This window comes from Anomaloglossus baeobatrachus, chromosome 7 (genome assembly GCF_048569485.1).
Source record: "Anomaloglossus baeobatrachus isolate aAnoBae1 chromosome 7, aAnoBae1.hap1, whole genome shotgun sequence".
In the NCBI taxonomy this organism is placed as follows: domain Eukaryota; kingdom Metazoa; phylum Chordata; class Amphibia; order Anura; family Aromobatidae; genus Anomaloglossus; species Anomaloglossus baeobatrachus.
The window spans coordinates 298,129,231-298,269,157 of record NC_134359.1 but is presented as its reverse complement, the minus strand read 5'-3'; the positions used below and the strand labels follow the sequence as shown (position 1 = coordinate 298,269,157).

The 139,927-nt window shown below is 46.3% G+C and overlaps 2 protein-coding genes across 3 annotated transcripts; both read right to left on the bottom strand.

The window, feature by feature from the left end:
- Positions 1–10,733: 10,733 nt before the first annotated feature.
- On the bottom strand, positions 10,734–43,230 carry LOC142246490 (E3 ubiquitin/ISG15 ligase TRIM25-like). Its single transcript, XM_075319554.1, has 2 exons — positions 43,097–43,230; positions 10,734–12,811 (listed from the first exon to the last, which is right to left on the bottom strand). Exon 2 carries the CDS (start codon positions 12,808–12,810, stop codon positions 11,059–11,061), a length of 1,752 nt encoding a protein of 583 aa, XP_075175669.1. The 5' UTR covers position 12,811; positions 43,097–43,230; the 3' UTR covers positions 10,734–11,058.
- Positions 43,231–86,397: 43,167 nt separating this feature from the next.
- Positions 86,398–135,447, bottom strand: LOC142246489 (E3 ubiquitin/ISG15 ligase TRIM25-like). Of its 2 annotated transcripts, none has more exons than XM_075319552.1 (2): positions 135,370–135,447; positions 86,398–88,490 (listed from the first exon to the last, which is right to left on the bottom strand). In XM_075319552.1, exon 2 carries the CDS (start codon positions 88,487–88,489, stop codon positions 86,729–86,731), a length of 1,761 nt encoding a protein of 586 aa, XP_075175667.1. In that variant the 5' UTR covers position 88,490; positions 135,370–135,447; the 3' UTR covers positions 86,398–86,728. The 2 variants fall into 2 exon arrangements, with proteins under 2 accessions (XP_075175667.1, XP_075175668.1); XM_075319553.1 differs by lacking the exon at positions 135,370–135,447 and adding an exon at positions 134,945–135,012.
- Positions 135,448–139,927: the final 4,480 nt, after the last annotated feature.

The following is a 139,927-nucleotide window of genomic DNA, read 5'->3' as shown; positions in this document are numbered from 1 at the left end:
TTTCACGTATTATTATCTAATACATAAAGCTGAATGTGTGTATGTATGTATGTATGTCCGGGATTGGCATCTGCACCGTCGCAGCTACAACCACAAAATTTTGCACACACACTTCTGGACCCCGAGTGCGTCATAGGCTATGTTTTGAGGGGAAATTTTAACCCCGCGCTTTACAGTTATTCACCAAAAAACCTGCCTCCATTAAAGCGAATGGAGCTGGGAGCCACAGTGCAGCCAGAACTTCAGAAGAATGCGCAGCCACGCCCTTATGTGGAATGTTGGCGTGTCACAATGCAGCCAGGGAAAGAGACAGACACAGACAGGGAAAGAGGCAGACATAGACAGGGTAAGATACAGACACAAAGAGACAGACAAAGAGACAGACTGACAGAGAAAGAAACAGACAGGGAAAGAGAGAGACAGGTTAAGAGACAGACACAGACAGGTAAAGAGACAGACACAGACAAAGAGACAGACACAGGTAAAGAGACAGAGGGAAAGAGACAGACAGGGAAAGAGACAGACAGGGAAAGTGACAGAGATAGATAGACAAGGAAAGAGATAGACAGACAGGGAAAGAGAGAGACAGGTTAAGAGACAGACACAGACAGGTAAAGAGACAGACACAGACAAAGAGACAGACACAGGGAAACAGACAGACAGGGAAAGATAGGGAAAGAGACAGACAGGGTAAGAGACAGACAAAGACAGGTAAAGAGACAGACACAGGGAAAGAGACAGAGGGAAAGAGACAGACAGGGAAAGAGAGGGAAAGAGACAGACAGGGAAAGTGACAGATAGATAGACAGACAGGGAAAGAGGTTGAGACAGACGGAGAAAGAGACAGTCAGAGACAGACAGGGAAAGAGACAGACAAAGAGATAGAGAGACATAGAGATATATACAGAGGGGGAGACAGACATTATAATTACATTTATATCTATTTGTTGTGTGGTTTTTGTGTGTAGAATACATTTTTGTTAATACTTTCTATTTTGTTAACAGCAGTTATTAATCCGGGCGAAGCCGGGTAGTACAGCTAGTATATTATATAGTCATTACACACAGAGGGATCTATTCCTATATATTATATAGAGTCATTACATACAGAGGGAGCTATTTCACGTGTTTATTTCCGTTAATGTTGATGATTATGGCTTACAGCCAATGAAAACCCAAAAGTCATTATCTCAGAAAATTAGAATATTATATAAGACCAATTGAAAAAATGATTTTAAACTCAGTAATGTTGGCGCCTACTGAAGAGTCTGTAGAGTTTATGTCTCAATACTTGGTCGGACTGCTTTTGCATGAATTCCTGCATCAATACGGCAATGTGGCCTGGAGGCGATCAGCCTGTGGCACTGCTGAGGTGTTATGGAAGCCCAGGTTGCTGTGATAGTCGCCTTCAGCTCGTCTGCATTGTTGGCTCTCGTGTCTCTCATAGATTCTCTATGGGGTTTATGTCAGGGGAGTTTGCTAGCCAATCAAGTACAGTGATATTATGATTACTAAACTACGTATTGGTACTTTTGGCAGTGTGGACAGGTGCCAAGTCCTGCTGGAAAATGAAATTTCCATTTCCAAAAAGCTTGTCGACAGAGGGAAGCATGAAGTGCTGTAAAATGTCCTGGTAGACGGCTGCGCTGACTTTGGTCTTGATAAAACACAGTGAAGCTACACCAGCAGATGACATGGCTCCCCAAATAATCACTGATTGTGGAAACCTCACACTAGACCTCAAGCAGATTGAATTGTGGCCTCTCCACTCTTCCTCCAGACTCGGGGACCGCGATTTCCAAAAGAAATGCAAAATTTACTTTCATCTGAAAACAACTCCTGGGACCACTGAGCAACAGGCCAGTTCCTTTTCTCCTTGGCCCAGGTAAGACGCTTCTGTGGCTTGACACAAGGAATGCGACACTTGTAACCTATGTCCTGGATATGTCTGTGTTCTTTGGCTCTTGAATTACTGACTCCAGCGCCAGTCCACTACTTGTGAATTTCCCCCAAATTTTTTAATGGCCTTTTCTTAACTATCCTTTCAAGGCTGCAGTTGTCCCGGTTGCTTGTGCACCTTTTTCTACCACACTTGTTCCTCCACTCAACTTTCAACTTAATATGCTTGGATACAACACTCTGTGAACAGCAGGCTTCTTTAGCAATGGCCTTTTGTGGCTTACCCTCCTTGTGGAGTGTGTCAATAACTGCTTTTTGGACATGTCAAGTCAGCAGTCTTGTGCATGATTATGTGGGCTACTGAATCAGACTAATGGACCATTTTAAACGCTTAGGAAGCCTTTGCAGGTGTTTTTTTTGGTAATTATTCTCATTTTCAAAAAAAATGACTTTTGGGTTTTTCTTAGGCTGTAAGCCAGGGGTTGCAAACTTGGCTGGGTTTATGGGCCGCACAGAGGAAAAAAATAATTTGGGGGGGGCATTCTTTGCAGGACAAAGTGACATTTTTATTGGTACCATATATATATATTTTTTTTACACACCTTTGGATCACTGGTTTTGAACATTTTTCACTTGTTTATTATAATAAATGTGCACATTCTTTGTTTAAATATAAAAAAAAGAATTTGAAAGTAAAAAAAAAAATCATGCCTTATTTTGTTGTTTTGTTTTCTTTTTACATTTTATCCCTTTCTTGTAACTGATAGTGTTACAATTATCACTATATAGAAATTTTGGCAAACATCTTTTAGTTATGCTTCCCATCTTGTTGTAATGTGACCATCATTGTCCCCGTCCTATAGTAATGTCCCCAGCCTTGTCCCCAACTTATAGTAATGTTCACCATCCTTGTCCCCTTGTAGCAATCTCCCTATCCTATAGTACTGTCCCCATCATATAGTTGTCCCATTCTATAGTAATGTGCCCATCCTACAGTAATCTCCCCATCCTATAGTAATGCCAATATGTCAGGAACAGCCGGGGGGGTCACTCAGGAGTCCCCCGTGCTGGCCACCAGTGTCGCGATCGGGGGGTAACAAGCGGGAGTCACACTCCTCCTTTATACCTCCCGACAGACAGACAGAGCACGTGACGCACTCTCTAGCGCCCCTCTTATAGTCAGGCCAATTATGGAATTGCCCGAAAATAATCAAGGAGGCCGCTATTCTCCTGTGCTGATGATTGAAGGGTTCCCGGTGAGAGCAGGGTATATATTCCTCCGACCTCCGCGGACGGAATATATAGGAAGCTCCTCGCCTCTCACTGGCTGCCCCACAATGATCCTTGGCACAAACTCGCTGTCACCAACCGATTCACGGTAACTATTAGCCGAACACACAGACGTGGGATTCAAGATCGAGATAACAGAACAGCCCAAGATTAATTATATGATTTAATCAGCCTAAAGCACACTAGAAACTACAATATATATAATAGGGAATCTACAGAATATACAGTTATGTCAGAGTACAGTTACAGATAAAGCATAGTTTACAAACAGGCATACAATTCTATCAGTTACCTTGTGCGTCTGGCCACAGGGGGGCGCTGTAGACCAGGTTTCTAGGATCTTTTCGACAGATGTTTCCTACACGTGACCCCCGGCGAAAGAACAAGCTAAAATGTTCGAACTGAGTTTATCAATCTTGTGGAATCCCCGTCCCCTCCTACCTTCGTGACCTCAGAGGGAAGCACTGGCACTCCCCCCGATTTGAGTCAGATACTATCCAGAAAGGGGATATTGGCCATAACTTTGCTTGGGAACGTCGTAGGCGGACGCCAACGCTCTCATTGTGACAGTTATGAATTTAGCTGCAGAACGAGAGGACTCATGGCTTATCTGCTAGTCCCCACCGGCCGATATCACGTTTGGGGTATTTCCCAAGGTCCTACTCCCATATAACATATGGGCCAGCACCGTCCGCATGCGGGTACGTCATTTTTATGCTTGCCATATTTATGGGAAATATGGTTCTTTATGGGAAATATGGTTCACGAGATATTAACCATATTTTACCGGAGCCGTTCTGTCTGGTGGCTTCCATAGCCTTATAATGAGATACAAACTCTTGTTACAGGGTCACGGCAGGGGGGCATCCTGTGTCCACTGTTCCCAGCTCTTCTAATCTCCATATCACAGGAGATGGCCATTGGATGTGTTGCTGGGATGTGACACCTTCCCAGATGTTGGACATCTGAGAACAGGAAGGGAGGGGGCGCTACCATGGAGTGATGAGAGCGATTATGACTGGAAATCATAATTCCTCTTCATATCCCAGGATTTTCCTCACAGCCAACCTTGTCCTTATCCTATAGTAATGTCCCCAGCCTTGTCCCCATCTTATCATAATGTGCCCATCCTGTAGTAATGTGTCCATCCTTGTCCTTATCCTATAGTAATGTTCCCAGCCTTATCCCTATCCTATAGCAATGTTTCCCATCCTGGGAACCCTTGTAGTAATGTCCCTATCCTATAGTACCATACTCATCCTACAGTAATGTGCCCACCTTGTCCCCATCCTATAGTAATGACTTCAGCCTTGTCCCCATTCTATAGTAATGTCCCCATCCATCCAATAGTATTGTGCCCATCCTTGTAATGTCCCAATCCTTTAGTCATGTCCCCAGTCTTGTCCCTATCCTATAGTAATGTGCCCACCTTGTCCCTATCCTAGTCATGTGCCCACCTTGTCCCTATCCTAGTCATGTGCCCACCTTGTCCCTATTCTATAGTAATGTGCCCACCTTGTCCCTATTCTATAGTAACGTGCCCACCTTGTCCCCGTCCTATAGTAATGTGCCCACCTTGTCCCTATTTTATTGTAATGTGCCCACCTTGTCCCTATTTTATAGTAATGTGCCCACCTTGTCCCTATTCTATAATAATGTGCCCACCTTGTCCCCATCCTATAGTGGCGGCGGCTGAAAGGGGGCAGTGGCGCTATAACTTACCGGTCGCTCCCCTCAGTTTCCACAGACACCGGAGTGAAGCTGAGGTGAATGGTCACCGGCCCCAGATCCACAGTGATTGGAGAGATCGGTCACAAGGCCGATCTCTCCAATCAGAGCTGGGGGCGGGTGAAACAGAGGTCACCCAGCTCCAGCCAATGATCAGTGCTATAGCTGCACTGATCATGGCTAGATTTCATTGTTTTAACCATTTTCAATGCCTGAAACATTACAGTGGCTGTGATTGGCTGAGCGGCGTTCGTCAGCCCATCACAGCCTCTGTAGGTCCGGGGAGGAGACACCACCACTCCTGAGGTCTACTCCTCCCCGAATCTAAGGTATTTGCAAAGCGATTGCAGCCACCGAGGCTCCGGGGCCGCGATCTTGCCATGACGTACTGGGTACATCATGGGTCCTTAAGTACCAGGGAGCCATGACGTGTCTAGTACGCCATAGGTCGCAAAGGGGCACGGGCCTGGAGGCCGCACGAACCAGCCTGAGGGGCCGCATGCGGTCTGTGTGTTTGAGACCTCTGCTGAAAGCCATAATCATCAACATTAACAGAAATAAACACTTGAAATAGATCCCTCTCTTTACAATGACTCTATATAGGTTTCGCTTTTTTGTTTCGAATTACTGAAATAAATTAAACTTTTTGATGATATTCTAATTTACTGAGTTTGAAGCTCCGCAGACTCATGGCCTAGAAACAAACTGCTCGATCAGTTTCTTCTTCTACCAAATCAGCGTTCAAATCTTCTTCCAGATCCAAGATGTTGATGGAACGGTAGCTCTGATCTTTGTGAGACTGGCCTAATTTGTTTAGCAATTAGGCCAGTCTCACAAAGATCAGAGCTACCGTTGAACAAATGTTTGGATATTTCACAACCACTGAGGACTCTCAGTTCTTTTAAACATTTTTTTGGGATATTTCACTGAATTTCTTGTTATTCTTCCAGCTAGCTTTGTCATACAGAAATAGCAATCTGCAGAACGGTCTCTTGGCTCCTCCATCCATTTGTGCAGCAATTGCCATGTGCCTTGGTTTACTATTGGGCCAACTAGTGAGATGTGTTACAGAAGATGAGCAACAAATATGGGGCCCAAAGTTTGTCTTGATATCAAGTTTTGCACTGAAAATGCATTAAATAACTTTTCTTCACCAACGGCGTGCCTGATAGGAAAATTCTGATTGCAGATTTGGAATCGGCACACAAAAATGGTTTAGAGCAAAATCTTTGTTGATTAGTGTATCTATCCCTCTGACCATGTAGATTTCTACAAGTCTTCACACCCTCAATCTTGGATGTATGAGGATTGGAGCACACATCTGAGTAGAGGAGAGCGGGGGAAAGTACATCAGAGGGCACTCTCACTACTCCTGACATAATCAGAGCCATCCATAGATTTCATCATCAGGGTTGTCGGTGTCGGACAGTCCATTATCACAGCTGCAGCCGTCTCCTCCATCAGCTCATGTACAGACACGAGATTCACCAGGGTTAGATCAAGAGGCCGAAAACCCATTACTGAACTCTGAACCTGACGGTTTTCTCATTTCTGTGCAGGAAGAAGAGTCTGCTCACTAACCGAAGTCTTTCCTCCCAAAAATATTAATAAATCATCAATTCCTTCCTTCTGTTGTAAAACGTGCTATTAAAGGGAATGCCCAATTTTGCATAATTACTGTTTATATGTGTAATTATTTATCCTGTATTATACTCCAGAGCTGCACTCACTATTCTGCTGGTGCAGTCACTGTGTACATACATTACTGATCCTGAGTTACCTCCTGTATTATACTTCAGAGCTGCACTCACTATTCTGCTGGTGCAGTCACTGTGTACATACATTACTGATCCTGAGTTACCTCCTGTATTATTATACTCCAGAGCTGCACTCACTATTCTGCTGGTGCAGTCACTGTGTACATACATTACATTACTGATCCTGAGTTACCTCCTGTATTATACTCCAGAGCTGCACTCACTATTCTGCTGGTGCAGTCACTGTGTACATACATTACATTACTGATCCTGAGTTACCTCCTGTATTATACTCCAGAGCTGCACTCACTCTTCTGCTGGTGCAGTCACTGTGTACATACATTACTGATCCTGAGTTACCTCCTGTATTATACTCCAGAGCTGCACTCACTATTCTGCTGGTGCAGTCACTGTGTACATACATTACATTACTGATCCTGAGTTACCTCCTGTATTACACTCCAGAGCTGCACTCACTATTCTGCTGGTGCAGTCACTTTGTATATACATTACATTACTGATCCTGAGTTACCTCCTGTATTATACTTCAGAGCTGCACTCACTATTCTGCTGGTGCAGTCACTGTGTACATACTTTACATTACTGATCTATGCCCCAATGAATCAGACTGAAATGAAAACATAAAATGTGCCGGAGTGATGACTAATTACCTCTCAGGTATCTCTGCCCCACCACGTGCTGGGCGCTGGGGTAACCCAACTGGGCGTAGAAGTGGGAGACATGGAAGTGGAAATTCTTATACCAGATCCAGATATACAACAGGCAGAGCAGCGCGCTGGATACGGTCAGGAGCTGCGGGAGAGTGCGGCAGGGTTACCCATGGTATTCAGTGGGACTGAGCGATTCTTCTATCCTTGCTGCCATATTCATGAGATGTAACATTGCCTCCTCCTCAGATCAGCCAAGATGTGCGGGGAAAGATGTGGGCGAGGCGATGTGAGCCCACATCAAAGTGTCACGGTCGTCTTCCTGCTGTTTTGAGACTAGTGACAGCCTTAGAACTGGCGCCTCCCATCTCCATCTTGACTACTCATTTAAACAAGGTTTCCTTTCCTTTGGTGTCTCAAGAGTTAATTTCAGTTTTTGCTGCCAGCAGCTCTGAGCCTTGCAGCTGTAGCAACCATTCAGGTTAAATACTTGAGCCTTCCCATCAGTCCTTGCTGCTGTTAGAATCATTTCTACTTTGGCCATCCTGGTGGAAGGAACTGCTGAGGTTTTTCCTGTGCCCATCACCTGCTACTTTAGAGTCCGTCTGCTATGGTGAAGTTTGGTGTTTTGTATCCTTCTCTTTATTCCCCCGTCTGTCTTTCCTTTCGTGTTTATTAGTGTAGTGTTGAGTCTAGTGTACTCGTTGTGCTACTCACTAGGCAGGGTGAGTTTAGAGCCAGCTTTGGGTCCAAGGTATCCTGCTCGCCGACAGGTTGAAAGTAACTGTATAGGGATGCTAGGAAGCTCAGGAGTCAGCGTGAGGTGGTGCAGGAGGTGCCCCCTCCCCTTAGCAGCAGGGACCTCCGTTGTATCGTGACCCCGGTGTCCCCCCCCCCTTTTTGTGGTGTTTTTGTAGTGCGTCAGACGCCTGTTTGGTCTGATTGCGTGTCACGCGTTGTATACGGATATCTCCTACTCCGTGTGTGACACAAAGGCAGGGACACGACCAGTACGTCAAAGGTTGTGAAGGGGTTAGAAATTTGCAACTTGTTTGTCCTAACTTCTCCAAATTAGGCTTTTACCTGCCAGTCTTTTCCCTCAAGCAGCGGGTAACCTAACCTAAGCGCACTCATTTCCAAATTCAATTGAAACTAATTTTACTACCTATATACAGTATATATTGCAGAATTTCTTGATGACCGTGTATTCATAGACCCCTTTGTGTTTTTGTTTTCCCCTTTGGCCGATTTTTCCCCTCCCCCATCATCCTTCAACTCTTCCAGCATTTATTTTTTTTTTAATAGATATTTTTTCCCTCAATTCTTTCCCTTCTTTTCACCTCCTCCCTTCCTCCTTAAGCAACCAACTGATGTTATCATTCACTTTCTTGTTATGAAAGTAATAAAAAATTACTTCTTTAACATAAAAAGTGTACAAATTTAGAACTTTAAATCATCTGTTTTCCCAAGATAAAAAATATCAACATATTTTGTCTCACTGTAACCATAAAATGATGGCCTTGAATACACGTATCGCATACGCTAAACTGGAGAATCGTCTGAGTGAGCAGTGTGCACAATGTGAGGATTCACACGTGTGCTGTGACATAGAGAGGGTGTAGACTAGACATTTTAGACTGGACAACCCCTTTAAAGTGCACCAATCACCATCATTTTCGTATATAAGCTAAAGTCAGTGCTATACTGGCACTATCAGGCTGATTCTATACATACAGTGCTATACTGGCACTATCAGGCTGATTCTATACATACAGTGCTATACTGGCACTATCAGGCTGATTCTATACATACAGTGCTATACTGGCACTATCAGGCTGATTCTATACATACAGTGCTATACTGGCACTATCAGGCTGATTCTATACATACCATTAGTGGTCAGCTCAGATATTTAGGTTTCAAAATCCAAGAAAGTAAAGGTTATAAAATTACCTGCTTGTTGAGTGACAGCAGCTGAGGATCAGATATCTTGGGGCGGTATTCATAGTTATCCCCTCCCCCTGTTAGAAATAGCATACGTATTATACAATCGATTAACGTCATCTCCTTGCAGGACCTGTGTGGTCATACCCATGTGACCAGAAGGGGCGGGGCCTCAGCCAACAAAGCTGGATACCAGGTCACATGGGTATGAAATCACAAAGGTCCTGCAAGAGACAAAGTGAATCGATTGTATAATACTTATGCTATTTCTAACAGGGGGAGGGGATATCTATGAATATATTATCTGATACTTTGCTCCTGTCACTCAACAAGCTTAAATATACGTCCTACCCCGAAAATAAACTCTAGTCGCGGTTCAATAATGAAGTGTCCATGCAGCAAAAAAGTTAAAGAATACTGCAGGACACTTCATCATAGAAAGCAGACACCCAACCCCCAAAAGAAAGAAAAGAGAAGACCCCGCAATCATACTCAGCAATAGCAGTAGAACGCATCAAGAACCTGCGGTGGAACGCACACCCTAACTCATCAGATCGCGCGCGCACACGCACACACACATCAAATCGCACACACAGATATCAATTGTTTCTGCCTGGCATAAGCACCAAGGACACTGTGCAGTGGAGCACCAGGACCTGTGGGTGGAACTCATCATAGAGACGAGAGCAGAGAGTCCCTTGCTGGCTGGAAACAAGTGGTATCACCGGATGTGGTAAGTGTGTGTGCGCGATTGTATGTGCAATCTCATGAGAGTGAGTGTGTGTATGAGTGAGTGCGATCTGATGTGTGAGTGCGATCTGATGTGTGAGTGTCAGCCAGAAGGATGGGAGGACCGTGGACAGCATACCTGCTGGGAGCACCTGCTGAGGATCGCAGGAGGACCTGGGAGCCACGATGTCCAGGGTCTGGTATGACAATCCTGGGAAGGAGGATCTGCATTTTTTTGGGTGGGGGGTAAACCCCAACCATGTATCCAAGAGAATAAACCCTACCCTGAAAATAAGCCCTAGTGCTTTTTTCGGGGCAAAAAAAAAATATATAAAACAGTGTCTTATTTTCGGGGAAACACGGTAAGTACGATTCTCCTGGGAGGCGTCTGCCTTTTTTGGCCTTTTTACTTACAACCCCTGTTTCCCCAAAAATAAGCCCTAGCATATTTTTCGAAGCAAAAAATAATGTAACAGTGTCTTATTGTCGGGAAAACACAGTAGTTTTAGTCCTGTAAGACTTGTGATACCTGTAAATTATTACTACACAGATGCAATAAGAATCACATTCACCTAGTGACGTCCTCTACTGAGATCTTCATTTGCAAACGCCTAACACCAAAACAAAAATAATCTTGGATGCTACAACAGAACAAAAAATAACACAAGAACTACAGTAAGATTTTTTTTTTAACTTTTATTATTTTAACATTTAACAGATTGGAATACTAAGAACAGAATCATAACAACTCCCATCATCCTCCACAATCTTAGTGTTTGCCGATATTGGAACTTTGTGGGCGACTGTTGGGTCACATAGGAAAATCAGTATGACACCTCCGCTACAACAACTGTGGTTCTGGAATGTTTCTTCAGAAGCTAACAATATAATACAAAATAAATTCAACTTGGCCTCAAGAAAAGCTGAACAGGCTCTGCCTAATGGGCCTCAACAATGTAACAATCAACATTAAATTACTCCTTATAAACGCTCCCTAATAAAGCTGCTGTAAATATCCGGACAGTATTGTGACTTCATCGACTTCAGTTTACTATTGTAACAGAGGCTCCTTTATCCACATAGAAGACGACATGTAGGGGTTCAGTGAAGGAGGCGGTGAAGGTGTGTAAGCGTCTGATGGGGTCACACAGCTCATAGAAGGACAGACGCCCGGCCTCATAGTCTAAGAAGACGCCAAGTCTTGGACATGTTGGCTGTAAACAAAGAGAATTTATGATAGAGTCATGCATCACTGAGTACTCTTCACCTTCCAGGATCAAAATCCAAGATTTATCATTTTCTCCAATCACAGACGTATCTCCTTCCCTTTCTATACTGGGATAGCACATGCCGATGTCACATCTTCCTGTCTGGTTCCACTCTACCTCCCAGTAATGTCGTCCTGAGGAGAGGCCACATCTGCTTAACACCTGGGAGTAATCCACAAATCTTTTTGATGATTTTGGTCTTTCTTGTAGAATTCTGGAATATCTTGCGGTCTTCAAATTTTCTGAAATCTTAACAGTATTATCAGCAGTGACCACATCCAGCAATATGTCTGGGACATGGAACCCAAGCTGTAATGTTGCATTGGTGACAATATCCTTCATAGATCGGTGTAAGGTCAGTGAGATCAGAACCTCATCCAGTTCATTAGTGATCATATCCATATCATCAGTCGTCTCATGTAGGTCACTGACTAGAGATGTGTCTTCAGATGCCATACTTGTATTATAATCCACTCCTTGGTCTGATTTTCGTAGCACAGTTATTGGGTCAGTACCGTTATCCTGCACTTTGGTGCTAGATACAAGAACATTAGCCACATCCATATTATCTCCAGAACTGACCTCTCCACCATCTCCCCGTGTGTTCTTCTCACCTCCATGATTACACTCTGTAATGTCACTTTCTTGTAAGAGTGTTATTGGGTCGGTGACACGACACATCTCCTCCACGTGATGCATCTTCTTGGACAGTTCGTCCTCCTGTATTTCCAGATTCTGGATCTGATGAGATATCTGGGACACAATCTTCTCCTCCTGCCTGGAGACCTCACTCAGCGCTTTCTTTTCTGCCATTTCCAGTTGCTTCTTCATATCCATAACTATGTTACTGATGTTCTTCCTTTTATCAGAGGCTTTTTCCTTGATTTTTGTCTTATGATTCTGAAGATCCTGGACTTGTTTCTGAATTTCTGCTTTTCCTTCTTTTAGTTCATCCAGATATTTCCTCAGGTTCTCCTTCTTCTTCTCAGAAGCCTCATCTAGAAGCTCCACCTTGTGTCCTTGGTGTTCGCCAACCAGACAGCAAGACACACACAGACAAGCTGCGTCCACCGGGCAGTAATACTCCAGAACTTTCTTGTGGAAGTAACATCTTTTGTTACCTAAGCTGCCAGTGGGTTCTGTTAACATATGATCCATTGTCTTGTTGTGGACAGTCAGGTGCTCGTCACACAGGGAGTTCTCACAGTGTAGACAGGATTTCACAGCCGGGACAGGGGACTTTGTACAGTAACAGCAGAAGATTCTGGTCTCCTCCATCTCAGGCTCAGTAGATAACAATTTTTCCACTATATTCTCCATCTTTGTTTTCTTCTCCAGGGCCGGACGCTCCGGATATTGTGCTCTGCAGTCAGGACAGGAATACACTCCAGCCGCCTCCTGTGCATCCAGCGCACTGATAATACAATAGCGGCAGAAGAAGTGTCCACATCTCAGGGATACGGGATCTGTGCAGAGGCTCAGGCAGATGGAGCAGTTCAGCTCGTCCTTAAAGTCACCAGACTCCATTCTGTAACCAATGAAAACGGAACATGTGTTAGATATTCTGGGACGCATCAGGCAATATGGCAGCTCATGTGAAACATTTTGTTGTTTTTGGAGCAACCACATTACCAAGCAGAGTCACAATAATCCAAAATATAAGAGGCCGATCCCAGAGCAGCCAATCTGCTTCTTTGTTCTAAACTAGATGGTACTTCAAAAATGAATCGAAACTAATTATTTACTTTCTCTTTGGTAGGTGTCAGGCATTAAGCTCATTAATATCCTTTGACTAAAACCCCTTTAGTTCATGGTCTCTCCACACCAGCGGCCCACTACATCACCGCAGCAAGCGTGTCACCTGCTGCAGCGAAGCCCCCGGTCTACAACCAGCTAGATTACTGCACCCAGCCTGGTACATCACTACACCCACTGTCCCAAGTCTGAAACCCGCAACATCACTCCGGCCAGCTGTCACCTGCTACATCGCTGTATCCAACTTGTCACCCGCTACATTACTGCAGCCCACCTGTCACCTGCTACATCGCTGTATCCAACTTGTCACCCGCTACATTACTGCAGCCCACCTGTCACCTGCTACATCGCTGTATCCAACTTGTCACCCGCTACATTACTGCAGCCCACCTGTCACCTGCTACATCACTGCAGCCCACCTGTCACCTGCTACATCGCTGTATCCAACTTGTCACCCGCTACATTACTGAAGCCCACCTGTCACCTGCTACATCGTGTATCCAACTTGTCACTCGCTACATTACTACATGCTGCACTATTTTGTCCAGTAAAAAAAGACACCATTATAATCAATGAGATTATTTATGAGATTGATAAGACTCCAGCTTGAATTCTGCTTCTCACCGCCGCTCCTCAGAGCTCCACGCAGCAACTGAAGAGAGTCGCGCTGTCAGCGGTGACGTCACTGAGGTAATGCCGGGGTGTGTGCGGTGATGATGATGCGTGCGGGAGTGCCGGGTGTGTGCGGTGATGATGTGTGCGGGAGTGCCGGGGTGTGTGCGGTGATGAGGCGTGCGAGAGTGCCGGGGTGTGCGGTAATGATGGGGTCTCTCCCTCTCTCTCAGCTTTAAAAAAAAAAGAGAATTTTCTTTACTTACCGTAAATTCTTTTTCTTATAGTTCCGACATGGGAGACCCAAACCATGGGTGTATAGCTTCTGCCTCCGGAGGACACACAAAGTACTACACTCAAACGTGTAGCTCCTCCCTCCGGGCTATATACACCCCCTGGATGACAATCTACCCAGTTCAGTGCAAAAGCTGAAGGAAGACATCCACCCATAAGTAGAGATAGAGTAAAACTCGGAATAACCGGAACTCTGACTACTAACAACAGCCGGTGAAACACACGGAACAAAAAAACTGCCAACAGGCAACAGGGAGGGTGCTGGGTCTCCCATGTCGGAACTATAAGAAAAAGAATTTACGGTAAGTAAACAAAATTCTCTTTTTCTTTATCGTTCCTTATGGGAGACCCAAACCATGGGACGTTCCAAAGCAGTCCATGGGTGGGAATAAACCAAACTGAGAAGTAGGCAAAACCTAACTTCACAAATGGGCGACAGCCGCCTGAAGAATGCGTCTGCCCAAGCTTGCATCTGCCGAAGCATGAGCATGCACTTGGTAGTGCTTCGAAAAAGTGTGCAGACTGGACCACGTGGCAGCCTGACAAACCTGCTGAGCCGTAGCCTGGTGCCTGAAAGCCCAGGAGGCACCGACAGCTCTGGTCGAGTGCGCCTTAATCCCTGGCGGGGGAGGCACCTGAGAACACTGGTAGGCATCGGTGATAGCCGACCTGATCCAACGAGCTAGGGTCGGTTTAGAAGCAGCGAGACCCTTGCGCTGACCAGTGGTTAGCACAAAAAGTGAGGTCCACCGCCTAAAAACGGCGGTGCGTGACACATAGATTCGGAGCGCCCGCACCAAATCCAAGGTATGCAACGCCTTTTCAAAGCGATGCACAGGGGCCGGACAAAGAGAAGGCAATGAAATGTCCTGGTTAAGGTGGAAAGGAGACACCACCTTAGGGAGAAAGTTCGGAGACGGACGAAGAACCACCTTGTCTTGGTGAAACACCAAAGAAGGGAATTTTGTTACTTACCGTAAATTCCTTTTCTTCTAGCTCCTATTGGGAGACCCAGACGATTGGGTGTATAGCACTGCCTCCGGAGGCCACACAAAGCATTACACTAAAAAGTGTAAGGCCCCTCCCCTTCTGGCTATACACCCCCCGTGGGATCACGGGCTGCTCAGTTTTAGTGCTAAAGCAAGAAGGAGGAAAGCCAATAACTGGTTTAAACAAATTCACTCCGAAGTAACATCGGAGAACTGAAAACCGTTCAACATGAACAACATGTGTACCCGAAAAAAAAAAACCAACAATCCCGAAGGACAACAGGGCGGGTGCTGGGTCTCCCAATAGGAGCTAGAAGAAAAGGAATTTACGGTAACAAAATTCCCTTCTTCTTCGGCGCTCCATTGGGAGACCCAGACGATTGGGACGTCCAAAAGCAGTCCCTGGGTGGGTAAAGAAATACCTCATGTTAGAGCTGCAAAGACAGCCTTCCCCTACGGGGAGGTAACTGCCGCCTGCAGGACTCTTCTACCTAGGCCGGCGTCCGCCGAAGCATAGGTATGCACCTGATAATGTTTGGTGAAAGTGTGCAGACTCGACCAGGTAGCTGCCTGGCACACCTGTTGAGCCGTAGCCTGGTGTCGTAATGCCCAGGACGCACCCACGGCTCTGGTAGAATGGGCCTTCAGCCCTGATGGAACCGGAAGCCCAGCAGAACGGTAGGCTTCAAGAATTGGTTCTTTGATCCATCGAGCCAGGGTGGCTTTTGAAGCCTGCGACCCTTTGCGCTTACCAGCGACAAGGACAAAGAGTGCATCCGAGCGGCGCAGGGGCGCCGTGCGGGAAATGTAGATTCTGAGTGCTCTCACCAGATCTAACAAATGTAAATCCTTTTCATACCGAAGAACTGGATGAGGACAAAAGGAAGGCAAGGAGATATCCTGATTAAGATGAAAAGAGGATACCACCTTAGGGAGAAACTCCTGAATGGGGCGCAGCACTACCTTGTCCTGGTGGAACACCAGGAAGGGAGCCTTGGATGACAGCGCTGCTAGCTCAGACACTCTCCGAAGAGACGTGACCGCCACTAGAAAGACCACTTTCTGTGAGAGACGAGAAAGTGAAACATCCCTCAGAGGCTCGAAGGGCGGCTTCTGGAGAGCAACTAGTACCCTGTTTAGATCCCATGGATCTAACGGCCGCCTGTACGGAGGGACGATATGACAAACCCCCTGCAGGAACGTGCGCACCTGAGAAAGTCGTGCTAGACGCTTCTGAAAAAACACGGATAGTGCCGAGACTTGCCCTTTAAGGGAGCCGAGCGACAAGCCCTTTTCCAACCCAGATTGCAGGAAGGAAAGAAAAGTAGGTAACGCGAATGGCCAGGGGGATACTCCTTGTGCAGAGCACCAGGATAAGAAAATCCTCCACGTTCTGTGGTAGATCTTAGCAGAAGTGGACTTCCTAGCCTGTCTCATGGTGGCAACGACTCCTTGGGATAATCCTGAAGACGCTAGGATCCAGGACTCAATGGCCACACAGTCAGGTTCAGGGCCGCAGAATTCCGATGGAAAAACGGCCCTTGGGACAGTAAGTCTGGTCGGTCTGGTAGTGCCCACGGTTGGCCGACCGTGAGATGCCACAGATCCGGGTACCACGACCTCCTCGGCCAGTCTGGGGCGACGAGTATGACGCGGCTGCAATCGGATCTGATCTTGCGTAGCACTCTGGGCAAGAGTGCCAGAGGTGGGAACACATAAGGGAGCCGGAACTGCGACCAATCTTGCACTAAGGCGTCTGCCGCCAGAGCTCTTTGATCGCGAGACCGCGCCATGAACGTCGGGACCTTGTTGTTGTGCCGCGACGCCATTAGGTCGACGTCCGGCACCCCCCAGCGGCGACAGATTTCCTGAAACACGTCCGGGTGAAGGGACCATTCCCCTGCGTCCATACCCTGGCGACTGAGGAAGTCTGCTTCCCAGTTTTCTACGCCCGGGATGTGAACCGCTGATATGGTGGATGCTCTGTCCTCCACCCACAACAGAATCCGCCGGACTTCCTGGAAGGCTTGCCGACTGCGTGTCCCTCCTTGGTGGTTGATGTATGCCACCGCTGTGGAGTTGTCCGACTGAATTCGGATCTGCTTTCCTTCCAGCCACTGCTGGAAGGCTAGTAGGGCTAGATACACTGCCCTGATTTCCAGAACATTGATCTGAAGGGTGGACTCCTGCTGAGTCCACGTCCCTTGAGCCCTGTGGTGGAGAAAAACTGCTCCCCACCCTGACAGACTCGCGTCTGTCGTGACCACTGCCCAGGATGGGGGCAGGAATGATCTTCCCTGTGATAATGAGGTGGGAAGAAGCCACCATTGCAGAGAGTCCTTGGCCGTCTGGGAAAGGGAGACTTTCCTGTCCAGGGAAGTTGACTTCCCGTCCCATTGGCGGAGAATGTCCCATTGAAGTGGGCGCAGATGAAACTGTGCAAACGGGACTGCCTCCATTGCTGCCACCATCTTCCCTAGGAAGTGCATGAGGCGCCTTAAGGAGTGCGACTGACCATGAAGGAGAGACCGTACCCCTGTCTGTAGTGACCGCTGCTTGTCCAGCGGAAGCTTCACTATCGCTGGCAGAGTATGAAACTCCATGCCAAGATACGTTAGTGATTGAGTCGGTGACAGATTTGACTTTGAAAAGTTGATGATCCACCCGAAAGTCTGGAGAGTCTCCAGCGCAACATTCAGGCTGTGTTGGCATGCCTCTTGAGAGGGTGCTTTGACAAGTAGATCGTCCAAGTAAGGGATCACCGAGTGTCCCTGGGAGTGCAAGACTGCTACCACTGCCGCCATGACCTTGGTGAAAACCCGTGGGGCTGTCGCCAGACCAAATGGCAGAGCTACGAACTGGAGATGTTCGTGTCCTATCACAAAACGTAGAAAACGTTGGTGCTCTGTAGCAATCGGCACGTGGAGATAAGCATCTTTGATGTCTATTGATGCAAGGAAATCTCCTTGAGACATTGAGGCAATGACGGAGCGGAGGGATTCCATCCGGAACCGCCTGGCGTTCACATGCTTGTTGAGCAGCTTTAGGTCCAGAACAGGACGGAACGAGCCGTCCTTTTTTGGAACCACGAAGAGATTGGAGTAAAAACCTTGCCCTTGTTCCTGAAGAGGAACAGGGATCACCACTCCTTCTGCTCTTAGTGAGCCCACCGCCTGCAGAAGAGCATCTGCTCGGTCGGGATGTGGGGAAGTTCTGAAGAACCGAGGCGGAGGACGAGAACTGAACTCTATCCTGTACCCGTGAGACAAAATGTCTGTTACCCACCGGTCCTTGACCTGTGGCAGCCAAATGTCGCAAAAGCGGGAGAGCCTGCCACCGACCGAGGATGCGGAGGGAGGAGGCCGAAAGTCATGAGGCAGCCGCCTTGGAAGCGGTTCCTCCGGTTGCTTTCTTGGGGCGTGAGTGAGCCCGCCAGGAATCTGAGCCCTTTTGCTCTTTCTGAGTCCCTTTGGACGAGGAGAATTGGGCCTTGCCGGAGCCTCGAAAGGACCGAAACCTCGACTGCCACCTCCTTTGTTGAGGTTTGCTTGATCTGGGCTGGGGTAAGGAGGAGTCTTTACCCTTGGACTGTTTAATGATTTCAGCCAATTGCTCACCAAACAGTCTGTCTACAGATAGTGGCAAGCTGGTTAAACATTTTTTGGAAGCAGAATCCGCTTTCCATTCTTTTAACCACAAGGCTCTGCGCAAAACCACCGAGTTGGCAGACGCCATTGAGGTACGGCTCGTAGAGTCCAGGACAGCGTTGATAGCATAGGTCGCAAACGCAGACATTTGCGAAGTTAAGGACTTCACTTGCGGCACTGCTGGACGTATGATAGAGTCCACCTGTGCCAGACCAGCTGAAATAGCTTGGAGTGCCCACACGGCCGCGAATGCTGGAGCAAACGACGCGCCGATAGCTTCATAGACAGATTTCAACCACAGGTCCATCTGTCTGTCATTGGCATCTTTAAGTGAAGCCCCATCCTCCACTGCAACTATGGATCTAGCCGCAAGCCTGGAGATTGGGGGATCCACCTTTGGACACTGGGTCCAGCGTTTGACCACGTCAGGGGGAAAGGGATAACGTGTATCCTTAAGACGTTTGGAGAAACGCTTGTCTGGATAAGCATGGTGTTTCTGGACTGATTCTCTGAAGTCAGCGTGGTCCAGAAAAGTACTCAGTTTACGCTTGGGATACCTGAAATGGAACTTCTCCTGCTGTGCAGCTGCCTCTTCTGCTGAAGGGGCTGGGGGAGAAATATCCAACAGTCTATTGATGGCCGCTATAAGGTCATTTACCATGGCGTCACCATCAGGAGTATCCAGATTGAGAGCGGTCTCAGGATTAGACTCCTGATCACCCTCCTCTGTCTCATCACGCAGAGACTCTTCTCGCTGAGACCCTGATCCGCGTGATGACGTGGAGGGTCTCTCCCAGCGAGCTCGCTTAGGCTGCCTGGGACTGTCATCTGAGTCAGAGCCTTCAGCCTGAGATGCCTGGGACCCCCTTGAAGCACGGATTAACTCCAACTGAGGGGGACCGGGGAACATTGACGCAGCAGTGTCCATGGTCTGAGTGACCGGCCTGGCCTGCAAGGTCTCTAGGATTTTTGTCATAGTGACAGACATCTTGTCAGCAAAAACTGCAAACTCTGTCCCCGTCACCGGGGCAGGGTTCACCGGTGACTCTGCCTGGGCCACTACCACCATAGACTCCGGCTGACGAAGTGGCACAGGGACCGAACATTGCACACAATGGGGGTCTTTGGAGCCTGCCGGTAGATCAGCCCCACAAGCGGCACAAGCAGCGTATACAGCCTGTGTCTTGGCACCCTTGCGTTTTGCGGATGACATGTTGTCGTCTCCTCAGAGCAATATAGGGTATACAGCCAAGAAGCGACCTTACAGTGCAATATATATATATATATATGGTATAGAGAAAAAAATACACCAATATAACACTGTGGCACTAGTGGGGCCAGCACTAATGTGCTGCTTACCGCCCGCTTAACGCGGGTGTGTGGTCGCCAGAAATCCCTTGTCTGGGTCTCCCAGAGCCTGTGTCCGTTCTCCAGCCAGACTGCATGTAGGAATGGCTGCCGGCGTCCTGTGGAGAGGGGCGGGCCCTGGGCGTGCTGCAGACAAAGAGCGGGAACTGGCGTCCCACTGTGCCCAGTGAGAGGGCTGGAGTATGTAAATAAGACTCCAGCCCTCTGCGCTGACTATCGTACAGCGTCTCTCCCTTGCCCTGATTGACAGGGTGGGGGCGGGAACGAAGCGGAGCTAGGCCGCAAAAGCCGGGGACTAGATTTATAAGCGCCGCCGTCGTAAAAGCACGGTCGGCGCTAAGTCCCCGGCGCACCACAAGTCTCAGCCGCGCCGCCGCTCCAGGGGCGGCCGGCGCGGCAGTCCCCAACACATAAAGTCCCTCAGAGAAACTGCAGTGACTGTAACCCCAGCGCGCAGCGCTACTGTCCCCGGCGCACTAGCACACCCAGCAAGTCTGGAGTGTGCGCGGCCTGTCCATACGGGGACACAGAGTACCTGAATGTTGCAGGGCCTTGTCCCTGAACGCTACCCAGCTCCGTATCCAGCAGGTTCTACGGGTCTGTGGATGGAGCCCGGCCTCAGGGCTTGGGGGCCGGTAAGATCCCACTTCCTCAGAGCCCTCAGGGGGATGGGGAAGGAAAGCAGCATGTGGGCTCCAGCCTCCGTACCCACAATGGGTACCTCAACCTTAACAAACACCGCCAATAGGAATGGGGTGAGAAGGGAGCATGCTGGGGGCCCTAGTATGGGCCCTCTTTTCTTCCATCCGATATAGTCAGCAGCTACTGCTGACTAAACAGTGGAGCTATGCGTGGATGTCTGACCTCCTTCGCACAAAGCTTGAAAACTGAGCAGCCCGTGATCCCACGGGGGGTGTATAGCCAGAAGGGGAGGGGCCTTACACTTTTTAGTGTAATGCTTTGTGTGGCCTCCGGAGGCAGTGCTATACACCCAATCGTCTGGGTCTCCCAATGGAGCGCCGAAGAAAAGGGGGATTCCGAAGATAGCGCAGCCAAATCAGAAACTCTCCTGAGAGAAGTTATGGCTACTAGAAAAACAACTTTCTGTGAAAGTCTAAACAAGGGAACCTCCCTGAGAGGCTCAAAGGGGGGTTTCTGTAAGGCCGTGAGGACCAGATTAAGGTCCCAGGGATCCAAGGGCCGCCGGTAAGGAGGAATGATGTGAGATGCGCCCTGCATGAAGGTGCGCACCTGAGCCAGTCGGGCGATACGCCGCTGGAACAATACCGACAGAGCCGACACCTGTCCCTTGAGGGAATTGAGGGACAGTCCCAGCTGTAGACCGGACTGTAGAAAAGACAGGATGGTCGGCAAGGAGAACGGCCAAGGAGCATGGTCGGAAGAGCGACACCAGGACAGGAAAATCCTCCAAGTCCTGTGGTAAATCTTGGCCGAGGAAGACTTCCGAGCCTGAGTCATGGTGGAGATGACCTCAGAGGGAATGCCTGAAGCCGTCAGGATCCAGGACTCGAGCCACGCCGTCAATCTGAGAGCCGCAGAATTCTGGCGGAAGAACGGACCTTGAGAGAGAAGGTCTGGGCGGTCCGGGAGATGCCACGGCACCTCTACGGACAGACGGAGCAGGTCTGGGTACCAAGCTCGCCTGGGCCAGTCCGGAGCAATGAGTATGACTCGACGGCCCTCCATTCTGATCTTGCGCAGAACCCTGGGCAAGAGCGCTAGAGGGGGAAACACATAGGCCAGATGGAACTGAGACCAATCTTGAACCAGTGCGTCTGCTGCGAAGGCTTGAGGATCGTGGGAGCGAGCCACGTAAACCGGAACCTTGTTGTTGTGCCGGGATGCCATTAGATCCACTTCCGGAGTGCCCCACTTGCGGCAGATTGATCTGAACACTGACGGATGCAGGGCCCACTCGCCGCTGTCTACGGTTTGACGGCTGAGGTAATCGGCCTCCCAGTTTTCCACGCCTAGGATGTGGACTGCAGATATGGTGGACTTGGAGTCCTCCGTCCACTGGAGGATTCGTTGAACCTCCAACATCGCCAGACGGCTGTGAGTCCCGCCCTGGTGATTGATGTAGGCAACCTGAAAGGCTAGGAGAGCTAAACACAGCTCTGATCTCCAGCACATTGATCGAGAGGGCTGATTCGGACGGAGTCCAAGTGCCCTGTGCTCGGTGATGGAGAAATACTGCTCCCCAACCGGAGAGGCTGGCATCCGTGGTGAGGATCACCCAGGACGGAGTCAGGAAGGAGCGTCCCTGAGACAGAGAGAGGGGCTGAAGCCACCACTGAAGGGAGCTCCTGGTCTGTGACGACAGAGCCACCTGCCTGTGCAAGGAAGAGATCCGCTTGTCCCAACAGCGGAGAATGTCCAGCTGCAGGGGACGCAGATGGAACTGAGCAAAGGGGACCGCTTCCATGGACGCCACCATCTGACCCAGCACCTGCATGAGGTGTCTGATGGAATGACGGCGGTGCCTCAGCAGAGAGCGCACCGCCAGACGAAGGGACTGCTGTTTGACTAAGGGCAACTTGACAAGTGCCGGCAGTCTCGAATTGCATCCCTAGGTACAAAAGCACCTGGGTCGGGGTCAGAGTGGACTTGGGCAGGTTGACAAGCCACCCGAACTGAACTAGCGTGGCGAGAGTGAGAGAGACACTCCGCTGGCAGTCTGCACTGGATGAGGCCTTGACTAGAAGGTCGTCCAGGTAAGGAATCACTGCCAACCCCTGGAGGTGCAGGACCGCAACCACTGCTGCCATGACCTTGGTGAATACTCGAGGGGCCGTGGCTAAGCCGAAGGGGAGAGCCACGAATTGGAAATGTTCCTCTCCGATCGCAAAGCGAAGCCAACGCTGGTGTGAAAACGCAATAGGCACATGCAGATAGGCATCTCTGATGTCGATGGATGCCAGAAAATCTCCTTGGGTCATTGAGGCAATGACCGATCTCAGAGATTCCATGCGAAAATGCCGCACCTGAACATGCTTGTTGAGAAGCTTGAGATCCAGGATGGGCCGGAAGGAACCGTCCTTCTTGGGAACTAGAAAGAGGTTTGAGTAGAAACCTCTGAACCGTTCCCGGGCGGGAACCGGAATAATTACCCCGTTGGCCTGCAGGGATGCCACGGCCTGAGAGAAGGCGGCGGCTTTGGAGCAGGGGGGGGTGGACAGAAAAAATCTGTTTGGCGGGCTGGAAGAAAATTCTATCCTGTAGCCGTGGGAGATGATATCCCGCACCCACTGATCGGAGACGTGTTGCAACCACACGTCGCCAAAGTGGGAGAGCCTGCCACCGACCAAGGACGTTGCTGGCGCGGCCAGATAGTCACGAGGAGGCTGCCTTAGTGGCAGCGGCTCCTCCGGTCTTTTGAGGACGCGGCTTTGCGCGCCAGTTGGATTTACGATCCTTGGCTGCGGTAGTGGACGAGGCCGAGGGCTTAGAGGATGACCAGCTAGAGGAACGAAAGGAACGAAACCTCGATTGGTTCCTGCCCTGGACAGGTTTCTTGGCTTTAGTTTGTGGCAAGGAAGTACTCTTCCCGCCAGTAGCTTCCTTAATTATGTCATCCAGCTGTTCCCCGAACAGCCGGGACCCAGCAAAGGGGAGACTCGCAAGGTACTTCTTAGAGGAAGCATCTGCTTTCCACTCTCGAAGCCACAAGATCCTGCGGATCGCGAGGGAGTTAGCGGAGGCCACCGCCGTGCGGTGAGAAGCCTCCAGGATGGCAGACATGGCGTAGGATGCAAAAGCCGAAGCTTGAGAAGTTAAGGCATCCGTCTCAGGAATAGAGTCCCTGGAGAGGGAATGAATCTCCGCCAGAGAGGCAGAGACTGCCTTAAGAGCCCACACTGCCGCAAAAGACGGGGAGAACGAGGCTCCTGCCGCCTCATATACAGACTTGGCCAGAAGGTCAACCTGGCGGTCAGTGGGATCCTTAAGAGAAGTGCCATCAGCCACAGCTACGACTGTGCGGGCTGAGATTCTGGACACCGGAGGGTCTACCTTTGGGGACTGGGCCCAGTCCTTAACAACCTCTGGTGGAAAAGGAAAACGGTCATCTGAACTACGCTTCGGAAAACGTTTGTCAGGACAGGCCCTGGGCTTGTTGACAGTGGTGTGAAAGCTGGAGTGGTTAAAAAACATACTCCTAGGTTTCTTAGGAGAGGTAAACTGGTGTACCTCTACCAGAGAGGCTTGTTCCTCTGACTCTGGTGGATTGAGGTTCAGTACGGAGTTAATGGACGCAATCAAGTCACTAACATCCGCATCACCCTCAGACAAGTCAATGGGGTACATAGAGGCAGCGTCTGAGCCCACAGTAAACGAATCCTCCTCGCCCTGCACCTCGGCTTGTGAATCAAAGCCGTGGGACGAGGAAGGAGAAGGTTCCCTGCGTCTCCGTTTAGGGGGACGGGGTCCTAGGACATGCTCTGAGTGCTCTGCAGAGCTCGGAGCCGCAGAGGCACCCTGAGAAGGGGGCTGATGCATGGACAGCAGTGTCCGGGACAGCTGCCCCATGGAGTCGGCAAAAGACTGGGAAATAGCTTGTGAAAAGGAAGCTACCCAAGCCGGGGGTTCAGCCACCGGGGCCAGAGCAGCCGGAGGGACCCCTGAGGAAGCTCCAGGCTGAGACACAAACATGTTAGCACAGGCATCACAATGTGGGTATGTGCTTGGCTCTGGCAGAATGAGCTTACATGCAGTGCATATAGCGTACATGTTAGCAGCCTTGCTTCAGGTGACAGACATGCTGCTGAGGTGGAAGCTCTGCAGCAAGAATACACTCCTGTAGAATGCCCTGAGAGTGTAATAATAGTCCACAACCGAAGGTTGTGGCTTACCAGCCCGCTCTCTGTGTACCCTCCGGATTCCACCGCTCAAAGACCCTGTGAAGCGTCAGACTTCCTGACAGTATGTAGCATCCAGCGCCTTCCAGTGTAAGAACGCTGAGAAAATGGCGCTGGGAGAAGGAGGGGGGGCGTGTATAAGCCCAAGAGCGGGAAAAACGGAGGGCAGAGAGATACAGGGAGAGATACAGGGGAGGGAACATCTCCCCAGAGAGGAGTGCCCTCCCCTCTGCTGGTCGGGCGGTGGGCGGCGCTGTATGCAAAACATGCAGAGAAGCCGAAACCGAAACTAGGCCCAAACTGAAGCCGGGGCCTAGATTTTAAAATGCGGCCGACGAGCAGGCACCTTCGGCGCGGTTCTCAGGGAAAACCCCCAGAACCGGCCGGAATTTACAGTAACGCTAAAGCACATACTGTCCCCCCAATAAAAGTACCCGGGACCCCTGAAAAAACGTCTCAATACTTAGCTTTTGAGACGCAGGGCCATGTCCCTGAGTGGGGGTTAACGCTCCTTCCAGCAGGGACCAGACAGGGCTGCGGATGGAGACCGGCCTTCTGCAAGCAGAGAGGACCGTGGAGGCTCCCACTTCAAACAGAGCCTCGACAGAGGATGAGAAGGAGCGCGGCATGTGAAGGCTCCAGCCTTATAAAGTCAACCTTAACAGCACCCGACAGAGTGGGATGTGAAGGGACATGCCGGGAGTCCAGACTGGACCCGCTTTTCTTCCAAATCTTTAAAATTAAAATAAAAAAATATCAGAGAATGCAAGTGTGTGATCCTCCTGAAACACAAAGCATTGAACTGGGTAGATTGTCATCCAGGGGGTGTATATAGCCCGGAGGGAGGAGCTACACGTTTGAGTGTAGTACTTTGTGTGTCCTCCGGAGGCAGAAGCTATACACCCATGGTTTGGGTCTCCCATAAGGAACGATAAAGAAAAAAACGGATCCGTTTTTTTTCGGATCCGTCCCATCTGTTTTTACACACTGAGACGGATCCGTTGCATCAGGCACAAACCGGATTGTGCCTAATTGCAAAAAACTGATGTGTGAAAGCAGCCTAAGGCTATGTGCGCACGTTGCATATTTACATGCAGTTACGCTGCGATCTGCACCGCAGCGTAACTGCATGCGTCCCCAGCATAATCTATGAAGACTATGCAGGAGCCGTGCGCACGTGGCGTCTTAGAGGGCAGCGTTTCGGCTGCTGCCCGAAGCGCGCGTTCTAAGCAGTGACATGTCACTTCTTTTGTGCGCTCTGCATGCAGCTCCTGCTCAGTCTATGGGAGGGGCTGCAGTCAGAGTGCATGGAATCGGCCTTTTTTTCATTACGGACTCTTTCTGCAGCGATTTGAAGCGCACGTGTGCTGTTCAAATCGCTATAGAAATTTCTGCAGTGACAGTACGCAACATGCACACATAGCCTCACTGACAGAAACATTTTTTTGCAGCTCCCAGAGCTGTTTCATTGCAACAATGTTGCAACACTGCCTGCCTGCAAGCTGGAGACTGAAGCTGAGAGGAACCTGCGGAAGTGTCATAATCACATACGGCTCTGCAGACAGCGGCCGTCAGACATCACACTGGTAACGCCCCTTTTATTTAAAGTAATATCTGGAGGCGGAGTTATCTGCCAGACAGCATCCGCCCCATAGCCTGGAACAGCTCATTTACATAAAGTGATAAAAGATATTTCAACAACAAAACAAAAACGCAGTAAAAGATGCCCTGTGTGAACTTAGCCTAGGCTATGTGCACACGTTGCAGATTTGGTGCAGACAATTTTCGGCACCAGTTCTGTACGCTGTGACATAAAAACCGTATCGAAACTGGATGCGTTTTTTTTTCCGGCCTTTAAGAAAATCAATGAATTAAAGTCAATGGGTGAAAACCCGCTGCTGCACCTCACCAATAACTCAATCAAGAGGGGTAATCCCGGCACACAGTGTATGAAAAAATGGTAAGTCCAGGTATGATATGCTTGAACAAAATTTCTTTATTTTTCACCAAATATAGTACTGCCCGCCAACGCTTCGGCTCACGCAGGAGCCTTCATCAGGGGTCAAGAGCACCGTGGAAATGGATATGGTGAAGAATCATGTAGGTACAACAGGACCTGTGAGCAAGAGGAATTAATAAAGTCCGCTAATGGGTTAATCCAACAGGAGGAAATGGTTGCTACTGGTAGAGTAGACAGGGAGAACCCGAAAAGAGAGGGGTCGTTGGCATATGATGTGAAGGGGCTCACACGGTAGTTTGGGATATAAGGTGAATGCAATTAGACATAGTCATATGTGTACTACGATTATCAATCATATGTAGTCTGACAAATAGATTGTCAATATGACATCAGTGATGCAAGGGGCCTCTGGATAGGGGTGAGAGCACCAAGGAAAGGCCTAGAGTGGCATGGTAGTAAGGTAACTGCGTGGAGGGAGCCCCTCCACGCAGTTACCTTACTACCATGCCACTCTAGGCCTTTCCTTGGTGCTCTCACCCCTATCCAGAGGCCCCTTGCATCACTGATGTCATATTGACAATCTATTTGTCAGACTACATATGATTGATAATCGTAGTACACATATGACTATGTCTAATTGCATTCACCTTATATCCCAAACTACCGTGTGAGGGGACATACTAAAAAGAATGATGAAAAGGAATAAATAAAAAGAATGAAGATAATAACATATTAGGTGTATATTATGTAGATGTATTAAAGGTTTCTTGGGCAAATTAGACATGGAATGATCATGAAATATCTGTAGATAATAAGAGAATGAATGCATATGTCATATAACCAGGTGTACATTACGTTACCTGAGCATTATAGGTGTGGAATGATCATGAAATATCTGTAGATAATAAGAGAATGAATGCATATGTCATATAACCAGGTGTATATTATGTTACCTGAGCATTATAGGTGTGGAATGATTATGAAATATCTGTAGATAATAGGAGAATGAACACATATGTCATATAACCAGGTGTATATTATGTTACCTGAGCATTATAGGTGTGGAATGATCATGAAATATCTGTAGATAATAGGAAAATGAATGCATATGGCATATAACCAGGTGTATATTCTGTTACCTGAGCATTATATGTGTGGAATGATCATGAAATATCTGTAGATAATAGGAAAATGAATGCATATGGCATATAACCAGGTGTATATTATGTTACCTGAGCATTATAGGTGTGGAATGATTATGAAATATCTGTAGATAATAGGCGAATGAATGCATATGGCATATAACCAGGTGTATATTACGTTACCTGAGCATTATAGGTGTGGAATGATTATGAAATATCTGTAGATAATAGGAGAATGAACACATATGGCATATAACCAGGTGTATATTATGTTACCTGAGCATTATAGGTGTGGAATGATCATGAAATATCTGTAGATAATAGGAGAATGAATGCATATGGCATATAACCAGGTGTATATTACGTTACCTGAGTATTATAGGTGTGGAATGATCATGAAATGTCTGTAGATAATAGGAGAATGAATGCATATGGCATATAACCAGGTGTATATTATGTTACCTGAGCATTATAGGTGTGGAATGATCATGAAATATCTGTAGATAATAGGAAAATGAACGCATATGGCAATAACCAGGTGTATATTATGTTACCTGAGCATTATAGGTGTGGAATGATCAAGAAATATCTGTAGATAATAGGAAAATGAACGCATATGGCATATAACCAGGTGTATATTATGTTACCTGAGCACTATAGGTGTGGAATGATTATGAAATATCTGTAGATAATAGGAAAATGAATGCATATGGCATATAACTAGGTGTATATTATGTTACCTGCGCATTATAGGTGTGGAATGATCATAAAATATATGTAGAAAATAGGAAAATGAATGCATATGGCATATAACCAGGTGTATATTATGTTACCTGAGCATTATAGGTGTGGAATGATCATAAAATATCTGTAGATAATAGGAAAATGAATGCATATGGCATATAACCAGGTGTATATTATGTTACCTGAGCATTATAGGTGTGGAATGAACATGAAATATCTCTAGATAATAGGAGAATGAATGCATATGGTATATAACCAGGTGTATATTATGTTACCTGAGCATTATAGGTGTGGAATGATCATGAAATATCTGTAGATAATAGGAAAATGAATGCATATGGCATATAACCAGGTGTATATTATGTTACCTGAGCATTATAGGTGTGGAATGATTATGAAATATCTGTAGATAATAGGAGAATGAATGCATATGGCATATAACCAGGTGTATATTACGTTACCTGAGCATTATAGGTGTGGAATGATTATGAAATATCTGTAGATAATAGAAGAATGAACACATATGGCATATAACCAGGTGTATATTACGTTACCTGAGTATTATAGGTGTGGAATGATCATGAAATGTCTGTAGATAATAGGAGAATGAATGCATATGGCATATAACCAGGTGTATATTATGTTACCTGAGCATTATAGGTGTGGAATGATTATAAAATATATGTAGATAATAGGAGAATGAATGCATATGGCATATAACCAGGTGTATATTATGTTACCTGAGCATTATAGGTGTGGAATGATTATGAAATATCTATAGATAATAGGAGAATGAACGCATATGTCATATAACCAGGTGTATATTATGTTACCTGAGCATTATAGGTGTGGAATGATCATGAAATATCTGTAGATAATAGGAAAATGAACGCATATGGCATATAACCAGGTGTATATTATGTTACCTGAGCATTATAGGTGTGGAATGATTATGAAATATCTGTAGATAATAGGAGAATGAATGCATATGGCATATAACCAGGTGTATATTACGTTACCTGAGCATTATAGGTGTGGAATGATTATGAAATATCTGTAGATAATAGAAGAATGAACACATATGGCATATAACCAGGTGTATATTACGTTACCTGAGTATTATAGGTGTGGAATGATCATGAAATGTCTGTAGATAATAGGAGAATGAATGCATATGGCATATAACCAGGTGTATATTATGTTACCTGAGCATTATAGGTGTGGAATGATTATAAAATATATGTAGATAATAGGAGAATGAATGCATATGGCATATAACCAGGTGTATATTACGTTACCTGAGCATTATAGGTGTGGAATGATTATGAAATATCTGTAGATAATAGGAGAATGAACACATATGGCATATAACCAGGTGTATATTATGTTACCTGAGCATTATAGGTGTGGAATGATCATGAAATGTCTGTAGATAATAGGAGAATGAATGCATATGGCATATAACCAGGTGTATATTACGTTACCTGAGTATTATAGGTGTGGAATGATCATGAAATGTCTGTAGATAATAGGAGAATGAATGCATATGGCATATAACCAGGTGTATATTATGTTACCTGAGCATTATAGGTGTGGAATGATTATGAAATATCTATAGATAATAGGAGAATGAACGCATATGTCATATAACCAGGTGTATATTATGTTACCTGAGCATTATAGGTGTGGAATGATCATGAAATATCTGTAGATAATAGGAAAATGAACGCATATGGCAATAACCAGGTGTATATTATGTTACCTGAGCATTATAGGTGTGGAATGATCATGAAATATCTGTAGATAATAGGAAAATGAACGCATATGGCATATAACCAGGTGTATATTATGTTACCTGAGCACTATAGGTGTGGAATGATTATGAAATATCTGTAGATAATAGGAAAATGAATGCATATGGCATATAACCTGGTGTATATTATGTTACCTGCGCATTATAGGTGTGGAATGATCATAAAATATATGTAGAAAATAGGAAAATGAATGCATATGGCATATAACCAGGTGTATATTATGTTACCTGAGCATTATAGGTGTGGAATGATCATAAAATATCTGTAGATAATAGGAAAATGAATGCATATGGCATATAACCAGGTGTATATTATGTTACCTGAGCATTATAGGTGTGGAATGAACATGAAATATCTGTAGATAATAGGAGAATGAATGCATATGGTATATAACCAGGTGTATATTATGTTACCTGAGCATTATAGGTGTGGAATGATCATGAAATATCTGTAGATAATAGGAAAATGAATGCATATGGCATATAACCAGGTGTATATTATGTTACCTGAGCATTATAGGTGTGGAATGATTATGAAATATCTGTAGATAATAGGAGAATGAATGCATATGGCATATAACCAGGTGTATATTACGTTACCTGAGCATTATAGGTGTGGAATGATTATGAAATATCTGTAGATAATAGAAGAATGAACACATATGGCATATAACCAGGTGTATATTACGTTACCTGAGTATTATAGGTGTGGAATGATCATGAAATGTCTGTAGATAATAGGAGAATGAATGCATATGGCATATAACCAGGTGTATATTATGTTACCTGAGCATTATAGGTGTGGAATGATTATAAAATATATGTAGATAATAGGAGAATGAATGCATATGGCATATAACCAGGTGTATATTATGTTACCTGAGCATTATAGGTGTGGAATGATTATAAAATATATGTAGATAATAGGAGAATGAATGCATATGGCATATAACCAGGTGTATATTATGTTACCTGAGCATTATAGGTGTGGAATGATTATGAAATATCTATAGATAATAGGAGAATGAACGCATATGTCATATAACCAGGTGTATATTATGTTACCTGAGCATTATAGGTGTGGAATGATCATGAAATATCTGTAGATAATAGGAAAATGAACGCATATGGCATATAACCAGGTGTATATTATGTTACCTGAGCATTATAGGTGTGGAATGATTATGAAATATCTGTAGATAATAGGAGAATGAATGCATATGGCATATAACCAGGTGTATATTACGTTACCTGAGCATTATAGGTGTGGAATGATTATGAAATATCTGTAGATAATAGAAGAATGAACACATATGGCATATAACCAGGTGTATATTACGTTACCTGAGTATTATAGGTGTGGAATGATCATGAAATGTCTGTAGATAATAGGAGAATGAATGCATATGGCATATAACCAGGTGTATATTATGTTACCTGAGCATTATAGGTGTGGAATGATTATAAAATATATGTAGATAATAGGAGAATGAATGCATATGGCATATAACCAGGTGTATATTACGTTACCTGAGCATTATAGGTGTGGAATGATTATGAAATATCTGTAGATAATAGGAGAATGAACACATATGGCATATAACCAGGTGTATATTATGTTACCTGAGCATTATAGGTGTGGAATGATCATGAAATGTCTGTAGATAATAGGAGAATGAATGCATATGGCATATAACCAGGTGTATATTACGTTACCTGAGTATTATAGGTGTGGAATGATCATGAAATGTCTGTAGATAATAGGAGAATGAATGCATATGGCATATAACCAGGTGTATATTATGTTACCTGAGCATTATAGGTGTGGAATGATTATGAAATATCTATAGATAATAGGAGAATGAACGCATATGTCATATAACCAGGTGTATATTATGTTACCTGAGCATTATAGGTGTGGAATGATCATGAAATATCTGTAGATAATAGGAAAATGAACGCATATGGCAATAACCAGGTGTATATTATGTTACCTGAGCATTATAGGTGTGGAATGATCATGAAATATCTGTAGATAATAGGAAAATGAACGCATATGGCAATAACCAGGTGTATATTATGTTACCTGAGCACTATAGGTGTGGAATGATTATGAAATATCTGTAGATAATAGGAAAATGAATGCATATGGCATATAACTAGGTGTATATTATGTTACCTGCGCATTATAGGTGTGGAATGATCATAAAATATATGTAGAAAATAGGAAAATGAATGCATATGGCATATAACCAGGTGTATATTATGTTACCTGAGCATTATAGGTGTGGAATGAACATGAAATATCTGTAGATAATAGGAGAATGAATGCATATGGTATATAACCAGGTGTATATTATGTTACCTGAGCATTATAGGTGTGGAATGATCATGAAATATCTGTAGATAATAGGAAAATGAATGCATATGGCATATAACCAGGTGTATATTATGTTACCTGAGCATTATAGGTGTGGAATGATTATGAAATATCTGTAGATAATAGGAGAATGAATGCATATGGCATATAACCAGGTGTATATTACGTTACCTGAGCATTATAGGTGTGGAATGATTATGAAATATCTGTAGATAATAGAAGAATGAACACATATGGCATATAACCAGGTGTATATTACGTTACCTGAGTATTATAGGTGTGGAATGATCATGAAATGTCTGTAGATAATAGGAGAATGAATGCATATGGCATATAACCAGGTGTATATTATGTTACCTGAGCATTATAGGTGTGGAATGATTATAAAATATATGTAGATAATAGGAGAATGAATGCATATGGCATATAACCAGGTGTATATTATGTTACCTGAGCATTATAGGTGTGGAATGATTATGAAATATCTATAGATAATAGGAGAATGAACGCATATGTCATATAACCAGGTGTATATTATGTTACCTGAGCATTATAGGTGTGGAATGATCATGAAATATCTGTAGATAATAGGAAAATGAACGCATATGTCATATAACCAGGTGTATATTATGTTACCTGAGCACTATAGGTGTGGAATGATTATGAAATATCTGTAGATAATAGGAAAATGAATGCATATGGCATATAACTAGGTGTATATTATGTTACCTGCGCATTATAGGTGTGGAATGATCATAAAATATATGTAGAAAATAGGAAAATGAATGCATATGGCATATAACCAGGTGTATATTATGTTACCTGAGCATTATAGGTGTGGAATGATCATAAAATATCTGTAGGCAATAGGAGAATGAATGCATATGGTATATAACCAGGTGTATATTATGTTACCTGAGCATTATAGGTGTGGAATAATCATGAAATATCTGTAGATAATAGGAAAATGAACACATATGGCATATAACCATGTGTATATTAGGTTACCTGAGCATTAAAAAACTGAAAAGCGATAGTCTTGGCCCCCTTAAAAATAGTCTTGGTGAAATGGTGGAGGGGGATGAGGGTAAAGCCAACCTGCTGAATTACTTTTTTTCTACGTTTTTTTATACAAGAAAATGCCATGGCAGATGACATGACCAGTGATACCATAAATTCACCCTTGAGTATTACCTGCTTAACCCAGCAGGAAGTACGCCGCCGCCTCGAAATCACTAAGGGTGACAAATCTCCGGGCTCGGATGGCTACACCCCAGAGTACTACAGGAATTGAGTTCTGTGATAGATAGACCATTATTTTTAATCTTCTCAGATTCCTTAATAACAGGGTCGGTGCCGCAGGACTGGCGCATAGCAAATGTGGTGCCAATATTCAAAAAGGGGACAAAAACTGAGCCGGGAAATTATAGGCCAGTAAGTTTAACCTCTACGGTTGGTAAAATCCTTGAGGGTTTCTTGAGAGATGCTATACTGGAGTATCTCAAGAAAAATAACCTTGTGACAGAGTATCAACATGGGTTTATGAGGGATCGATCCTGTCAAACTAATTTGATCAGCTTCTATGAAGAGGTAAGTTCAAGCCTGGACCAGGGAAATGCAGTGGATGTTGTGTATATGGACTTTTCAAAAGCTTTTGATACGGTGCCACACAAAAGGTTGGTACATAAAATGAGAATAATGGGGATAGTGGAAAATATGTGTAACTGGATTAAAAACTGGCTCAGTGATAGGAAACAAAGGGTGGTTATTAATGGTATGTACTCGGACTGGGTCTCAGTTCATAGTGGGGTACCACAGGGGTCAGTATTGGGCCCACTTCTTTTCAACATACTTATTAATGACCTTGTTGGGGGCATGCGGAGTAGAATCTCAATATTTGCAGATGATACTAAACTCTGCAGGGTAATCAATACAGAGGAGGATAATTTTATATTACAGGGAGATTTATGTAAATTGGAGGATTGGGCTGAGAAGTGGCAATTGAAGTTTAATGTAGATAAATGTAAGGTCATGCACTTGGGTAGAGGAAATAAAATGTATAATTATGTACTTAATTGTAGAACACTGGGTAAAACAGACACAGAAAAAGACTTGGGTGTATGGGTGGATGGTAAACTTCACTTTAGTGGACAGTGTCAGGCAACTACTGCCAGGGCTAATAAAATAATGGGATGTATTAAAAGAGGTATAAGTGTTCATGAAAAAAATATAGTTCTACCTCTGTACAAGTCACTAGTGCGACCGCACTTAGAATACTGTGTACAATTCTGGTCACCGATATATAAGAAGGACATAGCTGAACTGGAGAAGGTGCAGAGAAGAGCGACCAAGATTATTAGAGGAAATGGTGGGCTGCAATACCAAGACAGGTTATTAAACTGGGGGTTATTTAGTTTGGAAAAACGAAGGCTTAGGGGGGATCTAATCACAATGTATAAACATATGAGCGGACAGTACAGAGACCTTTCCAAAGATCTTTTTACACCTAGGCCTGCGACTGGAACACGGGGGCATCCGCTACGTCTCGAGGAAAGAAGGTTTAATCATAATCACAGACGAGGATTCTTTACTGTACGAGCAGTGAGACTATGGAACTCTCTGCCGCATGATGTTGTAATGAGTGATTCACTACTAACATTTAAGCAGAGCCTGGACGCCTTTCTTGAAAAATGTAATATTACCAGTTATGTATATTAGATTTTATGACAGGGTGTTGATCCAGGGAACTAGTCTGATTGCCGGATGTGGAGTCAGGAAGTAAATTTTTTCCCCATTGGAGCTTGTTTGCCACATTGGGTTTATTTTGCCTTCCTCTGGATCAATATGTTAGGCTACGGGTTGAACTAGATGGACTTAGGGCGGCTTTGCACGTTACGATATCGCAGGTGCGATTTCGATGGGGTCAAATCGAAAGTGACGCATTTCCGGCATCGCAGTCGATATCGCAGTGTGCAAATCCTTTTGGATACGATTAACGAGCGCAAAAGCATCGTTATCGTATCATCGGTGCAGTGTCCTACATTTCCATAATGCCGGTGCAGCGACAGGTACGATGTTGTTCCTCGTTCCTGCAGCAGCACACATCGCTGTGTATGACGTCGCAGGAGCGAGGAACATCTCCTACCTGCATCCAGGCTGCAATGCAGAAGGACGGAGGTGGGCGGGATGTTTACATCCTGCTCATCTCCGCCCCTCCACTTCTATTGGTCGCCTGCCGTGTGACGTCGCTGTGACGCCGCACGACCCACCCCCTTAGGAAGGAGGCGGGTCGCCGTCCAGAGCGAAGTCGCACGGCAGGTATGTGCATGTGACGCTGCCGTAGCGATAATATTCACTACGGCAGCTATCACTAGATATCGCACCTGCGATGGGGGCGGGACTATCGCTGCTGCATCGGTAACACATTGTTACCGATGTCGCAGCGTGCAAAGCCCGCCTTAGACGGGCTTTCCACGTTGCGACATCGCAAGCCGATGCTGCGATGTCGCACGCGATAGTCCCCGACCCCATCGCAGGTGCGATATCTTGTGATAGCTGGTGTAGCAAACATTATCGCTACGCCAGCTTCACATGCACTCACCTGCCCTGCGACCGTCGCTCTGGCCGGCGACCCGCCTCCTTCCTAAGGGGGCAGGTCGTGCGGCGTCATAGCGACGTCACACGGCAGGCGGCCAATAGCGGCAGAGGGGCGGAGATGAGCAGGATGTAAACATCCCAACCACCTCCTTCCTTCCGCATAGCCGCCGGCGGCAGGTAAGGAGATGTTCCTCGCTCCTGAGGCTTCATACACAGCGATGTGTGCTGCCACAGGAATGAGGAACTACATGGTACCTGTCGCGGCACCGGCATTATGGAAATGTCGGACCCTGCACCGATGATACGATAACGACGCTTTTGCGCTCGTTCATCGTATCATCTAGCATTTACACACTACGATGTCGAAAGTGACGCCGGATGTGCGTCACTTTCGATTTGACCCCACCGACATCGCACAAGCGATATCGCAACGTGCAAAGCCGCCCTTAGAGTCCCCCTTCAACCTTAAAACTATGATACTATTATAGGTGTGGAATGATCACAAAATGCGTTCATGTGACCGATCAGCTGATTGGGTAGCCCCGCCAGGTCCTTAAGCTCGGAATAGATGTAGCGCATCGCGGGACACACGCCGAAGAGGTGAGGATTTCTTTTTTTTATTTTTATCACTTGCTTCACTCCTGCAATGTATGTATATAATGTATGTATATAGTGTATGTATGTACATTGAGGGAGTGAAAGTGCCCCGCTTGCCTGCGCTTTGTAGGCTCGGCCTTTCTGTGTCCCGATCCGAGAAAATCACGAACACGGATACAGAAATGGCATCTGGAGGTCACATCTGATGGTGTCCTTTCCTGTCCATGGGGCCCTGCAAAAAATAGCATCCCCACAGACAGGAAAAAATTGTGATGTGAAACCAGCCTTAGGCGGGCTTTGCACACTACGACATCGCAGGTGCGATGTCGGTGGGGTAATGTTGAAAGTGACGCACTTCCTGCGTCGCTCTCGACATCGTAGTGTGTAAATCCTAGATGATACGATTAACGAGCGCAAAAGCGTCGTAATCGTATCATCGGTGCAGCATCGGCGAATTCCATAATTACGGTGACGTGACGGTCCAATGTTGTTCCTCGTTCCTACGGCAGCACACATCGCTGTGTGTGAAGTCGCAAGAGCGAGGAACATCTCCTACCTGCGTCATCGCGGCTCCCGTCGGCTATGCGGAAGGAAGGAGGTGGGCGGGATGTTTACATCCCGTTCATCTCCGCCCCTCCGCTCCTATTGGCCGCCTGCCGTGTGACGTCGCAGTGACGACGCACGACCCGCCCCCTTAATAAGGAGGCGGTTCACCGGCCAGAGCGAAGTCGCACGGCAGGCGAGGTCATGTGAAGCAGCTGTAGCGATAATATTCGCTACGGCAGCTATCACAATGATATTGCAGCTAGGACGGGGGCGGGGACTATCGCGCTCGGCATCGCAGCATCGGCTTGCGATGTCGTAGTGTGCAAAGTACCCCTTAGGTTGCTTTCACACATCAGTTTTTTGCAATCCAGCACAATCCGGTTTGTGCCTGATGCAATGGATCCGTGTCAGAGTGTGTAAAAAGTGATGCGACGGATCCGGTAAAAAACGGATCCGTTTTTTTTTTGTAAAGCTGAGAGAGAGGGAGAGACCCCGTCATCACCGCACACACCCTGGCACTCCCGCACGCATCATCCCCGCACACACCCTGGCACTCCCGCACGCATCATCCCCGCACACACCCCGGCACTCCCGCACCCATCATCCCCGCACACACCCCGGAACTCCCGCACGCATCATCCCCGCACACACCCCGGCACTCCCGCACGCATCATCCCCGCACACACCCCGGCACTCCCGCACGCATCATCCCCGCACACACCCTGGCACTCCCGCACGCATTATCCCTGCACACACCTTGGCACTCCCCCACGCATCATCCCCGCACACACCCCGGCACTCCAGCACGCACGCATCATCCCCGCACACACCCTGGCACTCCAGCACTTACGCATCATCCCCGCACACACCCCGGCACTCCTGCACGCATCATCCCCGCACACACCCCGGCACTACCTCAGTGACGTCACCGGTGACAGCGCGACTCCCTCAGTTGCTGTGTGGAGCTAATAAAGAGCGGCGGTGTCCTACTGCTGCTCCTGTCAGCTTCATGTAGCAGAGCTGAAAGCGTCGCGGGACCTCTGTGGATTACGTCGGACCTGGAGGGGTATGTGGGGATTTTAATAAAATGGTGAAAGAGCGTGTTTTTTTGTCCTTTATTCCAAATAAAGTATTTTTTTGGGTGTATGTGTATATTTACTTTCACTTACAGGTTAATTTTTGGGAGTGTCTCATAGCCGCCTGCCATGATTAACCTCTTATTACCCCGATTACCACTGCACCAGGGTAATTCGATATGAGCCGGGTAGAGTCCCGGGACTGTCGCATCTAATGGATGCGGCAATTGCGGGCGGCAGCTGGCTGATATTGTTAGGCTGGGGGGCTCCCCATAACGTGGAGCTCCCCATCCTGAGAATACCAGCCTTCAGCCATGTGGCTTTACCCTGGCTGGTATCAAAATTGGTGGGGACCGCATGCAGTTTTTTTTTAATTATTTATTTATTTTACTGCAAGATATAGACCCACCGGCGGCTGTGATTTGGTTGCAGTGAGACAGCTGTCACTCAGCGTGGGGGCGTGTCTGACTGCAACCAATAATAGGCGCCGGTGGGCGGGGAAAGCAGGGAATACGAGATTGAATAATGGGCGGCCGGCATTTTCAAATCAGGAGAAGCTGCCAGCAATGTGACAGCCGTGCAGCGCAGCGCCGGTGATCGGTGAGTGGGTGAGAGTGAGTGAATGAGTCAGTGAGTGTGAGTGTGAGAGAGAGAGGCTGGAGCCACACGGGGCACTACTGGGATGCTCGCATGACACTCGGCTCGCACTGGCAGCACAGCAGGAGCCGAGTATCATGCTAGTGTGCATGCATCTGAGGTCCGACTGTGCCAGCAGACCACAGCAGACCACAGCTGCAGGGGGCGGGCAGGCTCTCAGGAGGGGTGGGCTGGCACGGAGGAGGAGAAGGTGGGATTTCTCTCCCCCTCTCCTCCGTAGCCGGTTCATTCTCCTATTATCTACAGATATTTCTTGATCATTCCACACCTATAATGCTCAGGTACCTTAATATACACCTGGTTATATGCCATATACATTCATTTTCCTATTATCTACAGATATTTCATGATCATTCCACACCTATAATGCTCAGGTAACATAATATACACCTGGTTATATGCCGTATGCATTCATTCTCCTATTATCTACAGATATTTCATGATCATTCCACACCTATAATGCTCAGGTAACATAATATACACCTGGTTATATGCCATATGCATTCATATTCCTATTATCTACAGATATTTCATGATCATTCCACACCTATAATGCTCAGGTAACATAATATACACCTGGTTATATGCCATATGCATTCATTCTCCTATTATCTACAGATATTTCATGATCATTCCAGACCTATAATGCTCAGGTAACATAATATACACCTGGTTATATGCCAAATGCATTCAATCTCCTATTATCTACAGATATTTCATAATCATTCCACACCTATAATGCTCAGGTAACATAATATACACCTGGTTATATGCCATATGCATTCATTTTCCTATTATCTACAGATATTTCATGATCATTCCACACCTATAATGCTCAGGTAACATAATATACACCTGGTTATATGCCATATGCATTCATTCTCCTATTATCTACAGATATTTCATGATCATTCCACACCTACAATGCTCAGGTAACATAATATACACCTGGTTATATGCCATATGCGTTCATTCTCCTATTATCTACAGCTATTTCATGATCATTCCACACCTATAATGCTCAGGTAACAGAATATACACCTGGTTATATGACATATGTGTTCATTTTCCTATTATCTACAGATATTTTATGATCATTCCACACCTATAATGCTCTGGTACCTTAATATACACCTGGTCATATGCCATATGCATTCATTCTCCTATTATCTATATATATTTCATAATCATTCCACACCTATAATGCTCAGGTACCTTAATATACACCTGGTTATATGCCATATGCGTTCATTTTCCTATTATCTACAGATATTTCATGATCATTCCACACCTATAATGCTCAGGTACCTTAATATACACCTGGTTATATGCCATATGCATTCATTCTCCTATTATCTATATATATTTCATAATCATTCCACACCTATAATGCTCAGGTACCTTAATATGCACCTGGTTATATGCCATATGCATTCATTTTCCTATTATCTACAAATATTTCATGATCATTCCACACCTATAATGCTCAGGTAACATAATATACACCTGGTTATATGCCATATGTGTTCATTTTCCTATTATCTACATATATTTTATGATCATTCCCCACCTATAATGCTCAGGTAACGTAATATACACCTGGTTATATGGCATATGTGTTCATTTTCCTATTATCTACAGATATTTCATGATCATTCCACACCTATAATGCTCAGGTAACATAATATACACCTGGTTATATGCCATATGCGTTCATTTTCCTATTATCTACAGCTATTTCATGATCATTCCACACCTATAATGCTCAGGTAACATAATATACACCTGGTTATATGGCATATGTGTTCATTTTCCTATTATCTACAGATATTTTATGATCATTCCACACCTATAATGCTCAGGTAACATAATATACACCTGGTTATATGACATATGTGTTCATTTTCCTATTATCTACAGATATTTTATGATCATTCCACACCTATAATGCTCAGGTAACATAATATACACCTGGTTATATGGCATATGTGTTCATTTTCCTATTATCTACAGCTATTTCATGATCATTCCACACCTATAATGCTCAGGTAACATAATATACACCTGGTTATATGGCATATGTGTTCATTTTCCTATTATCTACAGCTATTTCATGATCATTCCACACCTATAATGCTCAGGTAACATAATATACACCTGGTTATATGACATATGTGTTCATTTTCCTATTATCTACAGATATTTTATGATCATTCCACACCTATAATGCTTTTGTACCTTAATATACACCTGGTCATATGCATTCATTCTCCTATTATCTATATATATTTCATAATCATTCCACACCTATAATGCTCAGGTACCTTAATATACACCTGGTTATATGCCATATGCGTTCATTTTCCTATTATCTACAGATATTTCATGATCATTCCACACCTATAATGCTCAGGTACCTTAATATACACCTGGTTATATGCTATATGCGTTCATTTTCCTATTATCTACAGATATTTCATGATCATTCCACACCTATAATGCTCAGGTAACATAATATACACCTGGTTATATGCCATATGCATTCATTTTCCTATTATCTACAAATATTTCATGATCATTCCACACCTATAATGCTCAGGTAACATATTATAGACCTGGTTATATGCCATATGCGTTCATTCTCCTATTATCTACAGATATTTCATGATCATTCCATGTCTAACTTGCCTAAGAAACCTTTTATACATCTACATAATGTACACCTAACAAGTTATTACCCTCATTCTTTTTATTTATTCCTTTTCATCATTCTTTTTAGTATGTCCCCCGTGTGAGCCCCTTCACATCATATGCCAACGACCCCTCTCTTTTCGGGTTCTCCCTGTCTACTCTACCAGTAGCAACCATTTCCTCCTGTTGGATTAACCCATTAGCGGACTTTATTAATTCCTCTTGCTCACAGGTCCTGTTGTACCTACATGATTCTTCACCATATCCATTTCCACGGTGCTCTTGACCCCTGATGAAGGCTCCTGCGTGAGCCGAAGCGTTGGCGGGCAGTACTATATTTGGTGAAAAATAAAGAAATTTTGTTCAAGCATATCATACCTGGACTTACCATTTTTTCATACACTGTGTGCCGGGATTACCCCTCTTGATTGACTTATTTTTTTCCCGAGCACCAGGCTATTGCAGTGAGCACAACTTATTCTTTACTCCTCACCAATAACTGACATGCTGCAGATTTATTATGCAGCATCAAAAGCGCAAGGAAAAAATCTGCACCATGTGCACAGCAAAAAAAAACCAAAACAAAACGCATGTGCACAGGACCTAGATGTAGAATGTATTTATTTTGCAAGGGTGACTGCTTCCATTTAACAATGGGTTGGTGCAAGGCTCAGAGGGTATTAACCTACATGGGCCATAGCCGGGATCAATAAAACCTGCCTAATGGGACCAGATACTAAGATACAGACATTGTATATAAGGGCTCAGAGGTGGCCGCAGCTATAGGGGGCAAACCTGGGGGCAGCTTCAGCTTAACACAGGCCATCTCCTAATATAAAACTATGGGGGTGTATATATATATTCTCATACATATATACATACACCTACCTATACATATATATCTATATATAATGAAAAGCGTTAATAAATCTCCCCTAACACTCCTGATAGATATACATATGTATGAGAGGTAATGGTGAGCACAAATTCTACTAATGCCCGGTTATAGCAGACACCATGTAATTACAGACTGGCTAGTGGCTGCCCTCAGACACCGTCGTCACTTACCTCACAGGCCGGGAAACCGTCTCCTCTCTCCGCCGCTCACCTCCCGTTTGCCGCGTTTTTACCTCAGGGTCAGTATATAAGCGGAGGGGTCACGTCACTCACGTGGTCTCAGAGCGCGGGAAGACTCTCCAAGCTGCGGGTCTTCCTGTAGTGGGCGGGGTCAGTCGTTTGATTGAATGTTCCAGCGGCAAATGAGAAGCTGTCGATCAGAGATCCCTCCGCGCAGTCCCGGGTAGCCCCGCCCATGAAGGTCAGTTGTGTGGAATGGCGCTGGTCCCGCCCCTCCCCGGCTCCAGTAATGGCGGCGGGTGCAGTGTGAGGTAAATCTGCCCCGTGTCGCTGATCTCAGGCTCCTCAGTTACACAGTGATTCCCATCTGTGTGAGGTAAATGGTGTTATGTGAGATGTGACATTTCCTCACAGAAGACGCTTTACCTCACACAGAGGAGAAGAAGGCTTTAATGTGAGGAGAAATAGGACATTTATTACTGTGCTCACTTTATAAACACATTCACTCAGTAGCGATCAATCAGTGGCCGCAGCAATGATCAATCAATGGCCCCAGCAGTGATCAATCAGTGGCCTCAGCAGTGATTAATCAGTGACCCCAGCAGTGATCAGTGGCCCCAGCAGTGATCAGTGGCCCCAGCAGTGATTAATCAGTGGCCGCAGCAATGATCAATCAGTGGCCCCAGCAGTGATCAATTAGTGGCCACAGCAGTGATCTATCAGTGGCAGCAGCAATGATCAATCAGTGGCCACAGCAATGATCAATCAGTGGCCGCAGCAATGATCAATCAGTGGTCGCAGGAGTGACCAATTAGTGGCTGCAGCAGTGATCAATCAGTGGCCGTAGCAGTGATCAGTGGCAGCAGCAATGATCAATCAGTAGCCGCAGCAATGATCAATCAGTGGCAGCAGCAATGACCAATCAGTGGCCGCAGCAATGACCAATCAGTGGCCGCAGCAGTGATCAATCAGTGGCCCCAGCAGTGATCAATCAGTGGCCACAGCAGTGATCAATCAGTGGCCGCCAGCAATGATCAATCAGTGGCAGCCGCAATGATCAATCAGTGGTCGCAGCAGCGATCAATTAGTGGCCCCAGCAGTGATCAATCAGTGGCCACAGCAGTGATCAATCAGTGGCCACAGCAATGACCAATCAGTGGCCGCAGCAATGATCAATCAGCGGCCCCAGCAGTGATCAATCAGTGGCCGCAGCAGTGATCAATCAGTGGCAGCAGCAGTGATCAATCAGTGGCTGCCAGCAATGATCAATCAGTGGCAGCAGCAATGATCAATAAGTGGTCGCAGCAGCGATCAATTAGTGGCCACAGCAGTGATCAATCAGTGGCTGCAGCAGCAATCAATCAGTGGCCCCAGCAGTGATCAATCAGTGGCCGCCGCAATGATCAATCAGTGGCCGCAGCAACAATCAATCAGTGGCCCAGCAGTGATCAATCATTGGCTCCAGCAATGATCAATCAGTGGCTCCAGCAGTGATCAATCAGTGGCCCCAACATTGATCAATCAGTGGCCCCAGCAGTGATCAATCAGTGGCCCCAGCAGTGATCAATCAGTGGCCTCAGCAGTGATCAATCAGTGGCCCCAACATTGATCAATCAGTGGCCCCAGCAGTGATCAATCAGTGGCCCCAGCAGTGATCAATCAGTGGCCTCAGCAGTGATCAATCAGTGGCCCCAACATTGATCAATCAGTGGCCCCAGCAGTGATCAATTAGTGGCCACAGCAGTGATCAATCAGTGGCAGCAGCAATGATCAATCAGTGGCCACAGCAGTGATCTATCAGTGGCAGCAGCAATGATCAATCAGTGGCCACAGCAATGATCAATCAGTGGCCGCAGCAATGATCAATCAGTGGCCGCAGCAGTAATCAATCAGTGGCCGCAGCAGCAATCAATCAGTGGCCCCAGCAGTGATCAATCAGTGGCCCCAGCAATGATCAATCAGTGGCTCCAGCAGTGATCAATCAGTGGCCCCAGCAATGAACAATCAGTGGCCCCAGCAGTGATCAATCAGTGGCCGCAGCAGCAATCAATCAGTGGCCCCAACATTGATCAATCAGTGGCCCCAGCAGTGATCTATCAGTGGCCGCAGCAGCAATCAATCAGTGGCCCCAGCATTGATCAATCAGTGGCCCCAGAAATTATCAGGGCCCCAGCAGTGATCAATTAGTGGCCCTAGCAGTGATCAATCAGTGGCCCCAGCAGTGATCTATCAGTGGCCACAGCAATGATCAATCAGTGGCCACAGCAGTTATCAATCAGTGGCTGCAGCAATGATCAATCAGTGGGCACCAGCAGTGATCAATCAGTGGCCACAGCAATGATCAATCAGTAGCAGCAGCAATGATCAATCAGTGGTCGCAGCAGCGATCAATTAGTGGCCACAGCAGTGATCAATCAGTGGCTGCAGCAGCAATCAATCAGTGGCCCCAGCAGTGATCAATCAGTGGCCGCAGCAATGATCAATCAGTGGCCGCAGCAACAATCAATCAGTGGCCCCAGCAGTGATCAATCATTGGCCCCAGCAATGATCAATCAGTGGCTCCAGCAGTGATCAATCAGTGGCCCCAGCAATGATCAATCAGTGGCCCCAGCAGTGATCATTCAGTAGCCGCAGCAGCAATCAATCAGTGGCCCCAGCATTGATCAATCAGTGGCCCCAGCAATGATCAATCAGTGGCCCCAGCAGTGATCAATCAGTGGCCGCAGCAGCAATCAATCAGTGGCCCCAGCATTGATCAATCAGTGGCCCCAGAAATGATCAGGGCCCCAGCAGTGATCAATTAGTGTCCCCAGCAGTGATCAATCAGTGGCCCCAGCAGTGATCTATCAGTGGCCACAGCAATGATCAATCAGTGGCCACAGCAGTTATCAATCAGTGGCAGCAGCAATGATCAATCAGTGGTCGCAGCAGCGATCAATTAGTGGCCACAGCAGTGATCAATCAGTAGCCACAGCAGTGATCAATCAGTGGCCACAGCAATGACCAATCAGTGGCCGCAGCAGTGATCAATCAGTGGCCCCAGCAGTGATCAATCAGTGGAAGCAGCAATGATCAATCAGTGGCCGCCAGCAATGATCAATCAGTGGCAGCAGCAGTGATCTATCAGTGGCCGCAGCAGCAATCAATCAGTGGCCCCAGCATTGATCAATCAGTGGCCCCAGAAATTATCAGGGCCCCAGCAGTGATCAATTAGTGGCCCTAGCAGTGATCAATCAGTGGCCCCAGCAGTGATCTATCAGTGGCCACAGCAATGATCAATCAGTGGCCACAGCAGTTATCAATCAGTGGCAGCAGCAATGATCAATCAGTGGGCACCAGCAGTGATCAATCAGTGGCCACAGCAATGATCAATCAGTAGCAGCAGCAATGATCAATCAGTGGTCGCAGCAGCGATCAATTAGTGGCCACAGCAGTGATCAATCAGTGGCTGCAGCAGCAATCAATCAGTGGCCCCAGCAGTGATCAATCAGTGGCCGCAGCAATGATCAATCAGTGGCCGCAGCAACAATCAATCAGTGGCCCCAGCAGTGATCAATCATTGGCCCCAGCAATGATCAATCAGTGGCTCCAGCAGTGATCAATCAGTGGCCCCAGCAATGATCAATCAGTGGCCCCAGCAGTGATCATTCAGTAGCCGCAGCAGCAATCAATCAGTGGCCCCAGCATTGATCAATCAGTGGCCCCAGCAATGATCAATCAGTGGCCCCAGCAGTGATCAATCAGTGGCCGCAGCAGCAATCAATCAGTGGCCCCAGCATTGATCAATCAGTGGCCCCAGAAATGATCAGGGCCCCAGCAGTGATCAATTAGTGTCCCCAGCAGTGATCAATCAGTGGCCCCAGCAGTGATCTATCAGTGGCCACAGCAATGATCAATCAGTGGCCACAGCAGTTATCAATCAGTGGCAGCAGCAATGATCAATCAGTGGCCGCCAGCAATGATCAATCAGTGGCAGCAGCAATGATCAATCAGTGGTCGCAGCAGCGATCAATTAGTGGCCACAGCAGTGATCAATCAGTAGCCACAGCAGTGATCAATCAGTGGCCACAGCAATGACCAATCAGTGGCCGCAGCAGTGATCAATCAGTGGCCCCAGCAGTGATCAATCAGTGGAAGCAGCAATGATCAATCAGTGGCCGCCAGCAATGATCAATCAGTGGCAGCAGCAATGATCAATCAGTGGTCGCAGCAGCGATCAATTAGTGGCCACAGCAGTGATCAATCAGTGGCCGCAGCAGCAATCAATCAGTGGCCCCAGCAGTGATCAATCAGTGGCCACAGCAGTGATCAATCAGTGGCCACAGCAGTGATCAATCAGTGGCCACAGCAATGACCAATCAGTGGCCGCAGCAGTGATCAATCAGTGGCCCCAGAAGTGATCAATCAGTGGCCGCAGCAGTGATCAATCAGTGGCCGCCAGCAATGATCAATCAGTGGCAGCAGAAATGATCAATCAGTGGTCGCAGCAGCGATCAATTAGTGGCCACAGCAGTGATCAATCAGTGGCCGCAGCAGCAATCAATCAGTGGCCCCAGCAGTGATCAATCAGTGGCCGCAGCAATGATCAATCAGTGGCCGCAGCAACAATCAATCAGTGGCCCCAGCAGTGATCAATCAGTGGCCCCAGCAATGATCAATCAGTGGCTCCAGCAGTGATCAATCAGTGGCCCCAGCAATGATCAATCAGTGGCCCCAGCAGTGATCAATCAGTAGCCGCAGCAGCAATCAAGCAGTGGCCCCAGCATTGATCAATCAGTGGCCCCAGCAATGATCAATCAGTGGCCGCAGCAGCAATCAATCAGTGGCCCCAGCATTGATCAATCAGTGGCCCCAGAAATGATCAGTGGCCCCAGCAGTGATCAATTAGTGGCCCCAGCAGTGATCAATCAGTGGCCCCAGCAGTGATCAATCAGTGGCCACAGCAATGATCAATCAGTGGCCACAGCAGTTATCAATCAGTGGCAGCAGCAATGATCAATCAGTGGCCGCCAGCAGTGATCAATCAGTGGCCACAGCAATGATCAATCAGTGGCAGCAGCAATGATCAATCAGTGGTCGCAGCAGCGATCAATTAGTGTGCCACAGCAGTGATCAATCAGTGGCAGCAGCAATGATCAATCAGTGGCAGCAGCAATGATCAATCAGTGGTCGCAGCAGCGATCAATTAGTGGCAGCAGCAATGATCAATCCGTGGCAGCAGCAATGATCAATCAGTGGTCGCAGCAGTGACCAATTAGTGGCTGCAGCAATGATCAATCAGTGGCCACAGCAGTGATCAGTGGCAGCAGCAATGACCAATCAGTGGCCGCAGCAGTGATCAATCAATTGTAGCAGTGATCAATCAGTGGTCGCAGCAGTGACCAATTAGTGGCTGCAGCAGTGATCAATCAGTGGTTGCAGCAGTGATCGATTTATGGCCGCAGTATTGATCAGTGGTCGCAGCAGTGGTCAAAGCAGTGAACAAGCAGTGGTCGCAGCAGTGATCAATCAGTGGTCACAGCAGTGATCGCTATCCTCAAAGCCATGGTGATTTATAGTAAATTTCTAGGCATGCTGGGATTACACAACATGGAAGTTCAGACCCGACTCTAGTAGGGAGGATTAATTTTGGGGGTTCATTAATTTTTCCAATAAAATTGATAGCCTGTGTCTGGGGATAGGTAATTATATTTAATTAGTGGGGGTTTAGTTCCGGGACCCACAACAATCCACTGAATGAAGGGGCTGCGGCACATGCAGAAGCGCTAAAGCCTAGAGATGAGATTTTGAGCTAGTCTGGTCCTCCGTGGTTCTCATACCTGGGCAGTGGTCCCTTCTGTGCACACATCCTCTGCCCTCATGACCAGGCCTAGTAAGTGCCGGGCGTCCAGGATTCTGAACAGAGAGTTCCTAGTGCAAAACTGAACTCTTCCTGACTACAAAATTACTTGATGTCAGCGCTGACAACCGCGACCGGCAGCGATCACTCTACATCTACGTGACGGCACTGTGCACGGGTAGACGTATTTATACAAATCATTATTACAGCAATTTTCCTATTTACTGCAAATCTTCAGCTGCTTCTATAAAAATCGTTTGGTTTTGGAAGAGTTGGGATTTTCTCACACGAGTAATTTTTCTCACATTTTTTACCACGGGAATGGATCAGAGATTGTTCCACTCCTGGTTATGACTTACGAATAGAGGTAAAAAACTCACGCAATACTCAACGTGTGCACGTGGCCTTATGGTGCGATTTTGTGGGCTGTGTATAGAAATCTTGTTATTATACTAAACAAGTCTTGTGTTTGTACCCTGCTGGGAACGAAAAATATAGGGAAGCCCTTTTTTTAATTATTTCATGAATTTCATGAAATAATTAAAAAAAGAAATGACGTGGGCTTCGCACAATTTTTGAGTCCAGCCAGGTACAACTAGGCAGCTGGGGATTGGAATCCACAGAGCATGGTGCCCATGCTTTCTGGGCACCGCCTCTGCGAATTTCAGTCCGCAGCCACCCCAGAAAATGGCACTTTCATAGAAGCGCCATCTTCTGGCGCTGTATCCAATTCTTGCAGCTGCCCTGATGCCGGGTGGCTCGCTGGTTAATAATGGGGTTAGGGCTAGCTGTGTATTATCAGCTGGCCCTAAGCCCGAAATTCATGGTGTCACGCCAATATTAGACATGGCCACCATGAATTTCTAGTAAAGATAAAAAAAAACACAACACACAGAAAAATATTTTTATTAGAAATAAAACACAACACAATTAGTGACTCCATCTTTATTGAAATCCAATATCATCGGTTTTCTGGAAGGCAAAGCGATCAGATAACATGTCAGGTTCAAGGATGTGAATCACATCACAAATCAGCTGATTGTATAAAAGCCGGTTATACAATTAGCTGATGCATCAGTGAAAGAAAAAAAAAATACACACGTCCGTGCTGACTCCTGTCCGATCGGTGCAGGAGCTGCCGGTAATCATCTGATGAAGTCTCCTGGAGGCATCATCTGACAGTTTACCGGCTGGGCGGTAAAAAGCCAGCCTCACTGCTGTCATTGTCAGCTGATTCCGTCAGGTGACCGCATCAGGTGATCAGCGCCAGGTCCTGCAGCTATCGGAGGTGTCCCGGCCGTCTGCACACAGTCGGAGCAGGAGTGGCGGTACCGGGAGAGGAGCTGGGAGTGGACATGGCACCAGGAGGCTGCAGACAGGTGATTATGACATTTTTTTTCTACTGTACACTTTTGATTTCGCAGCTGCTTCCATCTCCCGTCCGTACATGGCGCAGCACGGGAGCGGACATGGCACCGGACGGGAGATGGAAGCAGCGTTGGCGGTACCAGGAGGATTCACGCTTCTGTGTTTACCAACAGAAGGAATCCTCTTCCTGTACACATCACTGTAGTACCCACCCCTTGTGTTTATAGCTGCGTTTTTAGTCATAGAAACTCACTAAGACGCAGCTATATTTGCAATTTGCGGTTTTCATTGCGATTTTGAACTTCTCATTGAGCTCAATGGGTGGAAAACGTAGTGAAAAACGCAGGAATAATGTGCGGACAGCACTTCTGAAAACCCATAGACATTGCTGGGGAAGCAATGTCACAACGTTTTCAGCTCAAAAATGCGGTAAAAAACGCAGCAAAAACGCCTAGTGCACACAGGGCCTTAGACGTACGGGGTCCATCTATGAGGCAGAGCAGGAGAGATCCCACTCTGGAGGCCCCTATCCCTCTATATATTATTTGGTCACCCCCAGTCCTTTAGCTGTGTATGCAAAGTACCTAGCCGGTCAGACAGGACTCATCGGATCAGATCACAGCTGGTGGCAGAGAATGGGATAGTCAGCCTGATGGCCGCCATACCGGTCCTCATTCATAAATCTATTGCACAAAATGAAGATTGGATTCTCTTATAAGCAACATTTTTCAATCAGAGTGTTAAAAAAGTGGTACACTCTTCTCTAACTAGTGGTTATTAAAAATTTTGGACTTGGACTGACACTTTCTTCACTTTAACCCCTTTCCAGCAGATGTACGTCACACATAAGGCATCGGTATATGACGCCAGCTCAGCATTGTCTTATCCATACTTGGCCGATGCCAGTTATGTGACACATCCATCATCTGCTTCTAACAGCAGCGACCGGAGCCAACTCTGATCACTGATGATAACCCCGTAATGTCGCCATCGAATCTGAGAGCTCCGCTATTTCAGGCGTCCACATCCCCCACCTTCAACTGATTGTGGAGTCAATGGGTTTCCATGTCCGCCATTTTGGTACACGGAAGACCATCATCTTACCTATTTACTGCAGCACTGTTGAACAAGGATAGCAGGTTTAAGTCATTTATTGGGATGAAAACATAAAGTGAAAAAAATTTATAGAAATTAGAATAAACCTCTTTTTCTTGTTTCCAACATAAAGGAAAAAAAATGGTATTCCCGTGTCCCTAAAAACCCGATCAAACTATGTTATATAATCCGAATGGTAAATGCCCACAAAAACGAAGAGTCAGAATTGACATTTTTCAGTCAATTCCAATACAATTAAAAGCGATCAACATGCTATTTACAAAAACAAGTCCTCACAGATCCATCTTCGGTGATATAAAGCAGTTACAGGTTTCAGAAAATTTTCAAACACAAATCATTTATTTCTTGCAAGATGCTGATTTTTCTTTTTTCACTTCTAAACTAAAAAAAATAAAAAATTGGATTTTGTCGCAATCATACTGATCTGAAAAATCATGTTACTTTGTTACTGCACGATGAACGCCTAAAAACAAATTTAAAAAAAAAAAGGAATTTAAGGATTTTTTTTACCCATTGTTCATTGCATCACATGGGAAAATAAATGCTGCCATTCAAAACTACAACGCTCTTGGAAGAAAGGGAGGAAAAATTAAAACACAATTAAATGCATTGGACCTGATATAGCAGTCTTAATCAGGGACCATGTTGGAGTAGAAGGCACTCACTTCTCACTGAATCCAGCATGTTTTGAAAGTGGCACGCTCCTTGCCAAAAAACATATGAGCATAGCGTCACAACGTCTTGTCCTGGCCATTTTGGTGCAGCTGGACCACAATGGTGAAAATGCTAAAAGTCGGAAAAATTTTGTAAAACTATGCATTGTGTAAAAATGTTGCGACTTTTCAAAGCATTTTAAGTTAATTTTCTTCCAAAATTGCTTCGATAAATTGGGTCCATTGTGTTTTAAGCTGAAGAAAGACTCGATCCAAGTTTGAAATGCGTTGCTAATTAATAAAAATAATAGAAGCATTGTAAGAAAAAAATATAACTCTGATTTCAGAGCCAATTTTTGTTCCATACGACTGATCCAGGACAACCGGCTACAGCACCGGCTCACCGGGGACGATCTATGGCAGCGGTCCTGACCACAAACACTGCCAACGCACAATTTTACCCAATCATAAAGCGCCTCTCCCTTCTCTTTTCTCTTATATGATGCTATTACTTTTCCCGGTAAAATTAATCAAAGCTGCTTTTTTTGTTTGTTTTTCTGAATATACATGTAAATTCTCAGTAGATAATTACTGGAAAATCTGTGTAATTAAGAGTCTTTGTTCTTACTGTGTCTCAAGTTATGAAAGGGATAAAACCAAACCTGGAGTGGGAACGCAGATTGTGATCCCGAATAAGGACGGTGATGATGTCTGTAAACCGCTGCGGAATATGATGGCGCCATAGAAGTGAGTAAAATAAGAAAATAATATATCCTTTCTGTAAGAAGCAGGACACTCCCCATGCAGTATAAAGAGCCCTGTATTCCTCCATTATAATAAAGGAGATCGTTCTGCTTTCTGTCTGTGGACAAATCAAGAATAAAGCACCCGGACTTATTTACAGACGATATACAGATGGTGACCTGCGTGTGATCCGTTGTTTTTATGCACCCCTTGAGCTATAACTGGTGAGTTTGATCCAGAAACAGATTTAAAAAAAAAAACATGCTAGGATTTTATATACAAATGCATCTCAATAAATTAGAATATCCTCAAAAAGTTACTTTATTTCAGTAATTCAATACAAAAAGTGAAATGCAGAGGGATCTATTTAACATGTTTATTATATATTTATATAGAGTCATTACACACAGAGGGATCTATTTCATGTGTTTATTATATATTATATAGAGCCATTACACACAGAAGGATCTATTTCATGTGTTTATAATATATCATATAGTCACTAAACCATTACACAGAGGGATATATTCCTATATATTTAATAGAGTCATTACACACAGAGGGATCTATTTTGTTTATTATATATTATATAGCGTCATTACACACAGAGGGATTTATTTCATGTGTTTATTATATACAGTCATTACACACAGAAGGATCTATTTCATGTGTTTATTATATATTCTAGAGTCATTACACATAGAGAGATCTATTTCACATGTTTATTATATATTATAGAGTCATTACACACAGAGGAATCTATTTTATGTTTATTATATATTATAGAGTCATTACACACAGAGGGATCTATTTCATGTGTTTATTATATTATATAATGTCATTACACACAGAGGGATGTATTTCACGTGTTTATTATATATTATAGAGTCATTACACACAGAGGAATCTATTTTATGTTTATTATATATTATAGAGTCATTACACGCAGAGGGATCTATTTCATGTGTTTATTATATATTATATAGAGTCATTACACACAGAGGGAGCTATTTCATGTGTTCATTATATATTATATAGTCATTACACATAGAGGGAGCTATTTCATGTGTTTATTATATAGAGTCATTACACACAGAGGGATCTATTTCACATGTTTATTTCTGGTAATATTGATGATTATGGCTTACAGCCAATGAAAACCCAAAAGTCATTATCTCAGAAAATTAGAATATTATATAAGACCAATTGAAAACAATGATGTTACATTCAGAAATTTCCTACGGAAAAGTCTGTACAGTAAATGCCTCAAAACTTGGTCGCGGCTCCTTTTCCATGAATTCCTGTATCAATGCGGCAATGTGGCATGGGGGCGATCAGCCTGTGGCACTGCTGAGGTGTTATGGAAGCCCAGGTTGCTTTGATAGCCACCTTCAGCTCATCTGCATTGTTGGCTCTGGTGTGTCTCATAGATTCTCTATGGGGTTTAGGTCAGGCGAGTTTTCTGGCCAATCAAGCCCAGTGATACTGTGGTTATTAAACCAGGTATTGTTACATTTGGCAGTGTGGACAGGGGCCAAGTCATGTTGGAAAATGAAATTTCCATCTCCAAAAAGCTTGTCAGCAGAGGGAAACATGAAGTGCTCTAAAATTTCCTGGTAGACGGCTGCACTGACTTTGGTCTTGATATAACACAGTGGAGCTACACCAGCAGATGACATGGCCCCCAAACCATCACTGATTGTGGAAACCTCACGCTAGACCCCAGGAGCTTGAATTGTGGCCTCTCCACTCTTCCTCCAGACTCTGGGGCCGCGATTTCCAAATTAAATGTAATTTTTTTTTCAATTGAAAACAACACCTTGGTTCACTGAGAACAGTCCAGTTCTTTTTCTCCTTGGCCCAGGTAAGATGCTTCTGGTGTTGTCTATTGGTCATGAGTGGCCTGACACAAGGAATGTGACACTTGTAGGCCATGTCCTGGATACGTTTGTGTGTGGTGGCTCTAGAAGCTCTGACTCCAGCAGCAGTCCACTCCTTGTGAATCTGCCCCAAATTTTTTAATATAAAACTAGAAAAAAAAAGCACTGATAGGGTATTACCAAATGACACGAGTAATATATAAAAATATATACACTCACCTGTGGTTGTGAACGACTCAACCACTGTTTAAGCATGAGATAATGGCGTCTGCTGCAGCCCCACGTGGATGAGCATTCAAACAGGAGAAGGAGTTAACGCCGCGCATCAGCCAAATGAAGATGAAGGGTTGTGGATAAATTGATATCTTTTTTTATTCCATAGGTCTACATGTTTCGAAGTAGAAACCTCTTCCACAGGAGCAGAATATCAACAAAGCCTTGTTGATATTCTGGTCCTGAGGAAGAGGTTTCTACTTCGAAATGCGTAGACCTATGAAATAAAAAAGATATCAATTTATCAACAACTCTACATCTTCATTTGGCTGATGCGCGACGTTAACCCCTTCTCTTCTCCTGTTTGAATGCCCAAATTTTTTAATGGCCTTTTCTTAACAATCCTATCTAGGCTGTGGTTATCCCAGTTGCTTGTGCACCTTTTTTTACCACAATTTTTTCTTCCCCTCAACTTTACATTAATATGTTTGGATACAGGACTCTGTGAACAGCCAGCTTCTTTAGCAATGACCTTTTGTGGCTTACCCTCCTTGTGGAGTGTGTCAATGACTGCCTTCTGGACATCTGTCAAGTCAGCAGTGTTCCTTATGATTGTGTAGCTTACTGAACCAGACTAAGGTACCATTTTAAAAGCTTAGAAAGCCTCTACAAATGTTTTGTGGTAATTATTCTAATTTTCAGAGATAATTACTTTTGGATTTTCATTGGCCGTAAGCCATAATCATCAACATTAACAGAAATAAACATTGAAAATAGATCCCTCTATGTGTAATGACTATATATAATACAGTCATATGAAAAAGTTTGGGCACCCCTATTAATGTTAACCTTTTTTCTTTATAACAAATTGGGTTTTTTGCAGCAGCTATTTCAGTTTCATATATCTAATAAATGATGGACTCAGTAATATTTCTGGATTGAAATGAGGTTTATTGTACTAACAGAAAATGTGCAATCTGCATTTAAACTAAATTTGACAGGTGCATAAGTATGGGCACCCTTATCAATTTCTTGATTTGAACACTCCTAACTACTTTTTACTGACTTACTAAAGCACTAAATTGGTTTTGTAACCACATTGAGCTTTGAACTTCATAGGCAGGTGTATCCAATCATGAGAAAAGGTATTTATTTATTTATTTATTTTTTAAACTCGTTTTATTGAAGGTTAAGTAAATCATTACAATAAAGGATAAATCAGCAATTTGTACAGTAAAAATACATGTAAATTGGTTAATAGTCAGAGTAATAAAGCAACAACAATCAAGTCAACATCTATTACTTTCAGCATGTCCTTAGTACAGTAAACATTTCAAAGGTGTCAGCTCGCGATCGCTACGTAATGTTCGTAGCAGAGCTTCAAGGATTTGCCGTAGGAGTACTCACCCAGAAGACGGACAAACATCACATAATCGGGTACTACTCCTCTCAACTCGACAACGTCACCAGAGCAGCACCAACCTGTGTCCGTGCTGTTACAGCAGTTTCAAATATACTGCAGAAAGCATCTGAAATCTCACTCGATTTCCCGACTACCATCCTTACCAGCCATGACATCTATGTTGTTCTCAATCAAGTGCAGTTGAAACATCTCTCCATGGCAAGACAAGTCAGACTCCAGTGCACGCTGTTGCTACCCCCAAACATCTCATTTGCTCGAGTTACAAGTCTAAACCTTGCTGATCTGCTGATTTTCACAAGTTTAGAAGGGGGGACAGAAGAGAGGACAGAAGAGAGTGACAAACGTACCAGCGCACCATTTGATCATGATTGTCAGGAACTCATTGAACATGAGGCAAAGCCCCTGCACAATATTCAGGCAACACCGCTTACAAATCTAGACTTTGAACTTTTTGTGGATGGTAGCAGATACGCTGATGAAGCAGGCAAGCTCCACACCGGATTTGCAGTAGTGACTCTATATGCAGTCCTAGCCAAACAACCGCTACCTCCACGCATATCTGCTCAAGAAGCAGAACTTCTTGCTCTCATCTGGGCAATTGAGTTTCTGGAAGAACGAACAGCGAACATCTACACGGACTCAGCCTATGCACACGGCATTGTGCACGATTTTGGCACCATCTGGCAGACTAGAGGATTCCTCACAGCAACAGGAAATCCTATCAGGCATTGAGCCTCAGTGAAGAAACTAATGGAAGTAGCCTTGATACCAAAACAGCTAGCAATCATAAAGGTTGCTGCCCACACCAAGGCTCAAACACCCGAGGCAAGGGGAAATCGCTTGGCCGATCAAACAGCAAAACAAGCAGCCGTACTCCCTTTGAAGGAGACGGAAACAGTGTCAACGACGGAGGAAGAAATGCAGAACCTCTTTGAGACACAAGAAAACGCCTCTGAGGAAGAAAAGGCCAGATGGCTGGCCAAGGGGGCAGAAAAGGTGGAGGGGATTTGGCGCCTAAACGGACTTCCCGTCCTGCCACGCAGTTGGTTCCCTGCCATTTTCCAAGTACTCCACTACCCCACACATGGAAGCACAAACTCAATCATGAACCAGATGCAACCTTATTGGGTAGCCCCCGGCTTCAGACAATACGCCTCCCAGAGAATAAAGGATTGTCACATCTGTCAACAACACAATCCAGGCCAGCTAACTAAAACCCCGCAAAGACACATGCCAAAGACGTTTGCCCCATTTCAAAGAGTACAAATAGACTATATACAGTTGCCAAAACATGGCATCTACGAGTTTGTACTTGTCTGTGTAGACCTCTTCTCAGGATGGCCAGAGGCCTACCCTGTCAGCTCAGCCACGGCCCGAATTACAGCAAAGAAATTGGCCTGTGAGCTGGTACCCCGGTTTGGACTCCCTGAAGTCATAGAGTCAGACCGAGGTACTCATTTCACTGGACAAGTTTTCCAGAACACCTGTGCCCTGTTAGGCATTCAGTCAGCCTTAGGGTATGTGCGCACGTTGCTTTTTACCTGCTTTTTACCTGCTTTTTTGCTGCTTTTTCTTCTGCGCTGTTTAATGCCAAAATGGATGTGTTCTTCTATTCAAGCAAAGTCTATGGGAATTTGGGTTTCTTGTTCACACTATGTTGTTCAAAATGCTGCCTTTTTGTGGCAGAACTTTGGTCAAAAACTCAGCTTTGCAGTGCAAAACCCAAATGGCAAAAACAATTGACATGTTGCTTCTTTGAAAAGCTGAGTTTTTGACCAAAGTTCTGCCACAAAAAGGCAGCATTTTGAACAACATAGTGTGAACAAGAAACCCAAATTCCCATAGACTTTGCTTGAATAGAAGAACACATCCATTTTGGCATTAAACAGCGCAGAAGAAAAAGCAGCAAAAAAACAGGTAAAAAGCAGGTAAAAAGCAACGTGCGCACATACCCTTACACACACCTTACCACCCACAGTCATCAGGGAAAGTGGAAAGGTTAAATGGGACTCTAAAGCTCAAACTAGCCAAGGCAGTGGAGGAGACTGGTAGACCATGGACAGAATGTCTCCCCATAGCTCTTTACTCTATAAGGACTACCCCGCAGGGAAAGCACAGGCTCTCACCATTTGCAATACTCTTTGGTAGTGCACCCAGATTAGGATGCTACTTCCCGCAGGAGTTACACCTGCAATGTGATAGCCTAATGTCTTATGTTGTTTCTCTGCAGAAGAGACTAACTGAAACCCATCAAAGGGTCTACTCTTCTCTACCTGATCCTGATGCTGTTCCAGGAACCCACTCCCTAAAGCCTGGTGACCGGGTCTACCTAAAGAAGCACGTGAGAAAGACCCTTGAGCCACGATTCGAAGGGCCTTTGACTGTCCAGCTGACCAGTCCAACCTCCGTCAAACTTGAGGGGAGATCGACATGGGTCCATGCCAGCCACTGCAAGAAGGCCTAATACTGCTGATAAATATTTCTATGTGTACTCCCTTTTTGGGGCCTTCTACACCACGGCAGAATTCATTTGAGACCCATCATGAAGTGTTAGCTGAAAAACTTGAGATCACAGACTGCTGGATATGTACACACGCACCTGTGACAGCCTCTTCCATGCATTACTTCGCCATACCAGTCCCAATAAACGAAGTGTTTCAATGGGGAGGCTGTTACAATAGATTATCAGTCAATGACACCAAGTATCAAAAACTGTGGAACACTAGTGTGCCCATACCAATAGTAGGGTGGGTAGATTTCCCCTGGTGGCAAGGCAATCTTACTACTGGCCTTCCCGGAACCCAGCAATATTTAGCCTTTGAAGGAAGCAGCTGGGTACCCCGTAATTACACAAAAACACCTACTATGGGCAAGATTCCAACAGAAGGAATCAAAATAAGTTTTGGGCGAACTTCTGACAGTACAGATGCATTCTGCATGACCATGGGTGGGTATACAATTCATTGTTTCCAGAAGGCACAAATGATACTTGTTACTCCCAACCCGGAAATTTATGGTGCAATGATTCTGACCCATATGTGCCTGGCCGAGAAACCTGTGGTGAACCGTCCGCAGGGTATTGTAGTCCCCTAGGCCAACTTCCCGGATGGTGTATACTCAGAAACATATCGGCCTTTATAGATATAGTACATCGCCTCATATTACAACATTCTGCCATCTGGGATCTCCCACCGCAAACCTATTGGGTTTGTGGTTACAATGCCTACAAATGGCTACCAGTAGGAGTAAATGGCACCTGCACCTTGGCCTGTTTGACCCCTGCCACCTTCATTATCAATACCACTGATATACCGGCAGGGAAAATGCCACTCCACCTACTGGTAAAGAGAGTGGCAGACAACAAAGACAGGCATAGTGGCCGACCCCATGTGGTTCAAATGAGCCATGTCAACACATTTTTCAGTTCTCTTTTTATCTATCCCATGATAATGCAGATGTATGATAAGTTGGTGGACAGCACTGACTATCTTGATGATCACATTTTTGAGGTTCTCCAAGCAGTAAATAATACCATTGCCATACAGAGACAATTATTCATTGTAACCAACCAACATACTTTGGTACTGGATTACCTCACTGCAGCCCAAGGGGGGATGTGCCAAGTAGTAGGCCCCAGCTGTTGTCACTACATAGATCCAAGAGGAACCTTAAGAGCCCAAGCCAGTTTAACTGAGATACAAAAGCTGAGGAAAAAACATGATGAGGAGGTACTCAGAAGCTCAGATGCTTGGTGGAGCAATACCTTTTCAATGTTCAACCCTGCAAACTGGTTTAAGGGAATAGGAGGATGGTTCATGGGGATACTGCAATCAGTATTCCAAGTGTTACTCTGTTTAGTAGTTGCTTATGTAGTGTTCAAGTTGTTAATGGCTTTGTTTTCCTGCTGCATGAAGCAATATAGATACAATGATTATTCAGCACCCGTATGAAATCACTAATATGCCTTTTTCTCTTCTCTACTCTTTCCTCTAGAAATCACCTTGGCGTATCATGATGAGACTCCTATCGAGAGGCATGCAGGCAGTCCTGGGTGACGGATGTGAGACGACACTCCCTGAGCAACCCGCGGCTCAGAAAGTATCTGGAGACTAGCCTGCTCGCTCTATAGTCTACAGCTTCTCGATGGCCCCCTGTCCATCAATCACGCCAATAGGGGGGATTGTGAGGAAAGAGTTAACCTTTTTCACTGCCTTAGAAAAATAATGGAAATTCATTCTCCCTGGCAATATCAAACCAGACTTACTTACGTAATAAACTGTGAGACCAACCTCAAGGACACAGAATGTTTTGACTTAGAAACGACTGACAAACATCTTGTTATGGGAATAAGAACGCAACAGTTTGTTATGGGAGTATAAGTCATTATGTTAATTTCTTTTGCTGGGAAAATGTAATTCACGCCTTTAATAAATATGTATGCTGCATAGTTACGCCCTAATCAAATCTGTATAACCTTGTAATGTAAACAAAATAATACAGTTTTCTTTTTGGGAGCCGCACGTCTCCTAGCCTTTACGTGTATAACGGTGTCTGCCTGTTTTCATTGAAGGCTAAAGGGAGGGCAGAGGGGGGTCACCGGTACCCTCTCTGCATTTGGACATCGCTGGCAATAGCTGTGTATTCAATCATGAGAAAAGGTATTTAAGGTGGCCACTTGCAAGTTGTTCTCCTATTTGAATCTCCTATGAAGAGTGGCATCATGGGCTCCTCAAAACAACTCTCAAATGATCTGAAAACAAAGATTATCCAACATAGTTGTTCAGGGGAAGGATACAAAAAGTTGTCTCAGAGATTTAAACTGTCAGTTTCCACTGTGAGGAATATAGTAAGGAAATGGAAGAACACAGGTACAGTTCTTGTTAAGCCCAGAAGTGGCAGGCCAAGAAAAATATCAGAAAGGCAGAGAAGAAGAATGGTGAGAACAGTCAAGAACAATCTACAGACCACCTCCAAAGACCTGCAACATCATCTTGCTGCAGATGGTGTCACTGTGCATCGGTCAACAATACAGCGCACTTTGCACAAGGAGAAGCTGTATGGGAAAGTGATGCGAAAGAAGCCATTTTTGCAAGCACGCCACAAACAGAGTCGCCTGAGGTATGCAAAAGAACATTTGGACAAGCCAGTTACAGTTTGGAAGAAGGTCCTGTGGACTGATGAAACAAAGATTGAGTTGTTTGGTCATACAAAAAGGCGTTATGCATGGTGGCAAAAAAAACATTCCAAGAAAATGGCATTCCAAGAAAAGCACTTGCTACCCACAGTAAAATTTGGTGGAGGTTCCATCATGCTTTGGGGCTGTGTGGCCAATGCCGGCACCGGGAATCTTGTTAAAGTTGAGGGTCGCATGGATTAAACTCAGTATCAGCAGATTCTTGACAATAATGTGCAAGAATCAGTGACGAAGTTGAAGTTACGCAGAGGATGGATATTTCAGCAAGACAATGATCCAAAACACCGCTCCAAATCTACTCAGGCATTCATGCAGAGGAACAATTACAATGTTCTGGAATGGCCATACCAGTCCTCAGACCTGAATATCATTGAACATCTGTGGGATGATGTGAAGCGGCTGTCCATGCTCGACGACCATCAAACTTAACTGAACTGGAATTATTTTGTTAACAGGAATGGTCAAATCTACCTTCATCCAGGAGCTCATTAAAAGCTACAGGAAGTGACTAAAGGCTGTGATTTTTGCAAAAGGAGGATGTACAAAATATTAATGTCACTTTTATGTTGAGGTGCCCATACTTATGCACCTGTCAAATTTTGTTTAAATGCAGATGGCATATTTTCTGTTAGTACAATAAACCTCATTTCAATCCAGAAATATTACTGAGTCCCTCAATTATTAGATATATGAAACTAAAATAGCTGTTGCAAAAACCCAATTTGTTATAAAGAAAAAAAGTTAACATCAATAGGGGTGCCCAAACGTTTTCATATGACTGTATATGCATTTCCCTTTTTATATCAAATAACTAAAAATAAACAAAAAACTTTTTGATGAAATTCTAATTTACTGAGAAGCACTTGTATGTCCCGTTTCCAAATCTGCTTTCAGAATTGCTCTATCGGGCATTGATTCTGAGTAAAACACAATTACATTTTTGAAAAATTTGTATTTGTAACATATTACTTAACCCCTTCACCCCCGGCCACTAAAATACCCTAATGACCGGGCCATTTTTTGCAATTCTGACCAGTGTCACTTTGACAGGTTATAACTCTGGAACGCTTCAACGGATCCTGGCGATTCTGAGATTGTTTTTTCGTGACATATTGTACTTCATGTCAGTGGTAAATTAAGGCCGATATTTTTTGCGTTTATTTGTGAAAATTTAGGAAATTTGGCGAAAAGTTTGAAAATTTCGCAATTTTCAAACTTTGAAAATTTATGCCCATAAATCTGAGAGATATGTCACACAAAATAGTTACTAAATAACATTTCCCACTTGTGTACTTTACATCAGCGCAATTTTCGAAACAAATTTTTTTTCCGTTAGGAAGTTAGAAGGGGTCAAAGGTCATCAGCAAATTCTCATTTTTCCAACAAAATTTACAAAATAATTTTTTTTAGGGACCACATTACATTTGAGGTGACTTTGAGAGGCCTAGGTGACAGAAAATACCCAAAAGTGACCCCATTCTAAAAACTACACCCCTCACACTGCTCAAAACCACATCCAATAAGTTTATTAACCCTTTAGGTGCTTCACAGGAACCAAAGCAATGTGGAAGGAAAAAATGAAAATTTTACTTTTTAACACAAAAATGTTACTTTAGCCATAAAATTTTCATTTTTACAAGGGAGAAAAGAGAAAGTACACAATACAATTTATTGTGCATGTTCTCCTGAGTACGCTGATACCCCATATGTGGTAAAAATCAATTGTTTGGGCGCACGGCAGAGCTCGGAAGGGAAGGAGCGCCATTTGAATTTTTGAACGCAAAATTAGCTGCACTCATTAGCGGACGCCATGTCGGGTTTGAAGACCCCCTGAGGTGCCTAACCAATGGAGCTCCCCCACAAGTGACCCCATTTTGGAAACTAGAGCCCTCAAATAATTTTTCTAGATGTTTGGTGAGCACTTTGAACCCCTGGGGGCTTCACAGAAGTTTATAGCGTTGAGCCGTGAAAAGAAAATTCTTTTTTTTTACCACAAAACGGTTGCTTCAACTAGGTAGCTTTTCTTTTCACAAGGGTAACAGGAAAAAATGCACCATAAAATGTATTGTGCATTTTCTCCTGAGTACGCAGATACCTCATATGTGGTGGAAATCAAATGTTTGGACACACAGCAGTGCTCGGAAGGCAAGGAGCGCCATTTGAATTTTTGAGTGCAAAATTAGCTGCACCTGTTAGCGGACGCCATGTCGGGTTTGAAGACCCCCTGAGGTGCCTAAACAATGGAGCTCCCCCACAAGTGACCCCATTTTGGAAACTAGAGCCCTCAAATAATTGTTCTAGATGTTTGGTGAGCACTTTCAACACCTGGGGGCTTCACAGAAGTTTATAGCGTTGAGCCGTGAAAAGAAAAATTTTTTTTTTTACAACAAAACTGTTGCTTCAACTAGGTAGCTTTTTTTTCACAAGGGTAACAGGAAAAAATGCACCATAAAATGTATTGTGCATTTTCTCCTGAGTACGCAGATACCTCATATGTGGTGGAAAGTAATTGTTTGGGCGCATGGCGGGGTTCAGAAGAGAAGGAGCGCCATTTGACAGCAAAATTGGTTGGAATCATTAGCGGACGCCATGTCACGTTTGGAGACCCCTTATGGTGCCTAAACAGTGGAGCTCCCCCACAAGTGACACCATTTTGGAAACTAGAGCCCTCAAATAATTTTTCTAGATGTTTGGTGAGCACTTTGAACACCTGGGGGCTTCACAGAAGTTTATAGCGTTGAGCCGTGAAAAGAAAAATTTTTTTTTTTACCACAAAACGGTTGCTTCAACTAGGTAGCTTTTTTTTTCACAAGGCTATCAGGAAAAAATGCACCATAAAATGTATTGTCCATTTTCTCCTGAGTACGCAGATACCTCATATGTGGTGGAAAGTAATTGTTTGGGCGCATGGCGGGGCTCAGAAGAGAAGGAGCGCCATTTGACAGCAAAATTGGTTGGAATCATTAGCGGACGCCATGTCACGTTTGGAGACCCCCTATGGTGCCTAAACAGTGGAGCTCCCCCACAAGTGACACCATTTTGGAAACTAGAGCCCTCAAATAATTTTTCTAGATGTTTGGTGAGCACTTTGAACACCTGGGGGCTTCACAGAAGTTTATAGCGTTGAGCCGTGAAAAGAAAAAATTTTTTTTTTACCACAAAACGGTTGCTTCAACTAGGTAGCTTTTTTTTTCACAAGGGTAACAGGAAAAAATGCACCATAAAATGTATTGTGCATTTTCTCCTGAGTACGCAGATACCTCACATGTGGCGGAAAGTAATTGTTTGAGCGCATGGCGGGGCTCAGAAGAGAAGGAGCGCCATTTGACTTTTCAAACGCACAGACGCAGTGCACTGATCGGCCGCTGCAGGACGCACGGTCGGATGCGATAAAAAAAAGCGTCGGGGATACGTAAAAAAAAAAGTCACGCCAAAAATTGACCATGGATGCAGATACGTTATGTGCATCCCTGATCAGCGCTTGGTGGGATGCACGGACGGATGCGATACAAAAAGCGTCGCAAATACGGAAAAAAGTCACGCCAAAAATTGAGCAGGGATGCCGATCAGTTATCTGCATCCCTAATCAGCGCTCGGCGGGACGCATGGACGGATGTGATACAAAAAGCGTCGTGAATACGGAAAAAAAGTCACGCCAAAAACTGAACACGGATGCCGATCCATTATCTGCATCCCTGATCAGCGCTCGGCGGGACGCACGGACGGATGCGATACAAAAAGCGTCGTGAATACGGAAAAAAGTCACGCCAAAAATTGACCATGGATGCCGATCCGTTATGTGCATCCCTGATCAGCGCTTGGCGGGATGCACGGACGGATGCGATACAAAAAGCGTCGGGGATACGGAAAAAAAAGTCACGCCAAAAATTGAGCAGGGATGCCGATCCGTTATCGGCATCCCTGATCAGCGCTTGGCGGGACGCACGGACGGATGCGATACAAAAAGCGTCGGGGATACGGAAAAAAGTCACGACAAAAATTGAGCAGGGATGCCGATCCGTTATCTGCATCCCTGATCAGCGCTTGGCGGGACGCACGGACGGATGAGGTGTAAAAATGGACAGGGGATACGGAAAAAAAAAAAAAAAGTTATACTAACAGTACCCAGAGGACTAGCAGGAGGATCACTGACCAGAAGAGCTGCAGAGGAACAGATGGCAGAGAGATGGACAGCTTTACAGGAGCAGCAGGCAGATCAGCAGAATGCCCAGGAAGGACCCAGCGATGGACGCAGATGTGATCAGGCCGGTGAAGACAGGTAAGAGGACGTCGGGGGAGAGCAGAGGGGGGGTGAGAGCAGAGGGGGGGGGAGCAGAGGGGGAGGGGGTAGAGCAGAGGGGGAGACCGGAGAGGGAGCTGCAGAAGCAGAACAGAGATAATGGGGGAGGCAGTCAGATCGCGGGGGGAGCAGATCGGAATGTCGGGGGGGGGGGTTGGGGGGAGCAGATCGCGGGGGGGGCACGGCAGGGGCTATCACGGCAGCGCGCAGGGGCACCACGGGAGCGCGCACGGGCTGGCTGCAAAGTGAGCACAGTACTCACGTGCAGCAGCAGCGGTGACCTCAGCTACGGCGGCGGCGGTAGCAGCAGCGGTGGCGTGGTACCACAAGTACCAGCCACTGCACGCTGCAGACATGTTGGGGAAGGGCTCGCAGGCCAGCACAGGCCTGGGGAGGGCGGCCACCGGCAGATCAGACCGCCCCACTGCACACTGATTGGAGCGATTGCGCGTCATAGCACGATCGCTCCAATCAGTGCTGCAGGGGCTGGGGACGACATGTTTGAGGTCCACCTATGATATGCTGCAGCAGCTGCGGCATCTCATAGCTGGATCTCACAGGATCGCACTAATTCGGGCATTATTTTTGCCGAAATTAGTGCGATCGATGTGGTTGGCGGTTCAGATTTGAACAGCCAATCACATCGATCGTCGATAGGGGGTGGCGATGCCGCCCCCCCTGGGGTCAAGCAAAGGTCCCCTGCTGTAAGAAACAGCAGGGGACATCATTTGAAAGCCGTTGCTATGGCAATCAAATGAAGTTTAGGCAGTAAAATTACGTCCCTGGTCGTTAAGTCACGTTAAAATAGGACGTAATTTTACTGCCCGCGGTCGTGAAGGGGTTAATACAAATTTTAGGTTTTTTTATTATTCAAAAATAATTTGTTTGATTTTTAGTCCCTAACAGTTGCTTGCGAGCATTTTTGGGCCCATTTGCCTCTTTAATGGCCTTCAAATAGCGCGATAACCTGATGAAACTGTTCCCCGTCACTCACATCTCCACGGTTATCAGAGAAAAAATCTAAATGAGACTCCAGGAAATGTATATTGGGAGGAATATTACATCCCAATGTTTTGTAGGGTTGTAATAGCTTGGTCACAAGATCTCTATAGTTTGGTGCTTTATGCCAGGGTAGGTCACCATTACATTTTTAATGACTCCCTCGCCGGTGCTTCAGTCTCGCTTAGTTTTGTGTCTTTTATAATTTCCCTTATTTGTGACCCCATGAAAATTCCTTCCTTGATCTTGGCCTTGCTGATTTGTGGAAACTTGATAAGTAAAATTCTCGACCATCTCGATCCATCGCCTTGACAAAGTTCTTCATCAGCCCAAGTTTATGTAGAGTGGTGAAAGGAAAATGTTTTCGGGAGCTACTAGAGGCTGATGCAGGACATGCTTTCTTCCAGGAGTCAAACGGTTTTTTGGTGGCCACTGTTGTTTTGTGGAATGGTTTTTGTGGTCTCTGTTGTCCCATTCGCAGAGAAAGCAACAAAACTTAGTATTGCTGAGCTGCAACCCAAGCACCAAGGCTCTTACCTACAGGTCACCACAAATATTCCAATCGTAGTTTTTGCAATGGATATTGACAGAAAAAGGCGCATATTTTCATGTTTCTTTCAGACTTGCTGCATAAGAAAGAGGAACACATAGATTTTCATTGCCATTATGCAGAAGTACCCCTTTAAAACTGGTTTTCCATTCTTGAGGTCTGTGCTCTTGTCTCAATACATCTAGCAGAGTCCACATTGTTGCAGTAGACTAGGTTCCCTTCCACTGAAAATATGTTTTCTAGCTCCTGCTACCTATGGGAGAAAGAACATATTTTGGTCCCAAGCGAGTGTTAGCCTTTGAGCCTCAATGCCATAAGCTTCGCCAGACATTTTGATAGGTTCAGATCACAAACTAAATAATTTAGATCAACCTGATTTAGATTGAGGCTCCGCAGACTCATGGCCTAGAAAAGATCTGCTCGATCAGTTTCTTCTTCAACCAAGTCAGCATTGAAATCTTCTTCCAGATCCAAGATGTTGATGCAATGGGAGCTCTGATCTTTGGGAGACTGGCCTAATTGCTGAACAAATGCTTGGATATTTCACTGAATTTCTTGTTTTACTTATTTCTCCAACTAGCTTTGTCATACAGAAATAGCAATCTGCAGAACGGTCTCTTGGCTCCTCTATCCATTTGTGCAGCAATTGCCATGTGCCTTGGTTTACAATTGGGCCAACTTGTGAGACGTGTAACACAAGATAAGAAACAAATACGGGGCCCAAAGTTTGTCTTGATCTCCAGTTTTGCACTGAAAATGCATTTAATAACTGTTTTTCACCAACGTAGGAAAATTCTGATATTCTGATTGCAGATTTGGAATCGGCACACAAAAATGGTTTAGAGCAAAATCTTTGTTGATTAGTGTATCTATCCCTCTGACCATGTAGATTTCTACAAGTCTTCACACCCTCAATCTTGGATGTATGAGGATTGGAGCACATATCTGAGTAGAGGAGAGCGGGGGGAAAGTACATCAGAGGGCACTCTGACTACACCTGACATAATCAGAGCCATCTATAGATTTCATCATCAGGGCTGTCTGTGTCGGACAGTCCATTATCACAGCTGCAACCGTCTCCTCCATCAGCTCATGTACAGACACGAGATTCACCAGGGTTAGATCAAGAGGCCGAAAAACCATTACTGAACTCAGAACCTGACGGTTTTCTCATTTCTGTGCAGGAAGAAAAGTCGGCTCACTAACTGAAGTCTTTGCTCCCGAAAATATTAATAAATGATCAATTCTTTCCTTCTGTTGTGTAACGTGTCATTAAAGGGAATGTCTAATTTGGCATAATTACTGTTTATATGTGTAATAATTACTTATCCTGTATTATACTCCAGAGCTGCACTCACTATTCAGCTGATGCAGTCACTGTGTACATACATTACTGATCCTGAGTTACCTCTTGTATTACACTCCAGAGCTGCACTCACTACTCCGCTGGTGCAGTCACTGTGTACATACATTACTGATCCTGAGTTACCTCCTGTATTATACCCCAGAGCTGCACTCACTATTCTGCCGATGCAGTCACTGTGTACTGTTTTGCTATATTTTTAGCACTAAGGTTCAGATACGGCTTTAAAGAAGGCAATTAAGTTATTTTATTATAAAGGTTAATATGAAATACAAACTTAAAGGAAAAGTAGGATATTGCGCACACTTTTGTATAATCAACATACAAAGGTTAAGTACAGTTAAATACTTACATCACCAAGGAGTTTTGGAACATAATCTGTCTGGAACTACAGTCAGAGAAGCATGACATAGACAGAGAACTCCTGGACATCACTGCCCAGACGTCTCGTCTCACGGAGCAGGAAACATGAGCTTTTGTCTCTGCTATATTTCATCTGATCTTATAGAGCAGGGTTCCCCAACTCCAGTCCTCGAGGGCCGCCAACAGTGCATGTTTTCAGGATTTCCTTAGCATTGCATGGGTGTTGGAATCATCAACTGTGCAGGTGATTAAATTATCACATGTGCAATACTAAGGAAATCCTGAAAACATGCACTGTTGGCGGCCCTTGAGGACTGGAATTGGGGACCCATGTTATAGAGGCTTGAACAATATTACAAGCCTTAACGTCAATGTGCTGTATTTCTCACTGACCCATGCCCTTTGATGGCCAGTCTTTGAACATAGATCAAGTAGAGATAGAACACACATCAGACAATGGGGTAATTAACCCATAGACTTCAAATCTTCCAAGAATACACATCAGGTATTTGAGCTAGGTAAAACATAAGGTTTCTGTTACAATAGTATATTATCTGTCCGTATGCTCAAGACAAACACACAAACCCTTAAGCATACACAAGATTTTGTAACCATGTACACTTTGTCTGCCTGATTAAACTATGTTATAGTTTAACATAATGTATAAACTCAAAAATAGCCATTTTTATATTTGCAATACATTCCACCCTTGGCTATTTTGAGCCAAACATTATTTATACCAGGTACTATACCCTAACGGCATAATTTTAGCGGATGATACGACAACACAAAGCAATGCATGCACAATAGCAAAAATTACTCCTAATATATAATGCATATATCCAAAAATCAGGTAACTAAGAAAGTACCCATTCCCAACATCTACCTCCATCTTGTGTAATGTAATTAATCTAGTATATCTATCTCTACTTGTGGTATTTATAAATGTAACCACCAAAAACAGAATCGGCCTTTTGCTTTAGCTGCATATGCCGCTACTGTGAGTGTTCCTACAATTATTAGGAATAATCCTAGTATCGTTAACAATTTTACATCTTGTGTATAGAGGTCACTATGTTGTTTGTTAAATCTCATATTATTTCCTGCCCTCATACGTTTGCATTTTTCATCTGTATGAGAGCCACAAATAATAGCAATCTCTCTATCCCTGTCTGATTCTGTATTTTTAATTGTTGACATCTGCCTATTTTGTTCCTATCACAAGTCATCTGATAAATCGGCTGGTGTAATACTTTGAGTCCTTAGGGTAATCATCTCTTCTGTTAGAGAATGTTCCCCAGTGCAGTTCATACAGGCACAATACAGATTGCAGATGACATTTTAGGTCACGTCTTCTTCTACTAGTAATCCTTCATTTATGTAAAGGGGTCAATAGTGTCTCCATACAAGTTTCTCATTGTCATACGAAAATGGCTCGTATTCATCAGCTGAGCCAGGTACACCCATAGATTCTGTTTGGTTTTTCATAAGGCCACATTTTCCACAGTTGGTCTCTCTGTTTTCGGTCTGAGGATAGCTTGGCTTCTGACAGAAGTAGATCAATGCCCATGGTGGCACCAATAATGCAACATTTCCAGATTTTGATCTAAAGGGACAAAAATACACATATTACTCATCTGTCAGTTGGGATGTATTCCCACTTTTCTTGTTTCATAACTGTCAGATCCAAATCATTTATCTTCTCTGCAGAACTGAAGGAGCCCTCCCTCTGACTATCTACATTTTAGAAATAGACAGTACCATCAACTGAGCTATTCTATCTCACTTCTGTATTAACATGTCACTGTCTCCACTATTCATTAGAATTACCTTAATTAATAATCCTGATCTATCCATTCTATCATTACCTGAGTTCAGTTTAAGGCCAAATCTGACTTTTGGACTATGAGACCATCATACTGAGATGGCATTTACAAGCCTATTGTGGTCCTGATTGAACATACACATAAAACAAACAACAACCATTAGGTAAATACAATACCCATTCATCACAATGGGATGATTACTTGTTTCATTGTTTTAGCCTGATTGCTCTAATAACATGTAAAATTTTGGTCTCCAGTCTAAAAAGAAAGCACAAACATGATTAGAACACAAGATCAAATAATAATACACAAAACATTTTATCCAGTCCATTATCCATATGCTAAAAGATTCACATCTAACTTGAGAGCCAAAAAAGCTCACTATTTACCCAACCATATTGGTATATTGTGCTGTATTAATTAGCAGCATAGGTATGTAAATATATGACCAACCAAACAATAGCAAAAATAATTGCCCTTCCAATAGACTGAACACAGGGATCCTGCTGGTTTCCAGTCTCTCCTTTGTGAACATTTGGATGGCTCTGTATTGTTTATGAGCAGGAATGGCTTTTATATTACTTATCTCTTTACATATTTCTGTAAATTCTGTATTGGTGGCAATCTCCTCTGTGGTCTCAATATTACCCTTATCTTTTTCCCCCATCTATCTTCCATTTCAGATGGAGACATCTTGGTGGAAGATGATGATAACCTCTTCTGCTGGGCTTTGATTTCCTGCACCAAACATCTGACTTCAGCATAAAGATCCTCAAACCCCAGTGCTGTGGGCTTTGCTGGTGACGATGAGAAAGTGGGCCCTCTTTCTCCCCGTGTCCTGCTGTGCCCCTGCTGTGGAGATTCAGAATCTTTTGCTGCAACCTTTTCATGTGAAACCCCTGACTTTTTATTGATTCTTTTCCTTTGATACAATTTTCTCTTTTGATACAATTTCCACATCTCGTCAGTACTAATCCCATCTATTTTATCCCAGGGAACACCATCCTTTACCAGGGCCATAAACATAGCTCTCCTGGTAACACGGGATCTATGATTTTTACTACTTTTGACATTGTCACACTGTTCTTCAAAATTCAAATCACCTCTCTGTTTGGGACCCCATTCTCCCAGATCCCCTAAATGTTGTATCGCCTCCAATGTATTGGAGATGGGTTTCCCTGTCTGATTTACCATTAACACCATCATGACATGTTTATAAGCTCGAGGGGCATTTCTAATGATACAATTTCTAATAGAAACACTTACAACAACTTGCATGTAATCGTCATATGTACTTTCTGAAATAGCATTTTTCATAGCCTCCTCCTTCAATCTTTCAATGTAAACCATGGTTTTTCATTGGATGGCCAGTCCGCCTCGGATGGGTATTTATGCTTCAATGCCATAGCCACAACATCCAACATACTACACACCACATGTGGTTGCTGAACCATCAAGGAACAAAATGCCTCCTTCACTACAGGCTCATGGCTGAGTTGAACAAACTTTGGGCCATCCACACCATCCAGATGCACTCCATGAGCCCCCGTCTCCCACAATCTGACTATCCAAGTTATCAAAGGTTCATTTGGCCTTTGTGAAAAACGATCATGAAGCTGACTGCAATCCTGTACCATATTCCTGTTCTGTTTACCTGTAGCTGTTTCTAAGACTTGTCTATGGTATATATGATGAACTTTTATTGGGTTAAGAGGAGGATCAATTTCCTTCTCCCCACTGAAATGTTCATCCTTCTGTTCTGGGTCGGTGACGTTTTCAGAATCAGTTGAGTTCTGTACCTCACCATTCCACTCATCTGAGTTCCCCTCTGTCCCTGCTTTGGCCAAAGCTACTTCCTTTCTATTCTCCTTCCCTCTCTTCTTTCTGTATTTGTACTGCTCTATACATACAGCAGACTTGTCTGCATCATGCTGATAGCCATCACATTTGTCCACTGACAACTTATTTTGACACTGTGCTGTAACCAATGCAGTCTTGGCATCACACAACTGTCTCTCTAATTCCTGAACTTTTGTTACCATACGTATCTTTTCCTCATGCTGTTTTCTATATGCAGACAATAGGATCCATCCACGCCTACCAACAGCGACCAATTCTTTACCTTTTTCCACTTTCACTTTCTGCAAGCATTCAACCACATCTACAGGTTCAGCATTTTTCAAACATTTTTCCCATTGTTCACTCAAACCAACACTGTGCGACCACTTGGTTGCCAAAATATCATAGGGAGTCTGTTCCCAACCTGGAATCTCAATGCATTCACTCTCATCCACTTTTTTCTTAAAAAGAGGCATATTTTACGCAATATCACACTAACAAAATTAACTCAAAGCATTCTGCGTATCCTGCCGACTACGCCAAATGTTTTGCTATATTTTTAGCACTAAGGTTCAGATACGGCTTTAAAGAAGGCAATTAAGTAATTTTATTATAAAGGTTAATATGAAATACAAACTTAAAGGAAAAGTATGATATTGCGTACACTTTTGTATAATCAACATACAAAGGTTAAAGAAGTTGTCCAGTTACCAAAACTGATTTTTTTTTTTCTGATAAATCTTGCTAATATGTGCCCCTCAACACATCTATTATGTTTTTTCAGCAAAATTACCTTTCATTGTGCACTAGCAGCACACGGTCATTGCTGGCTCCAGCTCTGATGGGGTTAATCTCTCCTCTGACTTCCTGTGTTCAGTTCCTACAAGTCCCAGAATTCTTTGTGGCTTTAGGGCGGTGTCTGGCTTATCTAACACACCCATTGTGTCTAATACACCCACTCTGCTCCCACCCAAACCCTCCTCCCTGCCTCTTCCCAGTGGATGTGCACTCAGAGAAATCACAGATACAGCAGCTCTGCACAGCCAGGGGAAGAAAGTGTGTGCGCGTGTATATACAGTGTGTGTGTGCGTATATACAGTGTATGTGTGTATATACAGTGTGTGTGCGTATATACAGTGTGTGTGTGTATATACAGTGTGTGAGTGAGTGTGTATGTGAGTGTGTATGTCATACTCACCTGTCTGCAGGGTCCGGGTGCCATGCCTGCTTCCAGCCCCTGTCTCGGTCCCGCCGCTTCGGCTGTGTGCAGTCTCCCCGGTGCATGCACGAAGCTTGCAGGACCTGGCCGTGGATCACCTGATGCAGTCACCTGATGCATCAGATGATCAATTCTCGCCGGCTTTTTCTTGCCCGGCCGGCTATCAGCTGATCCTGCCGTCAGGGGACTTCATCAGCTGATTACCGGCAGCTCCTGCAGTGATGGGCCAGGATCAGACTCCGCTCCAGGAGCTGCCGGTCATCAGCACAGACGTGAGTATTTATTTTTTATTTTTTTTTGCACTGATGCATCAGCTGATTGTATAATCGGCTTTTATACAATCAGCTCATGTATGATGTGATTCACATCCTTTATCCTGACACATCATCTGATCGCTTTGCCTTCCTTCCAGCAAACCGATCAGATGATATTGGATCCGGATTGGACGGCGCGGGACCCTGACCCAGGATTACTGCGGAGGGGGGTTTATTTCAATAAAGATGGAGTCACTAATTGTGTTGTGTTTTATTTCTAATAAAAATATTTTTCTGTGTGTTGTGTTTTTTTTTTTTTCTTATCATTACTAGAAATTCATGGTGGCCATGTCTAATATTGGCGTGACACCATGAATTTCGGGCTTAGGGCTAGCTGATAATATACAGCTAGTCCTAACTCCATTATTACCCGGCTAGCCACCCGGCATCAGGGCAGCTGGAAGAGTTGGATACAGCGCCAGAAGATGGCGCTTCTATGAAAGCGCCATTTTCTGGGGTGGCTGCGGACTGCAATTCGCAGTGGGGGTGCCCAGAAAGCATGGGCACCCTTCACTGTGGATTCCAATCCCCAGCTGCCTAGTTGTACCCGGCTGGACACCAAAATTAGGCGAAGCTCACGTCATTTTTTTTTTAAATTATTTCATTAAATTCATGAAATAATTAAAAAAAAAAAAGGGCTTCTCTATATTTTTGGTTCCCAGCCGAGTACAACTAGGCAGCTGGGGGTTGGGGGCAGCCCGTACCTGCCTGCTGTACCCGGCTAGCATACAAAAATATGGCGAAGCCCACGTCATTTTTTTTTTCTTTTTGGGTAAAAAACTGCATACAGTCCTGGATGGAGGATGCTGAGCCTTGTAGTTCTGCAGCTGCTGTCTGCTCTCCTGCATACAATGAACATTTTGAATAAGGAAATGACATCAGACCTTTTTTATTTTTTTCATCAACAATCTTTAATGGCATTGTGCACTGATTAAAAACGCAGTGAGCAAAAACGCAGCAAAAAAGGCACCAAATCGCGGCAAAAACGTGACATGCAGCATCCGGTCACCTGCACTACAAGTGCCAGAGTGGAGAAAGATAGTGACATGTAGCATCCGGTCACCTGCACAACAAGTCCCAGAGTGGAGAAAGATAGTGACATGCAGCACACTATGTGTCAGAGCAGAGCATGTCACTGTCTCCACTCCGCTGACCTCACAGCCCGTACACGCTGCGATGGATGCAGGGGGACACAGAACAAGTAATCGGCCGACACTGGAGTCATCTGATTACTTGGGATGAATTGAGCAGTAAAATGCTCTGGTGCTCGATGGGCGAAGCCCATGCCGTTTTTTTAAAAAAAAAATTAATTAAAAATAAAAAAAAAAAAATCACATTGTTTGTGGGCTCCCGCTGCATTTTCTGTTGCTAAGGGTAACCAAAGCAGCTACTGGCTGCTAGCCCCCGCTGCTTGGTGTTACTTTCACTGGCAATAGAAATGCAGGGAAGCATTTTTTTTTTTTTTTATAAAGGTTTTTCCCTGAAAACGTTTTTAAGAAAATGACGTGGGCTTCGCCATATTTTTGTATGCTAGCCAGGTACAGCAGGCAGCTACGGGCTGCCCCCAACCCCCAGCTGCCTAGTTGTACCCGGCTGGGAACCAAAAATATAGAGAAGCCCTTTTTTTTTTTTATTTCATGAATTTCATGAAATAATTAAAAAAAAAATGACATGGGCTTCGCCGAATTTTTGAGTCCAGCCAGGTACAACTAGGCAGCTGGGGATTGGAATCCGCAGTGAAGGGTGCCCAAACTTTCTGGGCCCCCCGCTGCGAATTGCAGTCCACAGCCGCCCCAGAAAATGGCGCTTTTATAGAAGCGCCATCTTCTGGCGCTGTATCCAACTCTTCCAGTGGCCCTGGTGGCAGGTGGCACGCTGGGTAATAAGGGGTTAATACCAGCTATGTTTTACCCGCTGGTATAAAGCCCGAGATTCTAAATGTCAGGCCAAGGTAGACCTGGCCATTAAGAATCTCCAATAAAGGGTTAAAAAAAAAAAGACCACACAGAGAAAAATACTTTATTAGAAATAAATACACAGACACAGTAGGGACTCCATGTTTATTACTCCCTCTCACCCCTCCACGATGGAGAGATTTCTGTACTGACCATGCCAGGAGAGAGCGAGGGAAAAGAGAGCGAGCGAGGGGGGGAGGAAAAGAGAGCGAGCGGGGGGGGGGAGAGAGCGAGCGGGGGGGGAAAGAGAGCGAGTGGGGGGGGAAAGAGAGCGAGCGGGGGGGAGAAGAGAGCGAGGGGGGAGGAAAAGAGAGCGAGGGGGGAGGAAAAGAGAGCGAGGGGGGAGGAAAAGAGAGCGAGGGGGGAGGAAAAGAGAGCGAGGGGGAGGAAAAGAGAGCGAGGGGGGAGGAAAAGAGAGCGAGGGGGGAGGAAAAGAGAGCGAGGGGGGAGGAAAAGAGAGCGAGGGGGGAGGAAAAGAGAGCGAGGGGGGGGAAAAGAGAGCGAGGGGGGGAAAAGAGAGCGAGGGGGGGAAAGAGAGCGAGGGGGGGGGAAAGAGCGCGGGGGGAGGAAAAAAAGAGAGCGCGGGAGGAAAAAATAGAGCGCGGGAGGAAAAAAAGAGCGCGGGAGGAAAAAAAGAGAGCGCGGGAGGAAAAAAAGAGAGCACGGGAGGAAAAAAAAGAGAGCGCGGGAGGAAAAAAAGAGAGCGCAGGGGGGAGGAAAAGAGAGCGCAGGGGGGAGGAAAAGAGAGCGCAGGGGGGAGGAAAAGAGAGCGCAGGGGGGAGGAAAAGAGAGCGCAGGGGGGAGGAAAAGAGAGCGCAGGGGGGAGGAAAAGAGCGCAGGGGGGAGGAAAAGAGAGCGCAGGGGGGGGGAAAGAGAGCGAGCGGGGGGGAGAAGAGAGCGAGGGGGGAGGAAAAGAGAGCGAGGGGGGAGGAAAAGAGAGCGAGGGGGGAGGAAAAGAGAGCGAGGGGGGAGGAAAAGAGAGCGAGGGGGGCGGAAAAGAGAGCGAGGGGGGCGGAAAAGAGAGCGAGGGGGGCGGAAAAGAGAGCGAGGGGGGCGGAAAAGAGAGCGAGGGGGGAGGAAAAGAGAGCGAGGGGGAGGAAAAGAGAGCGCAGGGGTGAGGAAAAGAGAGCGCAGGGGGGAGGAAAAGAGAGCGCAGGGGGGAGGAAAAGAGAGCGAGGGGGGAGGAAAAGAGAGCGAGGGGGGAGGAAAAGAGAGCGAGGGGGGAGGAAAAGAGAGCGAGGGGTGAGGAAAAGAGAGCGAGGGGGGAAGAGAGCGAGGGAAAAGAGAGGGGAGAGGAGAGAGGGATAAGAGGGGAGAGAGGGATAAGAGGGGGGCAGAGAAGAGGGGGAAGAGGGGAGGGGGAGAAGAGTGGGGGGAGAGAAGAGAGTGGGGAAAGAACAGGGGGGGGGGCAGAGGTGCTCTGTCACCAACTGTCTCCACTCTGTAACTTGTGGTGCAGGTGACAGAGTGCAGACAGTTGGTCCCATGCAGCAGGACAGATGGCAGAGCACAGCGGTGACATGCCTGTCAGTGTCTTGCTGCTGGGAGGAGCACACGATCACACTGCCCGACACCGGCCGCTCTCCTGACATCGCAGCAGAGCGGGCAGGTGGACAGTGTGAGCACATACTTACGTGCAGGGGGGGATTCAGCTGAAGACCCCCCCCTGTACTGCACCCTGGCGCCCCGTGTCTCAGCCTCTCTGCAGGACGCCGGCTCCACAGTGACGTCCTCCGGCTCCTCCCCTCGATGCTGGGCTGTGACGTGCGGTAGTCACCGCCCACAGCCCTGTCACTCAATCTGAGTGGCGCCGGCATCCTGTGACGTACCCGTCTTGTTTGAGAGCCCGGAAATGCCGGGACGTCAGAGGATGCCGGCGGCCACAGCTCCAGGGGGTCATGTGACTGGCACTGAGCGTGCAGGATAGCGCCGCTCAGTGCCAGAACTGGAAACAGAAGGCAATGGAGAAGACGCCTAGAAAGGTAAGTAGAGCTCATACAGAAAATAAAAAAAATGGGTGAACCACCCCTTTAAGTAGTTAAATACTTACAATCACCAAGGAGTTTTGGACATCATCTGTCTGGAACTACAGTCAGAGAAGCATGACATAGACAGAGAACTCCTGGACATCACTGCCCAGACGTCTCACGGAGCAGGAAACATGAGCTTCTGTCTCTGCTATATTTCATCTGATCTTATAGAGCAGGGGTGGGGAACCTCCGGCCCGCGGGCCGCATGCGGCCCGCCATGACCTTTTATGTGGCCCCCGGGCAGATTCCCGGGGGAGGCAGTGCTGGTGCTGTCACCGCAGTTTGCTGCCGCCGGCCCTTTAAATCCACACATTGCTGTTTGTGCTGCAATGTGTTCTCCCGTCGGCCAGTGCCAATTGTGGGCGGGTCTACAGCAGCCTCAGCTTCCAGCCTTGTGTGTCCGCCCCCTGCCCTCCGGAGATCAGTGCCTGCCTTCTCCTTCTGATGCAGTGTCCGGCTCCTGCACTCCGGTGATGTGAGTGCAATGCTGCTGTGAGTCCAGCGCCGACCCTCTGCTGCTATGTGCCCTGCCCAATGCTTTGTGCCTCCTCACACCAGTTCTGTAAACCCTCACCCCCAGAGTTGCATGAAACTCTCAGCGCAGTGTGGCCCCCAATGTCGTGTGTGCACCCCTCCCCCAGTCCTGTGTGCAGCCCATCACCCAGTAGTCCTGTGTGCACCCCTCCCCCAGTCCTGTGTGCAGCCCCCCAATGTCCTGTGTGCACCCCCACACAATCCTATGTGCAGCCCATCACCCAGTCCTGTGTGCACCCCCTCCAGTCCTGTGTGCACCCCCTCCAGTCCTGTGTGCACCCCCCCAGTCCTGTGTGCACCCCCCCAGTCCTGTGTGCACCCCCCCAGTCCTGTGTGCACCCCCCCAGTCCTGTGTGCACCCCCCCCAGTCCTGTGTGCACCCCCCCAGTCCTGTGTGCACCCCCCCCAGTCCTGTGTGCACCCCTCCAGTCCTGTGTGCACCCCCCCAGTCCTGTGTGCACCCCCCAGTCCTGTGTGCACCCCCCCAGTCCTGTGTGCACCCCCCAGTCCTGTGTGCACCCCCCCATTCCTGTGTGCACCCCCTCCAGTCCTGTGTGCACCCCCCCAGTCCTGTGTGCACCCCCCCAGTCCTGTGTGCACCCCCCCAGTCCTGTGTGCACCCCCCAGTCCTGTGTGCACCCCCCCAGTCCTGTGTGCACCCCCCAGTCCTGTGTGCACCCCCCCAGTCCTGTGTGCACCCCCCCAGTCCTGTGTGCACCCCCCCAGTCCTGTGTGCACCCCCCCAGTCCTGTGTGCAGCCCCCCCCAGTCCTGTGTGCAGCCCCCCCCAGTCCTGTGTGCAGCCCCCCCCAGTCCTGTGTGCAGCCCCCCCAGTCCTGTGTGCAGCCCCCCCAGTCCTGTGTGCAGCCCCCCCAGTCCTGTGTGCAGCCCCCCCAGTCCTGTGTGCAGCCCCCCCCAGTCCTGTGTGCAGCCCCCCCAGTCCTGTGTGCAGCCCCCCCCAGTCCTGTGTGCAGCCCCCCCCAGTCCTGTGTGCAGCCCCCCCAGTCCTGTGTGCAGCCCCCCCCAGTCCTGTGTGCAGCCCCCCCAGTCCTGTGTGCAGCCCCCCCAGTCCTGTTTGCAGCCCCCCCCAGTCCTGTGTGCACCCCCCCAGTCCTGTGTGCACCCCCCCAGTCCTGTGTGCACCCCCCAGTCCTGTGTGCACCCCCCCAGTCCTGTGTGCACCCCCCCAGTCCTGTGTGCACCCCCCCAGTCCTGTGTGCAGCCCCCCAGTCCTGTGTGCAGCCCCCCAGTCCTGTGTGCAGCCCCCCCCCAGTCCTGTGTGCAGCCCCCCCCCCAGTCCTGTGTGCAGCCCCCCCCAGTCCTGTGTGCAGCCCCCCCCAGTCCTGTGTGCAGCCCCCCCAGTCCTGTGTGCAGCCCCCCCAGTCCTGTGTGCTGCCCCCCCCAGTCCTGTGTGCTGCCCCCCCAGTCCTGTGTGCTGCCCCCCCCCCAGTCCTGTGTGCTGCCCCCCCCAGTCCTGTGTGCTGCCCCCCCCAGTCCTGTGTGCTGCCCCCCCCAGTCCTGTGTGCTGCCCCCCCCAGTCCTGTGTGCTGCCTCCCCCAGTCCTGTGTGCCTCCCCCCCAGTGGTGTCTGTGCCTCCCCCCCAGTGATGTCTGTGCCTCCCCCCCAGTGATGTCTGTGCCTCCCCCCCAGTGATGTCTGTGCCTCCCCCCCAGTGGTGTCTGTGCCTCCCCTCCAGTGGTGTCTGTGCCTCCAGCCCCTCCAGTGGTGTCTGTGCCTCCAGCCCCTCCAGTGGTGTCTGTGCCTCCAGCCCCTCCAGTGGTGTCTGTGCCTCCAGCCCCTCCAGTGGTGTCTGTGCCTCCAGCCCCTCCAGTGGTGTCTGTGCCCCCAGCCCCGCGTGTGGTGTCTGTGCCCCCAGCCCCGCGTGTGGTGTCTGTGCCCCCAGCCCCGCGTGTGGTGTCTGTGCCCCCAGCCCCATGCCCCCAGTTAATTAATTGCTTCACCCAATATAGCAGGGTCATTTAAACATTGATAATTTTGTGCGGCCCCCGAAGGTTGGTAGAAATTTCCAAATGGCCCCCGACAGAAAAAAGGTTCCCCACCCCTGTTATAGAGGCTTGAACAATATTACAAGCCTTAACGTCAATGTGTTGTATTTCTCACTGACCCATGCCCTTTGATGGCCAGTCTTTGAACATAGATCAAGTAGACATAGAACACACATCAGACAATGGGGTAATTAACCCATAGACTTCAAATCTCCCAAGAATACACATCAGGTATTTGAGCTAAGTAAATCATTGGGTTTCTGTTACAATAGTATATTGTCTGTCCGTATGTTCAAGACAAACACAGAGAAACCCTTAAGCATACACAAGATTTTGTAACCATGTACACTTTGTCTGTCTGATTAAACTATATGTTATAGTTTAACATAATGTATAAACTCAAAAATAGTCATTTTTATATTTGCAATACATGTACAAAAATTGTTTAAAAGAACTGAGAGTCCTCAGTGGTTGATACCTTTTAATGGCTAACTGAAAAGATGGTAATAATTGCAAGCTTTCGAGACTACTCAGGTCTCTTCATCAGGCATGGTACCTTGATACCATGCCTGATGAAGAGACCTGAGTAGTCTCGAAAGCTTGCAATTATTACCATCTTTTCAGTTAGCCATTAAAAGGTATCAACCACTGAGGACTCTCAGTTCTTTTAAACAATTTTTTTATCTCTACTGGCTAACACGGTACAAAGATATATTTTACTTGTATCAATACATGTACATACATTACTGATTCTGAGTTACCTCCTGTATTACACTCCAGAGCTGCACTCTCTATTCTGCTGGTGCAGTCACTTTGTACATACATTACTGATCCTGAGTTACCTCCTGTATTATACTCCAGAGCTGCACTCACTATTCTGCTGGTGCAGTCACTGTGTACATACTTTACATTACTGATCTATGCCCCAATGAAACAAACAGACTGAAATGAAAACATAAAATGTGCAGGAGTGATGACTAATTACCTCACCGGTATCTCTTCCCCACCACGTGCTGGGCCCTGGGGTAGCCCAACTGGGTGTATAAGTCGGAGACGTGGAAATTCTCATACCAGATATACAACAGGCAGAGCAGCGCGCTGGATACGGTCAGGAGCTGCGGGAGAGTGCGGCAGGGTTACCCATAGTATTCAGTGGGACTGAGCGATTCTTCTATCCTTGCTGCCATATTCATGAGATGTAACATTGCCTCCTCATCAGATCAGCCGTGATGTGCGAGGAAAGATGTGGGCGAGGCGATGTGAGCCCACAACAAAGTGTCACGGTCGTCTCCCTGCTGTTTTGAGACTAGTGACAGCCTTAGGACTGGAGCCTCCCATCTCCATCTTGACTCCTCATTTAAACAAGGTTTCCTTTCCTTTGGAATCGCAAGAGTTAATTTCAGGATTTGTTGCCAGCAGCTCTGAGCAGGGCAGGTCAGCTGTAGCAACCATTCAGGTTAAATACTGGAGCCTTCCCATCAGTCCTTGCTGCTGTTAGAATAATTTCTACTTTGGCCATCCTGGTGGAAGGAACTGCTGAAGTTTGTCCTGTGCCCATCCACCTGCTACTTAAAGGGGGCTTTACACGCTACGACATCGCTAATGCAGAGTCGTTGGGGTCACGGAATTTGTGACGCACATCCGGCCGCATTAGCGATGTTGTTGCGTGTGACACCGATGAGCGATTTTCCATCGTCGCAAAAACGTGCAAAACCGCTCATCGGTGACATGGGGGTCCATTCTCAATTATCGTTACTGCAGCAGTAACGAAGTTGTTCCTCGTTCCTGCGGCAGCACACATCGCTCCGTGTGACGCCGCAGGAACGAGGAAGCTCTCCTTACCTGCCTCCCAGCCACAATGCGGAAGGAAGGTGGGCGGGATGTTACGTCCCGCTCATCTCCGCTTCTATTGGGCGGCGGTTCAGTGACGCTTAGTGACGTTGCTGTGACGCTGAACGAACCGCCCCCTTAGAAAGGAGCCGGTTCGCCGGTCACAGAGACGTCGCCAGGCAGGTAAGTACGTGTGATGGGTCTGGGCGATGTTGTGCACCACGGGCAGCGATTTGCCCGTATCGCACAACAGATGGGGGAGGGTACCCACGCTAGCGATATCGGTACCGATATCGCAGCGTGTAAAGCGGCCTTTAGAGTCCGTCTGCTATGGTGAAGTTTGGTGTTTTGTATCCTTCTCTTTATTCCCCCATCTGTCTTTCCTTTCCCTTCGTGTTTATTAGTGTAGTGGTGAGTCTAGTGTACTCGTTGTGCTACTCACTAGGCAGGGTGAGTTTAGAGCCAGCTGAGGGTCCAAAGAATCCTGCTCGCCGACAGGTTGAAAGAACCTGTATAGGGACGCTAGGAAGCTCAGGAGTCAGCGTGAGGTGGTGCAGGAGGTGCCCCCTCTCCCTAGCAGCAGGGACCTCCGTTGTATCGTGACCCCGGTGTCCCCCCTTTTTGTGGTGTTTTTGTAGTGTGTCAGACGCCTGTTTGGTCTGATTGCGTGTCACGCGTTGTATACGGACATCTCCTACTCCGTGCATGACACAAAGGCAGGGACACGACCAGTACGTCAAAGGTTGTGAAGGGGTTAGAAATTTGCAACTTGTTTGTCCTAACTTCTCCAAATCAGGCTTTTACCTGGCAGGCTTTTCCCTCAAGAAGCAGGTAACCTAACCTAAGCGCACTCATTTCCAAATTCAATTGAAACTAATTTTACTACCTATTGTTAGGTCCTGGTGGTGGTGGATCCTCTGAGCCGTGCACCGGACTCCCCCAGTGAGGCAACCCGGAGCGAACCCCTTTACAGGGACTGTCCAGTCACCCCACCAGAGGGCGTAGGTGCACGGTAGCCGGAGTACTAGCGGAGCAAGGATAGCGTCCTTCAGGAGACGGTGAGAACGAAGTCTCTGGAGCCACAGAGTTCCTGACGGCAATTACTAGGGACCGGTATAGGTGCCGGGCATGGACCTCGGGTGGGATCCGGGTTTAGCTGGGCGTGCTGGTACAGGTTGCCGGGCGAAGTTGGGGTTCCGAGACAGGCACAGGCAGATGAAACGGTGATGGTAATCCCCGCCGACAGTCCTTGGAGAACCTCTAGGCAATCCCGGAATCAGGAACCGGAGACAGGACAGGCTGTACGGAAAAGACATGATTAATATCCGCAAGGCACAAGGAGACCTGGACTTCTAGCTTAGTGAAACGCGATGAACAGGCACCGCCCACATGTAAGGAACCTCCTAATATACCTTATAGCTGAAGTAGGCAATATCCTGCTTCGGGGACGCTGGTCCTTTAAGAGGTCAATGACCGCACGCGCGCCCTAATGCGCATGCGCGAAGCCCGAATGTCGGAGGCCAGAGCAGGAAGCGGTGCCGAGGATGCAGGAGCGCCTGACAGTGTGTCCTGGGTCGCAGAGGAACGCCGGGAGCAGTGAACCGGACGCATGGGGGACGCAGAGGGAGAAGAGGGAGCTGTGTAGCCGCGGGCAGGAGGACCGGAGTGGTGAGTAAGGAACGGCGTCAGGCCCCGGGAAGCGTGACACCTATATACAGTATATATTGCATAATTTCTTGATGACCGTTGTATTCATAGACCCCCCCCCTTTGTGTTTTTGTTTTCCCCTTTGCCCGATTTTTCCCCTCCACCACCATCCTTCAACTCTTCCAGCATTTATTTTTTTTAATAAAGATACTTTTCCCTCAATTCCTTTCCTTCTTTTCACCTTCTCCCTTCCTCCTTAAGCAACCAACTGATGTTATCATTCACTTTCTCATTATGAAAGTAATAAAAATTACTTCTTTAACATAAAAAGTGTACAAATTTAAAAGTTTAAATCATGTTTTCCCAATATAAAAATATCAACATATTTTGTCTCACTGTAACCATAAAATGATGGCCGTGAGTACACGTATCGCATACTTACGCTAACAGTGGAGAATCCTCTGAGTGAGCAGTGTTCACAATGTGAGGATTCACACTTGTGCAGTGACATAGCGTGACTGCAGATTAGACATTTTTCATATATAACCTAAAGCAGTGCTATACTGGCAGTATCAGGCTGATTCTATACATACATTTAGTGGTCATCTCAGATATTTAGGTTTCAAAATCCAAGAAAGTAAAGGTTATAAAATCGGCAGCTACTTGAGTGACAGCAGCTGAGGATAAGATAATATCTGGGGGTGGTATTCATAATTATCCCCTCCCCCTGTTAGAAATAGCATAAGTATTATACAATCGATTCACTTTGTCTCTTGCAGGACCTGTGGTGAGGTCATACCCATGTGACCAGAAGGGACGGGGCCTCAGCTAACAAAGCTGGATATCAGGTCACATGGATATGACCTCACACAGGTCCTGCAAGAGACAAAATGAATTGATTGTATAATACTTATGCTAATTCTAACAGGGGGAGGGGATATCTATGAATATATTATCTGATCCTTTGCTCCTGTCACTCAACAAGCTTAAATATAAGCCCTACCCTGAAAATAAGCTCTAGTCGCGGTTCAATAATGAAGTGTCCATGCAGCAAAAAAAGTTAAAGAATACTGCAGAGTACTTCATCATAGATAGCAGACCCTCCCCCCCCAAAAAAAAAAAGAAAGAAGAAAAGAGAAGACCCCGCAATGATACTCACCAAACGCTGACCGGGAGCAGTGGAACGCATCAAGAACCTGTGGCGGAACGCACACCCACACACATCAGATCGCACGCGCACACATACATCAAATCGCACACACAGATATCGATTTTTTCTGCCCGGCGTAAGCACCAAGGACACTGTGCAGTGGAGCACCAGGACCTGTGGGTGGAGCTCATCATAGAGACAAGAGAGCAGAGAGTCCCCTGCTGGCTGGAAACAAGTGGTATCACCGGATGTGGTAAGTGTATGTGCGCGATTGTATGTGCAATCTCATGAGAGTGAGTGTATGTGTGTATGAGTGTGTGTGATCTGATGTGTGAGTGTCAGCCAGAAGGAAGGGAAGACCATGTGCAGCACACCTGCTGGGAGTGTCCAACAAGGATCGCAGGAGGGCCTGGGAGCCACGTAGATGTCCAGGGTCTGGTATGACAATCCTGGGAAGGGGATCTGCATTTTTTTTTTTCCACGAGAATAAACCCTACCCCAAAAATAAGCCCTAGTGCTTTTTTCAGGGCAAAAAAAAATATATAAGTGTCTTATTTGCGGGGAAACACAGTAAGTATGATTCTCCTGGGAGGCGTCTGCCTTTTTTGGCCTTTTTACTTACAACCCGTTTCCCCAAAAATAAGCCCTAGCATATTTTCCGAAGCAAAAAATAATGTAACAGTGTCTTATTGTCGGGAAAACACAGTAGTTTTAGTCCTGTAAGACTAGTGATACCTGCAAATTATTACTACACAGATGCAATAAGAATCACATTTACCTAGTGACGTCCTCTACTGAGATCTTCATTTGCAAACGCCTAACACCAAAACAAAAATAATCTTGGATGCTACAACAGAACATAAAATAACACAAGAACTACAGTAAGATTTTTTTTTAACTTTTATTATTTTAACATTTAACAGATTGGAATACCAAGAACAGAATCATAACAACTCCCATCATCCTCCACAATCTTAGTGTTTGCCGATATTAGAACTTTGCGGGCAACTGTTGGGTCACATAGGGAAATCAGTATGACACCTCTGCCACACAACCTTGGTTCTGGAATGTTTCATCAGAAGATAAAAATATAATACAAAATAAATTCAACTTGGCCTCAAGAAAACTGAAGGCTGAAAGCTGAACAGGCCCGTGTTCCTCTGCCTAATGGGCCTCAACAATGTAACAATCAAGGTTAAATTACTCCTTATAAACGTTACCTAATAAAGCTGCTGTAAATATCCTGACAGTATTGTGACTTAATCGACTTCAGTTTACTATTGTAACAGAGGCTCCTTCATCCACATTGAAGACAACATGTAGGGGTTCAGTGAAGGAGGCGGTGAAGGTGTGTAAGTGTCTGATAGGGTCACACAGCTCATAGAAGGACAGACGCCCGGCCTCATAGTCTAAGAAGACTCCAAGTGTAGGACATGTTAGCTGTAAACGAAAACAATTCATGGACCAGTTATGCATCACTGAGTACTCTTTACCTTCCAGGATCAAAATCCAAGATTTTTTATCTACTCCAATCACAGACTTATCTCCTTCCCTTTTTATACTGGGGTAGCACATGCCGATGTCACATCTACCTATCTGGTTCCATTCTACCTCCCAGTAATGTCGTCCCAAGGAGAGGCCACATCTGCTTAACACCTGGGGGAACGTCACAAATCTTTTTGATGATTTTGGTCTTTCTTGTAGAATTCTGGAATGTTCTGCCATCTTCAAACATTCTGAAATCATAACAGCTTTATTAACAGTGTCCACATCCAGCAATATGTCTGGGAAATAGACCCCGAAATAGACCCCGAGCTTTGATGTTCCATTGGTGACAATATCCCTCATAGATCGGTATAAGGTCAGTGAGATCAGAACCTCATCCAGATCATTAGTAATCATATCCATATCATCAGTCATCTCATGTAGGTCACTGACTAGAGATGTGTCTTCAGATGCCATACTTGTATTATAATCCACTCTTTGGTCTGATTTTTGTAGCACAGTTATTGGGCCAGTATCGTTATCCTGCACTTTGGTGTTAGATACAAGAACATTTGCCACATCCATATTATCTTCAGAACTGACCTCTCCACCATCTCCCCCTGTGCCCTCCTCACCTCCATGACTACACTCTGTAATGTGACTTTCTTGTAAGAGTCTTATTGGGTCGGTGACATGACACATCTCCTCCATGTGATGAAACTTTTTCGACAGCTTGTTCTCCTGTATTTTCAGATTCTGGATCTGATGAGATATCTGGGACATAATCTTCTTCTCCTGCCTGGAGACCTCACTCAGCGCTTTCTTTTCTGCCATTTCCAGTTTCTTCTTCATATACATAACTATGTCACTAATGTTCATCCTCTTATCGGAGGCTTTTTCCAGGATTTTTGCCTTATGATTCTGAAGATCCTGGACTCGTTTCTGAATTTCTGCTTTTCCTTCTTTTAGTTCATCCAGATATTTCCTCAGGTTCTCCTTCTTCTTCTCAGCAGCCACATCTAGAAGCTCCACCTGGTGACCTTGGTGTTCGCCAACCAGACAGCAAGACACACACAGACAAGCTGCGTCCACCGGGCAGTAATACTCCAGAACCTTCTTGTGGAGGGAACATCTTTTGTTACCCAAGCTGCCAGTGGGTTCTGTTAATATATGATCCATTGTCTTGTTGTGGGCTGTCAGGTGGTCGTCACACAGGGAGTTCTCACAGTGTAGACATGATTTCACAGCCAGGACAGGGGACTTTGTACAGTAAGTACAGAAGATTCTGGTCTCCTCCATCTCAGGCTGAGTAGATAATTTTTCCACTATATTCTCCATCTTTGTTTTCTTCTCCATGGCCGGACGCTCCGGATATTGTGCTCTGCAGTCAGGACAGGAATACACTCCAGCCGCCTCCTGTGCATCCAGCGCACTGATAATACAATAGTGGCAGAAGAAGTGTCCACATCTCAGGGATACGGGATCTGTGCAGAGGCTCAGGCAGATGGAGCAGTTCAGCTCGTCCTTAAAGTCACCAGACTCCATTCTGTAACCAATGAAGACGGAACATGTGTTAGATTCTGGGACGCATCAGGCAATATGGCAGCTCATGTGAAACATTTTGTTGTTTTTAGAGCAACCACATTACAAAGCAGAGTCACAATAATCCAAAATATAAGAGGCCGATCCCAGAGCAGGTAATCAGCTTCTTTGTTCTAAACTAGATGGTACTTCAAAAATGAATCAAGGAAACTAATTATTTACTTTCTCTTTGGTAGGTGTCAGGCATTAAGCTCCTGAATATCCTTTGACTAAAACCCCTTTAGTTGATGGTCTCTCCACACCAGCGGCCCACTACACAAGCGTGTCACCTGCTGCAGCGAAGCCCCCAGTCTACAGCCACCTAGATTACTGCACCCAGCCTGGTACATCACTACACCCACTGTCCCAAGTCTGAAACCCACAACATCACTCCGGCCAGCTGTCACCTGCTACATTGCTGTATCCAACTTGTCACCAGCTACATCACTGCAGCCCACCTGTCACCTGCTACATCACTGCAGCCCACCTGTCACCTGCTACATTGCTGTATCCAACTTGTCACCAGCTACATCACTGCAGCCCACCTGTCACCTGCTACATCGCTGTATACAACTTGTTACCAGCTACATCACTGCAGCCCACCTGTCACCTGCTACATCGCTGTATTCAACTTGTCACCAGCTACATCACTACAGCCCACCTGTCACCTGCTACATCGCTGTAGTCAACTTGTCACCCGCTACATCACTACAGCCCCTGTCACCTGTACATCACTGTAGTCAACTTGTCACCCGCTACATCACTGCAGCCCACCTGTCACCTGCTACATCGCTGTATCCAACTTGTCACCCGCTACATTACTGCAGCCCACCTGTCACCTGCTACATCGCTGTACCCAACTTGTCACCAGTTACATTACTGCAGCCCACCTGTCACCTGCTACATCGCTGTATCCAACTTGTCACCCGCTACATTACTGCAGCCCACCTGTCACCTGCTACATCGCTGTATCCAACTTGTCACCCGCTACATCACTGCAGCCCACCTGTCACCTGCTACATCGCTGTATCCAACTTGTCACCCGCTACATTACTGCAGCCCACCTGTCACCTGCTACATCGCTGTATCCAACTTGTCACCCGTTACATTACTGCAGCCCACCTGTCACCTGCTACATCGCTGTATCCAACTTGTCACCCGCTACATTACTGCAGCCCACCTGTCACCTGCTATAACGCTGTATCCAACTTGTCACCCGCAGTGCTGTGGAGTCGGTAAGCCAAACCTTCGACTCCGACTCCTCAATTTCCCTTGCACCGACTCCACCACTCCGACTCCCACATACAGTGCCTACAAGTAGTATTCAACCCCCTGCAGATTTAGCTGGTTTACACATTCGGAATAAACTTGGCATTGTGACATTTGGACTGTAGATCAGCCTGGAAGTGTGAAATGCACTGCAGCAAAAAAGAATGTTATTTCTTTTTTTATTTTTTTTTTTTAAATTGTGAAAAGTTTATTCAGAGGGTCATTTATTATTCAACCCCTCAAACCACAAGAATTCTGTTTGGTTCCCCTAAAGTATTAAGAAGTATTTCAGGCACAAAGAACAATGAGCTTCATATGTTTGGATTAATTATCTCTTTTTCCAGCCTTTTCTGTCTAATTAAGACCCTCCCCAAACTTGTGAACAGCACTCATACTTGGTCAACATGGGAAAGACAAAGGAGCATTCCAAGGCCATCAGAGACAAGATCGTGGAGGGTCACAAGGCTGGCAAGGGGTACAAAACCCTTTCCAAGGAGTTGGGCCTACCTGTCTCCACTGTTGGGAGCATCATCCGGAAGTGGAAGGCTTATGGAACTACTGTTAGCCTTCCACGGCCTGGACAGCCTTAGAAAGTTTCCACCCGTGCCGAGGCCAGGCTTGTCCGAAGAGTCAAGGCTAACCCAAGGACAACAAGGAAGGAGCTCCAGGAAGATCTCATGGCAGTGGGGACATTGGTCTCAGTCAATACCATAAGTAACGTACTCCACCGCAATGGTCTCCGTTCCAGACGAGCCCGTAAGGTACCTTTACTTTCAAAGCGTCATGTCAAGGCTCGTCTACAGTTTGCTCATGATCACTTGGAGGACTCTGAGACAGACTGGTTCAAGGTTCTCTGGTCTGATGAGACCAAGATCGAGATCTTTGGTGCCAACCACACACGTGACGTTTGGAGACTGGATGGCACTGCATACGACCCCAAGAATACCATCCCTACAGTCAAGCATGGTGGTGGCAGCATCATGCTGTGGGGCTGTTTCTCAGCCAAGGGGCCTGGCCATCTGGTCCGCATCCATGGGAAGATGGATAGCACGGCCTACCTGGAGATTTTGGCCAAGAACCTGCGCTCCTCCATCAAGGATCTTAAGATGGGTCATCATTTCATCTTCCAACAAGACAACGACCCAAAGCACACAGCCAAGAAAACCAAGGCCTGGTTGAAGAGGGAAAAAATCAAGATGTTGCAGTGGCCTAGTCAGTCTCCTGACCTTAACCCAATAGAAAACTTGTGGAAGGAGCTCAAGATTAAAGTCCACATGAGACACCCAAAGAACCTAGATAACTTGGAGAAGATCTGCATGGAGGAGTGGGCCAAGATAACTCCAGAGACCTGTGCCGGCCTGATCAGGTCTTATTAAAGACGATTATTAGCTGTTATTGCAAACAAGGGTTATTCCACAAAATATTAAACCTAGGGGTTGAATAATAATTGACCCACACTTTTATGTTGAAAATTTATTAAAATTTAACTGAGCAACATAACTTGTTGGTTTGTAAGATTTATGCATCTGTTAATAAATCCTGCTCTTGTTTGAAGTTTGCAGGCTCTAACTTATTTGCATCTTATCAAACCTGCTAAATCTGCAGGGGGTTGAATACTACTTGTAGGCACTGTATATTGCTTATAGTTAAGTGAAAAATGTATTGTAGTACAATGTGAACGTCAGACATTTAATCATTTTTATGATACAATAATCAAGATATTTAGATAGAACATAAAATATATTTATTGGAATACAACTTTAGAACACAAAAAACTGTAATACATTGTAAATATGTTATACAATATGTAATATACAGTAGATTACATATATATCTTGTGTGTGCATGTATAACACAATATGTAATTATATATCCATAGATTGTAAGCTTTCGAGCACGGCCCTCATTCCTACTGTAGCTGTTGAATTATGTACTATTTTGTTTTGTATTTGTCTATACAACCCCCCACCGGATTGTAAAGTACTGCGGAATATGTTGGCGCTATATAAATAAACTTTATTATATTACATATTTACAATTTATTACAGTTTTTTGTGTTCTAAAGTTGTATTCCAATAAATATATTTTATGTTCTATCTAAATATCTTGATTAATATATAAAGCTGAATGTGTTTGTGTGTGTGCGTACGTGCGTATGTCCAGGATTGGCATCCGCACCGTCGCAGCTACAGCCACAAAATTTTGCACACTCACACTTCTGGACCCAGAGAGCGTCATAGGCTACGTTTTGAGGGGAAATTTTAACCCCCGCTCTTTACAGTTATTCACCAAAAAACCTGCCTCCATTAAAGCGAATGGAGCTGGGAGCCACAGTGCAGCCAGAACTTCAGAAGAATGCGCAGCCACGCCCTTATATGGAATGTTGGCGTGTCACAATGCAGCCAGGGAAAGAGACAGACACAGACAGGGAAAGAGGCAGACACAGACAGGGTAAGAAACAGACAGACAGGGTAAGAGACAGACACAAAGAGACAGACAAAGAAACAGACTGACAGGCAAAGAGACAGACAGGGAAAGAGAGAAAGAGAGACAGGTTAAGAGACAGACACAGACAGGTAAAGAGACAAAGAGACAGACACAGGGAAAGAGACAGAGGGAAAGAGACAGACAGGGAAAGAGAGGAAAAGAGACAGACAGGGAAAGAGATACACAGACAAAGAGGCAGACACAGGGAAAGAGACAGAGGGAAAGAGACAGACAGGGAAAGAGAGGAAAAGAGACAGACAGGGAAAGAGATACACAGACAAAGAGGCAGACACAGGGAAAGAGAGACAGACAGGGAAAGAGAGGGAAGGAGACAGACAGGGAAAGAGACAGACAGGGAAAGAGACAGAGATAGATAGACAGACAGGGAAAGAGAGACAGACAGGGAAAGAGATTGAGACAGACGGAGACAGAGACAAACAGGGAAAGAGACAAAGAGATAGAGAGATATATACAGAGGGGGAGACAGACAAAGAATGGGAGAGAAACAGAGAGACAGTTACTATCCCGGGCAGCGCCAGGTGCTATGTTGTGAGGCGAAATTTTAACCCCGCGCGTTATATACCGTACAGTTGCTAAGGTGGGGCCCCGACATGGGATACTCACCACACTTGGGGATATGAACACACACACACAATGCGCCACACACTACCACGTACTTGAACACATATACCACCCTCAGCACACATCTCACTACACATACACCAATCTCGCCACATAATCCCCCTAAAACACACACAAGTCTGGTATTATCCTTCAAAAATAAAAATCTGATTAATAAGCAGCCAAACTACAAGAACAAATGTACCACATAGGAAATACGGCAGCTGTCAGTCACATGACCTGTTTATACAGTTAGGTCCAGAAATATTTGGACAGTGACACAATTTTCGCGAGTTGGGCTCTGCATGCCACCACATTGGATTTGAAATGAAACCTCTACAACAGAATTCAAGTGCAGATTGTAAGGTTTAATTTGAAGGTTTGAACAAAAATATCTGATAGAAATTGTAGGAATTGTACACATTTCTTTACAAACACTCCACATTTTAGGAGGTCAAAAGTAATTGGACAAATAAACCAAACTCAAAGAAAATATTTTTATTTTCAATATTTTGTTGCGAATCCTTTGGAGGCAATCACTGCCTTAAGTCTGGAACCCATGGACATCACCAAACGCTGGGTTTCCTCCTTCTTAATGCTTTGCCAGGCCTTTACAGCCGCAGCCTTCAGGTCTTGCTTGTTTGTGGGTCTTTCCGTCTTAAGTCTGGATTTGAGCAAGTGAAATGCATGCTCAATTGGGTTAAGATCTGGTGATTGACTTGGCCATTGCAGAATGTTCCACTTTTTTGCACTCATGAACTCCTGGGTAGCTTTGGCTGTATGCTTGGGGTCATTGTCCATCTGTACTATGAAGCGCCGTCCGATCATCTTTGCGGCATTTGACTGAATCTGGGCTGAAAGTATATCCCGGTACACTTCAGAATTCATCCGGCTACTCTTGTCTGCTGTTATGTCATCAATAAACACAAGTGACCCAGTGCCATTGAAAGCCATGCATGCCCATGCCATCACGTTGCCTCCATGTTTTTTTTTTTTTCCAAAACGTTTTTTATTGATTTTTCAAATTTGTAAAAACATGACAAGTATCATTGCAAAAGAAGAACATTCGTCTGACAAAATGTGACATAGAGGTGGGTGATACCCCAATTTGGAGTTCCATGTTGCTGTTCGATTTAAGATAGTATACAGTAACATTAAACCAAAACATAGGTAATGAAATATAATATAACATATGCAATACAATTCGTTAAATCTCTGTGTCGTCCCTGAATGATTTCAATTTTGCTAGCGTGTCTTGGTATTCCCAACCGTCTCGTCTCCCCCTCCCGCCAGAGCCCCCTCCTAGGTGATTCTCAGTTTACCCAGGCTGTCCTGGATATCGCTCAGGATATACCACTCCGAGTGAACAAAAGGTGCCATCAGGTTAATTATTTCTCCCTGTGTGAATTGGCTTTCAATAAAATGTCTCCATCTCACAAAAAACTTGGCTGTCAACCCATCTTTATCCCTCTCCGCTTCTAGTTTTTCCCACTTCAGAAGGTTGTGTAGTTCGCCCACAACCTCCTTTATGGATGGGCCCTCCCTTTGAATCCAGTGTTTTAAGATGCAACGCTTAGCTATCATGGCTATGTCATGCGTTATTGCGTATTTCCTCTTTTCCTGCGTGCTCGGTCCTCCTCCTACTCCTCCCTCAAAGGAGTGGAAAATCCACACCATTAAGTCTAGTTTGCTGAAAATTCCCCATGTTGACTGGGCAAATAGTCTGACTTGGTTCCAGAACCTAGCGATTGTCTCACATTCCCATAGCCCATGCAGCATATCCGTTTTCTCTTTTTGACACTTAGGACACCACCTATCCCTACCTGGTATGTTGAAACCTATAATGGCCCTATGTAGAATTCTGAATTGAGTGTCTCTCCATCTCTCATTGGTAATATGTTTCCGCACTTGTACCCATCCTCTCAGTATATCATCCACCACTTCTTCCCTTCCCAATTGTTTCCCCCACGCTTTTAAAGTCCGACTATCCTCCCGTGAGATAAGCACCCCCCTTAGCGATCGATAAATTTTAGAGACATTTATACTTGTTACATCACATTCCAGTAACTCATCAATCGAACTTCTGTTCAGCTCTCTTCCAACCACACCCAGGTCTCCTATTATTCCATGTTTCAATTGTTCATACTGGATGACATGTGAGCTATTAAGGTTGTACTTATCCAACACTTCCCGACCTGTCATCCACCTCCTGTCCTCCACATTCATAACATCTATAATTCTCCTGACTCCCCTCTCTTTCCATCTAGTAAATAGCTTGTTTTCTCGTCCCAGGGGAAAATTTGGGAATGCCCAGGGGTTCAAGTACTTGGACACTTTCCATGAGAGCCCCAGTTTTTTCCTTACCGACTTCCATGTTAGCATGGTGTCTCGGAATATAATTGAGTTCCTTATGTGCCCTTCAACCCTGGATAGTGGGGAGTGCAGAATGGACGTCAGATCCCACGGTGACGCATATTTAGTTTCCATCGCATGATCTGAGTGCCTACTCGTTCCTCTCACCCAATCAATTACATGCCTCATGATACATACAAGATTATACCCTTGGACATCTGGAAAGTTTAGACCTCCCTCCTCTGCTGACTTCATCAGCGTACGCAGCTTTATTCTGGGTTTCCTTCCCCTCCACAGAAATTCTGTATACGCGGAGTTGAGCTTATTCACATCCTTTAGTTTTAGCAATAGCGGGATTGTCTGGAAGGGATACAGCAGCCTAGGAAAGCTCATCATTTTTATCAGGTGGCATCTTGCCAGTAATGGAAGTGGCAGACCTTTCCATCCCTTTAATTGAACTGTAATTTTCCTGATTAGCGGTCCATAATTCAAGTTATAGATTGTTTCCACCGATCTTCCTATATGCACTCCCAGGTATTTAATTGAAGATTGTGCTATAGGAATTCCACATAGACAGCCATCCCTTATTTGTCCCCCCATTGTCCCATGATGCCCCTTTAGGAACATGATCTCGCATTTTTTTTTGTTCAGTTTGAAACCGGAGAATGAACCAAATTTTTCAATCAAGGCAAGAGTCTGTGGCAAATCCGCACCGGGGTCCCCCATATAAAGTATGATGTCATCAGCAAAAAGCGCTGTCTTTACTTCTGAACCCCTTATCTTGATTCCTTTAAAGCTATTTTGTCCCTGTAGTATTCTTGACAACGGCTCGATTGCCAGGTTGAATAAAAGAGGAGATAATGGGCAGCCCTGTCTTGTTCCCTTCATCAAAGGGAACACGTCTGATAGAAAGCCCGGAGTGTGTACCCTAGCTCCCGAGTTGGCATAAAGGTTTCTAATGTAAAGTCTCATCTTGCCTACAATCCCTATGGCCTCCATTACCCTGTCTAACCACCCCCAATTTACATTATCAAACGCTTTTTCTGCGTCAAGTGTAACTAGGGCAGGTCTAGCCCCTCCCTCAGTGAGACCCAGTCTAACCGCGTCTACCACTAGAATTGTCTTTCGGATATTGGTAACGGCATTTCTCCCCTTAATAAACCCCACCTGGTGATTCGTAATGATCCTAGGTAAGATCTCGGCCAGTCTATTAGCCATGATCTTGGACATAATTTTTAAATCCTGATTTATGAGCGATATAGGTCTATAACTAGAGGGATCATCCAGGTCCTTGGTTCCCTTGGGGAGTAATTTAATATATGCTATGTTGGAATTTTTGGGTATTTCCGCCCCTCCCAGGAAAGCATTAAAGACTGAGGTTAGATCCGGCGAGATCAGATCCTTCAGAGCCTTATAGAATTCACTATTGAAAAACCGTCAGGTCCCGGTGCCTTGTTGGTGTTAAGCTCCCCAATTGTTCTCGTCACCTCCTCTACTGTGATATCTGCGTTTAAGGCACTCAAATCTTCCTCCGTCAAGCTAGGCATTTGGGCTTGTCTTAGCCACTCTGCCTCATCAGTCATGTCGTTATTCCCTGACCCATATAGTTTTCTATAGTAATCTCCCAACAGTTTATTAATGTCCTTAGGATCCGTAGTCACCTCTCCCCTCTTTGTTTTCAGTTTAGAGATCACTGTCATCTTTCTGCTGCCCCTTGCCAGATTGGCCAACATCCTTCCCACCTTGTTGCCAAACCTATGTAAGTCAACCTCCTTGTGCGACCAGAATAGTTGTTCCTTTTTTTTGGCCCATTCGTCAAATCCCTCTTTTGCCTCCAGCCATCTGCCTTTTGTCATGGGAGATCTATTTGTCACATAATTTGTATATGCTACCCGTACTGCTTCACTATGGAAATTATAATTCTCATTGGTTTTCCGTTTGATCATGGCTGCGTACCCCACCAGACGGCCCCTTAGGACCGCTTTTGCCGTTTCCCAAAATATCACTGGGGACTCTCTATGTTCCTTATTGTCCTCTGCGAATTCTCCCCACCACTCCTGTAGCACCTTATGGAAATTATCTTGCCTGAGAAGGAACGATGGGAATCTCCATATGATATCTGTACCTCTCCTGAATTTCTCTCTAATGCCCAATCTCACCGGACTATGATCAGAGATCACCATATTCTCTATCACACAATCTTGCGTTCCACTCAGTAAATCCTGCGAGATCCAGAACTGATCAATACGTGACCAGCTATCATGAGGGTGAGAGAAGTGTGTATACTCTCTGTCATGTGGGTGAGTTAGTCTCCAGATGTCTTTCAGTCCTACGTCTTCTAATGTTACATCCCTATTGTCTAAACTCCTGCCCACATTAGCTGTCCCCTCCTCGCCCCTCCTCCTATCTTCAGCTGAGTCTGGGACGGTGTTAAAATCGCCTCCCACTATAATGTTAGCCTCCCCATCTGCTAATATGGTGGCCTTTATGTCATCATGAAATGTGATTTGTTGTGAATTTGGGCCATAGACATTATAAATACTGAGTTTACCCGCTGGACTAACGATTGTTAAGTGATGCCACCTTCCATGGTCGTCTGCCTCATGTGCCACTACCTCATGACTGAATTGTTTATTTATTAGAATCATAGTGCCCGCTTTTCTACCTTGTGCCGCTGCCCCGTAAACGGTGCCCACCCAATGTTTCTTCATGCGGAAAAAGTCCTCCCCCCCCAAGTGGGTTTCCTGTAATAAGGCAATGTCTGTCTTTAGTCTTTTCAGATGTCTCAATATCATTGCTCGTTTGTTAGGTGATCTCAGCCCTTTAACATTCCACGTAGTTATCTGTATCATGTTAACCTGTGTATTCTGCTTTTACTACTCCCTCCCCTATGGGCCCCTGCATCAAGGAAGACGAGATGTTCGACACTAGAATCACAGTTGGTACCACAAAATCGACACTCCCTTTCCCCACCTTGCAAATATAACAAATACAACAAAAAGCATGTAACTGTAAAACATATTTTCCCTTCCGAGAAATCCACGGCGCTTCCCTATTCCTAGCCAAAATATGTAGCTCCCTAATCACCCCCCAAAAAATATATGTTCTATCCCCGGACTAACTGGAATAAGCCTTTGAAAATTATGCAAAAATTAGCACAGTATGTCAAAACCTCAGCAAGATTCTCCAGTCCTACTTATCTCTGACTCCAGGTAGCCATCAGTCCGCCCAGAACAGGCCCACTTCATTTGAATTTGGATGATGTTCCTGGACAAAGGAGAAAAAGAAAAAAAGAAAAAAAGACCAAGGGGAGAGAAGATGGAGAAAGAAAGAAGAAGAACAAAAAAAAAAAAAAGAGGAGAGGGGGGGGGAAGAGGACCCAGACTTTGGGATGTTTTCCTCTCTTTTCTCCCTTCCCCTCCTCCTCTCACCTCCCCAACCCTCTCTCCGTAATGCATCCTCCTCAACGCCTCTCCCTGTTTGGGAAGAGAAAAAAAAAAAAAAAAAAAACAGGCAAAAAAAGGAAAAACAATGAGCGAGTTCCAGTTCAGGTATCATGGTTTCTCTCCAAGGGTTGGTTCCTGTGTTCCAGGCGAGAATTATGCTGTCGACCCGGGCTTGGCCTCCTTTCCTCCCTGGTCTCGACTTGCTTTTGTCCCCCAAGACGTCCCACATCTCTTCCTGAGCTTGTGGGGGATCCTCTTCTATTATTCCCTTCTCCACTAGCTCCTTTTTCTTGCCTTTCTGACCTAGTCTTGTTGAGCTCTGCCATGAGAATGTTTTCTGCTTCTTTGTAGTCCTTGTAGTATACAAACGAGCCATTGGGGTTTCTAACTTTCAGTGTAGCAGGGTATAATAGCTGGCACTTTACTTTTTTGTTGTACAGAAATGAGCAAATTTTGGTAAATTCTTTTCTCCTTCTGGATACTTCCGCTGAATAATCCCCAAAAATTAGCAGTCTGTTGCCTTGATATTGTAGTGGACGCTTTCGTTCTCTAAAGGCCCTCAATATTTCCTCCTTATGCTTATAATCAAGGTACTTGACAATCACCTGCCTGGCTCTTATCGGGGTATTCTTGTTTGAGTTTTGGCCCTCTCCCTTATTCGCCTCCTGGTGTCTCAGTGGACCCACTCTGTGGGCTCTTTCAACTCTGAATTTCGCCTTTATGACCAGGGCCTGCGGTAGCTCCAACTCGCATATATTATCCAACTGTCCAATCGACACAGACTCTGGCAACCCGACTATACGTAGGTTGTTTCGTCTCGATCTGTTTTCCAAATCGTCCGCTTTATCCTTCAAGTATTCATTAGATTTTGCTAGAGCTGCTATTTGTGCTTGCATAGCCAGTATTGTCTCCTCGGAGTCAGATATTCTCTGCTCTGATTCTGCCAGTCTAGAGGCATGGGCATTTATCTGTTTTTGCATATTAGCTAATGATGTTTGTATGGCTGCCTCAATAGCCACTTTAACCTCTTTTGACAAGTGTGATGTCACTTCTTCAGCCAGTTTTTTATAGTCCACATTAAGCTTTTGTGTGTACTTGTCTTGGCCTGCAGGTGGTGCTGTTTTCTTAGTTCTCTTTGTCTGGACTGGGCCACCACCTCCATCCCCCAATAGCTTGCAGGCTTGTGATGTTGGTGTAGTAGGCTGCTTTTTGTTTCCTTTGGAAGGGGTACTATGAATTCTTGCATTTGACTTCCTGTGAGTCTGAGTGGGATTAATCTCCCTGTACTGTTTGTCAGTTTCATCCTCCAACACTGCTGTGTCTCTGAGCTGCCCTGCTTTGTCTGCATCTTCTCTCCCCTCTGGCTCCATATCCTCTTCATCCTCCCATTGCGATCCACGGTCATCAGTCCCCTGCATCCACCTCTCTCCTGCTGTGTCCTCCTGTGACTCCTCGCTCATATCTTCCTTATCTCCTGTCTCCTCGCTCATATCTCCCTTATCTCTCCCCTTCCAGCTCTGTGTTTGCTTTTCTGAGTCTCTCACCATGCGTTCAGGCTCCTCCCCCATCAGGCTCGGCGCCATTATCTTATCTTCTCCCCTGTCCATATCAAAGCTTCTCCAGGGTGACTCACCGCTCCCAGCACTTCTCAGGAGGTACCGTTCCATAGCTGTCTGCTTTAGGTAACCTCCTGTGCTGCTCTCTGTTTGGTGGCTCGTCCGGGGGGTCTGTTTTTAGTCGGTTTCTGTGAGGGGTGGCAGGAGCTTCTCCTCTATGCTTCCACCTCAGCCAGGACAGGAACCGGAAGTTTCCGCCTCCATGTTTTACAGAGGATGTGGTGTGCCTTGGATCATGTGCCGTTCCCTTTCTTCTCCAAACTTTTTTCTTCCCATCATTCTGGTACAGGTTGATCTTTGTCTCATCTGTCCATAGCATACTTTTCCAGAACTGAGCTGGCTTCATGAGGTGTTTTTCAGCAAATGTAACTCTGGCCTGTCTATTTTTGGAATTGATGAATGGTTTGCATCTAGATGTGAACCCTTTGTATTTACTTTCATGGAGTCTTCTCTTTACAGTTGACTTAGAGACAGATACACCTACTTCACTGAGAGTGTTCTGGACTTCAGTTGATGTTGTGAACGGGTTCTTCTTCACCAAAGAAAGTATGCGGCGATCATCCACCACTGTTGTCATCCGTGGACGCCCAGGCCTTTTTGAGTTCCCAAGCTCACCAGTCAATTCCTTTTTTCTCAGAATGTACCCGACTGTTGATTTTGCTACTCCAAGCATGTCTGCTATCTCTCTGATGGATTTTTTCTTTTTTTTCAGCCTCAAGATGTTCTGCTTCACCTCAATTGAGAGTTCCTTAGACCGCATGTTGTCTGGTCACAGCAACAGCTTCCAAATGCAAAACCACACACCTGTAATCAACCCCAGACCTTTTAACTACTTCATTGATTACAGGTTAACAAGGGAGACGCCTTCAGAGTTAATTGCAGCCCTTAGAGTCCCTTGTCCAATTACTTTTGGTCCCTTGAAAAAGAGGAGGCTATGCATTACAGAGCTATGATTCCTAAACCCTTTCTCCTTTTTGGATGTGAAAACTCTCATATTGCAGCTGGGAGTGCACTTTCAACCCATATTATATATATAATTGTATTTCTGAACATGTTTTTGTAAACAGCTAAAATAACAAAACTTGTGTCACTGTCCAAATATTTCTGGACCTAACTGTATGTGTATGTGTGAGCTAATATATACTGTCAGGGGGAGGGCTTTTTGTTACCTGGAGATTTATCAGGCTGCCAATAGCAACCAATCACAGCTTAGCTTCTATTTTGCTACAGTTAAATAATCTGAGCTCTGATAATTTAATAATTACATTTCTATTTGTTTTGTGGTTCTTGTGTGCAGAATATATTTTTGTTAATACATTCTACTTTGTTAACAGCAGTTATTAACCCGGGCGAAGCCGGGCAGTACAGCTAGTCTAATATATAAAGCTGAATGTGTATGTATGTGTGTGTGTATGTATGTGTGTGTGTGTGTGTGTGTGTGTGTGTATGTATGTGTGTGTGTGTGTGTATGTATGTGTGTGTCCGGGATTGGCATCTGCACCGTCGCAGCTACAGCCACAAAATTTTACACACACGTCTGGACCCCGAGAGCGTCATAGGCTATGTTTTGAGGGGAAATTTTAACCACGCGCCTTACAGTTATTCGCCAAAAAACCTGCCTCCATTAAAGCGAATGGAGCTGGGAGCCACAGTGCAGCCAGAACTTCAGAAGAATGCGCAGCCACGCCCTTATATGGAATGTTGGCGTGTCACAATGCAGCCAGGGAAAGAGACAGACACAGACAGGGAAAGAGGCAGACACAGACAGGGTAAGAAACAGACAGACAGGGTAAGAGACAGACACAAAGAGACAGACAAAGAAACAGACTGACAGGCAAAGAGACAGACAGGGAAAGAGAGAAAGAGAGACAGGTTAAGAGACAGACACAGACAGGTAAAGAGACAAAGAGACAGACACAGGGAAAGAGACAGAGGGAAAGAGACAGACAGGGAAAGAGAGGAAAAGAGACAGACAGGGAAAGAGATACACAGACAAAGAGGCAGACACAGGGAAAGAGACAGAGGGAAAGAGACAGACAGGGAAAGAGAGGAAAAGAGACAGACAGGGAAAGAGATACACAGACAAAGAGGCAGACACAGGGAAAGAGAGACAGACAGGGAAAGAGAGGGAAGGAGACAGACAGGGAAAGAGACAGACAGGGAAAGAGACAGAGATAGATAGACAGACAGGGAAAGAGAGACAGACAGGGAAAGAGATTGAGACAGACGGAGACAGAGACAAACAGGGAAAGAGACAGACAAAGAGATAGAGAGATATATACAGAGGGGGAGACAGACAAAGAATGGGAGAGAAACAGAGAGACAGTTACTATCCCGGGCAGCGCCAGGTGCTATGTTGTGAGGCGAAATTTTAACCCCGCGCGTTCCAATTTACCAATCAATTTTGCCCCTATCTACATAATGGGGAAAAAGTGAAACGAAAGGTGTTGGGGGAAAATTGACGATGTGAACAAGGAGGACTTAAAGAATGAGGCGATGGCGCCAAAGAGTATATACCGTACAGTTGCTAAGGTGGGGCCCCGACATGGGATACTCACCACACTTGGGGATATGAACACACACACACAATGCGCCACACACTACCACGTACTTGAACACATATACCACCCTCAGCACACATCTCACTACACATACACCAATCTCGCCACATAATCCCCCTAAAACACACACAAGTCTGGTATTATCCTTCAAAAATAAAAATCTGATTAATAAGCAGCCAAACTACAAGAACAAATGTACCACATAGGAAATACGGCAGCTGTCAGTCACATGACCTGTTTATACAGTTAGGTCCAGAAATATTTGGACAGTGACACAATTTTCGCGAGTTGGGCTCTGCATGCCACCACATTGGATTTGAAATGAAACCTCTACAACAGAATTCAAGTGCAGATTGTAAGGTTTAATTTGAAGGTTTGAACAAAAATATCTGATAGAAATTGTAGGAATTGTACACATTTCTTTACAAACACTCCACATTTTAGGAGGTCAAAAGTAATTGGACAAATAAACCAAACTCAAAGAAAATATTTTTATTTTCAATATTTTGTTGCGAATCCTTTGGAGGCAATCACTGCCTTAAGTCTGGAACCCATGGACATCACCAAACGCTGGGTTTCCTCCTTCTTAATGCTTTGCCAGGCCTTTACAGCCGCAGCCTTCAGGTCTTGCTTGTTTGTGGGTCTTTCCGTCTTAAGTCTGGATTTGAGCAAGTGAAATGCATGCTCAATTGGGTTAAGATCTGGTGATTGACTTGGCCATTGCAGAATGTTCCACTTTTTTGCACTCATGAACTCCTGGGTAGCTTTGGCTGTATGCTTGGGGTCATTGTCCATCTGTACTATGAAGCGCCGTCCGATCATCTTTGCGGCATTTGACTGAATCTGGGCTGAAAGTATATCCCGGTACACTTCAGAATTCATCCGGCTACTCTTGTCTGCTGTTATGTCATCAATAAACACAAGTGACCCAGTGCCATTGAAAGCCATGCATGCCCATGCCATCACGTTGCCTCCATGTTTTTTTTTTTTTCCAAAACGTTTTTTATTGATTTTTCAAATTTGTAAAAACATGACAAGTATCATTGCAAAAGAAGAACATTCGTCTGACAAAATGTGACATAGAGGTGGGTGATACCCCAATTTGGAGTTCCATGTTGCTGTTCGATTTAAGATAGTATACAGTAACATTAAACCAAAACATAGGTAATGAAATATAATATAACATATGCAATACAATTCGTTAAATCTCTGTGTCGTCCCTGAATGATTTCAATTTTGCTAGCGTGTCTTGGTATTCCCAACCGTCTCGTCTCCCCCTCCCGCCAGAGCCCCCTCCTAGGTGATTCTCAGTTTACCCAGGCTGTCCTGGATATCGCTCAGGATATACCACTCCGAGTGAACAAAAGGTGCCATCAGGTTAATTATTTCTCCCTGTGTGAATTGGCTTTCAATAAAATGTCTCCATCTCACAAAAAACTTGGCTGTCAACCCATCTTTATCCCTCTCCGCTTCTAGTTTTTCCCACTTCAGAAGGTTGTGTAGTTCGCCCACAACCTCCTTTATGGATGGGCCCTCCCTTTGAATCCAGTGTTTTAAGATGCAACGCTTAGCTATCATGGCTATGTCATGCGTTATTGCGTATTTCCTCTTTTCCTGCGTGCTCGGTCCTCCTCCTACTCCTCCCTCAAAGGAGTGGAAAATCCACACCATTAAGTCTAGTTTGCTGAAAATTCCCCATGTTGACTGGGCAAATAGTCTGACTTGGTTCCAGAACCTAGCGATTGTCTCACATTCCCATAGCCCATGCAGCATATCCGTTTTCTCTTTTTGACACTTAGGACACCACCTATCCCTACCTGGTATGTTGAAACCTATAATGGCCCTATGTAGAATTCTGAATTGAGTGTCTCTCCATCTCTCATTGGTAATATGTTTCCGCACTTGTACCCATCCTCTCAGTATATCATCCACCACTTCTTCCCTTCCCAATTGTTTCCCCCACGCTTTTAAAGTCCGACTATCCTCCCGTGAGATAAGCACCCCCCTTAGCGATCGATAAATTTTAGAGACATTTATACTTGTTACATCACATTCCAGTAACTCATCAATCGAACTTCTGTTCAGCTCTCTTCCAACCACACCCAGGTCTCCTATTATTCCATGTTTCAATTGTTCATACTGGATGACATGTGAGCTATTAAGGTTGTACTTATCCAACACTTCCCGACCTGTCATCCACCTCCTGTCCTCCACATTCATAACATCTATAATTCTCCTGACTCCCCTCTCTTTCCATCTAGTAAATAGCTTGTTTTCTCGTCCCAGGGGAAAATTTGGGAATGCCCAGGGGTTCAAGTACTTGGACACTTTCCATGAGAGCCCCAGTTTTTTCCTTACCGACTTCCATGTTAGCATGGTGTCTCGGAATATAATTGAGTTCCTTATGTGCCCTTCAACCCTGGATAGTGGGGAGTGCAGAATGGACGTCAGATCCCACGGTGACGCATATTTAGTTTCCATCGCATGATCTGAGTGCCTACTCGTTCCTCTCACCCAATCAATTACATGCCTCATGATACATACAAGATTATACCCTTGGACATCTGGAAAGTTTAGACCTCCCTCCTCTGCTGACTTCATCAGCGTACGCAGCTTTATTCTGGGTTTCCTTCCCCTCCACAGAAATTCTGTATACGCGGAGTTGAGCTTATTCACATCCTTTAGTTTTAGCAATAGCGGGATTGTCTGGAAGGGATACAGCAGCCTAGGAAAGCTCATCATTTTTATCAGGTGGCATCTTGCCAGTAATGGAAGTGGCAGACCTTTCCATCCCTTTAATTGAACTGTAATTTTCCTGATTAGCGGTCCATAATTCAAGTTATAGATTGTTTCCACCGATCTTCCTATATGCACTCCCAGGTATTTAATTGAAGATTGTGCTATAGGAATTCCACATAGACAGCCATCCCTTATTTGTCCCCCCATTGTCCCATGATGCCCCTTTAGGAACATGATCTCGCATTTTTTTTTGTTCAGTTTGAAACCGGAGAATGAACCAAATTTTTCAATCAAGGCAAGAGTCTGTGGCAAATCCGCACCGGGGTCCCCCATATAAAGTATGATGTCATCAGCAAAAAGCGCTGTCTTTACTTCTGAACCCCTTATCTTGATTCCTTTAAAGCTATTTTGTCCCTGTAGTATTCTTGACAACGGCTCGATTGCCAGGTTGAATAAAAGAGGAGATAATGGGCAGCCCTGTCTTGTTCCCTTCATCAAAGGGAACACGTCTGATAGAAAGCCCGGAGTGTGTACCCTAGCTCCCGAGTTGGCATAAAGGTTTCTAATGTAAAGTCTCATCTTGCCTACAATCCCTATGGCCTCCATTACCCTGTCTAACCACCCCCAATTTACATTATCAAACGCTTTTTCTGCGTCAAGTGTAACTAGGGCAGGTCTAGCCCCTCCCTCAGTGAGACCCAGTCTAACCGCGTCTACCACTAGAATTGTCTTTCGGATATTGGTAACGGCATTTCTCCCCTTAATAAACCCCACCTGGTGATTCGTAATGATCCTAGGTAAGATCTCGGCCAGTCTATTAGCCATGATCTTGGACATAATTTTTAAATCCTGATTTATGAGCGATATAGGTCTATAACTAGAGGGATCATCCAGGTCCTTGGTTCCCTTGGGGAGTAATTTAATATATGCTATGTTGGAATTTTTGGGTATTTCCGCCCCTCCCAGGAAAGCATTAAAGACTGAGGTTAGATCCGGCGAGATCAGATCCTTCAGAGCCTTATAGAATTCACTATTGAAAAACCGTCAGGTCCCGGTGCCTTGTTGGTGTTAAGCTCCCCAATTGTTCTCGTCACCTCCTCTACTGTGATATCTGCGTTTAAGGCACTCAAATCTTCCTCCGTCAAGCTAGGCATTTGGGCTTGTCTTAGCCACTCTGCCTCATCAGTCATGTCGTTATTCCCTGACCCATATAGTTTTCTATAGTAATCTCCCAACAGTTTATTAATGTCCTTAGGATCCGTAGTCACCTCTCCCCCCTTTGTTTTCAGTTTAGAGATCACTGTCATCTTTCTGCTGCCCCTTGCCAGATTGGCCAACATCCTTCCCACCTTGTTGCCAAACCTATGTAAGTCAACCTCCTTGTGCGACCAGAATAGTTGTTCCTTTTTTTTGGCCCATTCGTCAAATCCCTCTTTTGCCTCCAGCCATCTGCCTTTTGTCATGGGAGATCTATTTGTCACATAATTTGTATATGCTACCCGTACTGCTTCACTATGGAAATTATAATTCTCATTGGTTTTCCGTTTGATCATGGCTGCGTACCCCACCAGACGGCCCCTTAGGACCGCTTTTGCCGTTTCCCAAAATATCACTGGGGACTCTCTATGTTCCTTATTGTCCTCTGCGAATTCTCCCCACCACTCCTGTAGCACCTTATGGAAATTATCTTGCCTGAGAAGGAACGATGGGAATCTCCATATGATATCTGTACCTCTCCTGAATTTCTCTCTAATGCCCAATCTCACCGGACTATGATCAGAGATCACCATATTCTCTATCACACAATCTTGCGTTCCACTCAGTAAATCCTGCGAGATCCAGAACTGATCAATACGTGACCAGCTATCATGAGGGTGAGAGAAGTGTGTATACTCTCTGTCATGTGGGTGAGTTAGTCTCCAGATGTCTTTCAGTCCTACGTCTTCTAATGTTACATCCCTATTGTCTAAACTCCTGCCCACATTAGCTGTCCCCTCCTCGCCCCTCCTCCTATCTTCAGCTGAGTCTGGGACGGTGTTAAAATCGCCTCCCACTATAATGTTAGCCTCCCCATCTGCTAATATGGTGGCCTTTATGTCATCATGAAATGTGATTTGTTGTGAATTTGGGCCATAGACATTATAAATACTGAGTTTACCCGCTGGACTAACGATTGTTAAGTGCTGCCACCTTCCATGGTCGTCTGCCTCATGTGCCACTACCTCATGACTGAATTGTTTATTTATTAGAATCATAGTGCCCGCTTTTCTACCTTGTGCCGCTGCCCCGTAAACGGTGCCCACCCAATGTTTCTTCATGCGGAAAAAGTCCTCCCCCCCCAAGTGGGTTTCCTGTAATAAGGCAATGTCTGTCTTTAGTCTTTTCAGATGTCTCAATATCATTGCTCGTTTGTTAGGTGATCTCAGCCCTTTAACATTCCACGTAGTTATCTGTATCATGTTAACCTGTGTATTCTGCTTTTACTACTCCCTCCCCTATGGGCCCCTGCATCAAGGAAGACGAGATGTTCGACACTAGAATCACAGTTGGTACCACAAAATCGACACTCCCTTTCCCCACCTTGCAAATATAACAAATACAACAAAAAGCATGTAACTGTAAAACATATTTTCCCTTCCGAGAAATCCACGGCGCTTCCCTATTCCTAGCCAAAATATGTAGCTCCCTAATCACCCCCCAAAAAATATATGTTCTATCCCCGGACTAACTGGAATAAGCCTTTGAAAATTATGCAAAAATTAGCACAGTATGTCAAAACCTCAGCAAGATTCTCCAGTCCTACTTATCTCTGACTCCAGGTAGCCATCAGTCCGCCCAGAACAGGCCCACTTCATTTGAATTTGGATGATGTTCCTGGACAAAGGAGAAAAAGAAAAAAAGAAAAAAAGACCAAGGGGAGAGAAGATGGAGAAAGAAAGAAGAAGAACAAAAAAAAAAAAAAGAGGAGAGGGGGGGGGAAGAGGACCCAGACTTTGGGATGTTTTCCTCTCTTTTCTCCCTTCCCCTCCTCCTCTCACCTCCCCAACCCTCTCTCCGTAATGCATCCTCCTCAACGCCTCTCCCTGTTTGGGAAGAGAAAAAAAAAAAAAAAAAAAACAGGCAAAAAAAGGAAAAACAATGAGCGAGTTCCAGTTCAGGTATCATGGTTTCTCTCCAAGGGTTGGTTCCTGTGTTCCAGGCGAGAATTATGCTGTCGACCCGGGCTTGGCCTCCTTTCCTCCCTGGTCTCGACTTGCTTTTGTCCCCCAAGACGTCCCACATCTCTTCCTGAGCTTGTGGGGGATCCTCTTCTATTATTCCCTTCTCCACTAGCTCCTTTTTCTTGCCTTTCTGACCTAGTCTTGTTGAGCTCTGCCATGAGAATGTTTTCTGCTTCTTTGTAGTCCTTGTAGTATACAAACGAGCCATTGGGGTTTCTAACTTTCAGTGTAGCAGGGTATAATAGCTGGCACTTTACTTTTTTGTTGTACAGAAATGAGCAAATTTTGGTAAATTCTTTTCTCCTTCTGGATACTTCCGCTGAATAATCCCCAAAAATTAGCAGTCTGTTGCCTTGATATTGTAGTGGACGCTTTCGTTCTCTAAAGGCCCTCAATATTTCCTCCTTATGCTTATAATCAAGGTACTTGACAATCACCTGCCTGGCTCTTATCGGGGTATTCTTGTTTGAGTTTTGGCCCTCTCCCTTATTCGCCTCCTGGTGTCTCAGTGGACCCACTCTGTGGGCTCTTTCAACTCTGAATTTCGCCTTTATGACCAGGGCCTGCGGTAGCTCCAACTCGCATATATTATCCAACTGTCCAATCGACACAGACTCTGGCAACCCGACTATACGTAGGTTGTTTCGTCTCGATCTGTTTTCCAAATCGTCCGCTTTATCCTTCAAGTATTCATTAGATTTTGCTAGAGCTGCTATTTGTGCTTGCATAGCCAGTATTGTCTCCTCGGAGTCAGATATTCTCTGCTCTGATTCTGCCAGTCTAGAGGCATGGGCATTTATCTGTTTTTGCATATTAGCTAATGATGTTTGTATGGCTGCCTCAATAGCCACTTTAACCTCTTTTGACAAGTGTGATGTCACTTCTTCAGCCAGTTTTTTATAGTCCACATTAAGCTTTTGTGTGTACTTGTCTTGGCCTGCAGGTGGTGCTGTTTTCTTAGTTCTCTTTGTCTGGACTGGGCCACCACCTCCATCCCCCAATAGCTTGCAGGCTTGTGATGTTGGTGTAGTAGGCTGCTTTTTGTTTCCTTTGGAAGGGGTACTATGAATTCTTGCATTTGACTTCCTGTGAGTCTGAGTGGGATTAATCTCCCTGTACTGTTTGTCAGTTTCATCCTCCAACACTGCTGTGTCTCTGAGCTGCCCTGCTTTGTCTGCATCTTCTCTCCCCTCTGGCTCCATATCCTCTTCATCCTCCCATTGCGATCCACGGTCATCAGTCCCCTGCATCCACCTCTCTCCTGCTGTGTCCTCCTGTGACTCCTCGCTCATATCTTCCTTATCTCCTGTCTCCTCGCTCATATCTCCCTTATCTCTCCCCTTCCAGCTCTGTGTTTGCTTTTCTGAGTCTCTCACCATGCGTTCAGGCTCCTCCCCCATCAGGCTCGGCGCCATTATCTTATCTTCTCCCCTGTCCATATCAAAGCTTCTCCAGGGTGACTCACCGCTCCCAGCACTTCTCAGGAGGTACCGTTCCATAGCTGTCTGCTTTAGGTAACCTCCTGTGCTGCTCTCTGTTTGGTGGCTCGTCCGGGGGGTCTGTTTTTAGTCGGTTTCTGTGAGGGGTGGCAGGAGCTTCTCCTCTATGCTTCCACCTCAGCCAGGACAGGAACCGGAAGTTTCCGCCTCCATGTTTTACAGAGGATGTGGTGTGCCTTGGATCATGTGCCGTTCCCTTTCTTCTCCAAACTTTTTTCTTCCCATCATTCTGGTACAGGTTGATCTTTGTCTCATCTGTCCATAGCATACTTTTCCAGAACTGAGCTGGCTTCATGAGGTGTTTTTCAGCAAATGTAACTCTGGCCTGTCTATTTTTGGAATTGATGAATGGTTTGCATCTAGATGTGAACCCTTTGTATTTACTTTCATGGAGTCTTCTCTTTACAGTTGACTTAGAGACAGATACACCTACTTCACTGAGAGTGTTCTGGACTTCAGTTGATGTTGTGAACGGGTTCTTCTTCACCAAAGAAAGTATGCGGCGATCATCCACCACTGTTGTCATCCGTGGACGCCCAGGCCTTTTTGAGTTCCCAAGCTCACCAGTCAATTCCTTTTTTCTCAGAATGTACCCGACTGTTGATTTTGCTACTCCAAGCATGTCTGCTATCTCTCTGATGGATTTTTTCTTTTTTTTCAGCCTCAGGATGTTCTGCTTCACCTCAATTGAGAGTTCCTTAGACCGCATGTTGTCTGGTCACAGCAACAGCTTCCAAATGCAAAACCACACACCTGTAATCAACCCCAGACCTTTTAACTACTTCATTGATTACAGGTTAACAAGGGAGACGCCTTCAGAGTTAATTGCAGCCCTTAGAGTCCCTTGTCCAATTACTTTTGGTCCCTTGAAAAAGAGGAGGCTATGCATTACAGAGCTATGATTCCTAAACCCTTTCTCCTTTTTGGATGTGAAAACTCTCATATTGCAGCTGGGAGTGCACTTTCAACCCATATTATATATATAATTGTATTTCTGAACATGTTTTTGTAAACAGCTAAAATAACAAAACTTGTGTCACTGTCCAAATATTTCTGGACCTAACTGTATGTGTATGTGTGAGCTAATATATACTGTCAGGGGGAGGGCTTTTTGTTACCTGGAGATTTATCAGGCTGCCAATAGCAACCAATCACAGCTTAGCTTCTATTTTGCTACAGTTAAATAATCTGAGCTCTGATAATTTAATAATTACATTTCTATTTGTTTTGTGGTTCTTGTGTGCAGAATATATTTTTGTTAATACATTCTACTTTGTTAACAGCAGTTATTAACCCGGGCGAAGCCGGGCAGTACAGCTAGTCTAATATATAAAGCTGAATGTGTATGTATGTGTGTGTGTATGTATGTGTGTGTGTGTGTGTGTGTGTGTGTGTATGTATGTGTGTGTGTGTGTGTATGTATGTGTGTGTCCGGGATTGGCATCTGCACCGTCGCAGCTACAGCCACAAAATTTTACACACACGTCTGGACCCCGAGAGCGTCATAGGCTATGTTTTGAGGGGAAATTTTAACCACGCGCCTTACAGTTATTCGCCAAAAAACCTGCCTCCATTAAAGCGAATGGAGCTGGGAGCCACAGTGCAGCCAGAACTTCAGAAGAATGCGCAGCCACGCCCTTATATGGAATGTTGGCGTGTCACAATGCAGCCAGGGAAAGAGACAGACACAGAATGGGAAAGAGGCAGACACAGACAGGGTAAGAAACAGACATAGACAGGGTAAGAGACAGACACAAAGAGACAGACAAAGAGACAGACTGACAGGGAAAGAGACAGACTGACAGGGAAAGAGAGGGAAAGAGAGACAGGTTAAGAGACAGACACAGATAGGTAAAGAGACAGACACAGACAAAGAGACAGACACAGACAAAGAGACAGACACAGGGAAACAGACAGACAGGGAAAGGGAAAGAGACAGACAGGGTAAGAGACAGACAAAGACAGGGTAAGAGACAGACAAAGAGACAGGGAAAGAGACAGAGGGAAAGAGACAGTCAGGGAAAGAGAGGGAAAGAGAGACAGGGAAAGAGAGGGAAAGAGACAGAAAGGGAAAGAGACAGACAGGGAAAGTGACAGAGATAGACAGACAGGGAAAGAGATAGACAGACAGGGAAAGAGATTGAGACAGACGGAGAAAGAGACAGCGACAGTCAGGGAAAGAGACAGACAAAGAGATAGAGAGAGATATATACAGAGGGGGGAGACAGACATTATAATTACATTTATATCTATTTGTTTTGTGGTGTTTGTGTGCAGAATACATTTTTGTTAATACATTCTATTTTGTTAACAGCAGTTATTAACCCGGGCGAAGCCGAGTAGTGCGTTTTTTTTGCGTCCGGTTTTTGCCGGATGCGGCATATTTAGACCATGCGACAGCCGGATAGAACGTTGCCTGGCACGTTTTTTTGGGGCAGCGAAAAATACGCATCGCGCCGGATCCGGCACGATTTACAATGCAAGCCTATGGACGCCGGATGCGGCGTCCTGCAGCAAAAACCGCATCCGGACGCGGTTTTTTGAACTGCGCATGCTCAGTATCAAGCCACATCCGTCAAAAAACGGACGGGCCGCATGGAAAAACTTATGCAACGGATCCGTTTTTTTCGCAATGGATGCGGCGAAAAAACCTGATCCGTTGCATAAGTTTTGCCATGCGGCCCGTCCGTTTTTTGACGGATGCGGCTTGATACTGAGCATGCGCAGTGCAAAAAACGCATCCGGCAAACGGATGCGGTTTTTGACGCACGACGCCGCATCCGGCGTCCATAGGCTTGCATTGTAAATCGCGCCGGATCCAGGTTTTTTTTTCGCCGCACAAAAAAAGTGCCAGGCAACGTTCCATCCGGCCGCCGCATGGGCTAAATAAGCCGCCTCCGGCAAAAACCGGATGCAACGCAAGGCCATGCGGCACAATACGGTGTTAATGCAAGTGTATGCAGAAAAAAATGCAACCGGCGGCAAAAGAAAGTTTGCGTTTTTTCTGCAAAGCGCCGTATTGTGCCATTTAGCAAAAACCGGATGTGTGAAAGCAGCCTAAGGCTGCTTTCACACTAAGTTTTTTTAACATGCATCATGAACCTTTTTTTGCTGTCAAAGTGGATCCTGTTTTTACAAAGAAAAACGCATGCAAACGCATGTGTTATTTTGCAGGATCCTGCCACTTTAAGTTTATGAAAACAGAGAGCAAAAGAGAAGGGTGTTTGATACTGCGCCAAAGGATCACAGGAACAGATGTTTAGATTAATGCATCTTTATTTCATCCAGGTCTATGCGTTTCTGGAGCCACTGCCCCCTTCCTCAGGACCGTCAGGAAAGACAAAACATCAAATCTGTCCTGGTGGACACCAGCATGCAGATAAATTTTTATATAAAGTTTTATCTGCATGCTGGTGTCCACCAGGACAGATTTGATGTTTTGTCTTTCCTGACGGTCCTGAGGAAGGGGGCAGTGGCTCCAGAAACGCGTAGACCTGGATGAAATAAAGATGCATTAATCTAAACATCTGTTCCTGTGATCCTTTGGCGCAGTATCAAACACCCTTCTCTTTTGCTCTCTGTTTTCTGCCATTTGGGTGGCTGCAGCCTTGGATCAGATTCTACATGCGAATATAGTTGTTGTGACTCTCACAACGACATCTGGTGAGTAGTTTCACCGTCCTCCCACCCCTTATATACTGGGGTAAGACCCTATATGCGCTTTTCTCTCCACAGATTTCCTGTCTGACTTTAAGTTTATGGGCAGGCATTGAAGTCATGTGATCGGGAGTGAGGGGAACTGAACGTGATAGACTGGGAGTCGGCATCTGACAGCTGCAGACGCTGGTAACCAAGGTAAACATCGGGTAACTAAGCGAAGTGCTTTGCTTGGATACCTGATATTTACCTTGGTTACGAGCGTCCGTAGCTGCTAGGAGCCGGGCTGCCTGCTCCCTGCACACGTAACCAAGGTAAACAATTGGTAACTAAGCAAAACGCTTTGCCTGGTTACCCGATATTTACCTTGGTTACGAGCGTCCGCCACTCTCAGGCAGGGGAGAGAGAGAGGAGAGAGAGAGAGGGAGAGAGAGACTGATCACGCCAGGCTGGTTTCTGGGCATACTTAGTAGTGCAAGCAGGATCCTGTCTATCAGCATGCCAGCGTTCACATGCGTTTGCGTGCAGTATAGTCAGGATCCAGTGAAAAACAGTATTTGGACGCAGCTCAAAAACGCTACAAGTAGCGTTTTTGAAAAAAGTTAAAAAACTGCAAGTTGCTGGATCCTCACTATAACGCACGCAAACGCATATGAACGAATGTTGACGCGAGTCTATTGCAAATGCATTGAAATGAAAACGCATTTGCACTGGATCCATTTTTGCATTAGCCTAAGGCTGCTTTCACACTACGTTTTTTTAACATGCGTCATGAACGTTTTTTAACGCAAAAATGGATCCAGTGCAAATGCGTTTTCATTTCAATGCATTTGCAATGGACTCGCGCCAACATGCGTTCACATGCGTTATAGTGAGGATCCAGCGACTTGCAGTTTTTTAACTTTTTTCAAAAACGCTACTTATAGCGTTTTTGAGCTGCGTTCAAATACTGTTTTTAACTGGATCCTTACTATACTGCATACAAATGCATGTGAACGCTGACATGCTGATAGACAGGATCCTGCTTGCTCTACTGAGCATGCCCAGAAACCAGCCTGGCGTGATCAGTCTCTCTCTCCCCCGCAGCGGACGCTCGTAACCAAGGTAAATATCGGGTAACCAAGCAAACCGCTTCACTTAGTTACCCGATGTTTACCTTGGTTAAGTGTGCAGGCAGCCCGGCTTCTAGCAGCTGCAGACGCTCGTAACCAAGGTAAATATCAGGTATGCAAGCAAAGCACTTCACTTAGTTACCCAATGTTTACCTTGGTTACCAGCGTCCGCAGCTTCCAGATGCCGGCTTCCAGTCTATCACGTTTAGTTCCCCTCACTCCCGACCACATGACTCCAATGCCCGCCCATAACCTTCAAGTGACAGGATCCTGCAAAATTAACACATGCGTTTTTCTTTGTAAAAACAGGATCCACTTTTACAGCAAAATAACGTTCATGATGCATTTTAAAAAAACGTAGTGTGAAAGCAGCCTTACTGACAGAAACACATTTTTTTGCAGCTCCCAGAGCTCTGCTTCATTGCAACAACGCTTCCAGCTTTGCTACATGAAGCTGACAGGAGCGACCATGACCGCTCTCTGTGAACTCCACGCAGCAACTAAAGTGAGTCGCACTATCAGCGATGACGTTACTCAGGTTACCTGCGGCCACCGCTCTTAGGTGGAGGACTCCAGCTTGCCGTGGGTAACCTGAGTGACTGCACCGCGATCGTGCGTCTCACTTCAGTCACTCAGGTTACCTGTGGCCACAGCTGGCTTCTCGGTACAAACTGCTACAACGGATTCTTTTTACTCGATCCGTCGCATCAGTTTTTACACAATGTGTGCTGAATCTGTTGCATCAGGCACACACTGGATTATGCCTGACGGCAAAACACGGATGTGTGAAAGTAGCCTAAGGCTAATTTCACACATCAGTTTTTCCCATCAGGCACAATCCGGAAAAAAACGGTTAAAACGGATCCGGTACCGCATCCGTTTTATCCCCATTGATTTGTATTGTCGCCGCATTGTGCCTGATGACCTTGCGTTACATCCGGCGTTTTCCGGATGCAGCTTAATTAATGAATGCGGTGGCCGCATGGAACGTTTCATGCAATGTTTTTTGTCTCATAAAAAAAAACGCACAGCGCCGGGTGCGGCATGGTGCATAATGAAAGTCTATGCACACCGAATCCGGTGGCATGCATCAAATGCCGGAAGCATATACCGGATTCATTTTTTACTTCTGAGCATGCCCAGAAGTGATTCTCTGGCCTAAGAAAATCGGTGCGAGTGGAGTGCGATGAAACATCGCATTCCACTGGGACCAAATCTAGCCTGTGTGTCAGCGCACATGAGCGATTATTTTCTCAGTCCTAATCGGAATGAGAAAACAATCACAGCATGCTGCAACTGTAATGCGAGACTCTTTTCTCTCGCACCCATTCAAGTGAATGGGGCGAGAGAAAAATCGCACTGCACTCGCGGTACACCGGTGTACCATGCATGCAGAGCGAGAGTCGCAATAGCCGGCTACGGAGGAGAGAGGGAGATAAATCCCACCTTGCCCTCCTCCGTGCCAGCCCGCCCCTCCTGAGAGCCGGGCCGCCCCCCGCAGCTGTGGTCCGCTCGGACAGGCTGACCGCAGACGCAGGGACACTAGCATGACATTCGGCTCCTGCTGTGCTGCCAGCACGAGCCGAGTGTCATGCGAACATCGCAGTAGTGCCCTGTGTGGCCCCAGCCTCTCTCTCACTGACTCACTCATTCACTCACTCTCACCCACTCACCGGCGCGGTGCTGCACGGCTGTGACACTGCTGGCGGCTTCTCCTGATTTGAAAATGCCGGCCGCCCATTATTCAATCTCGTATTCACTGCTTTCCCCGCCCACCGGCGCCTATGATTGGTTGCAGTCAGACACGCCCCCACGCTGAGTGACAGTTGTCTCACTGCAACCAATCACAGCCGCCAGTGGGCGGGTCTATATCTTGCAGTAAAATAAATAATTAAAAATAACGGCGTGCGGTCCCCCCCAATTTTGATACCAGCCAAGATAAAGCCATACGGCTGAAGGCTGGTATTCTCAGGATGGGGAGCTCCACGTTATGGGGAGCCCCCCAGCCTAACAATATCAGCCAGCAGCCGCCCAGAATTGCCGCATGCATTAGATGCGACAGTCCCGGGACTCTACCCGGCTCATCCCGAATTGCCCTGGTGCGGTGGCAATCGGTGTAATAAGGGGTTAATCATGGAAGGCGTCTATGAGACACCCCCAATGATTAACCTGAACGTGAAAGTAAATAAACACATACACCCAAAAAAATACTTTATTTGGAATAAAGGACAAAAAAACACCCTCTTTCACCATTTTATTAAAATCCCCAAATACCCCTCCTGGACCGACGTAATCCACAGAGGTCCCGCGACGCTTTCAGCTCTGCTACATGAAGCTGACAGGAGCGGCCGTGGAACACCGCCGCTCTCTATCAGCTCCACGCAGCAACTGAGGGAGTCGCGCTGTCAGCGGTGACGTCACTGAGGTAGTGTCGGGGTGTGCGGTGATGATGATGCGTGCGGGAGTGCCGGGATGTGTGCGGGGATGATGCGTGCGGGAGTGTCGGGGTGTGTGCGGGGATGACGCGTGCGGGAGTGCCGGTGTATGTGCAGTGATGATGAGTGCGGGAGTGCCGGTGTATGTGCAGTGATGATGAGTGCGGGAGTGCCGGGGTGTGTGCGGAGATGATGCGTGCGGGAGTGTCGTGTATGTGCAGTGATGATGAGTGCGGGAGTGCCAGGGTGTGTGCGGGGATGATGCGTGCGGGAGTGCCGGGGTGTGTGTGGGGATGATGCGTGTGGGAGTGCCGGGATGTGTGCGGGGATGATGCGTGCGGGAGTGCCGGGGTGTGTGCGGGGATAATGCGTGCGGGAGTGCCGGAGTGTGTGCGGGGATGATGCGTGCGGGAGTGTGTGCGGGGATAATGAGTGCGGGGGTGTGTGCGGGGATCATGCGTGCGGGAGTGCCGGGGTGTGTGCGGTGATGATGCGTGCGGGAGTGCCGGGGTGTGTGTGGGGATAATGCATGCGAGAGTGTCGGGGTGTGTGCGAGGATGATGCGTGCGGGAGTGCCGGTGTATGTGCAGTGATGATGAGTGCGGGAGTGCCGGGGTGTGTGCGGGGATGATGCGTGTGAGAGTGCCGGGGTGTGTGCGGAGATGATGCGTGAGGGAGTGTCGGTGTGTGCGCGGGGATGATGTGTGCGGGAGTGTCGGGGTGTGCGCGGGGATGATGCGTGCGGGAGTGTCGGGATGTGTGCGGGGATGATGCGTGCGGGAGTGCTGGGGTGTGTGCAGGGATGATGCGTGCAGGAGTGCCGGGGTGTGTGCGGTGATGATGCGTGCGGGAGTGCCGTTGTATGTGCAGTGATGATGAGTGCGGGGTGTGTGCGGGGATGATGCGTGTGAGAGTGCCGGGGTGTGTGCGGAGATGATGCGTGAGGGAGTGTCGGTGTGTGCGCGGGGATGATGTGTGCGGGAGTGTCGGGGTGTGCGCGGGGATGATGCGTGCGGGAGTGCCGGGATGTGTGCGGGGATAATGCGTGCGGGAGTGCCGGGGTGTGTGCGGGGATAATGCGTGTGGGAATAATGCGTGCGGGAGTGCCGGGGTGTGTGCGGTGATGATGCGTGCAGGAGTGCCGGGGTGTGTGCGGTGATGATGCGTGCGGGAGTGCCGGTGTATGTGCAGTGATGATGAGTGCGGGAGTGCCGATGTATGTGCGGGGATGATGCGTGCGGGAGTGCCGGGGTGTGTGCGGGGATGATGCGTGCGGGAGTGCTGGGGTGTGTGCGGGGATGATGCGTGCGGGAGTGTCGGGGTTGTGTGCGGGGATAATGCGTGCGGGAGTGCCGGTGTATGTGCGGGGATGATGAGTGCAGGAGTGCCGGGGTGTGTGCGGGGATGATGCGTGCGGGAGTGCCGGGATGTGTGCGGGGATGATGCGTGCGGGAGTGCTGGGGTGTGTGCGGGGATGATGCGTGCAGGAGTGCCGGGGTGTGTGCGGTGATGATGCGTGCGGGAGTTCCGGTGTATGTGCAGTGATGATGAGTGCGGGAGTGCCGGGGTGTGTGCGGGGATGATGCGTGTGAGAGTGCCGGGGTGTGTGCGGAGATGATGTGTGAGGGAGTGTCGGTGTGTGCGTGGGGATGATGTGTGCGGGAGTGTCGGGGTGTGCGCGGGGATGATGCGTGCGGGAGTGCCGGGATGTGTGCGGGGATAATGCGTGCGGGAGTGCCGGGGTGTGTGCGGGGATAATGCGTGCGGGAATAATGCGTGCGGGAGTGCCGGGGTGTGTGCGGTGATGATGCGTGCAGGAGTGCCGGGGTGTGTGCGGTGATGATGCGTGCGGGAGTGCCGGTGTATGTGCAGTGATGATGAGTGCGGGAGTGCCGATGTATGTGCGGGGATGATGCGTGCGGGAGTGCCGGGGTGTGTGCGGGGATGATGCGTGCGGGAGTGCTGGGGTGTGTGCGGGGATGATGCGTGCGGGAGTGTCGGGGTTGTGTGCGGGGATAATGCGTGCGGGAGTGCCGGTGTATGTGCGGGGATGATGAGTGCAGGAGTGCCGGGGTGTGTGCGGGGATGATGCGTGCGGGAGTGTCGGGATGTGTGCGGGGGTGATGCGTGCGGGAGTGTCGGGGGGTGTGCGGGGAAGATGCGTGCGGGAGTGCCTGCGTTGCGGTGATGACGGGGTCAAAAAAAACGATCCTTTTTTTACCGGATCCGTGGCATCAGTTTTTACACACTCTGACACGAATCCGTTGCATCAGGCACAAACCGGATTGTGCCTGATTGCAAAAAACTGATGTGAAATTAGCCTAAGGCCCCTTTCACATTGCGTTTTACCTTTCGTTGACAGGTCCCGTCGGAGCATCCGTCCGAACCGCCCCTCCCCCACTCTGCAAAGCGTGTTCCGGACGCATGCGCCCGACAGGGCCATTCACTGCTATGGAGCGCACTGCGTTAGCGTGTGCTCTGTTTTGTGCCATTTTTTGCACATATACGTTTCTGCAGACGGACACCCGAACGTAGTCCACCTACGTTCGGGTGTCCGTCTGCTGAAACGTATATGTGCAAAAAATGGCACAAAACAGAGCACACGCTAACGCAGTGCGCTCCATAACAGTGAATGGCACTGTCAGGCGCATGCGTCCGGAACACGCTTTGCAGAGTGGGGGAGGGGCGGTTCGGACGGATGCTCCGACAGGATCTGTGAGCGGAAGGTAAAACACAATGTGAAAGGGGCCTAACTGACAGAAACACATTTTTTTGCAGCTCCCAGAGCTCTGCTTCATTGCAACAATGTTGCAACACTACCTGCCTGCAAGCTGGAGACAAGCTGAGAGGAATCTGCAGAAGTGTCATAATCACATACGGCGCTGAAGAGAGTGGCTGTCACACATCACACTGGTAACGCCCCTTTTAATTAAAATAATCTCTGGAGGCGGAGTTGTCTGCCAGACAGCTACGCCCCATAGCCTGGAACAGCTCATTTACATAAAGTGATAAAAGATGATTTTCAACAACAAAACAAAAATCACAGTAAAAGATGACCTGTGTGAACTTAGCCTAGGCTATGTGCACACGCTGCAGATTTGGTGCAGAAATTTTCGGCACCAGTTCTGTACGCTGTGACATAAAAACCGCATAGAAACTGGATGCGTTTTTTCTTCCGGCCTTTAAGAAAATCAATGAATTAAAGTCAATGGCTGAAAACCCACTGCTGCACCTCACCAATAACTGACATGCTGCAGATTTATTATGCAGCATCAAAAGCGCAAGGAAGAAATCTGCACCATGTGCACAGCAAAAAAAAAACAACAAAAAAACAAAACGCATGTGCACAGGACCTAGATGTAGAATTTATTTTGCAAGGGTGACTGCTTCCATTTAACAATGGGTTGGCGCAAGGCTCAGAGGGTATTAACCTACATGGGCCATAGCCGGGATCAATAAAACCTGCCTAAGGCTATGTGCGCACTGGGAAATGAAATTTCCTTGCGTAAATTCCGCAGGCTCTCAAAGATCTTATCACCTGCGGAAAAAATCCGCATCAAATCCGCACCCAAATCCGCATGCGGATTGTCACGTTTTGTTGCAGATTTGGTGCGGAATTGGTGCGGTTTTTCCGCAAGCTGTTCCCTGCGTGATTTTTACATTAGATTAGGGTAAACCCGCAGCTACCTGCGGAAAATACGTAATTACTTACCGGTAATGTGTTTTTTCTGAACCCATGACAGCACCACGAGAGAGAGGGGATCCGCCCTTCAAGGACAGGAAACCTCCAGGATTAAAAAGGGGCGGCACCTCTCCCCACATCAGTTGGTTACCGAGCATGAAAGGACCTCCGGAAAAGGAACATTGTTAAAACACAAAACTACCACCAACATACAGCCATGCGGAGAGAAGTGAAAAACCCCAGAACTATTAACACATCCACGCGCAGGGAGGGAATGTAAGGGTGCTGTCATGGGTTCAGAAAAAACACATTACCGGTAAGTAATTACGTATTTTTCCAGCACCCATGACAGCACCACGAGAGAATTACATAGACAGGAAACCTAGGGAGGGACCAAAGCGTGCAGAACCCTTCTCCCAAAGGTGAGGCCAGTAAATTATAAATCCATCTATACTGCTTATAGAAGTGGAAAGTGAAGACCACGTGGTCACCACAGAACTGCACGATGTGAACTTCTGATCTTTCCGCCGAGGAAGATGCCATTGCTATTGGGAAGTGAGCTTTCAGACATCTCCCTAACACTGGCGTAGGCAACAGAATTGGCTTCTATGATCCACCCAGCCAAGGTAGATCTGGAGGCTTAGAGCCCCTTCCCATTACAACAACAGAACAGGGACTAGTCCCTTCTCCAGGTACTGGTGACTGAGAGATATGCTAGAAGGCCACGTCTAACATTGAGGTAATGCCACCCTTCCTCCCCTGATCTTTCAGATTACCATACAGTTCGGAAGAATAATCTCTGGAGACCTATGAAGCTTGAAACTACCATCGGGAAGGAAGCTGGTTTAGGTGGTCCCAGGACCACTCTATTCTCAAGAACCTGAGTAAGGAAGGAACTAAGATAGGGCTTGGATGTCACTAACCCTACGTGCTGCTGTTAACTTCCGAGATAGATCCTTAAGATATATGTACTCTAAGGGTTCATATATGGCTTGGTTAAAGCTGAGGATGAGAATAAGATCCCATGATGGAAAGGACAGACCACAATCAGGACTATTACAGGAGTGAAACGGGAATCCAGTGATCTCCCGCTAGGTCATAATTATGCAGGGCAGCTAGGGCCCACACGTGAATAGTTAGCGGGTTAATCGATAAGACTCAGTTTAGACCTCTTCTGGAGGAACTCCAATACCAACGCAATTGGCACTGGGTCATCTAGATTTGCCCCTACGGATGACAAGAAGGTTATCTCAGTACTGCAGTAGAGTTTAGCCTTAAATTTTGGTTTCTTGCATTGCATAAGAGTAGTGATCAGGCCAAGAGCAAACTCTCCGATACTTAGAAGTGACCATGTGAAGCCACGCTGCGATATGCCGCCCAGGATCGCTTCTGCCCTCTCCTCCCGTATTACCATCAGAACTGCTGGAATGAGGACTATGGGAGGAAAAGCATAAGCCAAGGTGGAAGTTCCATGTGATTAGCAGGGCGTCCACTGCCGTACAGTTCTCTTCGGATTATAAATAATGCTCTGCTTACTATTGCCATCAGTGATCAGGACAGAGAACCCCATGATAGAGATATGCCATTATCGCCTGAATGTTAGAGGATTACGTACAATGACCAGTTAAGGTGGCTTTACACACTGCAACATCGCAAACGATATCGCCGCAACGTCACCGGGTTTGCAAAACCGGCGACGCAACAGCGACCTCCCCCGCGACACTGCAGTCTGCGAACACAACAGCGACCGGGCCCGTGCCGTGAAGTTGCTGATCGCTACAATCGTTCAGGACCAGTCATTGGTCCTTTGTTTCCCGCTGTGCAGCATGATCGCTAGAAGTTTTCAGTGTGGAAAGGGGACTTTACAGCGACTGTGTTTGCGACTTCCCTTTCAAAAGCTGCCTTACAATGTCCCCAATGACTAACTAGGCCGTTCTGCAGGTCCGGAGCGCTGTTGTGTCGTAGGCCAGGGCTGCCTGTTGGACATCTCACCAGCGACTCACCAGAGACGTTGTAGCGATCCCGGCCAGGTTGGGATCGCTGGTGGGATCGCTGAAAGTCCCAGTGTGTAAAGGGGCCCTAAGGGAATGCAGGAACTGATCCACTGCTGTTTCTACTGCAAGGAATTCCCTGGTGTTTGGGGAAACATCGGTATCTCTTCCAGACCACACTCCCTGGACAAAATGACCTTGAAAATGGGTTTTTCAACCATGCTTTGGTGGCAAGCACCTTCGTTACTTGGGTTATTTAAGGCATGCCCTTCAAAAGTCCTCTGGATGCAGCCAACAATGCAGGGATCCACTGTGTTGGGCCGGAGTGTAACACACTTGTCCGGATGACCTCCGAGAATCACCTGATACTTCAGAATGTTCACCTGAAGGACTCCGGCTTGTACCTGGACCAAAAGCACCACCAAGATGCTGAATGTAAAGGAGCCTAAAAAGGGACATTGTGTCTCTGAGGAGTTCTCGGGACTTTTGTTGCCTGTGCCACTTGCACCTGGAGATTCTCTAGTTCAGACTCTAGAAGTTGGCAGTCTTGAGCTGTTGAATCTAAACACCCTCCTGCCTAAGTTCGGTACAATGTCGGCCAGAGCTGCCGATAACCATCTAGATACGGGATCTTAGAACCCTTTCCTCTCCTTAGAAGGGTTGTCACTACAGATATTCTTGTAAAGACCATCCCCAGACCAACGCAAGAGCTGGATACTGGAAATGTCTAAACTTCCCCTCCATATACAGGGCTACCCTGGGGAATTTCTGAACCCTGACGCATATCAGGACATGAGAACTACATTCTTCAGATCTACCACTGCCATGTGACACCAGGAATTCAATGTTTCCCTGTGGATATCACTGACTCCATTTGAAGCTCTCTAAGCATTGAGAGTTTTCAGGTTTATTATTGTGCGAACCTTTGGAACGGAATCTGAGGCTAGAGTACAAAAAGGGTTCGGGTCCATTGGTTTGAGGATATCCTCACTTAGGACAGAAGAAAAAAATGAGAAAGTTTCCTCCCCGGACCCAGGGGGAAGAGTCACTGGGGGGACCCTCTGCGTATCCTTAAGGCCTCTTAAACATAAATGTGGCGCTTCCCTTGATTTCCTTCAGTCCGACCAACAAGGCTGATCTTCAGGTGTTTCAGCCAAAAACTCTTTCCCAAAGGTCTACTGAAGGCTGGACTTGACGTGTACAGAACCCTTCCTTCTGTCGCCTGCTGCTCCTAAAAGATCATCCAGGACTGGGCCGAACAGAAATTGCCCTGGTCATTGGATAGGAAAAATCACAGGGGTGAACACACCATTTCATTGTTGCGCCGCCCAGGCACCTGTTATTAATACCAGCAGTAGCAACGCAGCCACAGTAGCCACTGCAAAGTCTTGATCTTGTCTGGATATCCCCCCGCCAGCACTTCAGCCAGAGGACCCTTCTGGCTGCGCCAGATAAGGCTGCGGATTTAGCCGACAGCCTGGGTGAGACTGCAAATGTGTCTGTAAGGAACGCTGCTACCCCACGTAAGAAAAGGAGATGAAGATACAATAATCTCTTCTTCTTTAAGCTGATCCCTAAGTTGGTCAGACCATACCGCCATCTTGATGTGCAGCTAGCTGCAATGGCTGATCATAGTACCCTAGCTGAGGGTTTCTAGACTTTTTTTTTTTTTTTGGGGGGGGGGGGGGGGCTTTTTCAGCATGAGTGTCCATAGTGGACCTGACTGTTTTTACTGGCTGCCCCGAATTTTTGATCATAAGCATTGATGACCTAAAAGGGAACGGATTCTGAAGATTCGTCCTCCCCCCTGGGAACCGTTTGAGTCCCCGGAACCAGGTCTGCATTTCATAAGGCTATGACTCAAGTAGATAGGGATCCTAGTGAATCCCAGACCACAGCCCTAATCATGGACCTCAGGACCGAGGTAAACTTCGGGCTTAATCTGAGTCTGTTGAACACAGCTCTGGCCAAGCTCTATAGACCAGGTACTAGACAGCTCCCGTTTACAGAGAGCGCATTCCCTGTCTCTAGTTTTTACAGGTGCATTTCTGGGTCTATCCTGAACCTGAAGGAACCAGATAAAAAGACCTCTGTACAAAGGGAACTTACACGAAGAGCACTTAACACTCAGATGCCAAAAAAACAAAGAGGTGAAACAGGGTTGGAAGGAGGAGTGATGTCATCAGACAAGTCCCTCTGAAGGCTTTCCAGAAGTCTGGTCTATTGGATTTCAGACTCTGCTGGCTGGACAAGGTGTCCCTCCTTCCCAAGCGTATCTCACCAGAGTCAGAACACTGCTCCCCCGTCTGCGCTGAGGCCTGCTTTCCTGCTGCCTCTTCTGAGTGACAGCCTATGGCTGTGGTGGTAACAGCGGAGGCTGCTGCTGCTCCTCATCTATTCTGCTGGAGGGCTAAGCAGGAGCATACCGATCTGCTCCATGGTTGCTGTGGTGTAAACACTCTCCGGGCACCCATAGTCCCGGCCCTTCCGGGAAATGTCAGAAGCGCGTCATCCTTCTTGCGCATGTGCAGATGATCACCTGTGTGGTGGCCGTCCATTCACAAGATGGCGCCACACTACATGCCACCGCCGCGAAAATACAGATCCGGACAGCCACGCTGGATCGTACCCGTTACCTCATGCCCCACGGACTGACCGGGTAAGATGGTGGTCGCCACACACTGCTGTTGCGTTTCGGCATCACTAACCATAGACAAAACCCCCGTGGGCTGTTGTGGTGTGTCCTAATCCCTGATATCCGGCAGGACCACCACCAATCCTCCTCCCGTGGGGAGTCCTGAAGCAGGAGGATAGCGACGCTCACATGCACGGCCCCCATGGGTCTGCTGTGGCTATTCCCTCAGCAGCTCAACCAGCCGTGGCAGGACTCGTGCAGCTGCCAGTATCGACTGGCCAGGGCTGGAATGCTTTTCACAGTCTGCGGCCGCGAGGACGCTGCAGCAAGTAATTGCAGCTTACCTGCTCCTTGCCGCCCGTTCCCAGGCCGACTTTACTAGGGGAGGGGGGGCTACCCGCGCTCAGACAGGACCCCCGTTGGTCTGCTGCGGAGCCACAGCACTGCGGCCGACCGGCCCTTACCTGGTCCCCGTAGGCTCCACACCACTTCCGTGCCTCGCCGCCCGACATCAGCCCCCCGGGCCTGCCACGGCGGCACTGGAGGAGGGTGTTCTGCTCGCAGGTCGGACCCCCGTGGGTCTGCTGCGGCGTCTCCACAGCACCTCGGCCGGTCGCAGCAGGACCCGTGCCCTGCCAGAGCCCGCCGGCCAGGGCTGGAATCCTTATCTTCGGCCCACCAGGACCATCCTGAATCTTCCTGGAGGCTCCCTGTTCAAGGACAGGAAACCAACTGATGTGGGGAGAGGTGCCGCCCCTTTTTAATCCTGGAGGTTTCCTGTCCTTGAAGGGCGGATCCCCTCTCTCTCGTGGTGCTGTCATGGGTGCTGGAAAAAGAAGTGACATGCACTTGTTTTTGCTGCGGGATTTCCGCAGCAAAACATGCAGCTGTCAAATTCTGCCTAGTGCGCACAGGATTTTTTTTCTCCATAGGATTTGCTGGTGATTCACTGCAGAGATGTTATGAACATTTTCTGCAGCGAAACATGCAGCAAATCCGCGGAAAATCCGCGGCAAAATCCGGTAAGTGCGCACATAGCCTAAGGCTGCTTTCACACATCCGGCTTGAGCTGTGCGGCTCAATCCGGCTGTGCAAGCTATGCAACGGATGCGGTGAACACACCGCATCCTTTGCATAAGTTTTTCCTTTGCGGCCAGTCCGGTTTTTGCCGCTTGCGGCATGCTACTGGGCATGCGCAGTGGCAAAAACCGCATGCGGCGGCCGGATGCGGTTATTGCCGCATCGCGCCGCATCCGGCCGCCATAGGCATCCATTGAAAAATGCGCCGCATCGGCCGAATGCGGCGCGATGCGGGTTTTTTTGCCGCACAAAAAACGTGCCAGGCAACGTTCCATCCGGCCGCCGCATCGGCTAAATCTGCCGCATGCGGCAAAAACCGGATGGAACGCAAGGCCTTGAGGCACAATGCGGCACTAATTATAGTCTATGCAGAAAAAAACGCAACCGGCAGCAAAAAAAAACGGTTGCGATTTTCCTGCAAAGTGCCGGATTGTGCCGCATTGCAGAAACCGGAGGTGTGAAAGCAGCCTAATGGGACCAGATACTAAGATACAGACATTGTATATAAGGGCTCAGAGGTGGCCGCAGCTATAGGGGGCAAACCTGGGGGCAGCTTCAGCTTAACACAGGCCATCTCCTAATATAAAACTATAGGGGTGTATATATATATATATTCTCATCCATATATACATACACCTATTTATACATATATATCTATATATAACCAAAAGCGTTAATAAATCTCCCCTAACACTCCTGATATACATATATATACACACAGGGCCAGATTAAGGTTGGTGGGGGCCCCTGGGCAGAAAATCTGGTGGGGGCCCAATAACGTTAACAATTTTAGCCGTAACAGTAGAGCACGCACTGTAGCATTTAGATATAAATACTGCACCTCAGTCTCACATTCCCCCTTCTCAGCATACTGTGCCCTCCATACTGTGCCCTCACACTGGCCACCATGCTGCCCCTTATCTATACTGCTTATCTCCTTCACTATCCAGTCACTATACTGCACCTCAGTCTCACATTCCCCCTCCTCAGCCTACGGTGCCCTCCATACTGTGCCCTCACACTGGCCACCATGCCGCCCCTTATCTATACTGCTTATCTCTTTCACTATCCAGTCACTATACTGTACCTCAGTCTCACATTCCCCCTCCTCAGCATACTGTACCCTCACACTGGCCACCTTGGTGCCCCTTCTCTATACTGCACCTCAGTCTCACATTCCCCCTCCTCAGCATACTGTGCCCTCCATACTGTGCCTTCACACTGGCCACCTTGCTGCCCCTTATCTATACTGCCTATGTCCTTCACTATCCAGTCACTATACTGTACCTCAGTCTCACATTCCCCCTCCTCAGCATACTGTGCCCTCACACTGGCCACCATGCTGCCCCTTCTCTATACTGTCTATCTCCTTCACTATACAGTCACTATACTGTACCTCCATCTCACATTCCCTCTCCTCAGCATACTGTGCCCTCCATACTGTGCCCTCACACTGGCCACCATGCTGCCCCTTCTCTATACTGCTTATCCCCCACTACTACCCAGTCTCCATTCTATTCCCCTCACACTTTTCTTTCCCAATACTGTCTACTTACAATTTTCTCCCACCATACTGCTGCCTCACACTTTCCAATGGTGGCCCCCTGATTGCTGTGCAGGGGCAAATATGCCGCATGCCCCCCAAAGGTACGCCCCTCTACAGTGTACAGGAGAATACATGACTGGTATGCGCAGGGCCGGCTCCAGGTTTTTGTGGGCCCTGGGTGACAGAGTCTCAGTGGGCCCCATCCACACATAGACATGCACAGATACATTCACATACAGGCATACATACACATATATATTTAAAGAGAAATTCACAAAAACACATATAAATAGACATAAAGACACATCATACATGAACACACAGACACATTTTTATATTTATTGTTAATATTGGGAAGCCAGCAACAGTCTCATTCACCTCCCCGCTTGTCTCCATCCAACTCCTCCTGGGCATGTGTCTGTGCCACGCTGATTGGTGGCAGTCACTAACAGACATGGCCGCACATAGAGCACACTAACACCGATGTATATACACATCACAAGAGGGGCTGGGGACATACACATTACTTGGGGGCATAAATATTACTAAGGAAAGGGGTATGGAGCAATGGGGGGCATACAGCTCTAGAGGGGGGCAGTGGCTCTGAGGTGGGGGGACAAACAGCTCTGAGGTGGGGGGGTGACATGCAGCTCTTGGGGTATACAACTCTGGGGTGGAAGGGGCATACAACTCTGGGGGTATAGTATTATGCAGCCTCAATATTCCTCCATATAGTATTATGCAGCCCCGATATGGCATTATGCAGCCCCGATATGGCATTATGCAGCCCCGATTTTGCACTATGCAGCCCCCATATGGCACTATGCAGCCCCCATATGGCACTATGCAGCCCCCATATTACAATAAGCAGTCCTCATATAGTACAATGCAGACCCATATAGCAGTAGGCACCCTCATGTAGTATACAGCCCCCATATAGCACAATGCAGACCCATATAGCATTAGGCACCCTCATGTAGTACACAGCCCCTATATAGCACAGTGCAGACCCAGATAGCATTAGGTATCCTCACGTAGTACACAGCCCCTATATAGCACAGTGCAGAGCCAATAGCATTAGGCATCCTCACATAGTACACAGCCCCTATATAGCACAGAGCAGACCAGATAATATTAAGCACCTTCACATAGTACACAGCCCCTATATAGCACAGTGCAGACCCTGATAGCATTAGGCATCCTCATGTATTATACAGCCCCTATATAGCACAATGCAGAGCCAGATAGCATTAGGCATCCTCATGTATTATACAGCCCCTATATAGCACAGTGCAGAGCCAGTTAGCATTAGGCACCCTCATGTAGTATACAGCCAGTATATAGCACAGTGCAGAGAACCAGATAGCAATAGGCATCCTCATGTAGTGTACAGCCGCCATATCATTTAATGTACCCCCATGGTCGTCTGGCCACAGTGATTGTACATACTTCTCCTCGTTCCCCCGCTGCTCCGGTCTCCTCGGCGCGTCCATTGCTGTCGTTCGACCTATCAACAGGCGCGCAGTGATGACGTCACCGAGCTCCGCTGCAGAGCTGTCAGAGTGCCAACAGAGACAGTGAGGAGAATCATGAGAGAGAGCCGCCCAATCTCATCATTGCTCTCAATTGTATCGGCAACTGCGATGCCGATACAATTGAAAGTGCGATCCTCGGCGGGGGGGGAGGCTGGTGACAGCGCTGGCACCGGGCCCCCTGACTAGCGGTACGCCACTCCTGCCACCGCAATTGGGCACCCCGGCAGCTCAGGGCCCCGGCATTTGACCGGGTTTACTGTGATACAGACACCAGATGTTATACAATATACACATTATATGCCATCTGATGTGTGTACACAGTATATCACACTGCTCTGTACACTGGATGTGGTATATAATGTACACAGTATATCACACTGCTCTGTACACTGGATGTGGTATACCATGTACACAGTATATCACACTACTCTGTACACTGGATGTGGTATATAATGTACACAGTATATCACACTGCTCTGTACACTGGATGTGCTATATAATGTACACAGTATATCACACTGCTCTGTACACTGGATGTGATATACCATGTACACAGTATATCACACTGCTCTGTACACTGGATGTGGTATATAATGTACACAGTATATCACACTGCTCTGTACACTGGATGTGGTATATAATGTACACAATATATCACACTGCTCTGTACACTGGATGTGGTATATAATGTACACAGTATATCACACTGCTCTGTACACTGGATGTGGTATATAATGTACACAGTATATCACACTGCTCGGTACACTGGATGTGGTATATAATGTACACAGTATATCACACTACTCTGTACACTGGATGTGATATACCATGTACACAGTATATCACACTGCTCTGTACACTGGATGTGGTATATAATGTACACAGTATATCACACTGCTCTGTACACTGGATGTGGTATATAATGTACACAATATATCACACTGCTCTGTACACTGGATGTGGTATATAATGTACACAGTATATCACACTGCTCTGTACACTGGATGTGGTATACCATGTACACAGTATATCACACTACTCTGTACACTGGATGTGGTATATAATGTACACAGTATATCACACTGCTCTGTACACTGGATGTGGTATATAATGTACGCAGTATATCACACTGCTCTGTACACTGGATGTGATATACCATGTACACAGTATATCACACTGCTCTGTACACTGGATGTGGTATATAATGTACACAATATATCACACTGCTCTGTACACTGGATGTGATATACCATGTACACAGTATATCACACTGCTCTGTACACTGGATGTGGTATACCATGTACACAGTATATCACACTGCTCTGTACACTGGATGTGGTATATAATGTACACAATATATCACACTGCTCTGTACACTGGATGTGGTATATAATGTACACAGTATATCACACTGCTCTGTACACTGGATGTGGTATACCACGTACACAGTATATCACACTACTCTGTACACTGGATGTGGTATATAATGTACACAGTATATCACACTGCTCTGTACACTGGATGTGGTATATAATGTACGCAGTATATCACACTGCTCTGTACACTGGATGTGATATACCATGTACACAGTATATCACACTGCTCTGTACACTGGATGTGGTATATAATGTACACAATATATCACACTGCTCTGTACACTGGATGTGATATACCATGTACACAGTATATCACACTGCTCTGTACACTGGATGTGGTATACCATGTACACAGTATATCACACTGCTCTGTACACTGGATGTGATATACCATGTACACAGTATATCACACTACTCCGTACACTGGATGTGATATACCATGTACACAGTATATCACACTGCTCTGTACACTGGATGTGGTATATAATGTACACAATATATCACACTGCTCTGTACACTGGATGTGATATACCATGTACACAGTATATCACACTGCTCTGTACACTGGATGTGGTATATAATGTACACAGTATATCACACTGCTCTGTACACTGGATGTGGTATATAATGTACACAGTATATCACACTGCTGTGTACACTGGATGTGGTATACCATGTACACAGTATATCACACTGCTCTGTACACTGGATGTGGTATATAATGTACACAATATATCACACTGCTCTGTACACTGGATGTGGTATATAATGTACACAGTATATCACACTACTCTGTACACTGGATGTGATATACCATGTACACAGTATATCACACTGCTCTGTACACTGGATGTGGTTTATAATGTACACAGTATATCACACTGCTCTGTACACTGGATGTGGTATATAATGTACACAGTATATCACACTGCTCTGTACACTGGATGTGGTATACCATGTACACAGTATATCACACTGCTCTGTACACTGGATGTGGTATATAATGTACACAATATATCACACTGCTCTGTACACTGGATGTGGTATATAATGTACACAGTATATCACACTGCTCTGTACACTGGATGTGGTATACCATGTACACAGTATATCACACTACTCTGTACACTGGATGTGGTATATAATGTACACAGTATATCACACTGCTCTGTACACTGGATGTGGTATATAATGTACGCAGTATATCACACTGCTCTGTACACTGGATGTGATATACCATGTACACAGTATATCACACTGCTCTGTACACTGGATGTGGTATATAATGTACACAATATATCACACTGCTCTGTACACTGGATGTGATATACCATGTACACAGTATATCACACTGCTCTGTACACTGGATGTGGTATACCATGTACACAGTATATCACACTGCTCTGTACACTGGATGTGGTATATAATGTACACAATATATCACACTGCTCTGTACACTGGATGTGGTATATAATGTACACAGTATATCACACTGCTCTGTACACTGGATGTGGTATACCACGTACACAGTATATCACACTACTCTGTACACTGGATGTGGTATATAATGTACACAGTATATCACACTGCTCTGTACACTGGATGTGGTATATAATGTACGCAGTATATCACACTGCTCTGTACACTGGATGTGATATACCATGTACACAGTATATCACACTGCTCTGTACACTGGATGTGGTATATAATGTACACAATATATCACACTGCTCTGTACACTGGATGTGATATACCATGTACACAGTATATCACACTGCTCTGTACACTGGATGTGGTATACCATGTACACAGTATATCACACTGCTCTGTACACTGGATGTGATATACCATGTACACAGTATATCACACTACTCCGTACACTGGATGTGATATACCATGTACACAGTATATCACACTGCTCTGTACACTGGATGTGGTATATAATGTACACAATATATCACACTGCTCTGTACACTGGATGTGATATACCATGTACACAGTATATCACACTGCTCTGTACACTGGATGTGGTATATAATGTACACAGTATATCACACTGCTCTGTACACTGGATGTGGTATATAATGTACACAGTATATCACACTGCTGTGTACACTGGATGTGGTATACCATGTACACAGTATATCACACTGCTCTGTACACTGGATGTGGTATATAATGTACACAATATATCACACTGCTCTGTACACTGGATGTGGTATATAATGTACACAGTATATCACACTACTCTGTACACTGGATGTGATATACCATGTACACAGTATATCACACTGCTCTGTACACTGGATGTGGTTTATAATGTACACAGTATATCACACTGCTCTGTACACTGGATGTGGTATATAATGTACACAGTATATCACACTGCTCTGTACACTGGATGTGGTATACCATGTACACAGTATATCACACTGCTCTGTACACTGGATGTGGTATATAATGTACACAATATATCACACTGCTCTGTACACTGGATGTGGTATATAATGTACACAGTATATCACACTGCTCTGTACACTGGATGTGGTATACCATGTACACAGTATATCACACTACTCTGTACACTGGATGTGGTATATAATGTACACAGTATATCACACTGCTCTGTACACTGGATGTGGTATATAATGTACACAGTATATCACACTGCTCTGTACACTGGATGTGATATACCATGTACACAGTATATCACACTGCTCTGTACACTGGATGTGGTATATAATGTACATAGTATACCACACTGCTCTGTACACTGGATGTGATACACCATGTACACAGTATATCACACTACTCTGTACACTGGATGTGATATACCATGTACACAGTATATCACACTACTCCGTACACTGGATGTGATATACCACGTACACAGTATATCACACTACTCTGTACACTGGATGTGATATACCATGTACACAGTATATCACACTACTCTGTACACTGGATGTGGTATACAATGTACACAGTATATCACACTACTCTGTACACTGGATGTGATATACCATGTACACAGTATATCACACTGCTCTGTACACTGGATGTGATATATAATGTACACAGTATATCACACTACTCCGTACACTGGATGTGATATACCATGTACACAGTATATCACACTGCTCTGTACACTGGATGTGATATATAATGTACACAGTATATCACAGTACTCCGTACACTGGATGTGGTATATACACAGATATACAATGCCCTGCACTGATCACACCTGGGCCTACAGGACCTCACATATTCTATATGTAATATGGGCCATATAGTGTAATGTGTGCTGCAGGCTCAGATGTGATCAGTGCAGGATCTGTGTAGTGATGTCTCTGCTGAAGATCAGTGTGAGTTATTGCAGGGGAGGGATGAGGCCGATGACCCGGCACTGACAGCCCGACCTGATCTGCAGCAGCTCACACTCCTGCAATAACTCACACTGGTCCTGCCGGCAGAGCTGCCGCTGACACTATGAAATCCCGTCCTGCTCCCTCCTCACTGCAGCCTCCTGCCCGGCACCATGATGGATGACGTCACTCACCATCATCTACCGAGGCCTCTGCTCCGGTCCTCCCACAAGCTCCTGTACGGCACGAAGAAGCAGCAGCCATCGCGCGGTGACGTCATCCTTGCAGACTCAGCCCACACAGCGTGCAGTGGGCGTGTCTGCAGCACAGTGACAGCCGGATTGAAATTCTTTAACGGTACAGTGTGGTCCTGAACCTTAATAAAATGGCGCCCACACTGATGATGGTGGGGGCCCCCTCAGAAGCTCTTGTGGTGGGGGCCCCTGGGCTGAAGCCCCGCCTATAATCCGGCCCTGTATACACACACACAGTATATACATATATATTTATATGTGTGTGTGGTAATGGAGAGTACAATTTATACTAATGCCCGGTTATAGCAGACACCATGTAATTACAGACTGGCTAGTGGCTGCCCTCAGACACCGTCGTCCCTTACCTCACAGGCCGGGATCCGTCTCCTCTCTCCGCCGCGTTTTTACCTCAGGGTCAGTATATAAGCGGAGGCGGGGTCACGTGGTCGCAGAGCGCGGGAAGCCTCTCCAAGCTGCGGGTCTCATGTAGTGGGCGGGGTCAGTCATTTGAACGTTCAAGCGGCAAATGAGAAGCTGTCGATCAGAGATCCCTCCGCGCAGTCCCGGGTAGCCCCGCCCATGAAGGTCAATTGTGTGGAATGGCCGCTGGTCCCGCCCCTCCCCGGCTGCTGGCTCCAGTAATGGCGGCGGGTGCAGTGTGAGGTAAATCTCCCCGTGTCGCTGATCTCAGGCTCCTCAGTTACACAATGATTCCCATCTGTGTGAGGTAAATGGTGTTATGTGAGATGTGACATTTCCTCACAGAAGACGCTTTACCTCACACAGATGAGAAGAAGGCTTTAATGTGAGGAGAAATAGGACATTTATTATGGTGCTCACTTTATAAACACATTCACTCAGTAGCGATCAATCAGTGGCCGCAGCAATGATCAATCAGTGGCCGCAGCAGTGATTAATCAGTGGCTGCAGCAGTGATCAATCAGTGACCTCAGCAGTGATCAATCAGTGACCCCAGCAGTGATCAATCAGAGGCCACAGCAGCGATCAATCAATGGCCACAGCAGCAATCAATCAGCGGCCGCAGCAATGATCAATCAATGGCCACAGCAGCAATCAATCAGTGGCCGCAGCAATGATCAATCAGTGGCCGCAGCAGTGATCAATCAGTGGCCACAGCAGCGATCAATCAATGGCCGCAGCAGCAATCAGTGGCCACAGCAGTGATCAACCAAAGGCAGCAGTGACCAATCAGTGGCAGCGGCAAAGATCAATCAATGGCAGCAGTGCTCAATCAGTGGCCGCAGCAGTGATCAATCAGTGGCCGCAGCAGTGATCAATCAGTGGCTGCAGCAGTGATCAATCAGTGGCCCCAGCAGTGATCAATCAGTGGCCCCAGCAGTGATCAATCAGTGGCCCCAGCAGTGATCAGTGTCCACAGCAGTGATCAATCAGTGGCCCCAGCAGTGATCAATCAGTGGCCCCAGCAGTGAGCAATCAGTGGCCCCAGCAGTGATCAATCAGTGGGCGCATGGGTGATCAATCAGTGGCCCCAGCAGTGATCAATCAGTGGCTGCAGCAGTGATCAGAGGCCACAGCAGTGATTCATCAGAGGCCACAGCAGCGATCAATCAATGGCCGCAGCAGCGATCAGTGGCCACAGTAGTGATCAACCAAAGGCAGTAGTGATCAATTAGTGGCCTCAGCAGTGATCAATCAGTGGCAGCAGTGATCAATCAGTGGCCGCAGCAGTGATCAATCATTGGCCACAGCAGCGATCAATCAATGGCCGCAGCAGCAATCAATCAGTGGCCACAGCAGTGATCAACCAAAGGCAGCAGTGATCAATCAGTGGCCTCAGCAGTGATCAATCCGTGGCAGCAGCAAAGATCAATCAATGGCATCAATGATCAATCAGTGGCCGCAGCAGTGATCAATCAGTGGCTGCAGCAATGATCAATCAGTGGCAACAGCAATGATCAATCAGTGGCAGCAGCAATGATCAATCAGTGGCAGCAGCAATGATCAATCAGTGGCCTCAGCAGTGATCAATCCGTGGCAGCGGCAAAGATCAATCAATGGCAGCAGTGCTCAATCAGTGGCCGCAGCAGTGATCAATCAGTGGCTGCAGCAGTGATCAATCAGTGGCCCCAGCAGTGATCAATCAGTGGTCCCAGCAGTGAGCAATCAGTGGCCCCAGCAGTGATTAATCAGTGGCTGCAGCAGTGATCAGAGGCCGCAGCAGTGATTAATCAGAGGCCACAGCAGCGATCAATCAATGGCCGCAGCAGCGATCAGTGGCCACAGTAGTGATCAACCAAAGGCAGCAGTGATCAATCAGTGGCCTCAGCAGTGATCAATCAGTGGCAGCAGTGATCAATCAGTGGCCGCAGCAGTGATTAATCAGTGGCCACAGCAGCGATCAATCAATGGCAGCAGCAGCAATCAATCAGTGGCCTCAGCAGTGATCAATCCGTGGCAGCAGCAAAGATCAATCAATGGCAGCAATGATCAATCAGTGGCCGCAGCAATGATCAATCAGTGGCAGCAGCAATGATCAATCAGTGGCAGCAGCAATGATCAATCAGTGGCCGCAGCAATGATCAATCAGTGGAAGCAGCAGTGATCAATCAATTGCTGCAGCAGTGATCAATCAGTGGACGCAGCAGTGACCAATTAGTGGCTGCAGTAGTGATCAGTGGTCACAGCAGTGGACAATCAGTGGTCGCAGCAGTGGTCCATCAGTGGTCGCAGCAGTATTCGCTATCCTCAAAGCCATGGTGATTTATAGTAAACTGCTAGGCATGCTGGGATTATACAACATGGAAGTTCAGAGCCGACTCTAGTAGGGAGGATTCATTTTGGAGACTTATTAATTTTTCCAATAAAATTGATAGCCTGTGTCTGGGGATAGGTCCTTATATTTGATTAGTGGGGGTTTAGTTCCAGGACCCACAACAATCCACTGAATTTAGGGGCTGCCTAGAGGAGAGATTTTCAGCTACTCTGGTCCTCCGTGGTTCTCATACCTGGGCGGTGCTCCCTTCTGTGCACACATCCTCTGCCCTCATGACGAGGCCTAGTAAGTGCCGGGCGTCCAGGATTCTGAACAGAGAGTTCCTAGTGCAAAACTGAACTCTCTTCCTGACTACAAAATTACATGATGTCAGCGCTGACAACCGCGACCGGCAGCGATCACTCTACATCTACGTGACGGCACTGTGCACGGGTAGACGCATTTATACAAATCATTATTACAGCGATTTTCCTATTTACTGCAAATCTTCAGCTGCTTTTATAACAATGGTTTGGTTTTGGAACAGTTGGGATTTTCTCACACGAGTAATTTTTATCACATTTTTTACCACGGGAATGGATCAGAGATTGTTCCACTCCTGGTTATGTCTTACGAATAGAGGTAAAAAACTCACCCAATACTCAACGTGTGCACGTGGCCTTATGGTGCGATTTTGTGGGCTGTGTATAGAAGTCTTGTGTTTGTACTAAACTCTGAGAAAAAAATTATCTAAAAATCACAAACAGCGGATTCTACTTTTAACGGAGGAAGCACCCGGTATGTGCACTCTGTCTTAGACGTACGGGGTCTATCTATGAGGCAGAGCAGGAGAGATCCCACTCTGGAGGCCCCGATCCCTCTATATATTATTTGGTCACCCCCAGTCCTTTAGCTGTGTATGCAAAGTACCCATCCGGTCAGACAGGACTCATCGGATCAGATCACCGCTGGTGACAGAGAAGGGGAGAGTCAGCCTGATGGCCGCCATACCAGTCCTCATCCATGAATCTGTCACACAAAATGAAGATTGGATTCTCTTATAAGCAACATTTTTCAATCAGTGTTAAAAAAAGTGGTATACTCTTCTCTAACTAGTGGTTATTAAAAAATGTGGACTTGGACTGAAACTTTCTTCACTTTAACCCCTTTCAGCAGATGTACGTCACACATAGGGCGTCGGTGTATGACGCCAGCTCAGCACTGTCTTATCCATACTTGGCCGATGCCAGTTATGTGACACATCCATTATCTGCTTCTAACAGCAGCGACCGGAGCCAACTCTGATCACTGATGATAACCCCATAATGTCGCCATCGAATCTGAGAGCTCCGCTATTTCAGGCGTCCACAACCCCCCACTGAACGTGATAGACTGGGAGCCGGCTTCTGACAGCTGCAGAGGCTCGTAACCAAGGTAAACATCGGGTAACTTGCTTGGATACCCAATATTTACCTTGGTTACGAGCATCCGCAGCTGCTAGGAGCAGGGCTGCCTGCTCCCTGCACACGTAACCAACGAAAAAGTTCGGGTAACTAAGAGAAGCGCTTTGCTTGGTTACCCGATATTTATCTTGGTTACGAGTGTCTGCATCTCTCAGGCAGGGGAGAGAGAGAGGAGAGGGAGGGGGAGAGAGGGAGGGGGAGAGAGAGACTGATCACGCGAGGCTGGTTCCTGGGCATGCTCAGTAGAGCAAGCAGGATCCTGTCTATCAGCATGCCAGTGTTCACATGCGTTTGCATGCAGTATAGTCAGGATCCAGCAATTTGCAGTATTTGGACGCAGCTCAAAAGTAGCGTTTTTGAAAAATGTTAAAAAACTGCAACTCGCTGGATCCTCACTATAACGCACGCAAACGCATGTGAACGCATGTTGACACGAGTCCATTGCAAATGCATTGAAATGAAAACGCATTTGCACTGGATCCGTTTTTGCGTTAAAAAAACGTTCAGGACGCAAAAAACGTAGTGTGAAAGCCGCCTTACCTATTTACTGCAGCACTGTTGAACAAGGATAGCAGGCTTAAGTCAATTATTGGGATGAAAAAATAAAGTGAAAAAAAAAATTTAGAAATCAGAATCAACCTCCTTTTCTTGTTTTAAAAATAAAGGAAAGAAAATGGTATTCCCGTGTCCCTAAAAACCCTATCAAACTATGTTATATAATCCGAA

Excerpts from the sequence above, each read along its gene's own strand:
- LOC142246489 (XM_075319552.1), bottom strand. The coding sequence starts at position 88,489 with ATGGAGTCTGGTGACTTTAAGGACGAGCTGAACTGCTCCATCTGCCTG.
- LOC142246490 (XM_075319554.1), bottom strand. The coding sequence starts at position 12,810 with ATGGAGTCTGGTGACTTTAAGGACGAGCTGAACTGCTCCATCTGCCTG.